The sequence below is a fragment of the Eublepharis macularius genome, chromosome 9 (genome assembly GCF_028583425.1).
Source record: "Eublepharis macularius isolate TG4126 chromosome 9, MPM_Emac_v1.0, whole genome shotgun sequence".
NCBI lineage: Eukaryota > Metazoa > Chordata > Lepidosauria > Squamata > Eublepharidae > Eublepharis > Eublepharis macularius.
In genome coordinates this window covers 63,620,122-63,764,300 of record NC_072798.1, presented here as the reverse complement: position 1 = coordinate 63,764,300, position 144,179 = coordinate 63,620,122, and the positions used below count along the sequence as shown (strand labels likewise).

The 144,179-nt window shown below is 42.0% G+C and overlaps 2 protein-coding genes across 4 annotated transcripts; both read left to right on the top strand.

Annotated features, from left to right (window-relative positions):
• Positions 1–54,142: 54,142 nt before the first annotated feature.
• On the top strand, positions 54,143–96,498 carry RAP1B (RAP1B, member of RAS oncogene family). The gene is made up of 8 exons (XM_054988691.1): positions 54,143–54,326; positions 78,176–78,262; positions 80,772–80,840; positions 82,451–82,507; positions 84,328–84,468; positions 86,243–86,386; positions 92,120–92,235; positions 95,238–96,498. The coding sequence occupies exons 2-7, from the start codon at positions 78,206–78,208 to the stop codon at positions 92,204–92,206; spliced, it is 555 nt and encodes a 184-aa protein (XP_054844666.1). The 5' UTR covers positions 54,143–54,326; positions 78,176–78,205; the 3' UTR covers positions 92,207–92,235; positions 95,238–96,498.
• Positions 96,499–100,539: 4,041 nt separating this feature from the next.
• Positions 100,540–140,832, top strand: NUP107 (nucleoporin 107). 3 transcript variants are annotated; one of them, XM_054988794.1, is made up of 28 exons: positions 100,540–100,629; positions 104,128–104,207; positions 105,371–105,457; positions 105,642–105,757; positions 106,171–106,303; positions 107,114–107,217; positions 108,129–108,256; positions 109,161–109,209; positions 109,563–109,634; positions 110,133–110,221; positions 111,299–111,377; positions 114,527–114,640; positions 115,681–115,771; positions 118,220–118,296; positions 118,984–119,043; positions 120,401–120,546; positions 120,747–120,795; positions 122,482–122,551; positions 123,295–123,413; positions 125,074–125,112; positions 125,663–125,813; positions 127,372–127,478; positions 131,416–131,518; positions 131,653–131,813; positions 132,344–132,469; positions 136,492–136,605; positions 137,092–137,259; positions 139,184–140,832. In XM_054988794.1, the coding sequence occupies exons 1-28, from the start codon at positions 100,622–100,624 to the stop codon at positions 139,289–139,291; spliced, it is 2,748 nt and encodes a 915-aa protein (XP_054844769.1). In that variant the 5' UTR covers positions 100,540–100,621; the 3' UTR covers positions 139,292–140,832. The 3 variants fall into 3 exon arrangements, with proteins under 3 accessions (XP_054844769.1, XP_054844770.1, XP_054844771.1); XM_054988795.1 differs by lacking the exon at positions 100,540–100,629 and adding an exon at positions 100,759–100,913; XM_054988796.1 differs by lacking the exons at positions 100,540–100,629; positions 104,128–104,207; positions 105,371–105,457; positions 105,642–105,757; positions 107,114–107,217 and having other exon boundaries at positions 106,233–106,303.
• Positions 140,833–144,179: the final 3,347 nt, after the last annotated feature.

The window sequence follows — 144,179 nt, the reverse complement described above, 5'->3', positions numbered from 1 at the left end:
TATGCTGATATTTGTCATAGAGAACACTGAAAGTTTTTTCCCATATATTTTTTCATTTCCCAAACTCATGATAACGAAAGAACCAAATGGTAAATAATTCATTTGACAACCCCAGATCAAAACTGAAACAAAAATTTTCTCACTGTCCTTCTCTATTGTTCAATGTATTTATTCTAACCCTTCTTAAAGCTTTACATTTTGATCCTATGCATCTTTGTTTAGAAAGTCCCACTATGTAAAATGACCCCAAAAGTGTACATAAGATTGTAGCCTTAGGCTGGAACTTCATCATCATTTTTACCCAGAACCCCTACTGCTACATCAATATATTCAGAGGCAAGAGCACCAAGAGCTATTTTATTCTTTTATCACTAGAATATTGGGCATAGCCGATTTGCTCAAACTAAAAATTATTTTTTGCAGAGATCCAAAATTGGGCAACATTTAAAAATGCTTGAAATTCATATGTTATTTTTGAGAATCAGTGTGAAAAAGTTAAACCTTATCTATTCTTCATGAATTTTAAGCAAATTATATAAGTACCTGTTTCAATACTTATACCTAAAATTTTTGTAGCTCCACCAGCATCCATTATAATAATGGCTACGCTTATATACCGCTCTTCTAGACAGATTAGTCCCTCAACCAGAGCGGTGAACAAGTTAGTGTTATTATTATCGCCACAATACAGCTAGGGAGCTGGGGCTGAGAGGAGTGGCTTACCCACTGCCGGTGCCAGAATTTTTGGCGCCTGCAGCACCCCCTTGCATGCGCGCACAGCGCGCGCGCCACGGACTGTGTGATGATGTCATCACGCAATGACATCATTGCACAACACAAGCCAGGGGCATTCGCCGGCGGATGGCTGGGGTGCTGGGCGGAGGCTGCTCCACACTCCGCACGCCGCCCCGGCAGCGGCTTGTGGCTGCTGCGCTCGGCTGGGGGCATGTGGTGGCAGCGGCATGGGGCTTGCTGGCTGGCTTGCTGCAGCAGCTGCGGGCCAGCCACGCCAGCTCCACAGTGCATGCCTCCGCCCCCAACACCCCCTCCAGTGCCTCTCCAGTGCCCTCGCGCCCTGAGGCCACCGCCTACCTGGCCTCAATGGGCGCGCCGGCCCTGGGCTTACCCAAGGCCACCTGCAGAGCTCAAGGTAGTAGTGTGATTCAAACCAGTAGCATGCTGAATCACAGCTGAACCACTTAACCACTGTGCTACAGTAGCTCTCAAATTTGGAATATTATGAAGTAAAATTCCAAACAAAAGATTGTATGTTTGATTTTTTGCAAGCAATTAAATTCTCAAGGAAATTCATCTAATTTATCTTCCAAATTATATTAAGTTCTATATCCTAATCAGCATTTTGAGTACATGAAACAATTTCTCCCTTCAAACGTAAAACTTGTTATGGTGATCACAAAACTTTTTTAAAAAATGGGACCCTCCTGTCTAACAACACAATTAGACAGTAGATTTTCATTGCCTCGCTTGAAGGCTATGGCCTACAAACCAGGATATACAAAGGGTGCTGGGGAAAAGGTCCACTTTTCTGAAGTATACCATTTCCACACCAGAAAGTGCAAACTATGTGAATTGCAGAGCCTGTGACGGTCATGCATCTGTTTTAATTAGATGTGGAACTGTAATGTGAATGGTCCATGCATAAGTCCACAAACCTTTGCCCAACCTTGATCAGTAACTGTCAGTCAGAATCAAACAACAATACTAGGACAGAAATATCAATAGTTTGATTCAATTTAAGGCAATTTCATGCATTCAGTGAAGCGCACACAGCCACATATGCGCCATGACCATGTGGCTAAAAAGCACTGGAACTGTTTATCTGGTCCCCACAATCAGATTCATCTGGACATGGCCTAGCTCAATAGTTTTCAGAGCGTTCCAGTGGGGAACTGGTGGTTCCTTGGAAGCTTACCACAGATTCCTACATAAGAAAATAGTTACTTTCCTGAAACTTGCCCACTACTACTGATCTTCCATCCAGTGTGTAAGACATAGGGGAGTGCTAAGTACATTCTAGATAACACTCTCAATTTGTGTGAGGAAATTGTGAGCCTAACAGTGCTGGCTACTACGTGACATGAATTTAGTGGGTTTCCTAAAATAGACCCAAGAATCATTTACAATGAGTAGGAGGTTCTCAGCAAAAATTAGTATGAAAATTTTGTTAATTTCAGAGATTTGAAGACCGTTACCCCAAGGTGGTCAAAGATCAACTGAGCTGAGACTTAAAATAATGTAGTTTTACGGTCTAACAGGGCGAGACAAAAACCCAGTCTCTGACATTAATTTAAGCCCAAACTAGACATGATAGCAGCAACTGTGTCTGTGTCTGTTTTTCACAAGTCTGGTTTGTGAACACACATCTCTGGTTTCAAAATAGAAAACTCAAGATAATCATGGAGCCCATATGGTATGCCTTGTCATTTCCTTACAGGCTATTTAGGCTACATGTCAGTATATTCGGTCTGTGTCCAGAGATTATGGCTTGTTTCCTTACTTGAAGCTTGTCTTAGAAACAATACGGTGAAAGTACTTGAAAGGCCAGGCACTGTTACTAACACTGAGTCATGGGTGAGTTTCATATTTGACTTCCGGTACAACATTTGAAAAGCATTTGGCAAAGACAATTATTAGGCAATAACCTTATAAGTATTATTTTGTTCTCTTTTAAATGTATAATCCATCTCTCAGACTAAAAAAATTTCAAGGCAGTTTACAATGGTTGTTGTGGGTTTTCCGGGCTGTATTGCTGTGGTCTTGGCATTGTAGTTCCTGACATTTCGCCAGCAGCTGTGGCTGGCATCTTCAGAGGTGAGCACCAAAAGACAGAGATCTCTCAGTGAGAGATCTCTGTCTTTTGGTGCTCATCTTTGAAGATGCCAGCCACAGCTGCTGGCAAAACGTCAGGAACTACAATGCCAAGACCACGGCAATACAGCCCGGAAAACCCACAACAACCATCGTTCTCCGGCCGTGAAAGCCTTCGACAATACATCGCAGTTTACAATATTAATTTAAAATACCAAAGATCATCAAAAACTACTAAAATCAATCTGAACAATTAACAATTATAAATAAATAAATAAATAAGATCAATCAACGGACAAAAAGAACAAAAGTTAAAATACATTTAAACACACCATCTCAAGATGTTGAAGGCATGCCAAATCCAAAACAAAATAGCCTCCTATTCAAAAACCTGAATAAACAGAAATCTTTTGACATGGAACCAAATTCAGAAGTCAAAGCACTGAGTAGATAGTGGTGGGAACGGGTATTCTGTAAGTAAAGTACCGCTACATGCCTTGTATCCAACTGCCACCTCCTTTACTTCAGAAAATGGGACACAGAAAGCATCCTCTTCAAGAAAGATCAAAGTTGTTGGGAAGGATCATACTGGCCCAAGTGGTTCTTTGAGTACGAGTGGTTCCAGGATATATACTGTAAAGATAATAACCAGCACTTTGGATTGTGTGCAAAAGCTGATCAGCGGCCAGTGCAGTTCTTTTAAGACTGGGGAAATGCATTTCCAGTCTTCAGTGCCCAAACAGTCTTCAAAGGTACTAGTTTCTTGTAGAGTAGGGATGCTGCAAATTTCAATGTGACCATGTTCAGCTGTTGAACTTACCATATTCAAAAGTGACAAACAGATGTGAGCCAATCATTCAGCCTGTTTGGTTCATGCTGAGCAGCTGAGAATCCCTGCCCAACTGGTTTGTGTCAGTTTTCCCAAAACTGGGCCAAGCGCAAAGATGCTGCCAGTTCAAACAGATCAGCAGTCATTAGCTCCACTAAGGACTATATGGATGAAGACTGAAGGGTTTTATTAAAACACAGAATTAATTGATGGCTGATTTATATGATTTTGTGAGTGAATGATTTATCTGTTTAAACAATTGCCTGCTAAGCAGAGCACTTATGCAGCGAGGACTGGGGCGGGGGTAGTAGAAAATCAGGCTCTGTGAGAATGCTCATGTATGAAAAACCAATTGAGCTGTACTGCATGGTTAGTAAAGAACACAACTAAATAAGCTGACAAAGAGATCAATGAACTATCAAACTGATCCTTGAAAAATCAGGTCTCTGTTTGCAAGCAGTGAACAGCATGCAAGCCAAACTGGCAGGTATTCAAGCTCCCCGGACATAGAATGTGTTGCAGTACTTCAATGCAAATCTTCTAAAATGTGGACAATTGTGGCCAGATCTCTCTTTTCCAGAGGGTATCTCCATGTACCTCTGCTCCAACTGAAGTTGGGCAAATACACTATGCACCACTGAGGAGCCCTGCACCTCCATACATAAGACCCAAACTAATAGCACATCCACATGTTGAAATATCCCAGGGAGTAAGGTTCCCAGTCCCCTGGTGGGAGCAGGGGATCCACCATTCCCAGTCTCTGCCCCCCCCACAGCCTCTTACCTGGCCAGAGAAGGGGGAAAGGTGCAGGGAACAAGAGTCTGGATTGTGCTCCTGTGTGCTCCAAAGCCTTCAGTCTCACACTGGAAATGATGTCATTCCTGATGTGACAACAAAGGAAAGGCCCCTGTGCAGGCATATTTTAGTTAAAATACACCACACAGGGGGCTTCCCTTCATTGTCGCACTGGGAATGACACCATTCCAGGCACAACAACAAAGGGAACAGAGCAAGTGCACATTTTGCATGTACACATACAATAAGTACTCCCCAACCGCAACCCCTGAAGAAACCCCCTGTCTTCACGTTTGGACCCTGGGGGACCTGGTAACCCTACCAGGGAGGCAGAAGAAACCATGAACTGGTGCCCGGAGGCAGTTTTGGAGTCGATGCGGACTAATAAACTGGAGCTTAATCGTGATGTGACAAAGTTGTGCTCAGGCAACAAACTTGGGTCACTGTGCTCTTACAACCAGTATCCCGGAAGGCTCATCCCAGGCCTTTCATCCCAATGCACCCTCTCTGCTGTGCTCTCCCAGGCTTGCCTCTGCCTCCATGTTTCTGGAGTCCAGCTGGGCTTCTCTTTTCTCTGTTGCCCCCAAGGAGCCTGTAGGGAAGAGATGAAGGAGTGTTCTGCTCCGCACACTACTGGTCTGCCTGCCTCTGCAGCCAGCTATGGTGGTGAGTCTTACTCCAGACTCCAGGTGCCTCCGGCCTCCCGTGGCCTTCCTGCTGCTGTTGGGGGTCAGGCTTTTCTGCAGCTCCCCTCAGTTGGCCTTCCCACAGCTTCTGCAGCTCTCTATCCATTGCTGCCACCACTGCCGCCTCTCTTCCTTCAAAGTTTCCAGTGCCCTTAAAATTGTGTGCCTCCTCCAACCTGCCCCGCCTTCCCACCAGCATTCCACAGCCACGTTTGGCCCAGTTGGGCTACCAGAGACAAGTCAACATCACTCGGGCACTTCAGGGATGCCAGAGGGAGCCAGGCCACTAAGTGCTACTGCTCAGCGGAAGGTCTGAACTAGGATTTAAGGTGCCACCTATTCTGGATGGGGTGGCACTCCCCCTGAAGGAAATTGGAGGTGGTCTTGGACCCAGGCCTACTGCTGGTTAGCCAACTTCAGCCTTTCTTAGGCAGAAAAGATCTGGCCACTGTGGGCATGCCCTGGTTACATAAAGATTAGGCTACTACAATGTGCTCTACAAAGGGCTATCCTTGAGAAGTGTTCAGAAACTTCAGTTGATGCAGAATGCTGCTGCCAGGATATTGACTGGAATGTGTCATGAAGACCATATCAGTTTTCCCATGTACACTGGCTCCCAGTTTGTTTCCGATCACAATTCAATGTGTTGGTGCTCATCTTTAAAGCCCTATGTGTTTGGGACCAACATACCTGAAGGACTGCCTACCCCTTTATGAACCTGCCCAACTACTATGGTAATCTTTGGAGGCCTTGCTTTGAGTGTGTCCGCCTTCTGAGATATTAGGTAGGTGGCAACTGGGAGACAGCCTTCTCAGTCATGGCACCCAAACTCTGGAACTCTCTCCCCAAGGAGGTTTATCTGTCCCATTCTGTTGCCCTGTTTGCTCGGTCTGGTGTCCCCTCTCTACATGAGATGAATTACACAAGGACGCTCAAGTGAAGGGAGCTGTAATGTTAACCGGGAATCATAGTTTTAAGTCAGTTTCGCCTCTCTAGAGCTGGGTCAGTTTCACCTCTCTAGAGCTGGCAGAGATCAAGCCTCACAGGGTTTGTTTATTTCATCTTCACCTCCTGAAGGGGAGGTGAAATTGACAGAGCATTTGGGGAGGCAAAACAAACCTGTCCTCAGGTCTCATGTAGAGAGACTCTCAGTGATCCCTCTTTCTTGCCCAATGTTTTGTTGTTTTTATGTCTCTGTCTGGTTTTTATTTCTGGTTTTAATTGTTTTATTGATATGGTGGTGCTGTTTTGTCAGTTTTAAAATGTCATTTTATTATGTATAGTTTAATTTGTTAGCCGCTTTGGTGACCCTTGTGAGGGCAAAAGGGCAGGATATAAATTTTGTAAAATAAATACATTATATACCACAGAAAAGAAACTTTGCAGTAAATATTAATTAAAATAACATTATAGAGACAAAAATCATATTTCACATCCATGTTTGTGACAACCAGTTGCAAGACTCAGCTCGTCTTTATTTATAAATTTTCTCACAAAGTATGAATGAGAGACACGCAAACAGCCATTTTTCCTGCTCTGAAGTTTGTCATGCTGCTATAAGTATAGGATGTAGTAAAGAGAAACACAATTCTGTTTACCTGTGTTCAACTACAATCCTAGGGCCATGGACTTTAAAACTCAAAATGATCTGAAAATAGAATATCTTAAGGACCCAGATCAAGAAGATACCCATACACTAAGATCTTCTGCAGATGCTCAGGTCCATGGTCCCCCAACATCAGAGACACTCAACAGGTCAAGAGTGACAACTTATGAGGCAACGATCCAGAGGAGTTAGCCGTGTTAGTCTGTAGTAGCAAAATCAAAAAGAGTCCAGTAGCACCTTTAAGACTAACCAATTTTATTGCAGCATAAGCTTTCAAGAATCAAGTTCTCTTCGTCAGATGCATGATACAAACTGGTCAAATACAGAAGAGGAGGGGGGAGAGGGGAGAGAAGGAGAGGAGGGACAAGATGCAATTAGATGTTTACATTTACTAGCAAAGGAATGTTTTGGTTGCCTCCCCGCTAATTGCATCTTGTCCCTCCTCTCCTTCTCTCCCCTCTCCCCCCTCCTCTTCTGTATTTGACCAGTTTGTATCATGCATCTGATGAAGAGAACTTGATTCTCGAAAGCTTATGCTGGAATAAAATTGGTTAGACTTAAAGGTGCTACTGGACTCTTTTTGAACTTATGAGGCAGTTCCTGTGTCTAGGACGTCTCACTCCAGACCATCCTATTTGTCTTTCAGCAGTATCCTCAAAGCTATCCTCTTACAGTGGGCTTAGGGTTACCAGCCTCCAAGTGAAGGCTGGAGATCTCCTGGAATTACAACTGATTTCCAGGCCATAAAGCTCAGTTCCCCTGGAGAAAATGGCTGCTTTGCATTATATCCTGCTGAGGTCCATCCCCTTCCCAAACTCCACCCTCTCCAGTCTCCACCCCCAAAATCTCCCAGAATTTCCCAACTTGGAGCTGACAACCCCATGGCTTTTGGCAGCATTTGATTCTAATTCTCTAGATTTGTATATGGAGGTTTTCAGTGATATTCCCTGGCTTTCAAAAAGATTTAATTGATTTTGACTTTGACATTCATTTTGATTTTATTGTGTTTCAGGGTATTGCTTTAAATTGCTCTTCTTTTATCGTTTACTGCTTTGGGAGCCATCTGCTCAAAAAGCTGGATAGAAATTTTACACTAAATAAACAAATAAGAGTTCCCATGACTTCCAAACAGCAGTTTTAGTATCTTCAGTGGAACACCTTAATATAGTTTATTGCTTTGTTCAATTGATATCTATCTAGACCCAAATTTATGACTGGCTAGTACTACAGTTCCAAACTCAAACACAGCGGAGACTGTGAAAGCAGAGGAATTCTAGCTTTCAGCTGCGCTTTCCTCATCACTAGTTCTTCCTGCATTTACCAAGCCAGGAGAGCCCTTTTATGGGTATTGATTAACAGTCTCCTGTAAAGTAACTAGGCTTAGAACTGAGGACTGCCGTCAGCAGAAGTACTGGCACTATTCTAAACCTAATTTTCCGAATTCTAATGCAGTATTCACACACAGCCTCCATGTTACTAGAAGGTCGGGCATTGCCTTCATGCTTATGCCATCCATAGAGCTTTCTCCTTGTGCTCCCTTCAACATTTCCATTACAGGTTTTTAAAATAAAAGTGTTGTATCAATGAGCATGCATGTCAGCCAAGCATTTTACTGAAACCTTTGGGGTTGTGGAGGATGTATTGGGGACGAGAATGGCACCTTCCACCCAAAACAGGATTTAAATGTGGGTGTTTTAATTCCTACTGCAATACCTCTACTGCAGCAGGACTAAGAAAACCACAAAGGGGAGTGCTGCATCCTGTACTCCTGTAACCCTCACCAGATATAATGTGGAGGGATGACATTGTCATTGTTGTAGTACCAGTAGTAATGAGTTATGAGCTGGCAGCCAGACAGGTATATGTTGGACATGGAGCAAGATCGTAATTATGAAATCTCAGCCGTAGTATAAGTGGTTGGAAACAGTCCCATGTCCTCACTAATTTGGAAAAATAACTTCAAAGGACTGTGTTTCCATCAAATTCTAAACTCTGAAGGAATGACAGGTTCCTGAGTATATTTGTGCAGGCTAGCAGTGGGAAACATTCCATGCACCCCATAACACCACTGATATGGCACTGCTGGAATCTTGAACTAGTTCCATTGCTAATACGGAAAGTGTATCAATAAGGAGGGTTTAGGTAGAGGAAAAGCAATATAAGCACTCATTGCTACAGGAAACTAGGATTGTCAGCCTCCAGGAGGGGAACTTGGAGTTCTCCTGGAATTACAAATGATCTACAGGCTACAGAGATCAGTTCCCCTGGAGAAAATGGCAGCATTGGAGGATGGACTCTTTGGCATTATATCCTGCTGAGGCCCCTCTCCTCCCCAAATCCCATCTCCCCAGGCACCATCCCCTAATATACAGGAATTTCCCAACTTGGAGTTGGCAACTCTTAAGGAGCCACAACTGTTGCATCCAAAAGTATCCACTTTTCAAAGGATTTGGAGTATCTGATGATGTACTTTTAGAAACTGTTTATATCAAGTTACGAATAAATGTTGGGGAGGCTCAGCTTCTGCAAATCTCTTAGCTGTGTATGTTTGCTTTTAAAAAAGAAAAATCAGTAATTTATTTCTTGGTTCTACGCTTCTTTACAACGACAGGGTAAAAAGACCCATTAGAACCAACATATTAATGTTCATTTGCAGTGCATTATTTCCTGACAATGAAACATAACTAGAGATAAGCTAAACACTACCCAATTTCCAGCCACTTCCTGAGGACCTATTATTAAATAATGATATCTATGGTAAGCATTGCATTAATGCACTTCCATGGTTACATCATTTTCCTTGCACTTTTTTGAGTCCCTGACGTTCTTCATTATCACTTATTTTCTTCAAGCTCCTGGATCATTTGGCAAGATGCAACTTTTTTTCTTAAAAGGCTGTTTCTCTCCTTAAATTATTTTTATTCTGCCATCTTTGATGTCTTTTTATGCACTTTCCTGACAACTTCAAAAGCTCTCAGTTCATTAAAGCATTCCTCTACTGGATATGTCTGCCCTTTGATTTATCATCAAATTTATAAACAAATTAGGATGCAATACAAATTTTTAAAGAGAAACATCAAGTATAACTTTAACAACATTGCTATTTTAAAAATATACCAAGAATCACCCTCATGGGGGCATCTTATGCTGCCAACAGTGTTGCCCAGAGCCATCCCAGACCCCCCCCAACACACACACACACACACATTTACATACAAGGTGGGGCCTGAATATCCCCTGGAATTACAACTTATCTCTACATAACAATGTCATAGAGCCCTTAAAGTTTCCCACCTGCCAAAGCAGCCATTTCCCTCCAAGGTAACTGATCTCTGACCTCTGGAGATCAGTTGTCATTCCTGGAGATCTCCAGGCCCCACTTGGAGACTAGCAATGCTAACTCCTATGGAGGAAATGGCTGCTTTAGAGGGTGGGATCTATGGCATTATACCCTGCAGAGATCCCTCCCCTTTTCAAACCTCACCCTTCCCAGGATCCAGCCCCCAAATCTCCAGGAATTTCCCAACCTGGACTTGGCAACCGTAATACACACAGAGACAAAAACCACATACAGACAAAAAACACAAACTTCATGTGGAAAAGAAGAACACCTGGCTTGATTTTAGCATTAATGAGCTAATAGTACTTGAGGGAATACTTGAAGGAAGGGGGTGCAAATCCCATGCAAATCCCATGCCCCACAATTTTATCTCAACTTTCCTCGAAGAAGTTCTAAGAAGAGCAATTTTTATCCTCACAATCTGAGCTATTTAGATGCATATGACCCGCCCAAGATCACATGTTCCCCTCCTTTCCCCATCAATCAAAGGGTTGTTAACTATACAGCTGCACACTTGCCAGGGCTTTTTTTCAGTAGGAATGCAGTGGAACGGAGTTCCGGAACCTCTTGAAAATGGTCACATGCCACTAAGCGGCGCGGAGGGCAATCTAAACTCCCCTCTGTCTGGAGATCAGGGGGCGGGGCCACCAGCCATGTGATGATTTTCTCCAAGGGCAACCCACTGAGTTCCACCACCTCTTTTCCCAGAAAAAAAGCCCTGACACTAGCAATGCCTTTCTGTGGACATTGGGCCCCCAGAATGACCAAGGCCTCTAAAATATTGTCCCTCTGGGTTCCAACACCATCAGTTGCCTTGGCTTCCCGTTCAGGTCGACCCAAAGCAGATGGTTTAATCTGAAGAAAAATTTGACACATTCCTTGAACCGAACCAAACTCAAAGTGCATTTACATGGGGGGGGGGCAATGCTCCCTTTTTTAATTTCACTTTATCCATCTCTGTCACGCATCAAAGATTTTGTTGCTTTTTTAAAATGCACACAGACTTTATCAATAATAACTGTAGGAAGTACTTTTTAAGACTGATGAACCCAAACAATAAGGAAAGGGTAAATTGGTACTCCAATCTGCACTATTATCATCATTAAGGTCAGTGCTGTATGCGGTAACAATACAGCTGCTAAAAATGGAGAAGGAAGCCAACTCACCGTTTATGTTGGAAACGATATTTGGTGACTCAGACAGACTTCTGCATGAAAATATCATTGCTGAATTTTATGGCTGAAAATTATTTGCCCACAAGAAAACTTGCTATATGCAGAATATAAACAGTTGTTTTATTGAATGTCATCACAGGGGTGTGACAGAAAAATGTATTGATTGTATATCTACCTTGATTCTAAAAATAACTTTCTCAAATAGACAACCGCCTAAAATCTATGATTCAGGTTTTCAGCCTCTGCAGTCCTTTATTTCTGAAATATGCACTGAAATAATTTTATCCATTTTTACATCTCCCTTTGAACTTTAGTTTTTACTTTCCTGCCCAATCAAATAGGAATCCTAACTATGCCAATAAGTTTCTTTTAAAGAAGTCAATTCCATTCCTTTAGTGTTCACACCTTCTGTAAACTGCCCATTGTTGATTCTTATGTCAAACAATCTAAAGAAAGCCCTTTACCCAGGTGACATCTGATGCTATTCAGTAACTTCTTTCCTTGAAGTAGGTTTTTCTTACTAAAGGTCATCAACTCTTTGATAATGGATCAATTTCCATGGACAACGGGGGGGGGGGCGGGGGGGGCACAGAGAGAGGGAGGGAGGGAGGGAGGGAGACTTGTCTGTTTAGTCAAATGAAGAGTGTTTGCTTAAGACAATGCATTTTAGAAAATGCAGGCAAAACATAATTCATGATAATTCAGAAAATAAGACAGATGTGCATAGGACTATGCCAACTTTATCTGCCCATCTGTGACTTCCTGTGAGCACCAATCCACTTAGACAATAAAAGGGGTAGATGCATAAAATCAAACTTTACATCGGTATGAAATCTGGTTTGCTGAGAATGTTTATTTATTTAAATGTTTGTATCCTGCTTTCCCCCATGGTTCAAGGCTCTTTGCTATATATAATTAAAACACCTCACAAAAATAAAAGCTCAAATCCCACCACACCGAATAAAATGCAACAAAAAGCACTCCATTAAAAACTTTGGTAAATAAAATAGCCTTACAGCAACTCCTTAGAGTTTCCCAGGATTGCACCCACCTCCCACATCCTCCTCCAATAAAGTGAAAGTAAACCCTTGTTGGGCCCTTGTTGATGCCAGGTAAGCCACCTTTAAAGAGGGAACAGCCAGGAGGTGGCAATCTGAACATCACTGCATTTAAAAGTGGTAAAAGCAGCCCTAGAGTCTAGACATGACAGATGGGTCTCCAAGAGCAAAGTCGGGATCCATGGCAGGAAGCTACTATAGGATGATGAATGTTGAAAGAAAACAAGTCATGTTATGAAAAATACTTTCTTTACATTTAATGCTGACCATGTTCAATTATACATTGTGATGATTTTTGCTTAGTGTCTTGCAATTGATTTTTGAGTGATTGTTCAGCACTTTTATTAACACAAACATTTGATATTTAGCTTCTGTTGTCAGACTTTTCAAATTCTCAACTGGCTTCATAAATAATAGATATATCTTACATTAAAGCCTAGCTTAGATGACAATGGTTCCTTGCTGCATGAGTTAGATTTAATAGCTTTACAATATTAAAACAGCAATTCTGGCTCCGTTATACAGATGTAATCCTCAGTTCCTCACTGTCTTTGTGGGAAATAAAGTTACTACATACAAGATTCAAATGTCCTTGTGTGTGACATTGTAAGACTGAACCAGACATTAGACAATTCAATGACACAGATATATTTACAGATATATAACAGTGCAATCCTAAATAATGGATTAAGAGCTTAGTGTAAAATTGTACCGACAGTTTCTTTTTGGGAAAGATCATTTATTCTTCATAAGGATACTCATGATTCTTTGTTGCACTTCCAGTTTGGTTTGTTCCCTATTATCTCTGTGCTTTTTCTTGAGCATTTCCTAACTGTACATATATTATTTTGCAATTGGGGAAAGACAGTTTTTAAAAGTCAGGATGTAGACAATTGTATGGCTGCACCCATAGCTAAAACTACTATGGGGTTAAAAAAAATCCACTTTCCTTTCTGTACTCCTTGATCTGTTTTTAAAAAACAAAAAATAATATGGGGGGGGGGAAGAGGCAGTAGTGGGTCATAGATCCAGAGGCGTTAGCTGTGTTAGTCTGTAGTAGCAAAATAGAAAAGAGTACAGTAGCACCTTTAAGACTAACCAACTTTACTGTAGCATAAGCTTTTGAGAATCACAGTTCTCTTCGTCAGATGCATGGAGGGTAAGAAGAAACTGGTCAGATATATAGGTGGAGAGGGGAGGGAGGAGTAGATACGATCAGTGGCTTCTGATAATGGGATCAGTTTGCTTCTAATAATGAAATCAGTTACTTCTGATAATAAGATAACCATTCATAGTCTCTATTCAATCCAAGCCTGACTGAGTCAAATTTACATATGAATTCCAATTCAGCAGCTTCCCATTGGATTCTGTTTTTGAAAGGTTTCTGTTGAACTACAGTGACCTTGAAGTCCTTGATGGAATGTCCTGATAGATTGAAGTGTTTTCCCAATGATTTCTGGATGTTGCCATTTTTAATGTCAGGTTTGTGTCCATTTATTCTTTTGCACAGAGGTTGGCTAGTTTGTCCACTGGACAGAGCAGATGGACATTGTTGGCACATGACGGCATATATCACGTTGGAGGATGAGCAGCTGTAACAGACAGAGATAGTGTAGTTAATGCCATTGGGTCCTGTAATTGTATTTCCTGGGTAGATATGAGGGCAGAGCTGGCATCTGGGTCTATTGCAGGGTCTGGTACCTGTGTTGTTGACTCTGCTAGCTGATTCATGGTTGTAAGTAAGAAGTCGTTTAAGGTTGGGGGGCTGTCTGTAGGCGAGGAGAGGTCTTCCACCCAGGGCCTGTGAGAGAGAGGCATCATTTTCCAGGATGGGTTGTAGATCACTGATGATATGTTGGATGGGTTTGAGCTGGGAACTATAGGTAACAACCAGTGGTGTTCTGTTGTTAGTTCCTTTAGGTTTGTCCTGGAGCAGGCTGCTTTCTGGGTACTAGTCTGGCCCTGTCAATTTGTTTTCTCACTTCATTTGGTGGGTACTGTAGCCCCCAAAATGCTTGTTGTATATCTCTTAAGTGGGAGTCCCGATAAAGAGCATTGGAGCAGATACGATTACAACATAAGGCTTGGCTGTAGACAATAGACCGAGTGGTATGTTTAGGGTGGTAGCTGGAGGCATGTATATATGAGTATCGGTCAGTGGGTTTCAGGAATAAGGTGGTGTTTATCTGTCCATTATGTAGTTGTAGAGTGGTGTCCAGGAAGTGTACCTATTGTGTAGAGCGGTCCAGACTCAGGTTGATAGTAGGGTGAAAGTTGTTGAAGTCCTGATGAAATCTCTCAAGGGATTCTTTCCCATGGGTCCAGATAATGAAGATGTCATCCAAGAATCTTAAGTACAGGAGTGGTTTCAGTGGATGGGAGCTGAGGAAGCATTGCTCCAAGTTGGCCATAATATGTTAGCATATTGTGGTGCCATGCATGTGCCCATGGCTGTGCCATTAACCTGTAGGTATAAGCTGTCACCAAATCTGAAGTAATTGTGAGTGAGTACGAAGTGGCAAAGTTCAGTGGTGAGGTGTGCTGTGGTTTTGTCTGGGATAATATTCCTGATGGCTTGCAGTCCATCTGCATGTGGGATATTGGTGTACAGAGCCTCCACATCCATGATTGCTATGGACTGTATTTTCCTGAGAAAGTCAGTGGTGTCCCGTAAATAGCTGGGTGTGCTGATGGTATAGGGCCTGAGGATAGAATCCATATATCCTGAGACTCCTACTGTGATAGTGCCAATTCCTGAAACAATGGGGCGTCCTGGGTTACCTGGTTTGTGGATTTTGGGTTGTAGGTAGAATGTTCCTGGTTGTGGTTCCTGGGGTGTGCCTGTATGGATACATTCCTGTATGTCCATGGGGAGTGTCTTTAATATTTTATTGAGTTCTTTTGTATTGCTCCGTAGGGTCAGAAGGTAGTGTTTTATAGAATGTTGTGTTGGAGAGTTCTCTCTCTGCTTCCTGTATGTAGTTATGTTTGTCCATGATGACAACTATGCCACCTTTGTCAGCTACCTTGATTACGATGCCAGAATTATTTTGGAGGCTGTTTATGGCATCTCTTTCTGCACAGCTGAGATTCTGCTTTAAGTGGTGTTGTTTGTCAATTATCTCAGCCTGGGTACATCAACGGAAGCATTCAATGTAAAAGTCCAACGAGGAGTTGCGGCCCTCAGGGGGTGTCCATGTGGAATTCTTTTTTCTGGAGCTTTGTAAGGATGATTGTGCATTGCTGGGTTGGGAGGGTGATTGCTGCTGTGATGGTGTCTGTTCAGTGCTTTGTTCATCGTTTCGTTCAGTGGAGCGATTGAAAAATTCCTTCAGTCTCAGGCATCTAAAATAGACCTCCAGGTCTCCACAGAGTTGTATGGTTTGTGTGGGTCTGGCTGGGCAAATAGATAGTCCATGTGAGAGGACAGATTCCTCTGCTTGGCTCAGTTTGTGGCTGGAAAGGTTGATAATGTTGCTAGGTGGATCTAAAGTGGTCTTGTTCCCTGTTACATGCAGGAGCTTTGAGAGTTTCTTCTCCTTCTTGTTCTGTAATTCAGTAAGTAGTGTGCAGTAGATGGTTTCTCTGGTTTTTGTAAAAATCTGCCAGCTCCTGGTTTGTGTAGAGGGATTGTTTTTTATGGAAGAGTCTAGTTCAGAGATCTCTTGCTCGATCCTTTGTTGCTTGCTGTACATCAGTCCAATGAGGTAAATTAAGAGTTTCCTGGATAAGGTGTTGCATAGTTTCTCACTGTAGTCTGTGCAGTAAGTAGATTTAAGTGGGTTCTTCACACACAGTCCCTTGGGTAGAATGTCCAGTTTTTTGCATTTAGAAAGGAAGATGATGTCTGTTTGTATTTGTGCCAGTTTCTTCATGAGGTTGATGGGTTTCCTCTCCATTCGACAGAATGCGGTGCTTTCCATGGTCATAGATCCAGAGGAGTTAGCCGTGTTAGTCTGTAGTAGCAAAATAGAAAAGAGTTCAGTAGCACCTTTAAGACTAACCAACTTTACTGTAACATAAGCTTTTGAGAAGCACAGTTCTCTTCGTCAGATCTCTTCATCAGTAGTGGGTCAGTATCAGAAACAAAGCTAGGTCATACCTGGAAAGGGGTACTTTTATAAAGGGAACAGGAATTCAGTCTATTCCCCAGTTCATCTTTTGTGTTATCTTGCTACTTTTGTAATTCCTCCCTTTTTTTGCATTGCTTATGACATATCAAGTGCAATCCTGAGGGCCACTGAGACAATGGAGGCTGTTCGCCAATGCAAAAGCAGCACATGGACATTTTGCAGGCAGAGAGTAATAAAAATACATGCCCCTACACAGATGGCACAGCAAGCACACCAGGGTCCATAGAAAGCCGAGCAACATCCACCAGTCAGACAATGGCAGCTGATGATGCCCGTGAGAGGGACACACAAGTACAGCAGATCACCACTAAGTGATCCAGCTACTGCCCGAGGCACAACTCCCACCTCCCATGGAGAGCCAGAGGACACAGAGGGAAGACCAAGCTACAGTGCAGCCCCATCAAAGGCACATGACATGAGTGGGCAATTCCCCAGACCATAGGAGGATATCCATTCCCTGGCAAGGGCCTCACTGGCAGCAGAAGTGCTGCCCACCTGCAGCCATCCCTGCTCCCAGCCACACATCCTGTGGAATGCTGCACAGGAATATGGAGTGATTGAGAAGCGATTGGATTTACTATCTCTCCGGCCCTGCCAGTGCCCAGTGCAACAAAGGTCTCGCAGAGTCATCCCCACTTAGCACATTCCTTTCCCTCCTTCTGTGATGACATCTCCTGCCCATGATTGAAGAGCTAATCAAATGACATTCATAAGTATATACAGTCATTCCTGGAACAGTGCATTCCCCACCTAAATTCATTAACTTAGTTGCAGTGGACTTCTTCAGCAAACTATCCTTTTTGTGCAGCTCTAGAACTAGTTTTACATTTGTATTCACATGCCCCGGCAGCTACCACTCAAGGCAATCATATCTTTTGTTAAACCCAGGAACTGACCATTGTAGTCTTTGTTTGGACTACTAGGTGGGTTCTCCTACCTCAGGGCACATTTTACCTATAAAGGTAGGCCCTGGCCTCATTCAAATCGTGCAAACCTTCTGGCTTCTCTCTCAGGGTCACTTCCCTAAGCCTCTTGCTCTCTTGGCCGAGGATGCTGCCATTCGAAGCTACTCTCTTCCTCCATGGACTGGACCCCCTCCCTCTCCAGGACAGGTAGATATACTTACACCCTCTCTCTCTATTCCCAATCTCGGGCTACATTTCCTAGGACTCTGTGTGTGTGCATAATTATTTTCCCCAGTAATTTGTGTGTATGTGCATGAAGTTCTTGTGTTCAATAAAAGTTATTGTTTGACCTTAAGAAACAGCCTCGTTTGCCTATTTCGGAAGGGACCTGGTAAATACTGGTGATAGATCCCAGTTACCAGCCTCTCGTATAGCTATCCTCCTTGCGTGCTAATTCCCCCACAATTCATTTATTGCAAGGAGACCACTTCCGGTAACATCAAGGGTAGGGTTATTTGGATAGTTTCAGGTGGGTAGCCCTGCTTGCCCTTGACTCTGCTGCTCAGATAAAGGGTCATGGATCTTTTGTGTTACCCCCTACCCCCTCAATACTTATCCTTTGGTTGCTCCCTGTCCGTGCTCATTCTGTCCCTTGAACAAAGACAGTGTGGAGGCGGACAGCAAATCTTTCTCTGCCACACCCCCAGTGCTGTGCCAAGGACTGCTCTATCCCACTGGCTGCCTCTCCCTTTGTGCAGTTTGCAGCAAACTCTGCCTCTTCCCCTCTGTGAATCTGAAACAGCCTTAGTCCTTCCTCACGTTAGATGTGTTTGATCATTTTAGTTGCCATTTTCTTTGCCTCTTCCAAATCTATGGTCTCCTTTTTTGAGATAAGACAACCAGAACTGCATGCAGCATGCATTCACACAACAGATTTACTTAAAGCCAGTACAATATTGGCAGTTTTATTTTCAGTCTGTTTCCTCATAAACCCCCAAAGAAATCTGCCTTTTTCATTGCAGCCAGGGCTTTTTTTCAGCAGGAACACGGTGGAACGGAGTTCCGGAATCTCTTGAAAATGGTCACATGGCTGGTGGCCCCGCCCCCTGATCTCCAGACAGAGGGTAGATTGTCCTCCGCGCTGCTTGGCTGGATATCAGTGGGCAGGGCCACCAGCCATGTGACCATTTTCTCTGAGGGCAACCCACTGAGTTCCACCACCTCTTTTCCCAGAAAAAAAAGCCCTGATTACAGCTACACCTTTCATTGAGCTGTCTACCCCAACTCTAGCATCTGTATCCTGGTTAGTCAATGCCAGTTCCAACTCTCATCAGAGCATGTATGAAGTTATGGTTTTTCTTGCGCTTAACGTTCTACCTAGTCCACAGATAATTACAAAGTTATTATGACACAGATCAAGGATACGCCCCAGAAAATATATTCAACAAAGTGCAATGACTGGGAAAGACTGTCTGATAGGTTTGACAAATTCTTCCCTTTCCCTTTTTTTCTCATTTATTTATGCAATAAGCATGCCCCCCCCCAAATCTGAAAATACTTCCCAGTTCTCTCTCAGAACTTAAATAAAATAAATGTTGGGCAGGAAGCATGGATTCCTTTATGAATAATAAAACATGTTCTAATAAAACAGAGATTCTATCAACTGCTGAGGTGCTTCTCTAAATACCATTCCATCTACCTGACTGAACATTTTTACTGTTTATATTATTATGCTCTAATCTCTTTATTGCAGGGCACTTTCCAGCACAGCCAAAGTCCCTTTCCATTTAGACGCCACAGGAAACACGAGCTCTGGAAATGAACCAATCTAAGCCCTGCAAAGTTACAGGATATGTTTCCTGTGCTCTGAAAATTGCTTGCATGGTGCAGCTACATTGGCACAATTGCAGAATCCTGAATTGCTGTGCACTGAAACAGCACTCTGGGTGTTTTGATGCCTTATGACAGCAACATGGCATAGGAAAAGCTTTCAAGGGCTTTCATCAGCTTCTGAGGGCAAACCTAATATAGGCATAAAGGGAGATAAGGATGTGTAACATGAGTTCCCCATGACTGGCAAGCAGAACAAAGCTGGAGTAGATACTTTAACAACAACAACAACAACAACATTTGCTTTATATACCGCCCTTCCGGACAACTTAACACCCACTCAGAACGGTTTTCAAAGTATGTTATTATTATCCCCTCAACAATCACCCTTTGAGGTGGGTAGGGCTGAGAGAGCTCCGGAGAGCTGTGACTGATCCAAGGTCACCTATCTGGCTTCAAGCGGAGAAGTGGGGAATCAAACCCAGTTCTCCATATTAGAGTCCCGTCGCTCTTAATCACTACACCAAACTGGCTCTCCCTTGCATTGATCAACTTGCTGCATTTGTGGCCAAGCCCCCACCCCCCACTATCAGTACAAATTCATGACCCACTTCACCCTCCAGCAACTGACCTCTGGCACCCTGTGCTGAAGTATACACTCTCAGGCTCTGAATTAGGGAATAACTACCCATGGCTACAGGCTGATTCCACTCACAGATTAATGTTTCCACTGGATCTGTTTTTTTTCTAGAAAGGATTTAGATAGCTTTCTATATCTGTACCTCTACAAATTAGAATTGTATGACTATAACTGGAACTAACATTACATATTTGATATTCTAAGCATTAGAATATCATTTTCCAGATATTAGATATTAAACTATGTTTTAAGTATAACTCAGTGTTATATGGTCTTCATTATTAGGGTTCCCATAGCAACTGTTAACTCCATACCCCTCAGTTTTAGTTGTTATTTGCATCATACTCTATGATGATATCCATTATAATAGCTTAACATTTAAGTGGCTAGGCTATAAGTGTTTTAGGTAATACATTTTCAACAGTCTGGCTTATGTACAAACTGAAATCAGCATTAGGAAAATAAACTGTTTAATCTTAGAACTCTTGCCAGTGCAGTCCTAAAGTAACACCCTTCTAAATCCACTGAAGTCAAGCTTAGAGGGATGTACCTCTGCTGAAGATAGTACTGTGATGGTCTCAAGTATGCACATCACTTAATGTCTCCTATAAAACTTCTCCACATTACAGCTTGGTATTGCTTCTTAATACTTCCTACAGCATTGTATATGTATATATTTAATCAGATATTCATTAGCTGTGTTTAAGCGTTCCTTGCCACAAGATTCACAGGGTTAATCAACAGAAGTGAATTATGATCAACCCTACATTTTGTATGCCAAACTTCCATTTTAAAAAGGAGGTTGGATTATCATAAAGATAATCGCTTTGAGTTTGTGTCAGGAGAAGTGGCATATAAATATTTTTAATAAATACACTAATACCCAAGCAAGAATCTATGGGACTGGGGTAATCTGGCAATCCCAGTAGAAAACAGGAGCAGGTCCTGCTGCTACAATAGTTATTCTAGGCTCTTCTTCTCCACCACTTCCAAGACCTGATGAATTGGCAGCAAATAACATCCAGTCTAGTGAAACAAAGACACATGTCTGAAATGCTTGAAAGAGCTTTCAGATAATCAGATCTGAAAAGAATGCATTATGTTTATTGTTTATTATGAGGCAGCAGAACACACAATGAAATGAAAATATATTTTAATTAAACAGCATGAGCAAACTATCAATAATAATACAGAGTTGTCGACTGGGCATTGTTTTCGTGACTGCTGAAAGCATTGTCAGTATACTTGTATGCAAATATGCAGAGCTCTCATGCAGGACAATCCCCCCCCTGGCTTATATGGATAGCGAGTATGAAAAGCTTTGGTTAATCTAGGAGCATGAACATGTGCAGAGTTCACCCATTCATCGTAACCAGAATCAAAGTCCTTCCAGCGAATGAGGTAAAAAAGCTGGTTTCGTTTGAGCTTAGAGTCCAAGATTTGTTGTACCTCATAGTGTATTTGGTCGTCAATCAAAGTTGGAATGGGTGGAGCTTTGATGTGCCATTTGTTGTCGGTGGGAGCTCTCTTTAGAAGGCTGACGTGGAACGTATCATGCACATGGCGCAGGTTTTTGGGCAAAGTTACAGCAACAGTTACTTTATTTATTATTTTGCGCACAGGAAAAGGTCCCAGGAATTTTAGAGCGAGTTTGCGGCTGGTTTGAGCTAGCTTTAGGTTCTTTGTGGAAATGTACACATGATCTCCAGGTTGTAATTCCCATTCGGCCACACGATGGCGATCTGCGTATTTTTTGTAATCCAGTTTGGCTTTTTCAAGGTGTTTCTTAATAAGAGTCCACTGCTGCGCCGCCTCCCCCCACCATGAAGATACATCTGGCAGTTTAGAGGAATGGAGAGGGGGTGCGTCTAACGGGAAGGGATCGAAGTGAGTCCCGTACACAATTTTGAATGGAGCCTCTCCCGTTGAAGCGTGTACACTGTTGTTATAGGAGAATTCGGCTAGGGGGAGAAGGTCCACCCAATTATCTTGTTGAAAATTAATGTAGCAACGAAGGAATTGTTCTAAAATTTGGTTAGTTTTTTCGGATTGTCCGTCGGTTTGTGGGTGGTGGCTTGAACTGATGCCTTGTTCAATATTCAACATTTTCAAAAGCTCCCGCCAGAAGTTGGCAACGAACTGTCCGCCGCGATCCGAAATCACCTTGGACGGAAAAGAATGTAATTTCACGATGTGTTTTAAAAACAGATCCGCTAGCTTTCGCGCGGAGGGTATAGCAGTACAGGGGATAAAATGTGCTTGTTTGGAGAACAGATCTACCACCACTAAAATACAATTATGTCCTTTTGAGATAGGTAGATCAGTAATAAAATCCATGGATATTACGTCCCAGGGTCTGTTTGGCGTTTCCAATGGTTGCAGGAGACCCGGAGGCTTCCCTTTCCTGGTTTTGGCGCTGAGGCAAACGGGACAGGAACTAACGTATTGGGAAATGTCTTTGCGCATGCCCGGCCACCAGAATTGTCTTTGGACGAGATGCAAAGTTTTTAGATACCCATAATGTCCAGCAGTGGGAGCATCATGACAGCGCTGCAAAACTTCCAGTTTGAGGCTGTCTGGGACATACAACTTGCCTCCGGCCAACCAATCCCCTTGTGGGGATTGGGTCAGTTTGCTCCGCGGAGCCCTATCCCCCTCCTTCTCTATTTCAGCTTTAAGTTTCGATTTCCATTCCTGGTTGGCTGGGAGGGGCTGCTTGGCGCGGCTGCGAGTAGTCACCACGCCCCCAAGTTGCTTAGGCGAGAAGACCGTGTCGACCGTCTCCGCCCGTTTGCTCCTATGTTGGGGCATGCGCGATAGGGCGTCCGCCAAAAAGTTAGTTTTGCCCGGGAGATAATTTAGAGTGAAGTTGAATTTTGAAAAGAATTCCGCCCACCGCAATTGCTTGGCATTCAGTCTGCGTGGGCTCCGGAGGGCCTCCAAATTTTTATGATCTGTCCAGACCTCAAAAGGGTATCGCGCCCCCTCCAGCCAATGTCTCCAGTTAGTAAGGGCTGCTTTTACTGCAAAGGCCTCCTTCTCCCACACATTCCAATTCCTTTCCGCGGCAGAAAATTTTCTAGACAAGAACGCACAAGGACGCAATTTTCCATCCTCCCCCTTCTGTAGCAAAACCCCCCCTATCGCCGTATCGCTGGCGTCGACCTGTACTATGAAGGGGAATTGTTCGTTGGGGTGGGAGAGGATGGGTTCTGTTACAAATTGCTCTTTTAGGCAGTCGAAAGCCGTTTGGCAATCGGGGGTCCATTGTAATTTGGAAGAGGGCTTCTTAGCTTGGTCCCCTTTATCTTTGGTTTTCAGCAGTTCTGTTAAGGGGAGCGTGATTTGAGCGAAATTTGCTATGAAGTCTCTATAAAAGTTGGCAAAACCCAGGAAGGATTGCAGTTCTTTGCGGGTGGTGGGCGTTTGCCAATCTTGTATCGCCTGTATTTTGGCTGGATCCATTTTCAGACCCTCTTGGGAGATACAATACCCAAGGTAAGTGAGTTCTGTTTTATGGAATTCACATTTGGACAATTTGATGGGCAGTTTATTCCTCAACAAGGTGGCTAGGACTTTTTGTACCATTTGAACATGTTCTTCCTCGGTGTCCGAATAAATTAAAACATCATCAAGGTACACCACCACCCCTTTGTACAGAAATTCGTGTAGAACTTCGTTTATCATGGACATGAATACAGACGGGGCTCCCGTCAATCCAAAAGGCATAACTAAGTATTCATATTGTCCGAGGGGCGTATTAAACGCGGTTTTCCACTCATCCCCTGCCTTGATACGAACGTGGAAGTAGGCATCTTTTAGATCTAATTTCGTAAAGATCTTACCTTGGGCCACGACGTTGAGAAGGTCTCGGATGAGCGGTAGAGGATAGGCGTTGTTGGTGGACACTGCGTTCAGTCCCCGGAAATCTGTGCAGAGTCTGAGTCCCCCATCCTTCTTTTTTACGAAGAGGACCGGAGCGGCATGGGGGCTAGAGGCTGGGCGGATGAACCCACGTTGAAGATTAGTGTCGATGAATTTCCAGAACTCTTCGCGTTCATGGAGACTCATGGGGTAGAGTCGTCCTTTGGGTAGCGAGGCTCCTGGTAAGATTTCCACCGCACAGTCCGTTCGTCGATGCGGGGGTAGAGTGTCCGCTTCCTCCTCCGAGAAAGCGCTTAGAAAAGGCCAGTAAGGTTCGGGTATTTGGTTGACTTCTTCTTGGGTAAGGAGGGCCTTTTCTTTCTGAGTAGGGTCTTCGCCCCAGTTTTGATTCCAACGGTGATTTTCACAGTTGGCGTGACTGAAGGTAATGCATCCCTGTGCCCAGTCTATGTAGGGGTTGTGATCACATAGCCATTTGCTGCCTAGGATTAACGGGTACTTGGCAGTAGAGCTGATGACAAAGGATCTCTTCTCCCAATGTTGTCCCATGCCTGTGATCACCGGGATGGTTTCAGTTGTAACAGGATTCATGTTGGTACCATCCATTTGTTCAAAGATTACTGGATTTTGTAAATCCCGAGTTGGTAAAACCAGTCCATTAACTAGAGCAGGGGCTATGATGTCTCTTGAGCAGCCCGAGTCAATTAGAGCTTGCACCCGAATGTGCATTTTTCTCTCTGGGTTGATCAGAGTCACGGGCATGAATAAAATGGACCCAGGTGGCCGGTTCGGTGCAGGAACAGGCTTGGGGCGGATCTGTCGTTTGGGCCCTTTTACGACAGATCCATCTCGTTTCCCGACTGGGGGCTCTCTGGGTTGACTTCTGCGTTTGGGGAAGCGGGGTCGTATTCCATAACTTCTTCCGCTTCTAGTCCCCTCTCTGAGGCGGGCCTTTGGGAAGCGCCGCGGCCTCTGTTCGCTCGAGGTGCGGGAATCGGGCGTTGGAGAGTAGGAAATGGAGCAAGGGTTGGCCGCCTTAGTTGAAGCGGAGGTCTTTGCACAGGCCGGTAGGGGCATTGTGCTGCAAAGTGACCGGCTTGTCCGCATTGCAAACACAGCCCTTGTTGCCATCTAGCATCTCTCGCTCCACGGGTGGCGTACCCAGCTCCCCGTCCTCCCTTCTGCAAAGTCAAGGGTCTTCTTTGCCCCGTTTGTTGTTGTTGTTCAACCAAACGGACTTCCAAAATGCGATTCTCAACTTCGCATGCAAGTTGAATCCAACCCAACAAGGTAGGGGGATTGTCCTGCATGAGAGCTCTGTCCAAAAGTCTCGGGTTTAGCCCTTGCTTGAACAGGATGATTTTGGTGGACTCCTCACACCTAGGGCATTTGGCAGCCAATTGTCGGAATTTCGTAATATAGTCTCTCGCTGACATGCTGCCCTGTTTAATGGCTTGCAATTCTGTTCGGGCCCTGGTTTCCTCTAAGGGGTCTTCGTATTGTGCTCGAATAGCATCTACCAACCCCTGGAGAGTATCGAGTTCTGGGGCCCCGATATTATATAGTCCTACGTACCAGTCCGCTGCTTTCCCTTGTAAGCGGGAGCCGAGATGTTCAATCTGGCTGGCCTCACTGCCGAAGAGGTGTCCCCACCGGTTGAAGAATTGCACGACTTGCACTAGAAAAAAGCCCAGTTTGGAGGGGTCCCCATCAAAAGTGGCTTCCAGTTTCACCCAACCCATTGGGAGGTCTTGCCTCGGAGCCGGTGCTGGGTAGAAGTCCGCCGGAAGCATCAATGGCATTTGAGGTATGGGGGGACCCGGTTGTGCTATCGGTGCTGGTTGTGCTGGCGGCGGCATCACCGGTTGAGCCGGGGGTAGCGGCCTCGGCTGGGCTGGCGGTGGTGCTCTCGGCTGGGCTGGTGGCGGCAGTCTGGGTCGAGCAGGCGGCTGCAATCTCGGTCTGGCTGGTGGCAATGCAGGAGGTGCTGGTCGTAGCGGTTGAGGTGTTTGCAGTTGAGGTCGGTGCGGCGGAGTAATGATCGGCCGCAAAGGGGTGGGTTGGTGGGGTCGTAGTGGTGTAGGCCCCATCGGTTGGTTCGGAGGTGGTCTTACGGGCTGCTCCAGTGGCAAACGTATCGGCTGCAGCGGCGGGGTTAGTTGTGGTCGAAGCGGAAGGGGCCGCAGCGGCGAAGGCTTAATGGGTGGTAGGCCGCGCGGGCTTGCCCCTCTTGGTGTCGTGTCTCTGGGACGCACAGGCTGGTCTTGTGGCGCCGGTAGATCTTCTCCCGGGGTTTGCTGATTAGGAACCACTTCTAGCGGTCGCTGCTGTAATTCCTCCTCAGCAGGGGCCGGGAGTTCTTCCGTCTGACCCGGCCGAACTGTTGTTGGAGAGGCGGGAGGGTGTATCACTGTCGTCTCGGTTGGACGGGTTGGTCCCTCTCCTTCTCTTGGCTCCTCCGCTGGAGTCTCCTCGGGAGACGGATCCCCGTCCAATTTAGGGGTTTCCGTTGGTTTTCAGCAGTTCTGTTAAGGGGAGCGTGATTTGAGCGAAATTTGCTATGAAGTCTCTATAAAAGTTGGCAAAACCCAGGAAGGATTGCAGTTCTTTGCGGGTGGTGGGCGTTTGCCAATCTTGTATCGCCTGTATTTTGGCTGGATCCATTTTCAGACCCTCTTGGGAGATACAATACCCAAGGTAAGTGAGTTCTGTTTTATGGAATTCACATTTGGACAATTTGATGGGCAGTTTATTCCTCAACAAGGTGGCTAGGACTTTTTGTACCATTTGAACATGTTCTTCCTCGGTGTCCAAATAAATTAAAACATCATCAAGGTACACCACCACCCCTTTGTACAGAAATTCGTGTAGAACTTCGTTTATCATGGACATGAATACAGACGGGGCTCCCGTCAATCCAAAAGGCATAACTAAGTATTCATATTGTCCGAGGGGCGTATTAAACGCGGTTTTCCACTCATCCCCTGCCTTGATACGAACGTGGAAGTAGGCATCTTTTAGATCTAATTTCGTAAAGATCTTACCTTGGGCCACGACGTTGAGAAGGTCTCGGATGAGCGGTAGAGGATAGGCGTTGTTGGTGGACACTGCGTTCAGTCCCCGGAAATCTGTGCAGAGTCTGAGTCCCCCATCCTTCTTTTTTACGAAGAGGACCGGAGCGGCATGGGGGCTAGAGGCTGGGCGGATGAACCCGTGGAAGCTAAGCAGGGTCGGGCCTGGTTAGTACTTGGATGAGAGACCGCGTCCCACTGTGTCGCTCAGGCTACGGTGCAGTTTATATGAGAATTCATAGTGCGATCCTTATGATCTTTGGAGCTTTTCGCGCTCCGCTAGTATGAGCCGGGCCACCTCTCCTGGACCCTTTCAGCTCACCGATACAGTCGTCGTCTTCTGACGTTATATGCTGACTGCATTGCCGAACTCCCGACCTCAAGCGATCCGCCGGCCTTTAAAATATTCTTTAAAATATTTTTAAAGGTAGCCATAACTCATTAAATAATTTCTCCACCACATTTGAATTGTTTTTTTCTAGAGTTTCTTGTTCTGAGGTAGAGATGGGCACGAACTGAAATATGAACCAAAATTTAGCCTGATTTGTGGTTTGGCCTGGTTTGTGGTTCGTGAACTGGCAGTTTGTCAGAGCCCATTTCTGACAAACTGCCATGAGCTTTTAGGCTGGCTCATTTGGTTCATTTTTTTGGTTTGTCACTGCAGACAGCCTGGCACTGATCAGTTTCCTAGGCAACAGGGCATCCTCTTTCTGCAGACCTTCTGCTGACCCGGAAGTAACCTTCTGCTGACCTGGAAGTGACTATTTGCTGACCTAGATGTGATGTTTTCGTTAACCAAACAAACTGGTTCACAAACTGGGACAGGTTCATGAAAGTTCATGGTTTGTGAAATGCGATGAACCACGAACCACATGGTTCGTTTTTTCCCCCGATTCGTGCCCATCTATATTCTGCGGTACTTTTCTTAAGTAACCTAATCTCTTCTGCTTCAGTTTCCCCAACTTTGGAAATATTAAATAATTCAATGTACATTATAACATACATGTAAAATCATATATCTAATTCCCAAAATGGACCTACCATCAAAAAATCCACACAGTGGAGCCACCCCAAAATAGGAGAGATAAGGTGAGAGAGGGGATAAACATACAAAAGGAGATTTGGGAAGCATAGAAAGAGAAATGGTGGTTGGAGGGCACAGGATTCCCTGCTCCCCGTTCAGTTCTCATCAAACCAGACTTGAGTGTTATTATATGTATTACAAAATAACACAAAGAACTTGGGGATTTACAGTTAATGGGCACTATAGAATAACTAGGTTGTCTGTTGTACTTCTTTGACCTTCTATAACTACATTCTTTTGGTGAGCTGACAACTTTAAAGAACATATAACAATAATTCAGTACTGCTTAGTTCAAACTTTGCTATTCATTTCACTATTTGAAGTTAAGTTTTCATTTATTAAAAATATAATGATCCTATTCCTGAAAGCCAGTGGTAAACATGACAAAAGTATGGTTGTTGTGGGTTTTCTGGGCTGTATTGCCGTGGTCTTGGCATTGTAGTTCCTGACGTTTCGCCAGCAGCTGTGGCTGGCATCTTCAGAGGTGTAGCACCAAAAGACAGAGATCTCTCAGTGTCTTTTGGTGCTACACCTCTGAAGATGCCAGCCACAGCTGCTGGCGAAACGTCAGGAACTACAATGCCAAGACCACGGCAATACAGCCCGGAAAACCCACAACAACCATCGTTCTCCGGCCATGAAAGCCTTCGACAATACATGACAAAAGTACTTACTGATAACTGCCATATAGCCTGTCTGACTCCATAGGCACCAGAGACTGTACTTAAAAGAGGCGTGGCCTGCTTCATTCATCTCCCTCAACAACTTGCATACTATACTTGACCACCTATAGATGGCTTTCTCTTCTAAACTTAAATAATATTTCAAAGAATTTTTGAAACAGCAACACTCATTAATTGTTACTGTGATTTTCTGTGCAAATGCAACATGGAGCATTATTTCAATTTATCATTGACTTTACATAACATTTTCCTTTACTTTATTGGCTTTGTTTTCCTGAAAACAAATTCCAACTCAAGGACAAAGCCCAAAAGCTAAAACATACATGAAAAATGGTTTTATCCAGAGTAGTATGTGCAATACCATATTAGCTTCAGAAACAATGGTGGCCAAGATCAAACAGTAATACAGCAGGAAGAAGAGCAGGATGTGGGGGCCGCACTGATATTTCTTCAGGCCCGTATGTTTCACCTCAGTTGAGACGTTCCTCAAAGTTTTAATCACAGTTCTACTAACTTCATCTCCTTCCTCGTTCATAGCGCAGTCGTTATTGTAAAATAATCATCTTCTCATCTTACACTGGTGAGAACTTCCATTGGGAGTTTTAGTTTTACTGGGGTTTCAGTGGAAGAGTAAGAGTGAAAGTTGAGATCCCCATTTACCCTATAAAATGGGTTTCGTGGCACATAACCAGATTAATGTTGCTATGGAATTTAGGGAGTGTTGCCATGGAAATATATCCCATTGTGCTGGGGAGTAATAAGGCTGGACAGCTAGTTTTTTTTCCCCTTAATAATTTTCTATGAAGGCCTACATCAAAATCTGGATTCAGTTAATTCCTGAATTTAGGAGTATTAAATTCTGGCTCTAAATCTGAATCCTGAGCCTCTCTCTTTACTGATAATTGTTTCCTCCCCTCTGCAACAAGAGAAGTATTTCCCTCGCCAGTAGCACAGTCGTATCTCTAATATAGGCAGTCACTTGCCATATTTTAGCAAACCTGAGGTTCAAGCTGATCACTTCTCAAGTCAAGCTGGGCATATAATTAAATCAATCATGCATTTGAGCTATTTCAAATGAAAGATGTGCATTAAACACGTTTCTATTCATTTTCATCATACTCTTGTCAGCTCAGCTGCCATACTAGAGTTTGCTTTTTTATCCTAAGTTACTGCAAAAAAAAAATCTGTAAAGTTATACAGTGAGAAATTAGTATGGAATCCTGATTTACATTTACTTTTACATTAAGTTGCAATTATAAGCATATGGGGAAATTTTAAAAAGCTTTTAACTAGTAAAAATATTAAAGTTCTGTATCTGTTGTGACAAACTTTATGCTAAATCACTGTTTTCTTGATTAAATACTCCAATGGAGTATCACTAGGAGTGAAAATTTTCTTCAGTGAGTAGATGTTAATTTTTCCTGTGAATTTTTCTTTAAGCAGCAATCACAAAATATTTTTTAAACCCTGGAACTAGAGATAGACAATGGGTTTTAAGACCTGGATGTTTTGTGACAAGAGATATCATTGTCCATACTCATTATAAATTAATTTCTTCAGTGTCCAAAACCTTTTTAGCAGGGGCAATAGTAAGATGGATGAGTGTACCTTAGGCAATAATGCTTCCCTCCATCACACTACTTTCAGAGTCTCTCTACACAAGACATCTGACACAAAGGACACGTATTGGGAGATGCAATGGTAGCTGGGAAGGGTGGTTTAAAAAGACAGAGCCAGCAGCAGGGCAAAGGCTTTGCTATACACGGGAGCTGTGTGAAGGGGCTGTGAAATGCCAGAAGAGAAACTTCAGCCTGTTATAACCTCTCCACATCCAAGCCCAGCTCAGGAAGGCAGCTCCAGCCCATTTCCATTCCTCACTGTCCTCTGGTTGCAATCCCACACAGTTTTAAACTGGAGAGGTGAAACTGATAGAGCCTTCAGGGAGGCAACCTACGTTGGCTCTTTCTTTTTAAACTATGCTTCCCAGCTAGCACTGCATCTTCTTGTACTTGATGAACACGCCGCTGAGACTTCTTGTGTAGAGAGACTCGCAGAGAACAAAGTATCATCTTTCCCTATCCACGATAATTAAAGTAGCAGTTTGAGGGGGACCTAGTAATGAAGAAATGGGTGGGTCAGTAGAATAAGCTGTTTGGCTGATGAATAAGGAATGAAGTGTACCCTGTGACTACCAAAAAAATGCCATGCTGTGGGTCATGGGACCTCCATGGACAAAGGTAATATGGTACTGGGGTTGTTGTGAGGAGAACTGGACTGACTGAAAAAGATCGCTGGATTCGGCCCTGAAGCAGGAATGAAGTGGTAGAATGCTGAGGTACTAGGATGAGGTTTTCCCATGTTCTTTTTTTCTGCAGTTCTTTTTGATTCCCAGAAAGTTTGTTCTTGGAATTGCTGGATCCTTGGGGAGGAACAGCTGTGTAGGTCAGTGGGTGGGAGTGAGGACAGAGAAGGGAATGAAATCAATCCCTTTCCTCAGAATAAGTTGTGCTTGTGGAAGGGATAGCAATTTCAATCCTTGACCTTTCACACTCCAGCCTTCCTTCAACCCACACAGCTATTCCTCTACACAGGCTCCATGACCCTGGAGATAATCTTTCCAGGGGTTGGAAGCAGTTGCAGAAACAGAGAAGAATGCTGAAAAAAACAGGGTTAACATACCTGTAACTTATGTTCATCGAGTTCTTCTGTGCTGACACACATGGGGACTGCGCAGGCGCAGGCCAGCCGCCGGAGAATTTTCTAGAGCTTCCATGGCTCCGAAGGGGCCGTTTGTCGCGCGCCTCAGCGACCGTTTTCCCGCCCAAACGGTCACGTGATCCTCCAGCGACCAACGGCCCCTTCCCTCAGTTCTCCCTTGCCGCCGCTTGACCAACACACTTCAGCCATAACACCTTAAAAACACCAATTTCCGTTACAGCCATCACATCATTGTGCATTGGAATTCACAGCGGGGTAGGAGGGAGGGTTGTGTGTCAGCACAGAAGAACTCGATGAACATAAGTTACAGGTATGTTAACCCTGTTTTCATCTTCGTTCTTCTGTGCCTCCACACATGGGAGTGTACCAAGCTTCACACAATAAGGAAGGCGGGGGTGAAGTCCAACACAATTTTATTGAACAAACAAGAACAACAATAAATAGATATGCATATATACATCTATGTAAAAAACTGTGTAAGGACACATAAATACTCAATATTTACATATATATACACCCCAAGGTACATATATACACTCTTCCACTCAAGGGTACCCAGCAGGTACGCCAAGAAAGTCATCCCAAAACTTCTTCAGGAAAAAAGGGAGTGTAAGACAGCCTTGGCCACAGATACATCCTGCTCCGCATTGACATCAACGGCGTAATGCCTGACAAAGGTGTCTGCAGAGGACCATGTGGCCGCTTTACAAATGTTAACCAGGGGCACCCCCCTGAGGAGTGCCGAAGAGGATGCTTGGGACCGCGTGGAGTGGGCTCTGACATGAAGCGGGCAAGCCACCCCTGCCAGGGAATAGGCCTTGCTAATGGCCGTCACAATCCACCTAGACAGGGTCTGTGAGGAAGCCCTGTTACCCTTGTCCTTGGCCCCAAAACATACAAACAGGTGAGGACAGGTGCGGAATTCCCTTGTCCTATCCAGGTAATAGGCTAGGGCCCTCTTCAAGTCTAGGGAATGAAGGGCCTTTTCCCCCTTAGAGGAAGGTTGAGGAAAGAATGCAGGCAGTGAGATATCCTGCGAGAGGTGGAAGGCGGACACCACCTTGGGCAGGAACCCGAGGCAGGGACGCAGGACCACCTTGTTGGGATGAAACACAAGAAAGGGAGGGTCAGACCGCAGTGCAGACAGCTCACTGACCCTTCTGGCCGATGTGACGGCCACCAAGAACGCCACCTTGTAGGATAATATATCCAAGGGGCAGGTAGCCATTGGTTCAAATGGAGGCAACATGAGACGTGAGAGCACCAAGGACAGTGACCACTGAGGCACTGGCGCCGACACAGGTGGGTAAAGATTGTACATGCCCTTAAGGAACTGGCGGGATTGTGGGTGAGAAAACACCGTAGCACCCTCAACTCGGGTGTGAGCAGCTGATATTGCTGCCAGGTGGACCTTGAGGGAGGACACCTTCAAGCCCAGGCCACGCAAGTGGCACAACTACTCGAACACAACCCCCAAGGGACTGCCGCCAGGCACCACTCCTCTGGCAAGTGCCCAGAGCTCAAACCTGCGCCACTTGGCCGCATAAGCGCACCTAGTGGATGGCCGACGAGCATTCAGGAGGACCCTCTGTACCTCGTCAGTAAAACCTATCGGGGAGGAACGATCCGCCAAGCCGTTAGGTGCAGCTTCCTGGGATCGTGGTGGACCAGGCTCCCGTTTAGGAGAAGGTCTTGCCGAGGGGGCAGACTCACATATGTCCGTTGGGACATCCGCAGGAGCTTTGGGAACCAAACCTGCCGTGGCCAGAAGGGGGCCACCAGGATGCAGTCCGTCCCGTCCTCCTCTATCTTGCACAGGACCCTGGGAATCAAGGGGAACGGAGGAAACATGTAGTGCAAGCCCTGCGTCCACGTAAACTGGAAGGCATCCCCAATAGAGAGGGGGTCGCTCCCTGCCCTGGAACAGAACGTGTGGGCCTTGGTGGTCGCCGCAGTGGCGAACACGTCTATCACTGGATGACCCCACATCTGGAAGATCGGCCCAACGCACTCTACGTTCAGTTCCCACTCGTGGTCCAGCAAGGGGACCCTGCTGAGGGCATCTGCCCGGGCATTGTCTGACCCAGCCACGTGTATAGCACGGAGCGACACGCCGTTCCTGATAGCCCACTGCCAAGTGAGTGTGGCTTCCCGGCACAGGGCCATGGACACTGTGCCCCCCTGCTGATTCACGTAGTACATGGCAGTCGTGTTGTCCGTCTGCACCAAGACCTGACGATTTCTCAGCAGTGCTGTAAGAGACACAAGTGCGAAACGAATGGCTCTTAGTTCCAGCACATTGATATGGAGGGTCTTTTCCCTCTCAGACCAGACATCTTGCACAGACACATCACCACAGTAAGCCCCCCATCCCAACAGAGAGGCATCAGTGGTAACCGTGACGTCATGGTGCTGATACCCAAAGGGGGTCCCTCTAAACAAGTTGTCATCAGACAGCCACCAGTCCAAGGAGGAGAGGATGACCCTCGGGATAGAGAATTTGAGGGACGGAGGGTGCAGCAGAGCATCGTACCTCCGCACAAACCAATTCTGGAGCGGGCGCATACGCAGCCTAGCGAAAGGCACCACAGAGGTGGCCGCTGCCATATGCCCTAGCAAGCACTGGATAGTGCGCACAGACTGGAATCGGTTCCTTTTAAACATGGACACTAGACCCCTTAGGGACCGAGCCCTCTCCAAAGGGAGCAGAGCCTTACCCTCCACAGAGTCTAAAAGTGCACCAATGTAGGACACCTTGCAGTTGGGCACCAGTTTGGATTTCTCAAAGTTCACCAGGAGCCCCAGGCGTTGGCAAGTGCTAAGTACCAAGCCAATGTCTTGCACTAGCCTAGACTCCCATTCAGCCACGATGAGCCAGTCATCGAGGTACGGAAAGATGGTACAGCCTTCTTCCCGTAGGAAGGAAACCACAGGGGCCACACATTTAGTGAACACTCGTGGGGCAGTGGAAAGGCCAAAGGGGAGCACCTTATACCGGAAAACCCTTTGCCGGTAAACAAAGCTCAGGTATTTCCTGTGCTCCTTCCGTATGCTCACGTGAAAGTATGCGTCTTTTAAGTCAAGAACCGCAAACCAATCACCCTGTTTCAGCAAGGCGATCACAGCCGCCAACGTAACCATTTTGAATTTGGCCACCTTGAGGAAGGCATTAAGGCCCCTCAGATCTAAAATGGGATGTAAGCCCCCATCCTTCTTGGGGACCAGGAAGAACCTAGAGAAGAAACCCTGTACAGAATCCTCATAGGGCAATTCTTCCACAGCACCCTTGGCCAAGAGCGACACGATCTCCGCATCCAGCTCGGCCATAGTGTTATTGACAGCTATCAGGGGTGAACTGCATCTAGGCAGCTCAACAAACTCCAGCCCGTATCCCAGTTCAACAATCGTTAAGACCCATGAGTCAGATGCTATTGACTCCCACTCAGAGAGGAGTGGACTCAGTCTGTCCGAAAAGTTCGGGGATACGGCTGGCGTGACCTGTCAGTACTGCCTCCCGGCGCCCTGCTGATCTTTCTGCTGGGCCGGTTGTTGTGCCGGACGAGGCTTGAAGGGCCGACGCCTCCTCTGCTGTTGTGCGGGAGGGTAAGGCCGCTTCTGGTAGGCAGGATACTCTTGGTAGCCCGGCCGCTGCTGTTGGTATCTGCCCTGGTAGTGGTAAGGGCCGGACCGGGGAGCGTACCGTGACCTGGAGGAGGGCTTGTCCGCTGGAGCCAGACCCAAAGACCGCGCCGTCTGCCTGTCCTCCTTTTTCTTCTTCAGGGTCTCATCAGTGGACTTGGAGAACAGCGAGTCCCCTTCAAAGGGCATGCTCTCCACCCTGGAACGCACCTCCTGGGACAGGGCCGTCGACCGCAACCAAGAGTGGCGCCTGAGGACTACCGCCGAAGCCATCCCTCTAGCAGCAGTGTCAGCAGCGTGGCTCCCAGCATTCATTTGCTGTTTTGACAGCCGGACAGCCTCTGTTTGCAGCAGGGACACCACAGCCTTCTGCTCAGGTGGGAGGTCTCGGGTATAGGACGCCAACTTCTCCCAGAGGTACAGTTGGTACCCTGCCATGATGGTCTGGTAGTTGGCAATCCTCAGACCCAGCGAAGCTACAATGTACTGGCGCCTGCCCATGGCATCAAGCTTCTTGCCCTCTTTATCGGCAGGCACCGAGGAGTGACCTGATCGTCGGGGGTTGAACTCCTCTGTCACCAAGGAGGAAGGTGGAGGGTGCTTCACCAACGCCGGCCAGGTGCCCTGCTTGATCTTGTAAAGCTGCTCGATGCGCTTGGATGTTGGAGGCTGATCACAGGGCACCTGCCACACCTTCTCCACAATCTCCTCAATACCCTCGAGCATGGGGAAGCCAACGGACGCCGGATTATCCCCATAGATACGCTTGAGGAGCTTGTCCTTGGTCTGGGGGACTGCTGAAGAGATATCCATCTCGAGAGCCTTGGCCATCCTTGCCATCTGGTCGGCGTAGATGCGGAGGTCCTCGAATGGCGAGTCCGCAGATGGCACTAGCTCCTCAGCCGGCGACGGTTCGGACCAGGACTCCGACTGGTAGCCGCCAAAGCTCTCCACATCCTCCTCATCGGAACCGAGCTGGGATTCCGGAACCTGGAGTGGAGGGGGAGCCCACGCCGGCCTTGACGTCGATGGCCCCGGTTCCGACCTGGAGAAACCGGCAGGTGCCCCTTCCCACTGACAACGGTATGGCGAGGGGAGGTAGGAGGCCTGTCGATGTTGGGACGCAGTGGACCGGGCTGATCGGACACTGTCCCCAGACCGACGTCGCTCACGACCGGCAGCAGGTGGAGATGGACGGGCAGGGGATGGACGGCTCCGACGAGGAGACGGGCTCGGTTCCAGCCTCGGCGACCGAAGAGCAGGCGATGGTCGGCTCCGACGGTGAGGGCTCGGCTCCGGCCCCGACGAGAACTCTGCGGGCACCGTCTCGAAGGCCATCGGATCCGGCCCCGGCCCGGAGATGTCCTCTGGCTCGGGGGAGCCCAGATGAGGGGAAGGTGTGTGAGGAAGCACGATGACCTCCTCCTGAGGAGCGGGACGCGGCGACCGATGATGTTTGGTCTTCTTCTTCTTCTTCGCCGGTTCCGAAGAAGACCTCGGAACCAACGCGCTCCTCGCCTTCGAAGGGGACCTCGGCTTCGACCTCTTAGACTTCATCGGAATCGATCCGGTCGTCGGTTCCGATCGGGGACTCGGTACCCGGATCCTCGGTTCCGATGTCGGTCTCGGATCCGACCTGGTGGACGACGCGCTACGGGGCGGCCGCACCGGTCCCTGCGCTGGAGAGGCCGCTCTCGACGCCGAGGCACTCGGGGGACGCGGTTTCGACCCCGACCTCGCGGAGGCCACTGAGCCAGCTCTTGATTGCCGTTCGGCAGAGGGGCTAGGGCCAGCCTTGGGGGAAGGTAACGGGGCGCCTCCGGACATGACCTTCTGCCACAGGGAGGAGTTCAGTCGGGCCTTGCACTCCTGCCGGGCCTTGCTGGTGAAGCCCTGGCAAATCTTACAGGCCGACACGTTATGGGTCTCCCCCAAACAAAACAGGCACAGTTCATGGCCATCGGTCTTGGCCATTTTCGTGTGGCATTGCAAGCAATGCTTAAAGAGAGCCTTTGAGGCCATCTTCAGGGGCACGCTAGAGAGAGGTCAAACAATCCGGGTCGTATTTACCGAGTCCAGTCAAAGTCCAAATCAGTAAGCCGAAGATTAGTCGAGGTCCGAAGTCCAAAGTCAAAAAGCCAAAGATCAGTCAGAAGTCAGAAAAAAGCACAAAGCACAGAGCAACGAAGCTCACGTTCTCTCCAAGCGGCGGCAAGAAGAGAACTGAGGGAAGGGGCCGTTGGTCGCTGGAGGATCACGTGACCGTTTGGGCGGGAAAACGGTCGCTGAGGCGCGCGACAAACGGCCCCTTCGGAGCCATGGAAGCTCTAGAAAATTCTCCGGCGGCTGGCCTGCGCCTGCGCAGTCCCCATGTGTGGAGGCACAGAAGAACGAAGATGAACTCTGTGTTACATGCATAGAATGTTACGATACTACCTAGATTTTGGTTTTACATTTTGTCTGGGATTTGTTTCTTCTCTCTTTTTTTTTTTGGTAACCACTTTCCTAACGATAGTTTCACACCTTCATGCTTCTATAACAGTTTTCAAGATATCATTTAGTTAAGCATGGTGGGGACCGTATCACTCAATTCAATAATGAATGGCGTTGGGCATTTCAACCATGCAAAGGAAACAGGAAGAACTGCCTACTGCTTTCTATTCATTCTCATCTCCATTTTGTAGGAAATCGAGATGTGCAGCCTCTCAGTGCAGCAACAGCTTGTGCATCTCCTTACTAGAGATGGGCACAAACCGAAATATGAACCAAAATTAAGCACGGACCAGGCTGGTTCATGGTTCGCGAACCAGAGGTTCATCAGATCCTATTTCTGACAAACCACCACAAACTTTAGGCTGGTTCATTTGGTTCATTTTTTGGTTTGTCAATGCAGACAACCTAGTGCCAATCAATCAATTTCCTAGGCAACAGGGCATGGACTTCCTACAGACCTTCTGCTGACCCGGAAGTGAACTTCTGCTGGCTCGGAAGTGACCTTCTGCTGACCCAGAAGTGATGCTTTTCTGACCTGGATGTGACATTTTCACGAACCAAACGAACCGGTATGCGAACCAGGTGCAGGTTTGTGAAAGTTCGTGGTTCATGGTTCGTGAAATTTGATGAACCATGAACCACGGTTCAGTTTTTTCCCGGTTCGTGCCCATCTCTACTCCTTACTAGAGCAGACAGAAAAGTTGTATTTCGTGAAACATGATGTCTAAAGCAAGGCTCTTCGTTCTTTTCAGATTGTGAGACCTCCCAGAATCATTTGAGTAGTCATTTGAAACCTGCTTGGCTAGTGAACGTACAGTTTTTTAATAGGAAGGACGGTAGGTGGAGGCTTAGAAAGAGAGGATTTTATCCTTGGCTACATTAAGTTCAAGCAAGTTCAAAACAAGAGGGCTGTTCACAGACAAGTATGGTCAGAAGCATGATATAGGCTATTAAGATTCCTATAGCCAAGAAACCATCAGCAGAGCTAGGCAGCAACTGAAGCCTGTATTTGTCAAGGAAAACTTTAACCTATCTGCTTTGAAGGTCAAAGTGGATGTGATATGGAACTGTGATTAGGATTTTCTTTGGGGTTTTTTTAATGGGAACGGTCTGGGAGGAAAGAGTTAAATATCCCATCCTGAAGCACCTTCAAAGCAATTCCATAATCCTGCCAATTAATATTTAAAGGAGATGCTAACCACACATTTCCTATTTCACATCTAGTTGCACCCTGAACTACTGTGACTTTCATTAAGGGACAAGACTTTTACCATGTACGGTCAGAAAGACACATGTACTCAGTGTGAATGTAGCCTGCTTTCCAATCCAAGCCCAAATTCCAACAAAAATTGCCCAAGCATAAGGAAGAAAACCTTGCTTCTGCTGTCTCTCGCTCAAAACTAAAGGAGTGAATAGGTTAACATTTACACCTGACCTAAAGAAGCATCCCCAATCTGGACAATAACTGACACAATGGCAATACTGGATCAAAGGAGGAAGGCATCTCTACAAGTTTCAAAGGAATACTGAGAATTTGGAAAGAGTAAAAACAGAATCAATGCAACAAATAATCCAAAAAATAATCCTAAAGAGAAAAGCAGGGATATGTGACCTGTGTCCAGAACAGGTGTCCTATAGAACACAAACACTTTGGAAACAGATTCTGGTCCCAACTATAGGACAAGCAGCCAGGTTCAAAAGTGTAAAAAAAAACCCCACACTTTTCTTTCCAGGTTTGAAAAGGCAAAAATGGATTTCAGGTAGGCCACCTGGCTTGTTGAGAGGGAGGAGTGGACAGTTTAGGGTGTTGGTGAACCTCCCCCTAAAGTTTTCCAGGCAGGGAAGGGCAATCTTTGTCTGATCAGCAGATAAAGCTTTGGTAGGCAATTCCAAATTATCAACCTGAAGCAAGAAACTTTTGGTGGGAAATGATTACTGGAGAGACCTTGTTTCTTTGGCAGGTTTGTTTTGTGGCTAATGGCACACTGATTAATTAGTGCAAGACCTTGATTAATGACCTTGATCTGATGGCAGGATACCAAACAAGGCATTGCCTTTCTTGGATACAATATTAATACTCCACTTAGCCTGACTGAGTTATGTCCAGGCCTATTCACTCTGCCTTTTGCCACAGAAATGGCTAGAAACCCTCCTTCTCGACCCAGTGTGATACACAGAGGAATGCTTGTCCTGGAATCAGAACTAGGGCAGGAGCAGGCAAAGAGAAAACATCCAAAGTGGAGGCTTGTTAGCAACAAAGTCTGGACAGCCAATCAAGCAGTTCGGAATCTCTGCAGGGCTTCACCCAGGGCTCCTTTTCCCAGTGTACCTGGAAGTTCCAATGAGGTGTTCTGGAAGGCTGCCATCAGATTATAAGATTAAAGGAATATTAAATGGAAAAAATGACACTACTCTGATTCTCAGTGTCAGAGGATTGTAGGATCCTGGGTGTCAAAACTACGGTCACCAGGGAGGAGAATGTGATTGGAGGAAGTTCTGGCTCTTTCCTGCTTGGTGCTGTTCATGAAAAGGACAGTGTGGGAAGTTGTAAATGATAAACTCATCTTCTGATACCCAATTAAGGAGGTGTGTTGTGACAGATGAGGGCTGGCTCATGTCAGCAGCATCTTCATCGTTCTTTTTTCAACCTGTACATTTATAAACAGATTTTTATAATGATACCATAAGCCCTTTTTAAGAAAGGAAACTAACCAGCAATATCTACCTTGAAATCCCCTACACAGGCAAGCAGAAGAGAAAAAAATGCTAATTTGCTGACACTGATGCTACTGATTTGAATCAGTAACATCAGCTTATGCCACAAATTGGAAGAACTATGTGATGATTCAAAGGACTGAGGAAAAGGGACAAATGGTTCTTGGTTTATTTGCCAAGAGGCAGACTGTTACACAGTGTGGTTTATGACCATTAGCTAATAAAATACTAACTCTGAGCTATGATATGCAATAGTGTTAACTGCCTTTTGTTATGAAGGGATCCCACACAACTTTCTGCTGCAACCAGATGAATAGACCGTTCAATAATTTTCTTCAAGGTATCAATGTGTATGAAATGCCATCCCAGATTCTTTAGTCTTATAAAAGAAAGGAACAGCATTGACTTCATACAGTCAGGCGCTCGCATCAGCTTGTGTAAGAAATTCATCTACGTGATCTCAAAATGACAGCACTGGCTTCTTTGTACAATAAAGCGTACTGCAGCGGTACTCTTGCCAGTTCCTTTTGTTATATTCTGCTTACCCTGACAATACTGAGTAACTTGATCTCTCTTCAGAATGACATTTAAACTTATGAGAGCAGCTCTTTAGGTTTCCTTTTTCTAATTCACACACACACACACAATGACTTTTTGATTTCTGTTTTATTGGCTGTTTAAGAATCATTTTCCTGGATCGTGGCATTATGTTTTTCAAATGTCACAGTCCTACTATAACTGGCATAAATTTTGCTCTGTCAGTTGCAGGGCCATCCAGAAAATGTGGAGGTATGCCAGAGACAATCAAAGAGTTGGACTCTCCACACCTCTGCCACTGCCTCTTTCCCAGGGTCAACAGAAATCTTGTGTGGGCTCTCAGGGTTCCAAATTCTTATGGCAAGGCCATATGAAGACACCTTATTAAAAGACGTTTTCCACATTTGGAATTTCCTTCCTCCAGGAGTCGCAGGAGAAGGAAGGTGATGAGTCCTGTCAAATGAGAAGCATGTAAGATTTGTTTAATCAGAAAGTTGTTTTGAAACCAGAGATCAGTCCATGATTCTTTTAGAATGCCATCCTAAGCAGAGTTACACCCTTGTAACGCTAGTGACTTCACTAGACTTTGAAGGGCATAACTCTGCTTAGAATGGCAGTTTTAGTGGCCCAATTGTTTATTTTTTAAAAAAGAAATGTTTCATCATTTTGAAGTTTGATATAAAATACTTCTCCCTTACAATCATCCTGTGCCCCTTTGTGTATGCCCTCTCAGATCATGCTCCGTACTTGGTACAATCGGAAAGGCATGGCCTCAGCAACGTTAGGGGGAGGAAAACAGAAATCCCCTCTCTTGCAAGATATTGCGGCCCTCTCAGCTCTGAACTGGAGCAAGTGTTTTCTGGTCCCACAGGAGCATGGCAGAGGCAGTGACTAACAGACTGCTTCCTGGTCTCTCCATAATCTCTCCTGTTCTTCTCACTCCCACCATGATTATGGCAAAATCGTTATGGGGAAGAATGGGAAGTACCCAAAAGCCACAGCCCTCAAGGTGCTGACAGCCTCAAGGGCCCTCTTATCCCATAAGTGAGTGACGGAAGCAGCAGCTGATGGAGCACTCACTTGTTCCCACTGCAATCTATCCTCTGCCACTCATAGACGTTTAACATTTTTCTGAAGGTACACACCTTTCACAACTGATAGCGGAACTACAAGTGACAAAAGGCACAGGTTGGACACTTGTCAGCTTCCCTCAAGTTTTGATGGGAAATGTAGGCAGCTTGGTGGAATGTTGGACAAGTGACAGTTGAAAAGTCCATTGGACAGCAGTCAGAGAGCCAAGCTGCAAGACTAGGATGCCTACATTTCCCATCAAAACTTGAGGGAAGCTGACAAGTGTCCAACCTGTGCCTTTTGTCACTTGTAGTTCCGCTCAAAGTATTACACATTTCAATGTTAATGTGGGAAGTGGAATTTCTTTTTCCAAAATTCACTTTTTAGCTATATATTAGTATTCTCTTCTTAAAGAAGAAGTTCACTTTAACTTCTCTTTTGAATTCTCTTTGTAGTTTTATGTTACCTCTATGTACCTTTTGGTAACTTCTGCCCTTGTGTATGTGTGGGTGGGTGGGTGCATTATGTGCAGAACCTGAGGGTGTGAAGGAGAGGACAGGTTGAGAAGACACTACTTGCATCTGAGCATCTGCAGAGACACATTCTGACATTTGGCAGAACCTCCCTTCCTGCCCGTCCTCTCTTGCAATTTCTCTTTTGATCAAAACAGAATTAATTTGAAATACATTCCAAATTCCTAAAGAGGAAAATGGAAATGGATTGTTAAATTTCAGGGAGAAATTGGGTAAAGAGGAATTAAAGAGAATCTCTCTTAACAATACTAATTCAGTGTGGCAAGATTAACTTCTTAGTCCCCACATAATTTTTGCCTTATTCCAGGAATATAAACTGAAGATGTTAGCTTGGATCAAAAGAAGTGTAAGGCAATAAACTGAACTTACCTGCCTTTCCTCTCCTGCTGCAGCTGACTGTGTCCCTTTGGCACAAATGAAGCCCTCACTATCAGGGACTCAAGGAACAGTGCCCGGTGCAATGGGGAAGTATGCACAGGGAAAGGGGGAAATCAGCAACCAATGTCCTCTCTTCTTCCAGCAAAAAACAAGGGTGGGATCCAAACTATAAACTGATTACTAACAAATTCAATCAACTGATTACATACATACAGAATGATTGGGAGACTCTTGCATGAACTAATTCATTTAAAAGTGATTGATCATGTTCCTAGTGAACTGATAAAATGATGGACAAAGAATGGTTGAACACAATGAAGAAAATCATCATTTGCAATCCTGGAGCAAAGAGAAGACGCAGGAGGTGAAGGAGGGCAAAACCACCACCACATACTGCAGGAATGAAACACAGCCACAACTTTATTGATTACAACCATTGAAGCCCTGATGCAGCACAGAGCATAGATCAAGCATCAGAGAACCTCCTGGCCTGCCTGCTGGGAGACCACCACAGGATGGCAGGAAACGAGATCCCACTTGTGAACACAAGCCACTGTGTGGTTTCCTGCCACCTGGGAGTGAAGCCCCCAAGTTGAGCACGTCCCTGAATGGCTCCCTCCAAGATCCTTTAAGGGGACCACCAAAATTGGGTGAGACAGACACAGGCACTGTCTCCCCATAGATGGATCCAGCCAATGCCCCAAACTGCCCACTGCAAAGTTGTGACAAAGTGATTAACCAATGACCTGCACCCATGTGTTCCTACAGATAAAAGGGGGGAGCCAGAACAGACTAGGCCCTAGGCTTGACCATGGGACCACCTGAGCACTGGGTAGCTCTGTCCACCACCTCATCAGGACAGTCTGTGATTGGAAGCCTGGGCAAAACTGCAGGAATTGGCTGGAAACCCCTCAATGAACTGTCAAAGTGGTAATAGATGTGGGTGAAAGAACTCACCCCCCCCCCCGAGGCTCTCCCAAGTGCTGTTGAGCAGCAAGAATGGCCACAAAGGGAAGGGAACAGAAGTGCACTCCCTCCATTGTGCTGCCTCCTCCATTTTTTTTATTATGCACAAACTGATTTAAATGATTGCAGGGGAACTGATTACGAATAATCAGAATTGACTTGAAGATACTGATCTAGTATATACATTTATTTAATTGGAATCAAAGGTGGACTGTAGGAGAATTAATTATTTAAAGTAGCATCAATCTTTCTCACCTCCCCTCTTGCTGCTATAGCCCAAAATGATCCCTAAAATGCAATTCATGAGGGACAGGGGACCTCCAGGAAGAGCATGGGGGAGGGGTCGTGGAGGTTTGCAGCAGAAGTAGGGAACAGGTGAAAATCCCCTAAGTGAATGGAAATTTTCCAGGGGATCCAAACCTATAATTGGAACTAATTTAAATACATTACACACACATATGGCCAGTCTGATTTAATTGACTATAAGAAGTTTGATATAACTGAAAGATATTGACTACATAGGAACTGAATCTATTGAAATTTTGGTTAAAATTATTATGGTTAAAATTATTATGAAGAAATTTAGCATTATTATATACAGAACTAATCAATAATTATTCATTAATTGTTGCATATCAGTGATGGGAAGTCACTGTAATTAGAAATGTTAAGATATTTTCAAAATGCAAACAGGAGGATGAAAGAACAGATGGTCAAAATGGAAATCACATATCCAATGTTCAGCATTATAAAATGGCACTTTTGGAAGAATTCAAGGGCAGTGATGAAAGAATTAATGCTGAAAACTGACTAGTAAAAATGTATTGTAAGGATAGATTCTTTTAAAAAAGAGGTAAAGGCTGAGAAATACTCTACAAAGTTCTCTCCCTTTCAGGCCTCCAGTTTCCGTTAGTGTTCCTAAATTTATTGTGGGATCAAGCACTATGTGTGTCTCTATTTTTAGCAAGTTGTTTATTTATTCTCACTTTTGTTTACATTTTTCTCTTGAGTTAGCTTCAGATCCATTATAATCTTTTAACGTAATTGTAATTCTGGAAAAACTTTTTGGAAAAATAGTTTGAACTCAGAGAGTAATGAACAGATTTTAATAGTCCTGGCTTCTATTAATAAGTTGGAGGCAGGTCAAAGTACAAAACTGTGCAAATATATCCTACTTGCATTTTAAAATATTAGTTCAAAGGACTGAGTGATACAAACAGAGTGAGAAAAAACACTCATTTTCAACAGATCTCACCTCTCTTTGTCCCAAAGAAGGAATTTTAAATTCCTTAAAGAGAAACTGATAAATTATGTTAATTATAAATGATGTTTTCCATTTGCAGACTTACATTATGGCAAAAAATTACATACAGGAGAAGGAAGAGACGAAGAAGAATGTATATGAATGCTGGATGAAGAAATTAATAGCAGCAACCTGGCAAACTTTGACAGATGAGAAGTTGGTAGCTAAAATAAACCAGAGCAAAGGAAGACATTTTTGAAGGCAAAATTAGATAGGAAAGAAATCACACAGTAACAACGAGAAGGCAATTAGTTAGTATTCTAATATGCTTATAGCTCATTTTGCCCAAGGTTTAGTCTAAGAATTTTTCTTCCCAAATGTGTTATTAAATGTATAAATACAAATAGCTGTGTTTTTTAACTAAAGTACTATAAGAAAAACAAATCTAGTGAAGATACAAGAAACAGATCTTACAGATTGTATGTGAACATCTGATAGAGAAAAAAAGATTTTAATATACCAATCATTCAATCTGGATATTATTGCTGTGCCATCCAGACAGAAGTACAATAATACTGCTTCCTTAGGCACAAGACTTTTACACATACGGTTCCTTGATCCGGCTCATCTTCCTTTTGTTCAGCTGGTAGTTTCTGCTAAGTCACTTTAATCATATTTCATCATTACGGGTCTTCTTGATTAGCCAGTTGAAATGTTGCTTTCTCACTGCATGAAACCTTTCTCCTGGGGTTTGATTTGCATGACCGCAATGATGAGCTCTCCAATTGTTTGTCCCAGAGGGACAATGAAAGATTATACTTCTTTTAAGAGCTTTTCTATTTTGCAAACACCTAATTTGCCTAATAAGACATCAGCATTTCCTGCATTCATAATACATGTGACCTTTCTTGTTTCAATTTGTCTACTTCATGTTAACAAAGAAAAAAGCATTTATGAGGAGGTCATCCTTCTTTTGTCATTAGGCTTTTGGTTACAAATCTGAAGAGCTCCAAACACGCAGTCATGCTTATGTAGCTTCTATCTTTTAGCCCTATATAATCCATGGGCTATTGCCCTTGAACCCCCAAGCTCATTGGGCTTTGGGTTTCTTACAGTGCAGACTCACACCCTTCTAAGAAGAGTTACATGCTTCCAGGGCTTTTTTTCAGTGGGATCTCCCCGGATTTGAGATCTGAAAGATCACGTGACTGGTGGTCCAGGCCCCGGCGTCCAAAGACCCGTGGGCCGTCTCCCTGGGTGGAGCTTCTCCTGGGCCGCCTGCTTCCCCAGCCTCTTTCCTGGCCTTTCCCTCCCTCCTTCTCTCTCCTTCCCTCTCTCCCTTCCTTTCTCTTTGAGATTTCTGGCTCACAACACTGCACCGCTTAGAGGAAACACTGCTGCCAGGTAACGGGCGGGGAGGCGAGCGGACCCAAATTGACGGAGCACTCCGGGGGGTGGCTGCACCCTGCATGATGACCTTGCTTCCTGGAATGAGGTCACTTCCAGGAAACAAGGTCACTTCTGGAAGTGATGTCACTTCCCGGAAGTGACGTTATTGTGTGTTTCTGGCTGTGCACGCACGCTTTGTGCTCCCACCACCTTTTTTCCCAGAAAAAAAGCCCTGCATCCTTCTAAGCCCATTTACTTCAATGGCTTTAGAAAGGTGTGGTTCTACAGACAATTTTGCGCCTCCAGAATGTGAAAGAGGAGGAAAACGAGGATTTACGGGGTCTTGTCTCGGAACTATTGGCGACACCCGCGAGGGCAACTAAAGAAGAAGTAAAAAGCGCCATTTTGGAAGCCCGTCGGGCTACTTCAAAATATGCAATGAAGCGTCAGTTGCCGCGCGAGATCATCATCGATTTTTCATCTAAGAGGATCCGGGACACTATCCTATACAATTCATACAATGCGGATTTGGACTTCTTGGGCAACAAAATTAAGATATTGAAAGACGTCCCATTTCTAGTCCGGAAAAGACGTTTTAAGTATAAAAAGTTCGCAGCTCTTCTGAGAGAACGTGGAATAAAGTACAAATGGTTATTCCCGGAAGGAATCTGGTTCACCCATAAAGATCAAGCCTTTAAGATATTATCAGAAGATCAACTAAGGGATTTTGAGGACAGGAACCCAGAATTCCAGTGCACCAAGCAAGACGAAAAGGAGAAGTCTGAGGGGGAGGGGGAGGAAACGAGCACTGTGGCTGCAGCTGCTCAGAGAGAACTGCGTCCGGGACCCAGGAGGGGAAGAAAAATTTAACTTGAAATTAAATTGTAATTTGCATTTAGTAAGGTCAACCACTCCATCAATATAATATAAAGCTTTAACTTTTGAATAATGGCAGTATGAAGGGAAAACAGAAATGTAGTGTTTAGTGTTTAGTGTTTGTAGGGTACCTTCCCCTTTTTCCACCCCTCCCTCCCTCTCTCTTTTTTCTCTCCTCTTTCCTATCCCTTGTGTTATTGTAGTCTTTTGTAGTTACTGTTTTGTAGGGTATGTATGTATGTATGTAGTAGTTGTATGTTAGATATTGAAAAATAAAAAATATTACAAAAAAAAAAAGAAAGGTGTGGTTCTGTTTAGCACTGCATTGGAACTCTGCTTAGGATTGCTCTGTGAGAGCCTTTCAAACCACAAGCTTGTTCCCATGTAATACCAGTTCCTGGATTCACACACTCCTTCGTCTCATCACACACTGCAATTTCCTCTTGTTCTATAAAATTCCCTGTCATTAATTACAATAAGGAGAGCCTCTGATTTTTTTTTCTAGCGCCATTTAAAAATCCGTCTCTCCAATATAAAGACTCATATAATTGGCCCTTACAAATGAGATAGTATCTACACTTCATGATTTGCCATTTTAAGGTAGAACATAATAATTATACGCACAACAGTGCTTGGACCTCACTCTCTAACTCAGCACAGACCACGCAATGTCATGATTTTGCACTTCCTTAAACCCAGTTGAGCATGACATCTGAATCAAGCCACTGGCTGATTTTACTTATTTATTCATCTAGAAAATGTCTACTTCATCTTGCTACTAACTCAACTCAGCATAAAAAATATGACTTAAAAACATATAATGCAATCTATGAAACAGAACAGCAGCACCTTAACATCAGTTAAATATAACTGAGTAAAAAAAACTATAGAAAGGAAAATGACATAAAAGTGTATTAATAAAAGCAATAAACCAGCAAGTGTAAAAATCAGTACAAGCTAGAAGTCAACAAAAGTTGGTAAAGGAAAAATAATCCTGTACCTGAAGATCAATCTTTTTTTTTTTTAAACCCTGCATTTGGGAATAAAGCAGATTTAAAAGGTTTTTTAGAAGGCCAAAAGCAGGCAGACTCTGAGGCCATAACTAAAAAACTCTTATTACTCTCACCTTGGCTAACGAGGGAAAACAGAGCAAGGCCTCAGCAACTGATCTTATGTATCTTTTTAAAAAAAATATGAGGCCATTTTCCAATTTGGTCCAGATTCTCTTGGGGAAGCCAAGCATAAGAATGATACCCCCTCTTTATTCTTCTAAAGAAATTGCAGGCTTAGGTTCTAACACCTAGCATACATAGGGGCTGAATTTACACATAAATCCCTCAAGGGATCATTTTAATAAAGGGATGAAGCTCCCAGGCAAGTTGGAGAATTCTGGGGTCTGGAATTTTGAAAAAGATACAGTTTTATTGAACATGATATGAAACACACTCACCGGTTAGAATAATATTTGGCATGTAAATAGTCCCGAATACTAGAATGCTCACAATAACTGTAAGGATTCCTTAGACTCTCAAATACTCTTGCAATGTATTTTGCAGAGAAAGGAATGGGGATTCTAGAGGAGCAGCAGCAGAGAAAGGTTACATGACTTTTCATAATCAGATCCTGAATGGGGGGAACTATCTGGATAGAGATTCAAAACCCCTGGACAGCTGATAATCCAAGTAGACCCTAGACCTACACAAACCAGGAGCTTGGAATTCCGTGAAGGGTGCTGCCTGCAGACCTCAGCAAAGACTCTAAGTAAAAGAGTAGATGAAAGTCCAGGAAAAGACATGTATCTGCAAGGGAAGACTGAATACAGCAAGGAAGCTGAAACTCAGAATCCACAGCATAGTGGAATGCAGCAAGAAATGAGTATTGGGAAACTTCAGATATATAGGCATAGGAGAATAATAGAATATAAAACATTTTATTTTTCCTGATCTTGAGAAGGGGAAAAGCTGATGAGCTCAGAGCCAAGCCTCTTGTTTGGTGTTAGAGGAAGTCTTAACTACAGAATCAAGATTTACAGAACTGGAAATACAATCTGGGAGTCATGTGATGGAGAAAATGTCATTTGTTAAGACTCTCATATCACTGGGATCTCCTTTGGTACAGAGGAATATTGGGTCAAGTACACCTTGACTAGCAGTCTAAGAGCTTTCTATGCTTGTATGGGACAGTGTTTTTCAGGGACTCATTTTCCAGTTAATAGCTCTTTAGCCTTGGCATTGCGTCAGCTTTACCATATCACTTTCTGCATATTTGCATAAGGTCTGAATCGTATAAGGAGTTTTTTCAGAGTGACTAAATACAAGCTGAGAGCAGCTATGTTAGCATGAAATGTGTCTCTCACTTTAGAACGTCTTGGTAAGAAAAGACTATTCACCAATAGGTCATCAAATATCTGATTTCTAAAGGAAGATGACTATTATAAATATATCTGGTTCCAGCTGAATATCCAGTTTAACAACCACAGCAGTAATTTTTTGTTCTTAAGTGTACTGATAGAACTGGATCTGAACTCTTGTCTCAAAAAAGATTTAACACTTTGAAATCTTCAGTTTATGTATACTATCACCACTGATATCATGCTAAACTGTAAAAACTAATGAGCTACAGTGCTAATCATTGTTAAAATGAGATGCAAATCCAGGGAAATACATTTTTGTTAAGAGACATTTTGGTGTATCTGTGAACTGAGGTCTTGAACATCCTTATGTAACACAGATTAGACTAAAGCAGAATTAAGTGGTCCAAAGTACAACTTTCTTGTCCGCAAAATAAAAAAAAAATAAAACACAATAGTGCCTTTGTTGTCCTAGGTTTCCATCAGTGTCCATGGCAAATCTGCAAACAGCTAATATGTTTGTATGCCGATATTGGCACTTGATCCCAGAACCAAAGTAGTGTGTTTTCTGAAAAGAAAAAAAATCTCTTACCAGTAATTCTGAAAGCGTTTTCCAATACTGCCTCTGGCTGAGAGCTCCTTTCTTCATTGAGATCAGGATTGTTGAGGAACTGTCTTTTGAATCAGTTCCCAAACTTGATCATGAACACAACTTTTCATTAAACAGTTTTAGCTTCCATTATCAAAGCCATAGGGAGAGTTGGCAGGTGCTAACCTATTCTTGGTTATAAATAAATACCCTTCAAACAGAGGAGTAGAAATATATCTTGTATATTAAGCCTTCTACATATATTGGCATCTAACTATTGAGGTTTCATCAATATGTAAATCCTTTAGAAAGTCACTGATAGTCACTTTTAGCTATAAGGAGAAAGTAACACAGAATCCATTAGATTAAAAGTCCTTACCTGTGCATAAACCACAAATGATGCCCATGCTCTAACAGCATGCCTACAAAAATAATTTAACATGTATGCATTTAATCACCTTTGCATACACACAACCAGGCATCACAGTATTACATGGTATATTCAGCTTCCCTTCCAATGGTTTTCTTGTGCGTTTAAAGATTATCTAACACATATAATAATTAAAGATATGAAATTGTCCCATCACCACATCTCAGTGTAGCAGAAAATGTATCTGCTGGATTTTCTTATTTTCTTGGACTACCTACCCCTCATCAATTTAGTATTCAGAATGACTAATTCGGGTAAGAACCCCCACTAAGCATGAACTGAGAAGGCATAAAAGATCCACTCTCTAACTACTCTGTTTGTGAGTGCCGCAATGGGCTTCAATCACGGTTGGGCAGAAGCTAGGATGTAGTTCATCAGAGGCCAATTTCTGGCTGCTGAGATTCTTCCAAAAGTTACTAGATTGGCCATGCAATCCTATGCTGAGTTACTCCACTGATTTCAATGCATAGAATTGCCATTTAGGTGCATGTTGACGTGATCAGGCAGGGCTATTTCTTATGTGTTTCATCAATATGCACCTTTGATTTTAAAAAATATAGCATACACAGGATGGAGCACTGGAAAGTCTTAAGTTTTTTTTAAAAAATACACCAAACAAGTCTAGAGCCAGCCAACTCTTAGCTTAAATGATATTAAGGAGTAAGTAAATCATATTAAATGATTTTGAGTATATACCAGGATTGGAGAAAATGCAATAAAGGTGGATGTTTTCAATTTTTAAGTGTATGTTTGTGTGTAGAGATCTAAGTTAGTGATTCCTGTTAGTGATTCTTACTACACAACAGGGAGCTAGTTTTTACTTTATGCTAATTGCTATAGAATATGAGACTGTGATATAGTGTACGTTGCATCAGAAGTCTTGCATTAATATTATTTTTATCTAGCATTGCTTTCATCCCAGCAAAGACAATATTCACATTTGAACTAGAGGAAGGTGCAATTATTCTTAGATAATCAACATCTGGAGGCTCAGAAAGAATCATTGATGTTCTAAATCCTAATTTAATCCCCTTATTAAATAAAAAAATCATACTTTATTATAGTTGAAGAAAGACTTAATTGTGGAAATGAGTAAATATTCAGTTAAGATGCCAGTGGGAATCCTCACCATCCAAGCAAATGCACACATTACAACAAAATAGCAGAGTCCAGTAGCACCTGTAAGACTAACCAAGTTTACTGTAGCATAAGGTTTCGAGAGCCACAACTCTCTTCGTCAGATGCATGGGCATCTGACATTACAACAAGGTTTTCATACAACTAATGCTTGGACTGCTGAAAAGCTGTGCAAAATGGTGTGCACTAAAAGGGTAGACCTTGCTCACTATCCACAGTGAAATTCTCATACTTTGCTCCCCTTATGGGATACAGGACCAACAGCCTCAAGGAAAGGTAGCTACTGTGTGGAGATTTCCCCTTCCCCACAAGTGAAAGCTTCAGAAGATTCAAACCAGTGTTGAAAGTGCAGTTACCAACTCTGCCTTGGGAAATTAGTACAGATGTGGGGGCAGCTCCTGAGGAAGAGAGAGAGCTCAGCTGAAGTGCGATGCTATGTCACATCCAGGTCAAAGGTCAGCTCCTCCAACTCCTCCCCTTCCTATAAGATCCACCAAAATTCAAAATTTAAATGTCCAGTCTCATAACTCAACCTATTAAAAACCCTCTCAAAGCCATCTTCAGTGTTAAAGAGAAAAATCCAATCTTGAAGACACAAAGGAAGATGTCAGTCCCATCCATCTCTCAATCCCCAACTGGCTTCTATTCTTTCATGTCTTCACAACTGACTACCAATTTTTCCTAGTCTCTATGGTAGACCATAGGAAAAAATGAAAGTCCCAGTGCATGCACTCACTGCATGCTAGGATTTCGATGAGTCCTAAACTATGTTTCCCTCAGGAGAACTTATATTTGTAGTTTGTAGTTTGGTTATAATTCTGGGAAAACTCCAGGTTCCACCCCAACCCTAAAAAGTTCACCAACTCCTTGGAGGGAAAAAATGCCCTGTACCTTTAATAGCGGTTTGATGGACTATTTACCTCCATGCCAAGAAAAGCTTCAGATATCCACTCCCACATTTTATGCCTCTATTAAAGGCCCAGGACATTTTTCTCCAGGCCTGTTGGCAATCCTACTTATCAACCACACCCCTCCTGGCCTTTGCTCACACTTCAGGAGCAGCAAAGCAAGAAAGACAAGCACTATTATCTGCACACATATAACACTCCTTCTGTCTGAAATCGAACGACTTTTGTGTATCAGTGTGTATAGCCAGTTGCACTCATACACGTCTATTTATGAACGGCCTTATTTTTCTCCCACCCACCTTTCACGTTGGCAAAGTAGGGGTGAGTTGACATTGTCTCCAGGCCACAGGTAAATTAAGTGCAAGGATCGGAAAAGTCGCCCCTGGGAAGAGAATAGAGCAGCTACAAGCAGACAACAACGACGTGGGCTTATCGCTGCTCTGAGTTAAACACGAAGAGGACAGCGTTATGCTGAGGTAATTCAAAATAGCAAGGATGGGGAGGGGGGAATGAAACTTTTGCTAAGATCTGCCTCACTTTCCCCACACCCATTCTCTTTCCTAGACGTGTCATCGCCATTGCAACTTCCTGCCGATTACACATCAGCTCCCCCATCCAGTTAGAATTAGTTAAGATTAAGCCCCTTCAATGTTTTCAATGGGATTTAGTCACGACTAACTTTGGTTGGATCTCTACTGATGCCCTCTATTTTAAGGAGTGCACAAAACTTACTACTATGGGCGGGAGAGGTTAAACGAGCTCTTCACACGGTACTCCAAACTCGAATTAGTTCCTCTTTCTACAGAGAAGGACCAAGCTGCACAACATTATTATTCGATGCAAAAGGAGTGCCTTTCCCTCGGATTTAAAAGGAAAGAACGGCCGGCCTATTGTTGCAGAGTTTTGCGCAGGCTACCCCTCTGGAAGGCTGTAGAAGGAATGGCATCCAAGGCGAGGATCCTGACATGTGGTTAGCAAAACTGGGTGGGGACGCAGGAAGAGCATAGCTGTGGCGTGAACAGTGTCCAGTGTTATGAAACACCACGGCGGGTCGGGTCTTGACTAAAACGACCGTTCATTATTCACAGCCCGAACCAACACATTTTATTCTCAAGTAAGCCCCGTCAAGTTCCAAGACCATTTTCTCTACCTAATAAAGTCTTAACTAAAACACGCATCCGAGGGGGTGAGCTCTGACACAAAAGCTTATGGTGGACTAGTTCCAGGGCAACCCTAAACAGAGTGGCTGCAGGCCAAACGCACGGAAATCAACGGGCTGTTTAGGATTGCCCAGGCTCTTCGTCTTGACGGGCGCCCCTGGACCGTTACTTAAAACTAAAGGCGCGGAGGCGGCCGCACTCGCTCCCTCGCGCCAGATCCGCCCGGGCTAGCGTCGCGAGAGACGGCGCGCGCCTTTGTGAGTTACTTCCTCCTTTTTTCTGCGGGCGGAGAGGCGCGCCGAGCCACCTCCCTGCCTCTCTGGGCTGCTGCGGCAGGATGGGGCCCTGCGCAAGGGCGGGGGGAGGCTGCAGTGTCTCCGGGCTGAGCCAGGCGCCTGCGCGCAGCGAGCACAGCGGAGAGGTCACCCCCTCCCCCCGCCACACGCGCTCTGTCCCCTCCCCTTCCCCGCCGCCGGACTGAGCAAGGGAAGCCAAAGCGAGGCTGGGCGTGCAGCGTCACGGCGGCGGCTCCAAGCCTCGCCCAGCCAGCGGCAGCGAAAGAGGGAGGGCGTGTGCGCAGAGCCCGGGAGGAGGCGGCGGGCGAACGGACGGACGAGCGGACTGGGGGAGCGGCAGCGCCGTCCGGTAGGTAGACGCGGCTAAGGCTGGGCGGGCACCTGGGCCCGGCACCTGGGCGTTGGAAGGAAGGACGGACAGGGAAGCTGTGCGGCGCGGGCGCTGCCATGGCACGGAGCAGGGTCTGACACAGGTGGCTCGGCAGGCGCGGCGGCGGCGGCGAGGGGGGCCGCGAGCGGGAGGCGGCGCCCTGCAGGCGGGACGAGGCTCTCGAACATGGCGGAGGCGGAACGGAGCGCGGCCGCTCCCCTTCGCGGAGAGAAGCCGGGCTGCCCTGACCAGCCGCTCCAGCGCGGCCCCCTCCCCCGTCGGCCGCCTCCCGGGGAGAAGTTAGAGCGGGAGGGGAAAGTTGGAGCCCCTCGGCCGCAGGCGCCCGCGCTCGGGACTCGCCCGGGAGGGTGAGGGGAATCCCGCCTGCCCGCTCTCCCGCCCCGAAGAAAGTTCTCGCCGGCTGGACTCCGGTGGCGTCGGCCTCTGTGGGGAGCCGCAGCCCCGCCTAGTCCGGCTGGATCGAAGCGGCTCACTGTTTCCATTCTCCGCCCCAGCGGGAAGCTGGGCGGCCGCCCTTCAGGTGACGCTAGGCCTCTTCCGCTTCCCAGCCTCCTGCCGGGGTCCGTCCCTTGCCCCCCAGGAGTGGGCAACGCCGAACCGGCCTTTTGAGTTGAAGAGGCGCCGAGGCTGCGCTCCTTCCTTCCCTTTGGCCGGGCGTTGCTCTTCTGTAGCAGCCGGGTCGGATTTGGACACACAAACCTCGAAGGAAAGTGCCCGTTTTGAAGGGGTGCTGGTGACAGACTTGGCTGATGGGGTTTAGTGCCTAGAGGAACTGAGAGCAAAATGGGCAAAATAAAAGAGGAAAAATTGAGAATGAAGTTTCTTCTGCTGTCAAAAGGCCTTTAAGAAATAATCTTTATGGAAAATTAGACATCCTAATAGACAAGGCATTTTTAGTTCCCTGAATCTTTGCTTGGAAGTAGAGTACACTAAAATTAATGGGTGCTTTTTCCATTGAGTTGTGGCTGAGACTGCAGGCAGTGGCAGTGAGGGACTACTGCATTGCGCTTGGGTTAGCTTAATTTAGTGAGGTTAACTTTTCAAAATAGCAGTGGTTGTTAGATGCCATCTGCCAAGTAATCATACTTATGATCTATTGTGGGTTTTAAGTCTCTTTGCTTGCATGCTGCTGATGTTGCATTCTTCAGCTTCTTGTTGGTTGTATAGTTTCTAGTTGACCTGTCCCAATTCAATATTTGCCTAACTTCCTGTCTGAGAAGCTAAATCCATACAAGTTTGAAGTAACGGTGATTGTAAAGTCTTCTGAACCTGGAGGTGAAATGAGAAATCCACTCTCCTGTCACTTCAGAATTGTGGCCTTGTGGTGCTCCTGAAACTAGCACTATATCTAGAAAGTCAGGATACAGTCATGCCTAGAAATGTTCTTCACCAGTTTTGTCTCAGTTGCAAAGTCTGAATTAATCACTCAGGCTTTCATAACTCCAAGGCTTGGTTTTTCTCAAGCTCCCCAAATGGGATTATCTTTGAATGCAGTTCGGAGAGTGGTGGCCTATGCTTCCTGCATAACTTCCTGTACTCTTCTGGGTATATTTTATTGTGTTGACATGAATTTATAAAGTCCTTGATAGCTTGAGCAGTAAGCTACTGCTTTATCTAAGCCTTACCGTTAAAAGAAACTCCTAGCAATAACCTGTGCGTAGTAGATCTGATTGCCCCAAACTGAAGGACATTCTTTTCCTGAGGGTGCGCCGCAGCCTGAATATTTTGCAGAAGCCATGAAAGACTTAAGACATGAGGCTAAGCCAGTTCAAAGCGGGTGTATATTTAAAAAAACTTCGAATGTGAGCAATTATTTGCCCTGGAGATGAGGCAGGATATTATTTCAAATAAGTCGCAAGCAAAGTATTTTCATTAACTTTACCCAACTATGTTAGATAAAATGGGTTTTAAGACTGAAAAAATACTGTATGGTGGATCTAGAACTACTGGTATAATAGGCTGTGAAATATTTTATATTGCTAATTATGTTTTGAGTCATGTCTCCCCCCTCCCCATATTCTTTGGAGTTTCATAAGATCCTTTCCAGACTGGTTTTAGGCTTGGTGGTGGGACTGAAATACCCTTGGTCACTCAGAATGACCTGTGTCAGGAGATGGACAGAGGGAGTGCAACTCTGTTTATTCTCCTGGACCTCTCAGCAGCTTTCAGTACCATCGATCATGGTATTCTTCTGGACTGCCTTTCAGAGTTAGGATTGGAAAGCACCATTTTGCGGTGGTTCTGGTCCTACCTGGAAGTAGGTTTCATGAGGTGGGGGAGGGAAGACTGCTGCTCAGCACCTTCGGGCCTTTAGCCTGTGGAGTCCTGCAAGGTCCCATCTTGTCCCTTATGCTCTTCAACATCTCATGGAACTGTTGGGTGAGGTTGAGGCTGAGTTATCACCAATATGCAGTTAACACTCTGCTCTGTCTCACCTTTCTGGCTGATCTTAGGTATGTTGTGCAAACCCCCTGAACTGGTGCCTGGAGGTAGTTTTGGAGTGGATGCAAGCTAATAAACTGAAAGTTAATCTCAATAAGAAAGAAGTAATGTAAACAGGGATTTCAAGTTGACCTGTTCTGGATGGGCTACATTCCCCTTGAAAAAACAGGTTCATAGTCTGGGGGTGCTCTTGGACACAGACCTGCTGCTGGATAAACAGGCAGCAGCTGTGACCAGGTATGCTTTTCCCAGCTTTACCTGGGAAGCTAGCTGCAGCCTTTTCTAGGCAGAAAAGATCTGGTCACTGTGGTACATGTCCTGGTCACAGCTATATTTGAGTGCTGCAATGTGCACTATGTGGGGCTGCCCTTGAAAAGTGTTCGGAAACTTAAATTGGTGCAGAATGTTGCAACCAGAATGTTGACTGGAGTAAGTTGCAGGAACCATGTCACTTTATTCTTGGCTCATTTACAGTGGCTGTCAATCTGTTTCTGGTCACAATTCAAGATGTTGGTATTCACCAATAAAGCAATAAATGGTTTGAGACCAGCACACCTAATGACTGCCTACTCCCTTATTAACATACCCAACCACTATGGTAATCTTCAGAAGCCCTGCTTTGGGTGCCTCCACCTTCTGTGTGTGGTAACCTCAGAGAGGGCCTTTTTGGTCATGGTACGAAAATTCTGGAACTCTCCCCTTGGATATTCACCTGTTCCCTTCTGTTGCCATCTTCCACTAGAGAATGAAAACTTTTAAATGGTTTGTGAAATGTGATTTTATTATATATGTTTTAATTTATTAGACCTCCTCGGTGGCCCTTATGAGGGCAGAAAGGCAGCATAGAAATTTTATAAAATAAAAATAATTTAAAATAAGATCCAAAGAACTATAAAATGGTCAGAAGAAATTGCTTCTTAAAATCCTTTTCCTCATAATGCTTGCATTTCCCATTGTATGTTTGAAAGTTAACTGTTACTTTGGGCCAATATAGTTGTGTGGTATATGTGACACAAGGCCGATATCAGCTTAGTGAGACAGCATCTCTACTGACTATGTATGCACAGTTGTGTGTCGGACATTCAAATCCTTTCTGAAGAGAGAATATTTGAATCTTGTAGTTGCCTTAGAAGTATTGCAGCATGAGGAAGAGGAGCTGATTTTACTTTAAGAAGGCTTTGTGCAATATTGCCAAATGACTTCAAAATTAATTACATAGTTCTAAACATCATACATTAACAGATGATGTTTTCTTCATGATTTGTTTGGGTTATGATGTGAATTAACTTTTAGAAGTAGAACTTTTGCTGCTTTGTTTAATGATAAATTGTGTGGTTTGTAGTCCAGTTAAGCTAGATTAGTCCCATTACCAATGAGAGAACACATTCCTGGTTTTGATGAAGTATAATCAAAAGGTCTTAATTTGAAAAAGTATTGTACAACTTAGTAGTTTCTAAAAAATATGCCTTGATCCCTTCATCTGTTATCATTGCTCCAAGCTTAACAAATGACTGAATCTTTAGCTTGTTAGACAAGAAGGCAAATGACATGAAGCTAAGGGGGAAACATTTAACAAGTCTTTGGAAGATGACTGATGTGGGATCTTGAGGAGCAATTGAATGCCACTTCAATCAAGTTACAGATGTTTAAGACAGCCACATTTGTTTACATGTCTGGTCCATTCATGTATAAGGTGAAGAGTGAAGTGAGAATCACCAATTTTTACATCAAAAGGGCAGATGAGGACAGTATTTTTGATCTAAAGAAGTCCAACATAATAGTCCATAATGTATGCTTATCAGTAATGCAAATACAATTTTGAAATTTTCTGCAGGTACCCTGGGTGTGTGACTGTGGCTAAATTTTGCTACCTTCTGAAGGATGGTGGGTTCTTCTTTTATATGCTAAAGAAGAAATCTTAGAAGTAGGATCTTTAATATTAAATTTATCTGTTGCCTTGATTCCTCAGAGTTTTCAGCTATAAGAATACCATTGTTTGCTGCAAGAGCATAGCATTCTTTGAATACCCATAATGTCTACAAATTTGCTTTCTCGTTCAATCCCTTTTTTCCCTGAACTGACATAAGAATTGTATTTGTGATATATCCACGAAGGTTGCAGCAAAGTACTACAAGTAACCCATAGGAAGGTTGAAATTTATTGAAACTTATACCTTTCCTTTCTCTCCAGTGGAGACCCTCTTCTATCCCGCCCCCCTCAACAACTCTGTGAGGTAGATTAGGCTAAGTGTAACCCAGCAAACTTCCACGGCAGATCGGAGAACCAAACCTGGGTTACCCAGTTCCTAGTCTGTCAATCTAGCCACTACACCACACTGGTTGTCAGCATGTAGAAGTATGAGTAGAAGATTCATAAGTGGCCATAGCTCTGAAAGAAAAGGAGTAGATAGCTGTAACCATTTCAAGGATCTTGGAGCCAAGTTAAAATATTGAACTGCGTAATTAAAATGATCCTCATAATATAGGAGGAAAATCTGGAAAGTGACATTTCCAGATGAAGAAAGGGGAAGTCCTTTGGGACAAAGGTTTCTACTTTGATTCTAAATAGTTATTACTGTTAGTTTGGAGACTTGTCTTTATGAACAGATGACAAGTAGAGATGTGAAATCTCTGGAAAGTTTGAAGCCATGAAAAACTGACACCCCCCCCCCTCCCCTCTAATATTATTTAGGAAAAATTCAGCAGTTAGGGATGAAGTGGAAGTATATGCAATACTTACTTTCCAGTCAAACCTAAACTTACTTAACTGTTAACATGGATGTAATGCCAATAAAGGTTGCCGAATTGTAATTTATTTAACTGCTTTAACAACACATGATATATCACTTATAACTTAGTTAGCAGATACAATTGTAGTGTTTGGCATACTTATAGAATTTAGACGTGTACGAAAAATTACAATGTTCAGGTATTTGAAGCTAAATGCCTTTCTGTCTATGGTTACTAAGGGCCATTATGCAGGTATACCTTATTTGGATAGAATGTTTAAATGTGGAAATGGTCAAATTGAGACTTTGGAACATTCCGTTGTTCTGTTGCTTTTGAGAGGACTTGAGGAAGAAATATCTAGGCCAGTTTACATTTTATAAGTTATATATTTCTTCGCAGAGATTAATTCAGATGTTATTATTAGATAATGATAAAAGGATCACATTGTCAGTTTCAGAGCACATGTAACTTAATTAAAGATTTCAATTTTTCAATATAATGATGCTGTCAAACATGTTACAGCATATCAATAGTATCCAAAATTATGCATGTTTAAACAACAAACATAGGGTTGGATCCAGACTAACATTTCTGAGGGTGCAAGAATTTCTCCATCCCGTCCCAAAATCTTGTTCCTCTGGAAGAAGTCTTGCCCCATGGAAAAAACTAGTCAGGATTCAAGCCATATTCTTGAAATTGTGTTGTGTATCTCTACTTTGTACATAGAATTACTGTTATTTAATGTTGTAGATTGTTTTATATAATAATGTGCTACACATTTTGATTAAAACCTTGCATTGAAAAACATACAACTCATTTCAAAACATTGTTTCCCCAAACTTCTCAATTTTTAATGGAAAAATTGGAGAGGGGGGAATCCTCAAGACTTCTTTTTTATTTTTCTGAGATTTCACCTTTCCAGATACCTCTCTAGATACAAGGAATATGGCGGGGGAGTAGTGCAGATGACAGAATAGTATCTAGAAGCAGTCTATCCGGGGTAAGTGACATAAGACGTAAAAAAGAGTGCTAGAACCAAAAAGCTTGTTTGAAGGATGTAGAGTAGAAGAGTTGATTGAATTTCTTGTGGTATAGCATATAGGAAGGGAGGAGCAAGCAGGCAGGTTCATGTATGAGCTCTATAGCTACTACACAAGGTAAGTATTAAAGTAATCTTGTTTATACTAGAACTATACTAGAGATCAAGAACCTGCTCCAGCACACAGCTCAGCTATATTCAATCACGTATATACTGGTTTTCTTTACAGCAAGGGGCTTTCCTGCCTGAAGACTTTTTGCCTTATATGAGAAGTTTACACCTTGGACCTACTTTGTAGAATCCTGTAGGGATTTTCTGTATTGGCAGTATGCTTTTTGTTTGTGTTCTTGTAATAGTATTGCAATATAAAAATTATGGGAGATATGTCATGGACAGAAAACAGACTGAGTCAGTAGATGAAAGGAAAGGCTCAGTATGCAAAGTGATGTTTCTCAAAGTTTCTTAAGGAATATAAACACACACTGATTTTATTCTGTCTTTTGCTATCTTTATAATACCTTGCCTTTTCTGATAGTACTTGCTTTCTTAATAATAATAATAACATTTGATTTATATACCGCCCTTCAGGATGATTTATCACTCAACTCAAAGCGGTTTACAAAGTATGTAACAACAATCGCCCTGTGAGGTGGGTGGGGCTGAGAGAGCTCCTAGAAGCTGTGACTGACCCAAGGTCACCCAGCTGGTTTCAAGTGGAGGTGTGGGGAATCAAGCCCAATTCTCCAGATTAGAGTCCTGCACTCTTAACTACTACACCAAACTGGGCCTGTGTTGCAACACTGCTCATATTATTACAGTGCCAAAATAATTTCTCTGTAGTTGAATCATTGACAGTTGTGCTTTGTGTATACAAATGCTAATTATAAAAAATATGGAACCAGAATGAATGAATATTCTTTTTTGGAACTGGATACCTTAATGCCCTTTGTAGCTTACTTAAATACAGTATCTGATACCTTAATTTTACTTCATAGCCACTTGGCAAAGGTATATGACAAAACATGTGCATAAGAGGACAGTCAAAGCATATGGGACTCCTAGTATATGGATGTCAACTTCTTTCTTAAGACACTGACAGAAACGTGCCAAAGCATAGTACCAGCTGCTTTCCTGTCCCCAGTTTTTCTCTTAGAACAGATTTCATGATAGCCATACAGTGTGGGGTACTGTGAAAGGATCTCTGAAAAGATTGTTCCAAACATGATGATGTTAAAACACATCCCTTTCTTCCAGCTCTGGGGTTATAGGTCAGCAAACTATTTCTGACTTTCAGAAGGAAGGCATGGATGCATCAGGCACCACTGCTCCTACACATTGCCAGCACTTGCTGCACCTTTAGTCTTGTTGGATGGGCTCTTTCCTTTATGCTAGGCTTGAATTGTACCCATTTCCTTTCATGTTTCAGCTGTTTTTTTTTTATTTCCAGCTCCTTTTTACATATCATGACTGAATCCAGGAGCTAGGCAGTGAGTGACACTGAATTCAGCTTTTTATGTATAGCTGTAAGCTAGTGCAGTAGGGCTCAGAAAGTAAGTAGAAATTGTCAATGTCGACCTGAGATGCCAGTTTCAGATTTTTAGATGCTAGCCCTACACATAGGCTATCTGGTGAACTGAAAGTGTGCTAAAAGTAATTTAGTAATACTATCTGAGACCTTGTTTTCTGTGGATTTATGTAATCAGTAGCTTTGCTGATTATGGGCTTAAGCTCTCTGCAGTTCATTGTGAGGTCGTATTGAAATGTCTTTGAGGCTACAACTTCTACAGTAATTACCTAATAGGAGGCTGAAAGTTACTTAAAGGAACAATGCAAATTGTATATAACTTGTGTTAAGATACTCTTTCAGATTTTGCTTATGAATAAATTGTTCAATAATGTCTTGTATGTTTAGCTTGTTCCCGGGACAATAATTAGCCTCAGCTCTAGTGAGATGAATATTTTGGGGATAAAATACCAACTCCTCTTTGTCTTTCATTTCCTTGTGAATGTACCTTTTTAACTCCATGGCTGAATCCACATGTTTATGCATAGCACTAAACTGTCGGAATGCCAACGTCTTCCTGGTGCGATTTCTGACATCATCATGTCACGAGAGCAGCATCGTGGCACGATGACGTCAGAAATCGCGCTAGGTAGACACTGGCATTCCAACAGTTTAGCACTATGCCGTTATGTGTGGATTCAGCCCATGTAAAGTGGAAGGGAAGCAAATGCTATGTATTTACAATAATATATATTAAAATAACTGTATATGATCTCATTGACAAAATAATGGACTGGATAATGCAAAACACAAGCAGTGGTATATTGGTGCAAAAATTTCATATCTTTGCAACTCTTAGAAAGCTGATGCAGGTGGCATCTCATGGTCAAACTACCTCAAGGCAGAGGGGGCATAGTAAGGAGGAGAAATTGGGGGAAATTGTTCCACTTCCCCTCAGTGCCAGTAGAACCTCTCAAACCTCTGCACAAAATTACTTTCTCTTCTACCAGCACCCCACCCCCAGTCTTCAGGCATTTATTCCATGAGCCTTTCTTGACCACCAACATCGCCTTTGGGGGCGTTCACTAGTGGCTGGTGGGAAAGGCAGGAAAGATGTGCTTGCATGAGTGCCCTTGTATTCAGAGTTAATAGAATTCAACCCAGTGTATTTTATTTAATGGCTTTTAGAGCTAAACAGCAGACAGGTTTACAAATTGTTCTATTTCTCCATGGAAGTTTTTTAAACATATCTACCAAAATAACAGACATAAGCATTGCTTAGGTAAATAAAGCTGGGTTCTTTTAATGTCTGTAGTTGGTTATTAGGTTCAATGGAAAACAAATTTCCATGGTAAAAATCAAACCATCACAACCACATTTGCTTTCATTAGACTAGTCTAATGCTGAATTACAGGGGTTGATTCTTTGATTTATTAAGTTTTGTGGATAGCCCAACAAAATTTGAACAGTTTCCTGTTTGACCATTCATATGATTTTACCTATGGTATAAGGCAGTGTAATATTGCCTGCTGGACCTACTCATTCTTGATCTTTTGGTGAACCACTTTCCACTATCTGGTGGGCATTTGGTTCCTGATTGCACACTCAGGATCATTGCACATACTTTAGTTAGATTTTCAGTGTTGAAGGTTGTACATTTTTGACCATTTTAAAGTATTGGTGGTTAAAGTCAGCCCACTCCATATCCGAGTGATGTTAAATATCTTTTCTTTTGGATAGTAGCAATAGTCAACAACAGATAGAAGACTGAGTATTGATTACTAGTGGATATTTTAGTGGAGTATTTTATTTGTATCAAGCAATCTAGATGCTTTCAGGAGAGCTTGTATTAGGTGTGTTTTACCATCTTCCTGACTTTTTCCCCTATAGGTGGATTTTAGGATTTTGAAGTCTGTTGATGGTAATAACGTGTCCTAAGATCAGCAAAAGCATCAAAGAACATTTCTTCAACACCACAGCAAAATGCTCTTCCTGTGCTTTTCCTATAGAAGGATTTTATTAAGTCACATCTGGTAAACTATGTCCAAAAATAGAGTTGTAGATTTGCTATCATAGAACAATATGTGTAACTTCTAATCTGCCATCTATTGCCTGTCCCAGCGTAAAAATACAAATTGAGTGCTGATTTGTGACTTCAAGTTGCTGGCTTATAGCTACAATGCCTGTACCTGCTGAGCTCCAAACTACTGTGTTTTGGGAGTCCTTGGCAGCAGAGTGTTCACAGTTGCAACTTAATTCCTGAAATCTCAAGTACTGGCATTCATAGTGCTCTGATGTACTTATTAATAGCTTGTAGATCCTCACCCATTCATATGATATGTAAGAATGTCTGAAGTGCTGCTTTGCTTTAAGTATCAGAAACAACTTCTCCTAAATTGTGGGTTTCTACTACTGACCTAATGCTTTGATGGCTTGGGAACCATTAGCAGCTTGATATTAGAGTACTTTACATGGAGGGCAGGCAGGATGCAGATGTGTGATTGTCCAGGCCAGTCTGTTGTGCTTTCCTGCTATCTTAGCCTTTTCAATAAAAATGTGTTTGCGAGCTTTCCAGATGTAAAAAGGGATATCATGTAGTTTTTGACAAGTTGTACTATCAAATATTATACAGTTTTCCAGGAAATTGTCAACAATGCAATATTTACTTCTGGTCAAAAGAATTTTTATAGTACATAACAAAATAACTATGACAAATTTATGTATTTAAAATAGTTATATAGCTTCCTTTCTCCCACTTCAGGATCCAGAGTGGGTAACACCAATATAAAATCAACTGCATAAAAATAGACAGGACAAGAGACATAGGCTTGCATCCTCCCTAGATTTCTGTGGATGTAACTGGTCTCATTCCTTCCTCCACCAACTCATGTATGTTAGGCCCACATGGGTTCGCGGGGGGTCTTCAACATTTTCCTTGGGCTTCGCAGTAGCTCCGGTCTCCTCGTTCCCATCTGCAGCCTTGGCACTGGGTCCAACAGTTGCACAGGCCTGAGGAGAGAAGGATTCCTGTCAATCTGTAAGGATCTGCCTGGTAACTCTCAAAAGACTTCGCTTCATGAGTTAAAGAACTTTATTGATAAGCTACCAGTTTCAGTATCTTACTCCATTTTTGACAGAAATAACATTTCCCTACAAGCACAAGACTTATATAAGATTGTAAGCGCAGGTGAAATCTCAGATCCCTGCCCCTTTACGGTAACATTCAGCTACATTCAAAAGGGAGCATCTAGGTGGGGAAAAGCAGAGCTGATATATGAGAAGTCTCAAGGCCGTGAGGGTCTTTGCAAGCATCTCTTCCCAGGCTAACGAGAGAGGAAGTTAAGAGAACACACAGATAACAGTAGAGGCAGCGCCCCCCCCCCCTTACATACTTTCACATCACAGTCAAGGAATAGTTTCAGTCTGTAGTTTTATACCCATAACATTAGAGCTCAAACAATACACAGGATCTTGTTGGGTATGACAGGTGACCACCTGACAGTCCTTCAGATATCCCGACCAAAGATGTCTTTCAGAGCAGTTTTTTCTGCTTAGTCTACTATAGGTCTTATTAAAATATCCTTATGCTGAACTGCTTGATTCTGATGTTAGGATCTCAAATATTCATCTAATTTGTCAAAGATTCCTTGAAATCATTAAAATTGAGTTTCTCTTGCTTAAACTAGCACACTGCTATTATGCTGCTGTCCGTACAGAATCCCTTTCCTTGATCCTTTTCTCCAAAACTGTTGCTAATGAAGATATTTCACAATCCAGCATCTCCCAGTTCTTTCCAAGTATGGATAAAAATGACGCTTACAAATGGGTATAGAATTCACCAAGTTCATGCATATAAGACTCAAAGTAGCTTTTGTTTTAAAACCCACATTGCTTTAAATTATTGAATATTTAGCACTGCCATGGTGCAAATCTCTCTCTTGTACTTTGTATTGTATATTAACAAAGACCAAAGCTTCACTTAACTAGCACCATAGTGGCCAAAAAATGAACCAGGCTTTGGTGTGAGAGTAAATTTAAGATATGGTATCAAAGATTCTTTGAATCTCTTTAATTAGTTTTTGTGTGCCAACAAATATTACTTGTTCAAAGACCAAGACAGAATAGAATAAATCACTTATTCTGTTACACATGTGGACTGTTAACTATTCTGTGTGGTGCATCAGTAAAAAGAAAGTGCTGGATTACAAATTTTGGTCTTATAAACTGTTCAGTGATCTCCTTACCAAAGGAAGACGATGGGCTGATGGGCCCTTCTTCCTGCCCTCCCCAGCTGTTCCTGAAGATCAAGGGACACTCGGGAAGAGTGGGATGCAGAGTGGGTAAAGAATATCTTTGTAGAGTTGGCACCACCTCTCCTCTTGTATAGGCTTTCTATGATACCAGAAGTGGGATTCAATCTCATGCAGTCGTAGATCTGTTGGATCTTAGAATGGAACAAGAACTCACTCGAATGTGTGTAGGTTCCCTTTTGTTACTGCACCCCTCCTGCATGATACGTTCTGCTGCGTTGGGGGACTGCACAAAAAGTTGAAGGGAAGAGGTCCATTCCGTGATCTCCATATGTTCCCAGTTCATGAGATTCAGTCTCTCACTTTTAAAGACCATTGTGAAAATCTGTTCCTCTAGGAGGTATGCATGAGCTATTGCTGGTGAAGTGAATAAAAATATATGCCAGTTCAGTTTGCAGTACTGGTGCATTCAAAATTTTATCAGTGGTGGTTCTGCTAGTGCAAGAAATAATTTTGGTGTGAAAATGGCACCTTCCTGGCTCACCCTCCCCACTGCAGCCCTTCAAATGATATTCTCTCCATGCTGATCACATAGCATCCAGCATCAGCTTCTTAAAGCTCCGATACGAATTTGGAGATGCAGAGGATGGGAAGAACTGTGCATTGTATTTGCATTTCATAAGATATTAGCCAAGAAGTATTTAAAATGTGTGTTATGAACTCTCTGCTCAGTCTGCATTTTGGTTTTGTTTATTTATGCATTTGCATGTTTCCCAGTTTTTAGAAACAGAAGCCCATTTTAGCTACCTTCCCCCATATTGTGGAAGGACTGTGGCCAAACACTAAAATCATTATGGAACTAAAATCAGTGTTCAGTTTTAAATGCATCCTGAGAACAAATTGCAGGAAATGTTGTGGATAACTTTTTAGCCTAAGGTCAGTGGAGCAGTTCTCTTATGTTGTAGTAACATCTGCACAGATGACATGAGGGGAATAGAACTTTGGGGGGCATTTTTGGTTGTAATAGCAACCTATAATAGTGCCCAACAAAATCATGAATCCCTAGTTATAACCATACATTGGCTTTTGGTCCGTTCCTGAATATAGCAAAGACTCCTTTAGCTTCAGCGTCCTCCACGGCCTTGCCTCTTCTCTTTCTCCTGTTGTACTCCAATGCATCTATTCTCAACTGCTTCCCATGGTAGACATTTGGTTCCTTCCCCCGTTGTCTGAGGGATGAAGAGACCTTTGAATGAGCCTGCCCTTTCTTCTTTTCTGCCCTTATGCCTGGAGCTGCTTACCAGAAATACCTGTGTGATGCCACCTCTGTCACTGCTCCTAATCTGTCTTCTCCAGGAAGCCTTTGACATACTACCTTAACCCCAGACTCCTCTTAAAAGAAAGCCTAAGCACATGTAACTGAAATAAACCCTCCTTCCCATCCATTTCTTCATTGTTTCCCTTCAAGAAAATTCTAGATTATAAATTTCTTAGGGCAGAGGGCAGTCATTTTGTACTCAATAAAGCAGTATACACATGAATGGCACTATAGAAATAATGAAAATATCTGCATAGTACTGTTGACATTTAGTAATCTGTGCCTCGGGACTTCTAGAATTCTCCAATTTCAGTGCTTAGAAGGCTGGTTTAGGGATGCTTATGGCACTCAGGCAAGCTGATTTGTGTCTTACAGGCCTTGTTGGCAAGATCTCTTATAATGGATCAAAGTAAATAGCCCAAACAAACAAATAGGTGCATATTTAAAGGCAAAGATGATGTTGGCTCATTGTTGGGAGGGGGGGGGGAGGCACTAGTGCTTGGTAGTGATCTGACATATGATTGTTTTGCATGAAGATGAACAAAAAAACTTCAGTCATAACAGGATAGCATCAGAGGTCCTGAATTGGGCAAAGCATCATCTAATGTCAATAAAGGCCATTCACATCAAGGGAATCCGACACAAAGGCTTTCTTGCACAGTGGGGAATCAGTATAGAAAGCTGGAACTGGCAATTAAATGATCTAGCATGCTGCATCTAGAAGTGAACGCTTATTTGTTTCAGCAGATAATACTGAACTCTCTTACTTTCTTTAAGGAAAAACAACCAATCCTGGCAAATGAGCCTCTCTTTCTAAAAATCAGTGTTTGTGCTGCTTTCACTCTTGCTAGGATGAATATTTGTTCTGCTGAGGCCTCCTGAAGTAATGCTGTGTCTTTCTGTGGCTTCTGTGCAATTTGCACAACAGGAAGGCCTGCTTATTGCCTGTCTTGTCACTTTGGTATAGCCTGGCTTCTCTTGCCTGATAAGAAATTGGGCTGTTAACATTGCCAAACATAAAGTATAAGACACCAGTTTAATACGGACTTCAAAACATTAAATTTGATTTGTTAGAACCTCACTAAAAGGGAGAGTGTTTAAAAGTTAGTTGCAGCAGCAAAAACAAACTTTGAATTTGGGGTTTTCACCCCTCTCCCCACAGATTTTTTTAACAGTAGAGCCTCCCTTTTTATGGGAGCTAGCTGGCTTCATTTAATCATATTGTCTGCACTTATAAGCAAACACAAAGCAAATTGCATTATATGTTTTACTTCATGATTCTACACATTTTTTGCAGTTTATCTTTGCAGGCTAGATAATGTACTTTGCCCTTTTCTGAATTTTAGCCATGTTATAAACAATGGAAGACCGAAACTAAATACAATGTGCTGAAATTTAGCAGGAGCGATATTACCTTAATTGCATCTTCTCTGACTATTTCATAAACCTATCTTTTCCCCCTCTGTGCATTGTGTACTGCAAGCACATTCCTGTTTAATTGCTGTAAGTGAAGAAATGGCAGAAATACACCACTCAGTCCTGGGTAATAGATTTGGATGAAAAAGGTACTTGATGTTGAGTACATTTTTTGTTCTCAAGACTGAAGCATCACTTGAAGTGTGTGGATGCCGGGTTAAGCAATTATGGAATTCATTTCATGTATCTTAAGCACATATACAAAATATTTTTTGGCCCTGTCTCATACAAGTAAATGTGAATAAGCTTTTAAATCTAGTCGTCAGAACACTTGGTAAATCTGATTAATGAAGTATGTAATGAAATAGAAATGTAATATCTATATTTTTATTCATTGCATGGCCTTCTCCCCAACCCTTCTTTCTTCTAGTATATGTACTTAACTCTTCAAATAAGTTACATGTTCTGAAACTAAGGGCAACTTTTAAAAAAACACAGTACAGATTCAATCACTCTAGAGTATAAATAGGAAATGATATCTTTTGATCATAGAGATGTTCATGAGTTTTAGAATGGCTTATTACACAGTAACGGCAGCATCTGGTGTAATGGTAGGGCAGTTATGCCGGTCTACCAATACATTTGTTCTTAAGTTGCTACTGTATTAGAGCTGCTTAGTACATACAATATAGTAGAAATGCAAGAGTGCTTACTAAAGCTTTCACTGCTATGGCCAAAAGGCTCTGAAAATAATATTTTACATTAGCATAATGCTCTTGGATGTTCAAGCCCTTCATATAATTACCTTGCCATTCTTACAACAACTCTGTAAGGTAGGACATTATTATGCAATTATTGTGGAGGGAGGGAAGTACTAGGGCTTAGAACAGTTCTTACCAAAGGTTAGATTTGAATTGGAGACTTTCTAAGTCACTGTGCTGTACTAAAATGGGGTTCGAATTGTTTGTTGTTGTTATCCTTGTATCATCCCCTAGTTCACATACAGTCCTGTGTTCCCTTCCCCTTGTATGACTTTCCATCAATGTAACTCTTTATAGTTGAAGTAGATGAAATGTTTCTACTCAGAGTAGTAATTCATATGACAATATTTTCTAATTATCGAATTCTTTAAAAGCTCCCTTTTTATGAGAGGGCTACTAATTCTGTACTAATTATGCATTAGGTGTATACAGCTGTTGGTTTCAAAGTCATTACATAAAATGCGGTGTTTTAAAATGGAAGGCTAATAGTTCTTTCTGTCCTTAGGCAATTTCACTTACGTTCTATGCTAAAGCAGTGTGTGTTTTGTCCTAAAATTCAGCTGGTCGGATTGACAATTTTTGTATATCACAAATCCTATAGAGCTGCCAAGCCTTCTGAGCTCAAGTATTTTGTACTTGTCAGATGCTAAAAAGAATCTTATCCTTCCATCTCTTCATATTCTACCAGCCTGGAGGTTCAGAAACATAGCTTTCTTTCATGCTAACTAGTTATTTTTCTCCACACTTTGAATGTGCTAGGAGTGCACAAAAAAAAAAATCTGTATCTGGGTTTCAAGGATCCCCAAAAAATCCATGTCAAAACAGATTTCCACCCAAACCAAAATGAAGCAAAAGAAACAAAATAAACCAAGGGAGACCAACATCAAACCAGAGAATCATGTCAAAACAGAATTCCATTCAAAACAAACTGAAAGAAGGGACACTCTTGCAACTTAATCCAACTGAACCAGTGTCACTCATAGAAACCATGCAGGCAAGAAGAGTGCCTGCATGGATTGGCCACTCACTCCCCCTCCTTCCCATGGGGAAAAAAGCAGGAAAAGCTCAGGAAGGAGCCAGACAGAGGCTGAAGCTACATTTCCCGGATATACCTGTATATCTAGATCTGTGTTCTTCCTCTGAGGCACTCTTGGGTTATTTCCTTTGCCCAATCAGGGAGGCAGAAAGTTAAGTTTCTTCCTCTTCCCTGTTGGTGCTTGGAATACTCCCTTTCCCAGTTCTTTCCTTCTTCCAGGGAGAGGAGTTGCAGGGGCAGATTTCTCTGCCACTCTTGCTCATCAATCCTTTGTACTGCTTTTCTTTCTCTTTCTCTTCCCTTGTTTCTTTCTATTTTCTTTTCCTTTTCTTATCTTGCTCCGTCTGCTCCCTCCTCTCTATTCCTTGCCTCTGTCTCGGTGAGCTCAAGGGGGCATGGAACTCATGGTCTCCGATGGGAGCTTTATGGAGAGCAAAGAGGAGAACCATAGTACAGTCGCATCTGCAATGGAGAATACGGATCCCCTCAGTACTGTCCTGTCTTCCCGGCTGGAACGGAATCCCAGCAACTTTCCAGCCTTAGAGCCGTGTACTATTTGCAAAGAAGGACGACGGAAGCAGCAGGAGACAGGATCCGCAGCGCTTCTCTACCCGGAGGCCTAGAACCACACTGATGCAGAGGCCGCAAAAAGGCGGGCCACAGTGGTAGCCCATCCAGCTTTCAATTGCCTCTCAAAGTACTCTGGGAATGGGAAAACTCTCTCTGGAGTATCAGCCCTGGGGAAGAATTCCCTACATCCTTTGGGCCTGGAGGTCTTGCCCGCCTTAGGGTCTTCCTCTTCCCCTCTGGCATTCTCCTGCAAATCCAGGGCAGCCAGAGGTTTGGTCAATAAGTATTGGTAACCCTCTGCTTTGAACAACTTGTTGGTTTGGTCAGGGACAGTGATCTTTGCTTCCTCCTCCTAGGAGAGGAACTCACCCTCCTCTCTGTCCTCACTTTCGGAGGAAGTTCCCATCCCCCGAACCTTCCCCCTTCCCCCGGGTCTGCCCAGCGTGGACCTTTGGGCTGCCTTGGTGGGCCATTGTTTCTCTGTTCGGTGTTGTCTGTTGGGGGGGAAGGGGAGCAGATGTTGTCTCGCTATCGTCTCTGGTTTGGGATTGGCAAAAACTCTAAAGATCTCTTCCCTCATAGTTTGTCTTAAAAGAGAGAGAAGGTTGCCCTGAAGAGGCGCTCTGAAATCGCCAAGTACATTACCAGCTGTAGAAAATATTGAGGTCCAGATTCTGCAGGGTCCAATCTGCACTGGAAGGGCCTGCTGTGCCTTCTCCTGGCAGGAGGGTGATAAGCACGTCATTTCTGTCCGTGTAGGTTTTGGCACGGTGGTTTCCTTCAGGATGGGCTAGACTCTGACCTCAAGCCAGCCACACTGCGAAAACGAGTAGCAGCCCTGGCATCCATCCTTCCTCCTTTGGAGGGTTTTTCTGTCTGTCCAAGCACCCACATGTACAACGTTTCTTGAGAGGTGCCACCTTGTTAAGCCCACCAATTGTCCACTGGTTTCTCCTACCTGGAGTCTATATGTTGTCTTGTCAGCCCTGACTAGGCCTCCATTCGAACCAATCTTTAAGATGACTGAAGCTGAAGACCATTTTCCTCGTGGCGATCACTTCGGCCAGGAGAATCTCAGAGCTTGAAGCCTTGTCTATCAAACCTAATAATAATAACATTCGATTTATATACCGCCCTTCAGGACAACTTAATGCTCACTCAGAGCAGTTTACAAAGTATGTCATTATTATCCCCACAACAAAACACCCTGTGAGGTGGGTGGGGCTGAGAGAGCTTCAGAGAGCTGTGACTAGCCCAAGGTCACCCAGCTGGCTTCAAGTGAAGGAGTGAGGAATCAAACCCGGCTCTCCAGATTAGAGTCCCGTGCTCTTAACCACTACACCAAACTGGCTCTCACGACCTACCTAACCCTTGCATCTTCCATAAAGATAAGATAGTCCTTCGTATGGATCCAACCTTCCTACCCAAGGCAAGCTCTAGATTTCATAGAGTGCAGGAGATTAATCTCCCCTCCTTCCGTCCCAGTCCATCACACCCTAAGGAGAAGGAATGGCACGTTCTTGATGTGCGGAGAATTCTCAAAGCTTATTTGACCAGAACAGAATTGATCAGAAAATCGGGTTCCCTCTTCATTAACACTTACCCTCCTAATGCTGGGAAGAAAACGTCAGCAGTGATGACTGGGGAGGAATATCAGGACCTGTATTGTAGAAGCCTACAGATCAAGCAACAGAGGGATCCCCAGGGGAATCACTACTCATTCAACCAGGAGTGCAGCCACTAACGCAGCTCTGCACAACAACTCGTCGGTGGCAGCCAGGGTGGATAAAAATCAATGATTTTTTTAAAAAAATCAAAAAAATAGGATTTTTAAAATTTAAATCGGAATTTTTTTAAATAAAATGCTTTTTGAGGAAAATATATTACCATCCAAAGGTTATTCCATCATGAAATAAAGATTCGTTTTTAATTATGTAGAATAAGGCTGTATATGTTTAATTTTTTTGGTAAATAAATTCCATTAATCCATTCACAATGTCATGCTCTTCCAGAGGTTTTCGTAAGATTATTGGGCAGTTTCTCTGCCTACAAGATATTATCACAGATGCTTGGTTTTGCAGTTCTCAAAACTGAATTTGTGTCAGCTCAGCAGAGATCACATGCCTCTTCTTCACAGCAAAAATGTTATAACATGAACAGAGTAGAGAAAAAGACCTTAATCCTATTGTTCTACAAACCTATGAAGACAGAATCAACCCCTCCAGTGCTAAGTTTCAAGAAGTTCAGTGAATAGAAACAATATTTTTCTGATTGTTTGGAGTGGAATAGATCTGCACAAGAAGAAACTAAGTGTGAGGAGGGAGGGGCAAGCAGTACAAAATGAAAGTGAAACTTTTTGAGCACAATACTGCACAAGTCTTTGGATCTTTTGTGTGTATGACCTGAGGTTTATCACATTCTTTCCTTGGAGGAAAAAACCTATAATGGCAGCAGGCCGTAAAAGAGACCCAGTTTGGGAATACTTTAATGAAGTTCTTTTACCTATCGGTAAGGCAGGCATCTACTTGCATATTAAAGTTATACCGGCAAGAATTAGTCTTTATGTAGAAAACTATGATTTAAATCAAGCCTTAACGACTAGTGATTTAAATCGTGATTTAAATCATGATTTAAATCAGTTTGATTTAAATCAAATCCACCCTGGTGGCAGCATTCTGCAAGACTGCCACTTGGTCCTCAGTATCTACCTTCAGTATCTACCTTCGTGAGGCATTACAAGCTAAACCTGTATAACTCGGCAGGTGCTGCCTTTGGAAGGAGAGTACTTCAACACGCGATACAGGACGAGGAACTTGACCCACCCTGTAAAGAGTAACTGCTTTGGGAGCAGCCAAGATGTCCTCTGCCTCAGAGGGAGAATGGACCTTTGGACACAAGATGGAGGACATCTTGCCCCTCTGAGGTCACTGTCCTCCTGTCTTATCACTCCATGTTGTCTCGTCTAACACTCACTCTCCTTCCACTTTGAATCATTTTGCTATTCCATTCCGCAGGTCTAAGTACCAGGTGAGAGTCACACTCGAGCAGTACCAGTACCAGAAAATTCCACTGCTGTTTGGAGTCACCCAAACTGAGAAAGGAGGTGTTCCAAGCACCAACAGGAAAGAGGAAGAAACTTAACTTCCTACCTCTCTGATTGGGCAAAGGGAATCACCTAAGATGTCCTTCATTCCTCAGAGGAGAAGGACCCTTCTCGGTAAGTGTCCAAAGGTCCATTCCCAGTTCATATCCCAGATGCTCTGATTTGATTCAGAAAAGCCAGATTGGCAAAAATCTGGCTTTTCCTCTGGATCCAAATTACACCTATTCTGTTCTTCTTTACTACTGTCTACATTGGGTAGAATCGATGCAAGCATATCAGCAATATTTTACTCCAGCTGGTTAAAGCAGGCCATAGCATTGCGCCTTAATATTTCTGATACACACAAGCACATGATATTCACGAATTTGCACAAACTGAAGAGCCATGTAAACTAGAGCCAAGGCAAGTGGTATTTCATGTCATATTCTTCCCAAAGCACAGGTTTTTGGAAGTGGGCATCAGTTGTTTTCAGCTGAATGGGGATGACTAGGCACCTATCTTATCAGGAGTTGGTGGGGTTTTAAGAAAAGATCTTTACAGTGACAAAACTGTGGGAATTTGAGTGTAGTCACTAGCTGCTGAAAAAGCAAGATTTTGCTAGAAAGCAGACACTACAAACTTCATAAACTATATCAGGAAACAGTCTGTGGAATGACATAAGTCCTGCAACTCCTAGAAGAACGGCAGCAAGAAAAATGTGACTTCTTTTTCTAGAGAGATCTTATCCATGATCACTTAAGTAATTATAATCCTTTCAGACTGCAGGCAGTGTGGTGTAGTGATTAGATAGTTGGACTGGTGCTTGCAAAACTTAGTTTTGAATATCCACTTGGTCCTGAAATTTGTAGATGAATTTAGGTCAATTACTATCTTTTAACCCAGATGATTTGTGAAAATAATATGGGAGATAACCCATATTACCAGTGGAAACAATGTATAAAAACAATTCAATAATAATTTGCCATTTATAAGGCATTAAAATCAACATTTTCCCAGTGTAATGATTAGAAATGGGATGACATCTTTTCCTTGAGTTCTCTCTCCATTCTGTTACTTACCATTTTCACTCTGTATCTAATTTTGGTGTTTCAGCAACTCTTAATCATTTAGGCATTGTTGAATTTCCACTTCCTACATCAGTGTTGCAAGCCACACTGAGAGACATAAGAAGAATGGGTCAAACCAGAGGTGGTCTACTGCTTCCTTTGGATACAATCCATTGGGTTTCATATTTTCCAATAATAAAGTAAATTTCAGTATATGTCTTCTAGGTTGAGACAGAGGACTGCAAACTACCTGAGAAAAGCCCATTAAGGGAAAGCCCATTAAGAAGTGTGTCATCTTGCACAAGAGAAGTGGCATTTGCCAACCCAAATTTTCTGTCTTCTATCCCTGCCCCCACCCTTCACCCCCACTATCATGCCTCAGGAATTGATTGATTGTGGAAATAACATGGGGTGTCTGCAGTAGCAAATGCAATCAGTGAAAATCGGGTAGAGGGGCGTAAATATGGTTAGGATCTATCTCTACTAGTCTGCATGCTGATTATCAAACTGCCCCTTAATAGTGAAAGGTCCAGTGCAGCAAAGTTCAGCAAAGCACCATGCTGGAGCAGCTATACTTTGGGGGATACATTGCACTGAGGGGTAAGGCCACATACCATATTGTGGCATGTATTTAAAAAATCTGCTTCCTGTAATGTAGCAGGATAAAGTGGTAATTTGGGTTGGAGCTGAAAAGACCGAAAGTAGCACATACTGTGTTTAAAGACTCCCATTTACATATGTTTTCAAAAACTTACCTGGTAAAATTAGCATAGTAGAGAAAGGGTTCGGTGAAATACTAGTTATGTATCTGCAGGGATTTTTAAAAATATAAGAGAATATACAAAAGTAGTACTTCTCCACTTGTATGTATTCTAAAATACTGCCTATTTGTTATCTCACTATGCAGGAGAGGGCCTGAACTATCCATAGTTCTCTAACATGGTAGCAGGTCTGTTTCTCCACAAGTAGCTATAACAATTCAGTAATTGTCACGGTCTGCTCAAAAGCACACCCACATAGAACTCTGGAACTGCACATTTTCACTAGCTCTTGTTCCCAGTTGTCCAGTGTGATGGAATGCACTTTAAAGAAGGTTTCCTAAGTGCAGCAATCAGAGTGCTGGAAGGGTAAGAGATAACAATTGCTTGGAAAGAGAGCTCTTCCCTCCTCTCTGATTGGCCAGTCAGGACCAGCCTTCAGGCTGACGGTTGCTGGCAGGATTTTGTTTTGAGAGGGAGTGTGTGAGTGAGTCTGACAGAGTCTGATTTTTCTTCCCCTCTGGAGCGAGGGAAGAAAAATCTTTTGCCTTAACTGTAACATCACTTTCCTGAAGAAGAATTCTAGTTAAGAATTCTTAGCATAATTGTTGGCATAAGCTGAAGTTCCCTTGAAACAAACACCATAGAACTTGGAGGGGGGGGGGTGTTTTGGCAAGAATGATCGAGTAGTAAGTGGAGACTCAAGCCAAGTGAAGAAGGGTTATATCTTCTTAGGAGAAGATTGATTCCTGCCCAGCTTCTAAAGGGGGGTTGGCTCTGAGGAGGAGCCCATGTCTGTTGTGAAGGGAAAACAGTTTTAAACTAACTCCAGGAAACCTGAGTTGTCTTAGGAAACTCAGCATCTGCACATCTATGAGAGAAGATCAAGTAGTATAAGGGCTACATCTTGAGACTGCTGGACAAAAATTATCTAGAAACTTTTCTTGGTTGTTGGCTTATATATTCTTTGACAAGTCACGGATAACGCCTGAATAGGCTTTTTAAGATAAAGAATTTTTAATCTTTCACTGGAAAGATTTTCCCATGTAGCTGCAGAATGTGTAAAGATTTTTTTTAAAGTCTGATGACAGCAGAATATATAGTTGAGATATATATATATATATATATATATATATATATATATATATATATATATATATATTCTGTTATTACTTGGGAATATAGTTTAAGTGCCTTAAATAGATTAAAAATAAGGGGGGAAGAAGATGCACTCTTGTTCATGATCACAAATGAGTAAAGGTAAATAAAAAACTTTTAAAGCATGCTGAAGATTCTCAGCTGCCACTAATTTTAATCTCTCATGGTAGCTTTCAGTAGAAAATATAAACAAATGCATTACATTGATTAAAAATAACGAACAGCAGCCAATGAAATGTCAACTACTTAAAGCAGTAATACAAGCTACAGTTATTATCTGATCACGTAAAGCATTACTGGACCTGAAAGATTCATCAATGAACCAGCTAAATGAATTTTCTGAGGCCGAAAGTTTTCACAGAGGGTATTACAACAAAGAACGCCCTGCTCTTCATCTGCCCATATATTGCATATCAGACATGCTTTTGCTAAATGGAAGGGGGAACCACAGGTACTTAATCTTACATGTTTGCATTTAAATAAATGGTTATTCACACAGGTTACTCAAATCTTAGAATGAGCCTTCTGGGGAGTTCTGGAATAGAAACGTACTTCTAAAAGAATTAGTGGAATGTATGAACAAGTTATATTCAGTATATATTTTTAGAAATGAAATTAATAAACCAAACATGGAGATACACTTTACTACAATACAGTATATTTTTTTTGCATTGTAGGTATTGAAGGGTTGACTCAACGCTTTCACCATGCGTGAATATAAGCTAGTAGTTCTTGGTTCGGGAGGGGTTGGAAAGTCTGCTTTGGTAAGTAATACTATGTTGCTGCTTGGTGTCTTATGAGTAAAATTAATATCTGTCTGGCTAAGTCTAATTGTTTTTTTAACCACTTATTTGAACTTATTCAAACTTACTCAGACTTTTATACATAACCGTACAACTTAAAGCCTGCAACTCATTAACATTCACTAATAAATGCTGGTATTTATTTTAAATATTATTATTCTGTTTTTCTTATCTCTTCCCCCCCCCCAAAAAAAGATTAATAGCAGCTGTGTATGAGGTGAGGTTTCTGAGGAAATTTGTGTTGGCTTAAGCACTTGGGTAAAAATTATATTTTCCCTTTTAAAATGCAAGCTGTTTCAAATGTTCTGTAGCTGAGGACGAAATTCAGAAATATGGTTGGAAGTGAGTGAATCTGGTGTTCAAAACATCATTAAAACATTTTAAAGCAAAGATTTTAGACCTGAAGCCTGGCTGTGGATGTTTCAGTGGCAATATTCATAGTTTTCCTACTTGGTAGGAATGAATTGAAAGGGGCTCACCTTTAAATATCCTGATATTTTCTTTCTTCTGCCCTTGGCCTCCCTTTCCTCCTCCCTTGAATTACTTATAAGCAAACATTGTTCAGTATGGTTTGTGAGTTGTTACAAATTGTGACTCAGTGTTGTTATGTGCGTGCATGTCTGTGTGTATGTGTTATGTTTCATCAAGTCACTTCCAACTTACGGCAACCCTATAAATGAAAGACCTCCAAAAGGTCCTATCATTAATAGACTTGCTCAAATCTGGCAAACTGGAGGACATGGCTTCCTTTACTTAGTCAAGCCATCTCATTTTGGGTTTCCCTCTTCCTACTGCCTTCAGCTTTTCCTAGTGTTATTAACTTTTCCAGAAATCCTTGTCTTCTCATGATTTGACCAAACTACAATAGCCTCAGTTTTGTCACTTTAGCATCTAGGGAGGGAGTATTCAGGCCAGAACCCACGTATTTGGCTTTTTGGCCATCCATGGTATCCACAAAACTCTCCTTCAGCACCATGGGTTTGCTTAATCTAGATAGATCTTGTTCTTTTTGGATTTTTTTATAAATTTCTCCACAAAAACATATTTGTCTCCTGTGAAGAGATTCAGCTGGAATATATTCTATGGTTTCACTGTCTAAAAGTAGGCTTCAGAGAACCTCAGAAATAAGGAATTGCTGAGGAAATTGCTGGGATAAAGTAGCCTGTTGAGCATGTTCTCAATATAGGAATAGAATATTTAAAATGTAAATACTCATGAACGGCATATGATATTTAATCATAGTGCACAAAATCTGCATTATTCTGTCCTGCTTTTGTTTTTTTGTAGAAAAACAAATTAGGGAAGCATTAATATTGTCTCTGTACAGACATAATTAGACATCTCATCCTGTCTGGAAATCTGTCTTCATTTCTCATGAGAATAAAATCATCATAAAGCAGCAGCCTGAAATGTCCAAAGGCAGGATTCTGTTATATAACATGTTGCTAAAATAAAATATTGTTGAAGGGAGACATAGGGATGGATCTGGCCAACCACTGATAAAACTGGAGTGGCAGAACTGGTATGGATTTTCCTCTTATTCTCTTCTGACCCCTCGAAATACTATTCCTGAAGCTGCAGGACCCATGTGGGCAGACAACTTTGTGGGGCTTGGGGAGGGGGTGCAGTGAATAGAGGGAAGTGGGTGAAATCACCCCCCCCCTTTCATCAGCAAAGCACTGCCAAGGAAGATGAAGGAGGGGGAGATTTTGCTGTCCTCCCTCTCCCCAATCACGCAGCTGTTTGTCCACACAGGTCTAAGAACTACAGGAATACTTCCAGAGTTTGGAAGGGACTTATGGGGAGAGCAGGACATGGGGAAAAAATCTGCATTTGCTAGTGCCTTCCAGCAGTTGTTGACTGAATCTAAGCTGGTAGCATTAAAATGTGCTGTAAAGTATCAGAATACTTCGTAAAATCAAAGCATAAAATTGTGTAGGATAATGCCATCAGATAAATATGTAGTTGGAGCACAAATATCACATGACTACAATAATTAGATAATATTCACACTTTCAGTAGTCACTTAAATGTACTGTTGCAGAGATTTACGCCTCTGTACAGAAACTAGTATCCCCTTCCCTTTTTAGTTTTCTGCAGTTTGTACCCTTTACTTGTATAGGTGTGCCACAATCTTAAATACCATATAAAAGAGGGTTGTGGCTATTTCCAGATGGCATTGTCTGAGGTAACCATAGTGAGAGATGGAATTCATACTCCATTAAGTTTGGTAGCACTTTCAGTCTTAACCAGTGAAAACTTCTGTCTGGAACATAGTTAATAATTAAATTATAGGTCATCTCTAAACTGGGAGGTCATACCAATAAAGAAGCTAATATATACCCAGAAAGCAACCTGAAAACAGCATTGTTTTCCAGTAGGTGTAGCAAACTGTCCAAATGGTTTTTATAAGGAAACGTATTTAAAATTATGTATAAACTGTGTAAACGTTTACATATTTTTGTTGTAGACAGTACAGTTTGTTCAAGGAATATTTGTTGAAAAATATGATCCTACGATAGAAGATTCCTACAGAAAGGTATGTAAATAGAAGAGAAGGGTATTTTTATTTAGCGTTTATTTGGTAATGTAATGTGGATCAGAATGCTGTCACCTAAGCCTGCTGTTAAGATAGCAGTGAAACTGCAGAGGCATACATGCAGCAGTAAAAGTTACTTGCACTTTTTTTCTTGGGTGGCTAAGAGGCAACCCAAACTGTGCAGTATGAGAAGAGGGGACCACACTCTTATTTTACTTTCAGACAGGAATGAGTCCGTTCCTGGTCTGGCTAGAAACTTGATTTTGCTTCTCAAAGCAAAAGTAAGGCAGCGTGACAAACTTGTGCACTATTGCTCACACAGCAATCCATCACGTCTAAGAAACTTATCACTTCCAGGGTGCATTCTGGGAGCTGCCTGATGATGTAGCATGGTTGAAGTTAAGTGGATGTGTACCAGTTTAATAAAAAGATGGAAAGCTGTTAGCAGTGCTGTGTTAGCTGTTCTGAGCATTCCTGAAGGAAGAATAAAATTACATTTTTATCCCATTTTGGGACCAAAAATTGATTCCCAAGGTTACATAGAGCAGTTAAACCAATACAAATATCAATTAAAATATAATGAAAGTGTCAGAAGGTATGCTCCCATGAGTTTCTAGGCTGAGGTCTAATAGATATGGTAAATAAGAGCGAGCTATGAAATAAAACCAAGAGCCATTGGCTAGCAAGCAATAGTTATCTTAACCTTTGCAGTGCACAAAGTTATTTTGTGTTATCATTGAAGCCTGTAGCAGTGACTGACTGTCAGTGAGATTATGAAACGTTCGTGAATGCTCTTGAGAGAATAAAGTTGCTGACCATTAATGTTTGCACATGGCCCAGTTTTGTAAGAGGTAGGGAAAGGGTTCCAGAAACTGGAGAGATGAAGAGGCATGGAATTCAAAGGAAGGGTAGGGAGTGGAATAAAATACAGGAAGTTGGGGGAAAGTAGATGGAGAAAATCCCCAGCCCACCCTGCTTTGTATGGCCTAAAGGAGCCTGTAGGGAAAACTTTGCAGAGCTTAGGACCAAGAGATACTGTCTTTGGGTGAGGGTGGGGACAGAGGAGAGAAGAGAGAGGAAGGCTGAAGATGTATGGGACTAGTCAGGAGATGGGTGAACCCAGTCTTTGCTTTATTCTCATACACAGTTCTAGCAACGACTGCATTCATTGAGCGAAGGAAGGCAAGGCATGAATAATGCATTCTTCAGGTTTTCTTCCTGTTAGGACCAGAAGCCACTGGCAGGTTACAGTAGTGAACAAGCCTCTAGTATAGTAAAAATGTCTTTTTCTAATTCGAAATTACTGTGATTGATAACAAGCACTATTTTCCTCATTGTTACCTTGTTTTTCCCGTGCTTCCTCTTCCTCTCCCCTTCCAGTTGAGTGTGAAATTCTTGCCACAAATATTTCCTGAACCAAGCAAAATGAACTATTTTGCTGTTTTATTATAAACTCCTATAAACTTTTTTTCAGCCTGCCAACTACTTTGAATATGGTAAGGGACAAAACTTATGCATTGTGGCTATAACTTGTAAAGAAAAGCAATTGAACGTTTTGAAGTCTCATTATATATATTCCAACAACGATTTAACTTCTGTTCTTTTGACAGCAAGTTGAAGTAGATGCACAACAATGTATGCTTGAAATCTTAGATACAGCAGGAACGGTATGTAAAGCAAAGCTAAGTAACCAACTTGTCAATCTACAAATAAAATATCTCATAGAGAAATGGTTTGGGATTCAGAATATTATTGTAGATGGTTGTCTATATCCTGAAAACAATCAGTGTTGTGCCAAATTTTTTACCAAACCACAAATAAATTGAACTCCTCCTCTGCACCGTTTCATAGAAAAATGCAAACGAAATCATTGTTAAGTAGTGGGGGTGGGGAAGATGGAAAGAGAGAATGAAATTGTGACCTCTAGAGAGCTAACTTCTGTATGAATTTGAAAGATGGACAAAATCACATTGGCTTCTTCCTGTTCAGTATTTTAAATAATGTCATACTTTGTTCCAACAAGCATCTTGAGGATGTTTTAGGTTTACAGATATATAACAAAGGTTCTGTGCACCCCAAGATACAGAATTTCATGCACAAGGGGAGAATTAGAAGGCTGATCTTTGGGTGTGTCCACTAAGTTGTTATTCCAAATTTGGTATTCTGTAGATTTAGAAAACACCATTATGATGCTTGCTATGTCGTTTTCATTAGAGTTTGTCTCTTTTTGCACATGGAGGTGACATTTTCAGTGAGCATTCCTTCCATTACAGTCCCAGTTTTATGCTGGGGTAGCCACAGCCAGTTCTGATACTTTGTTCCATGGAAATCATTTTTTAAAATTAATTTACATTGCCAGTTTGTTGCTGAAGTTTGAAGAATAATTGCACTGTTACAACCTACTAGCAACAGAACTTGTTTTTTAAAAAACGGGCCCTAGAAAACAGCGCGGCCTCTGGAGGAGCCAGCTGGCTTGCCTGACCATCCTGCTGTTGCACTGGCCTCCGGATTGACAGGATGCCTCGCCTGGCCATCCCGCTGCTGCAGGCTGTATTGGCCACAACACAGTTTTTATCCTAGCGCTCATACGCAGGTGCACCAGGATAAAATGTGCATCATCAGCAACACGCGGTTTGCCTTTTATGTTTAAGGATGTATTGTTACTCTTGGACAACATCTTGGTGTGCATAATTAGGCTGTGCCTTCTTACGCTACCTTAAAATCTCCAGTGACTGGACTGAGTTGGGGGGGATTTTCACTGATTAGGGGGGTTGATTTTCAATTGCTCCAAATCCTCCACTGTGTCTGATGGTCCTGGGAAGGGGCAAGAATGAGAGGTAAGGAACTGTAGAATATCCAAGCCGCTCATTCGAGCAAGAATTAGAATAAAAAGTGATGGGGAAAGTTAGTTTTTCCCTAAGAAGAATAATGCATAATATTTGTAGGTGTCAAGGAATTAAGATCCTGTTTTATTCTGTTCACATGATGGATACTGTAAACAAGAAAAAGTGAGCAAAAGCGCTGACCTCCTTCTGTAATATTAAGATACAGAACTATCCATTTGTTATGCAAAGTGAAATTGTATGCATAGGTTTCATGTTAAGTGCTCTTTTTCAAGACATACATCTTTCTAGCTCCTCTTTGTGAACAAATACTTTCATTAAAATATTCATCCTATACAATAAATTATTAGGGCTGTTGATAAAGCAGTAATTCAACTGGATAATTAAAGATGGTCATGTCACTTGTTACAGCCTCAGTTTCCATGCAGATTTTATTCCGAAGACAGCCCTTGCAGGCAGGCTTTTCTGCACAAGTGTCAATAGATTCTTTACGTATCTGGGCAACAGGCCAGCCCGTGTTTAGAATCTTAAGAAAAGTACTAGGGAAAATGTTGGCTCTGTCGTTGTGTGTCATGCTTGCATAACTTAGGTTGCTTTTGTTAGAATATTGGCTTTCTAACAGAGTTATGTCTTTGCATTTACAGGAGCAGTTTACAGCCATGAGAGACCTCTACATGAAAAATGGTCAAGGGTTTGCTTTAGTATATTCCATCACTGCACAGTCCACATTTAATGATTTGCAGGACCTAAGAGAACAGATTCTTCGAGTCAAAGACACTGATGATGTAAGCTGCTAATGGAGGTTCCCTTTGTAAATGAAGCTTTCTGTTTTCTTACTGAAAACAAGCGTTATATTTAGAAATTTGAGTATGACAGTTTTTGATAATATTTTTGTGAGTCTTATCAGCAGGTTGCTAAAAACTATACACATATTCAGTTACTAGATTCTTGAGAACTTTTTCTACTTAATTGCAATTTCTACAGGAAGAAGTCCCAGGTCAGCGAGCTGAACTTTCTTAGGGGAAGTTCAAACAAATTTGAGTGTATGAAAACTGGATAGCTATACCTATAGTTGTTAATTGGAAGTATAGCTTCCTAAATACAACCTAATAGTATCACTCTTGAATAAACATGCTTTTTACTCTGGAAGTCTGTATAAATTGTCACTGACCGGAATAGAACTATGTATCTTAGAGAAAATGATCATGTGTGGCAACCTGAATTCATCTAGTACTGTAGTCTTTTATCTGTGTGTTGTGAACCTGTATAGAGCTACAGACCTGTGATGTTTTGTGGAAAAACCTGCTGCTAGTTTGCATGTAAGCTGAGAGGAGTAATAGGACACTGAGATGAGGTCACTCAGCAGTGGAAAATATTTCTTTTTAGCACACTGAGGTTCAGAGACCACCATCTCTTCAGAAGCTCTATCTTCTCTCTCCTTCGTATCTTCCCTCTCCCCAGCTGCTTGATCCTCCAGTGATTGCACATGTGATTGCAGTATGGAACTCCCCATCCCCACTTGTGAAGTCAGAAATCTGACTTCTTCCTGTCATGTGACTCTATCACATAACTTCCTGTCAGTGGATCCCATGCTGTGCCACTGGGGATCCTGAATCTGGAAAGGTAGAAGGTCATTCATGTTGCAGTTAAGTTTCCAGTCAGGGTTTTTGTTTTGTTTTGTTAGTTAATAACTATCCAGTCCTGCTTCTAGGATATGAATGCAGTTCAGAGTACTCATACTTGGTGACACCAGTGTAGGGGGTCCAACCAAGTGGTAGATAAGTTCTGGTATGTTCCCCTAATTATTGAGAGTAGAACCTTCCCCTAGTAAACACAAGCTGCTGCTTTCAGAAACCATTTCCACTTAAATGTGGCCTCTGCTATGAATTAGATCGTCAATCCTCTGGGATGTCTGAAAGCCCTGTTTCCATATAACGAAATATAGTGTAACATAAATTGGCTGTATCATAAGAATATGATAAATCTCTTTGAAAAACAAATGAAAATCATATGCTGTAAGAGGTGGCAAATAGAAGTTGTATAGCTTCAATTTGGCAGTTGAAGTGTCTCAGCATCTAGTTCTCGAAGCAGTAAATGTAGAGACATAATTAATCATTCTATTGATTTGACATTGCTCCAGACCCAGGGAAGAGTTCCCTATATCTTGTCATCCTCCCTCCCCCAGGTTCTTTTTCTCTCTCTCACGTACACACATGTCGCCTACCGGGTATTATGGATAGGAGTGAGTTTATTTCAGTCATGTTGTTCTATACTATGGTTGATGAAGCTGGTTCTGAGAATTCTAAGTCTAATCCATTCTCTCATGGTCATGTTGAGAGCATAGCATTTATTTTAACGATTCATTTTAAATGCTTTCTCTAGTTCCCACACTTGTTTTGATACCTGTCAGACTTCAGTTGCCATTTCATCCTTCAAATATAAAAACCTGAGTGTAACTGACTAGTTTCAGAAATGACTTCTTCAAGTCTCTGATCAGTAAATCTTCAATGTATATTTGGAACAAACCTTTCAAGTGTATACGTAATTTTTTCCTTTTAGGTACCGATGATTTTGGTTGGCAACAAGTGCGATTTGGAAGATGAAAGAGTTGTGGGAAAAGAACAAGGACAGAACTTAGCAAGGCAATGGAATAACTGTGCATTCTTAGAGTCTTCTGCAAAATCAAAGATAAATGTTAATGAGGTACAGCTATGCACTTCAAACTTTTAATTGAACTTTTTAATCCACATCAGTACTGTTAACAGCTTTTGTGAATTTTAGCAGCCATTATGTTTATCTAGTAATTAAATGTGTATGCTTTGTGCCAGTAAAAAAATAATTTGCACCAAGTCCTGAGGAAATCAATAAGATCTAAAAGTCAGTCATTATTGATATGTCCTATTGATTTCAACAGAACAGCATGTAGTCTGGGAAACACATAATCTGCTGTGAACTCTTTGATGGAAAAGAGAGATGTGTAACAAGCGCTAACTTTGTCTGGTTTGGCCTCCAAGTAACCATGATGGCTGCATTAGGACTTGTACCTTTGTGGTACCACTTGAGCAATTAGCACACCTGAGCTTTTAGTTCTTGGCAACCAATTAGCACTTTTACTAGCTATTGCTTTGAAGTGATCTGAACATTGGGTGACTGGGCACAAGTGGCTGTATGAGGTCCTCCCCATAGAAAGAGAAAGAAGCCATCCCCTGCCCCTGATTCCCTGCCCTCTTTCTGAGAATATGGAGTACTTTGCTTTCAGATCGGTGTGCTTCCTTTTGTGTGTGAGCTTGAATTCCAGAAATCTCTTTTGCTAGTTGCATTGATCTTGTTAGTAATTTTAGAGATTATTTATTTATTTACTGTATTTATAGTCCGCCCTTTTCACAGATACTCATAGTGGGTTATACAGTGTAAATTAGTAACAATCCATACAAAGAGCCATCTAATAAGCACAGTGTAGGTTGATACAGTCAATATGAGGAGACAGCAAATGAGGAGTGTACTAGGGCTAGTATCTGAATGACCATAGCGTATTAGATATGATACACTATGGATATAATCAGGGCTTTTTTTCTGGGAAAAGAGGTGGTGGAACATTCTATTACCACATATGCACGCGCACGCTCCCGGAAATGTGTGATGATGTCACTTCCGGAAGTGATGTCACTCCTGGAAGTGCCACCACTTCCCGGAACCCAGCACAATACATTATGACGAGATAAATGTTAGTAAGCCTAGACAATTGCACTATTATGAGAAAGGGTTTGTTTCCTTTCTGTATCCTCTACAAAAAGTGAAATCTTCCATTCCCTTTCCCAAACATTTCATTTCTTTGGAATCATATTTTAAAATATGCAAGAAGGAGGGGGCCTCTAAAAATCCAAAACCCATCTCACAAATCTAAATTCTAACAGATTGCCTCTGGCAGCATAGATTTTTTTCCCCAAAAAATTCTTCCTCAAAATTCCAGAGTCTGAAATTCCTAATCTAATGAATATTGAATTTTCAAATTTTCAGGGAGGTTTTTGCTTTACTGGAGCAATTCAAAATTAGATACTCAACTTTAGCTGCATTAGATTTATATTTAGTTTAAAATGGCTTTTTTGTTGCCTGCCAACTCTACCTTACCAATGGCTAAGCTGTTGTGACATTGTGAAATGCTCATAAATATTCCAATGTCCCAGACAAACAATATTCATAAAAACTTCTGCATTCAAAAGCTGTGGGAACCATAACAATATCAACTTCAGTCAACAAAAAAATGAAAGCACCACACACACACACAGCCGCACCCACTCCCATGAAAAGAAAGCAGAATGAACTCAAAGCAGCACGCACACACACAGCCCCACCCACCCACTCCCCCAATGAAAATAAAACAGAATGAACTCAAAGCACCTTAGCCTCCTTTGGAGAGCCAGCCCTAGCAGCTCTGCTTGCACACACTCTCTCTCTCATTCACAGAGGAATGAAAAGCTTACCCTCCACTGCAGAGCTCCGTCAGGTCCCCTCTCCCTCCCTCCCTCCCTCTCTCTCTCTCTCTCACTCTCTCTCACTCACTCACAGAGGAATGGAAAAAAAGCAGAATGAACTAAACCTCCTCTGCAGAGCCTGCGCTGGGCCCGAGCAGCTCTGCTTGTGCTCTCTCACTCACTCAAGAAAGCACAATGAACTCAAAACAGCTAAGCCTCTTCTGCAGAGCCTGCAGAGCCGAAGGAGGAAGGAATCACATGGGCAGATTCTAGAGCTGCCGGAACACTGTTCTGGAGTGTTCCCCCTAAAAAAAAACCCCGGATATAATTAAGAAAATGGTATTATGTCAGTAGAAAACAATGAAACTACAACAAGGTAGTAAGTGCAGCAAACTGATGATAATCCACAATCCTTTTCCCTTTATAAGTCACCTTGCTAAACTATTCTGTTAAAGTATAGCCCTATTATCTTTGTTGAAAAGCTCTCCTGAACAATTCTGTTTTACATAATTTGCAGAATGACAGGAGCCTGGGAGACATCTTGTCTTCCTCAAGCAGGCCGTTCCAACAGTGGGGAGGGGGGTCACTACAGAGAAAGCATGGGTATGGGCAGATGTTAATCTTGCCCATTTGCAGGGTGGCACCTGTGGGAGGCCCTCAACAGACAAGTGGAACTGTCATGGTGGAATATGGTCCTGCAAGAGTGAGAGTCCAAGGCCATGCTGGGCCTTGTATGTGATAGTCAATACCTTGAATGAACCTGGTAGCTAATGAGTAGTCAGTGGAGTAACTTCAAAATAGGTGTAATTTGCATGCCTCATCTAGCTCCTGATAATAAGTGAGTTGTGGCATTTTGTAAAAACTGGAATCTCCAAGTTGACTTCAAGGGCAGACCTATGACGAGTGCATTTCAGTAGTCTAATCTTGATGTTACTGTGGCATGGGTCCAGGTGTCTAGATCAGCGGAGTCAAGGTAGGGGGCCATCTTCCAAACTTTATGAAGATAGAAGAAAGCGTTTTCTTGTGTTTGCATTAACTTTTTTCTCCAGCAGTAATGCTGGATCCCCCTAGGGTCTTAATCATGTCAGCAAGTGTCAGCGGAACGCCATCAAAGGCGGGAAGTACTTCAAGGCTTTAGTGTCCCCAGCTAACATTACTTCCATCTTAACAGGATTCAGTTTGTTCTGTCCTAGACATTTAACCACAACAATGAGGCAGTTGTTCAAGATCTCTATATCATCACCAGGAGATTTGGGATAGAGAGATCTAGAGCTAGGTGTCATTAGCATATTGATGACTTCCCATTCCAAAGCTATGAATGATTTCTCCTATTGGCTTTATGTAGACGTTGCCCAATAAGAGGGGATCAGAATGTGCCCTGTAGAATCCCACAGGACAAATCCTACACTGATGGCAAGTGGTCTCCAATAGCAGCTGTTTGAGACTAGTCTGTAAAGAACAATTTAAACCAGTTCAGAGCACATCCCTGATACCTACTTCTGTCTCCAAACATCTCAGCAAGATGACATGTTCTACTATATCAAAGGCTGCAGAGTAGCAGCCTTTGAGCAGAGTAACAGAGTAGCAGCATCAAAGAAACATGGCCTTTACATTCAGAAGGAGATAATTAGCTAAGGCTACAAGTACTGTCTCATTTCATAGCTTGGCCTAAAACTAGATTTAAAAGGATCCAGAGCACATGAGTTATCCAAAAAAACTTGAAGTTGGTCTATCACTGTTCTCTCAATCACCTTGCCCAGAAAGGGCTGATTAGAGACAGGACAATAGTTGGCCACATCACTTTCCTATAGGGATGGATTTTTAAATAATGGGAAGCAGCTTTGCGTTGGCAAGGGAAGATACCTTGAGTCAATGTTTTATAATGGACACCAGGGGATTTAATATGATCCTTGCATGATTTCAGCAGCTAGGTTGGATAGGGATCCAGAGTACAAACAAAGACTTTTATAGATCCCAAGATACTGTCAACATCTGTCATGGTAACTGGTTCAAAATGGTCCATTTGTTTATCAGATGTCAAGGTATAATTAAAGGATCCAACACTTTTTGCTGGGCTAATTAATTCGATGTTGTTTGTAGTTGCTGCCAATAACAGCTGACCTCCCCAGAGTCCTACAAAAGTTCAGTTGGAAGGCAAGCAAACTATGATTGTTCTTTCCTCTCAAGATCTCTGTGAACTGTAAGAAAAGGTGGAGAGTTTTCCCTACCTTTGTGTTCAACTTTTGCAGAAGGAGCAAGTGCGATTAGCTGTTTTTTCAAAAGCCCCAAAGAAAGGAAAAGAAACTACACCTCTATTTCCCTGCTTCTTCATTTCACAGATATCTCACAGTTTTTATACTGGGCAAGTAGGGCTGGTGGAGCACTCTGTCTTGCTGTTGTCGGAGTGGAGAGGTAGTTACCATTGTCATTACAGCAAATGATTCGTGGAACCCTATTTTATTCTGTCATGAGCTTTCATAGACAAGACTTCATGCTTTAGATGCAGAAAGCCATTGCTGGTTAAATTTCTTGTTATAGTATGCCAGTTGGAATAACTTACCATAGCACTGCCTTTGAGCTTTGAAGGAAGAAACTACTACTTTTATAGAGTAATAAAAATGGATATTCCTCTTACGGGAATCTTACATAATGAACTGGGATGAAATACATGCTTGGAGGAATGTCTCCGCTGTTTTGTTTTGACACTGTGCAGTCACAGAAGATTTGTTTGTGTGCACAAATAGAGTATGTAATTCCTAAATTGTTGAAGCCTTGGGCAACAGCAGAGGTCATGGACTGACATTGAAGCATGCCACTGATTTGTTTCTGGAAGAATTTACCTCTTTGCAGCTAGTCACGTAACCCCCCAAATGGTTTCTAAATGGCCCTAAAATTTTAACAGTTTGGAGATTTGAGGCACAGTCTCCCCTCTGTTTCTCTTTAAAATCCTGGCTTGAATCTGAGAGTTCTAGAAGCAGATGCTAAGAGGGAACTTCTGAAAGAACTTTGTACAGGCATGTTCCTCAGGGACAATATCTTTGCTGCAAAACCTTATTTTCTTAAACTGGCAGTTGTTGAATTCATGTAATTTTATGCACACATATTCTAGCATTTATATAAAAGTGTATGCCTTTCAGCTCTCAAATTTCTTCTTATGCAGCGCCTGTTTGCTCAGTCCTTGGCCCTTGAGATCAAGCCTTCTCAGTGGTTCAAAGATGTCTGGGCCACTTCCAGCTTTTGAGACCTACTAGCCATCATAATTTTTTTAAAAAGGTGATGCATAAAAACAAAATAAGACACCAAAAAGGCATGAGACATAAGTTGTAAAACTTGTCAAATGCCAAAAAAAATTAAGTCTGTAAATTTGAGATCCCCTTTTAACTTGAGACCCAGTACAAAAGGCTACTATTGAACTAGGAAATCCCACATTCATAAAAATGTGTGCTCTCTAATTGTCCGTGCTTCAGTGGAGGGGGAATGTGAGTACTAGGTCTAACCCTGATCTTACCCTGGGTTCAATCTAGTAGTCAAGTGATGAGGGAACAATGCCAGAATATTTATAGGATTCCAGTGTAATGTGGAAAAATTGGTTTTCCAGATAACTGTTTCAAAATCCTTTAGAATCTTTAAAGAAATAAAGTTCTCTCTTAAACTGGGCATATAGTGCAGCTTCTGAGAAGAGAGATGCATTACTCTGACTTGATCGTATTTATCAAGTCCCTTAATAGAAATGAAAATGTTGATGATTGGCAAGTCATTTAATAAAGCTTTTTGTACAAGATTCAAGAAGTTTTTCAGTTTAAAATTTAAGAGAAGTAGAATTTAACCATTAGTAGCTTTACAAAGATTTAATCCTTTGAGATGGAAAAAATATGCTGTAGTATTTAAAATTTTCATGTTTGAAAACACTAAAAAAGGCTGCAAATGACTAAATGAATATATGAAACAAACTCTCTCGTTACAGATCTTTTATGACCTTGTGCGACAAATTAACAGAAAAACTCCTGTGCCTGGAAAAGCACGCAAAAAGTCATCCTGTCAGCTACTTTAATACACATGTGTACTGTAGCACTGAGCCAGGTAAGTTCTGAGAGTAAATAAACTTTATTATGAAAGTCACACCAGATGGTGTGAATTTAAACTAGTAACAGATTTGATTTCTTTTGTCTTGGGGTAGGTGCTATTGATCTTTTAAAATACTGATTTTGACATATAAGTGTCTACAGCTATGTTAATTTCATGTGAAGTATTAAACTGTGTTTGAAGGGTCTAGCATTCAAAATTATCGCTTGCGATTTCATTGACTAGTTGAAAGCAAGAATGTGCAATTGAAAAATTCAAAAATAGGAAAGAAATGCTATGCAGGCTTAGTAGAAGATCACATTTTAGGATACATTAGCAAAGATTGGATTTCAATTACCTAAGATACATCAAAAGCATCAAGAATACTGTGTGTGGCTATAGAAAAAGAGTATGTAAGCAAATTGTCCAGAACAAAAATTGTTTAGAATATGATGAAATTTTCTATATGTTAAGAGAAAATATTGAACACCTGAAGCTGCCTTATACTGAATCAGACCATTGGTCGACCACGATCAGCCTTGTCTATTCTGCCTGGCAGCAGCTCTCAAGGGTCTTACATGTCACCTATTACTGGATCCTTTCAACTGGCGATGATAGGAATTGGAACCTTTTGTATGCCAGCCAAATGCTCTACACCTATGAGCTACAGCCTCTTAACAGATCCTTTAAAAACCTTAGAAATGCATAGCAAAAGAATCTTATCGCCATTAAAATGGCTACTTTGTGCAGATCTGTTGCTTATCAGAATTTTTTTCTTACTATTTCTGAAATATACAGACTACTTTTCCACGATACAGTGCGCCATGCAGTAGCAATAACAACTACACTACATACGCTACATAAAATTCCAGCTCTTTTAGTGTTGATGGGATGCCATTTTTCTGTTCTTTATGCTCCTCTGTACTTTAGAGTATCTTATATTTCATTATTATTTCATAATGTTTTTGACCACTAAGACCATAGTTATGATTGGCAGGGCCTGACAAGATGATCATCTAAAAATAGCATACCATTAGAACTATTCTTACAAATATTTCAAAACTACAAATGTTTTTGTGCAATCTTTTCCTTTCTTGGATACTGTTGTGTATAGCAAGAACATGTCACCACAGAGTTTGTTTAATCCAAGAAATACTGAGGAATATGTTGAGGTTTTCATATTTTTTTTCTTCATGTTGACTAAGCCTATACTCTGATGCATGCTTATTGGAAATGAGCCCCAGTGGACACAGTGGAATGTACTTCCAAGCGAGTTTGCATCAGGTCTGCTAACTTTAGACATGATACTTAAACCCAAGCTACAAGTGACGAATTACACTTGCCTGGCAAGTGAACAGACTCACGTGTATTCCTCCCTGTTCACTTGATCAAGTGGAGCGCAAGTGAATGGCAAGTGAACAGGGAGGAATACATATGAGTCTGTTCACTTGCTAGGCAAGTGTAATTCGTCACTTGTAGCTTGGCTCTTAGTTAGGAATGCCATGACTGTTTTTAGATACGCCATGGTTCTGCAGATCAGAGAAACTCACTTCAGTTTAAGTGAAACATCTTATTTGCCTTTTTAGTCTGAAGTTAGTAGTGATTTTTGTGTGTTTAAGGGTATTGTGTAAATTGAATGTGAAGGACTAGATGAAAGAGAATAAATTTTTTGTAGATGTGACACTGTCAATTATCACACCAACAGAAACCTACCTCTAATAACACTGTAAACTAGCTTAAGTTGCCAAGACAAGGTGTTGCTCTTTTTTGCTGAGCGGGGATCCTACCAAATTCAATATTTCTTGTATCTCAATGGCCAAAGAAAGGGATATCAAAATGGGTGGGAGTGATCGATAACAGCTAATAACTCCTTTAAGAATTCTGGATTGTGAGTAAATATAAAACTAAAATTTTGATTTTGCATGATAAAATTATTTTAAGTCTAACCAAAAAAGTGTGCCAAACATTTTGAGACTGGTATTTCTTCATAGACAAAAATATGCATAACTTCATGATATTTAACATATTGTTGAAAGAAGGGATAGAATAAGATGGAAAGTTCTAAAGATACTCCTTTATTGACAGAATGATTTCTGTCCTTTTCAACTGTACCATTCTGTTTCCTGGACAAATGTCATTAGTTTTCTCCATGCCTTTTGGCTTGAAGAAAAATATACTGTTGAAAGAGTATTTATTTGACAGATTGTAAAAGAATTATTCAAATCTCAAACATTTTAGTAAGGCACATTCTGTCTATATAGGATGAAATAAAATATGCAAATATGCTAAATATCAACAAAATTGCCTGTCAGATATCCAGCTTAGGAACTGAGATACTGAAACAGCATCTATTGCCATGTTAGTGGTTGCATTTTTCCTTTTACCCTTCAGGTTGACTGTTGATGACAGATGTTGCAAATTCCTTTATGAAGGATAGGTTTAGTTGTTGTAAAATGTTAATGAATAAAAGAGGTTCCGACATAAGGTGTAGGGTCTGAGATCAAGGTTTACTGTATTCTACAATTAGGTCTGTTAGGTGTTTTGGGAGATGGAGGAATAAACTGTCAAACAAATTTGACATATTGGTATAAAATTATACCGAACATTGTTAACTGAGACATCTACTGTGACAAGGTTGCATATTTGTGTTCAGTACGTTCTCTGAAATACAGAAAAAATAACATTAATATTTGAATCTATTTGATAGTTGAAACTCATTATTTTTGGCTGTGCATTGGATTAAAAAAATCTGCATTTTGATTAATGGAAGTCCAGAGAGAATACATGGACATGGATGATAAATGCATATTTACATTCTCAAGGGCTGTGGGCCTCCAGGCCTTCAATCTTACATTGAAATTGTCTGATTATAGGTTATAAGTTGATTATGAGGTTATAAGAGGAAATACACAGTGTGGTAGTGTGGTATATGAAGCATCTTTTAATCAAGACACTTTTCACTTTTATTGCTTAGATAAATGTTTAAGCACTAACTCTCTCTGTTTTTATCCTTCTTCCAGGTCTGAAGAACTGTTGCCGACTACAACAGTGCCAGCATTCCAACTTTATTAAACCTACCAACATCTTAAAATGGACTTTCCTGTGGTGGTACCCTTTAAGAAATGGATGACAGCTACTACATCAGTTTGCACATTCTAATCACTTTCCAGTGTCACGAGAGATTTTTACTTATAAATAGTCTAAGTGTATGCAACTGGTAAAACCAGAGCCTACATCCAGTATTACTGATAAGAGACATTGTTCCTCCACCAATATTGTACATGTATGAAAACTGTACTGTATACTGCAACAAACCCCATACTTCCTATTGGAGAGTACAATAATGTAAATCCTAAAAGCACCACTATTTTAGCATAATAAAAGAAAGTCCAAAGAGCTCCTATATAGACTACTCCAGATAACTTTGCTTCATTGGTATTTGTAGCTTATTGTAACTTTTTTAAAAGAAATACAGGATCATCATTGTATTGTACAAAAGCGCTTTGATTAACTCAACAGCTATATAGTTTTTTAATTTTAGGATAAAAAAAAACCTGTGGAGACAGTGATCTAGTCTTTAAAATTAGTCCTTTCAGTATAATGTCTGACTACAGACATTGCCTTTAATATCTGTTGGGAAGGAAATGTCCAGATTTTTCAACCTTTTATTGTATGTTTCCTTTTCCTTGTTTACATAGGGAACAATGTTTATAGTTGTGTGTACAGTGGGGGTCTACAACAAGAAGTGTATATTTTAAAACAATTTTTTAATGATTTAACAATTTTTTGTAAATCATTTTTGGGCTTCTGCAGCTGTAGATTCTCACTGTGAATTCCCTTGCTTGCTCATGCATAAGTGTATTTGCAATACCAAATATACAGGTTTAGTATTTTTGCCTGTTAGTGATTGTTTTACATGTGTAATGTTTTGGTTGAGATGTTAAATGGTGGACGAGTACTGTGGATGTGAATGTGGGAAGTAATTTTAATCATGTGTAATTGGTCCCAGGGCCTAAGTTGCAGTAATTACCTTTTTGCAGATTTATTTAACAATGCCTTGTTGCTTTGTATGCATTAACGTTTGGGTGTAAAGATTGCGTGTAAAATCCAACAGGGAGCCACAGTATTTAAATTGACCAACCTAATGTTACAACTGCTTAGAGGTGGCCAAATGTAAACTAAAAGCCTTAATTAAAAGTGGTGCAATTTTGTATGACTTAGCATCAGTAGTTCAATAAATTTGGATTGCCATGCAAGGGCTTGCATTACAACTTTCTGTAACTGAATGTGTTTGTGTAATGTTTCAGTGAGGTTAGCGATAAGATGTTAAAATGTTTCTTTTGGAGAACCAGGACTGTGGGGTCATGTGGAGATATTCTTTGTATGGATGCTTTTAGAAGTTGGCCATTTTAACCCATGCTGTTGGTAATCGTGAGTGACCACACTCTACAGAGAGTTAGCACTGTAATAACATATTCTCTGTACAGTGAATTTGAGTATAATAGATACCTTAGGTTTATTTTTTAACAAATGTGAATTCTGTCTTTGTTGGGGGGGGGGACAGGGAGAGGAGGATCTTTTTTAAGAAGGTGAGTTACAGTACTCTTTTTAAGATTAAGGAATATGATACACTAAGACATTTAGGGCTACATTCTATTTACAGATACTTGGGTTTGAAATGGAACTGTTTAGTTTTAGATTGAAACCATTTTTTGTCATGCAACTCAAGAAAGTAAGTCTGTGCTTCAGGTGTAAAGAATACGAGTCTGAGTTACAAATATTAAATGGGGCTGAAGCAACAATCACTAAAGAACAAGGGCATTACGGATCCTCCTGCAGTATGCTGTGGTGAAGCATGTTGGACCACATCTACATTGATGCTATCGAGTAGAACTATAATAGGTGATAAATGGCTTACTAATACCAGAAGAGCAAGATTCAGGTCCAGTAGCATCTTAAAGACCAATTAGGTTTCCAAGGTATGAGCTTTCAAGAGTCACACCTCCATTCATCAGATACAACAAAGGAAAAAGGAAGGAGTCCTTTTAATCCAGGCAGAGGGTGGGAGGAGTATTGTAAATTAGAGTGTTAGGAAGCTAGCTGTAATACATGTTGTAATTAGCTTGACAGAGCCTGGGAACAACGTGCAGAAAATCAGCATCTGTAATGTGAGAAAAATCTTGTCTCTTGAAAGCTTATACACTGCAAATCTAGTTGGTCTTTAAGGTGCTACTGGACCTGAATCTTGCTCTTCTGCTACAGCCCAACACAGCTATCCACTTGAAAAAAGTTTTACATACTGTTCAGATAAATTTGTTTATTAAGCATGAAGATTATACTTTATCTAGAGCTGTTGACAGTTGGCATACTTACAACATATAGGTATTGCAGCTTTTGATGGATTACATTTTGAAAATCAATAGTAGATTCATTAAGTGGAGGAAAACAATGCAGAAAAACTGCTTTGTGCACTCTAATACACTTTTCTAAAACTCTACTAACCTTTTTAGTGTTCTAAATCTATTTTTGAGATTTGCGCTCAAGATGATAAATGGTTGTCATCTTTTCAGCAGACAGTAGAGGCTAGCACTAACTGATAGTTGGCTAATAGAGGCATCTGATCAAATCAGAAATGATAGAATGAACTTGAATAGTGATCCAGCAACAACACAACGTGATTCTTCTCTGCCTTACTACCTCAATTTCTAGATTTTTTAAATTTCTCAATTTTAAAAGGTGGTACCAACTGCCATGTGAGCAAAGGACTAGCATTGTCAACAATAGGTTGGAAGAAGCAGTAGGAGCAGTTCTTAAACTGCAGTGCAGCTGGAATATACAAATAAGATACCTGTACTCAGATGCTTATTGCAGTTGAGAAATACATATAAGGTGATTTGCAGGAATACAAGTGACAAACTGAGTTGTATTCATTCTGGCTAGGGAGAGCTTGACTGCAAGAATCTGGATGTTAGGCTATCTCAAAACAACTTTTTCCTACTCGCTCATGAATTATGTTTAGGGTGCTCAGCAAAATATCTTAATTATCAGCCTATGGAGTATATGTGGGGGGGGGGGGGGTTGCATACTTTCTGAGTTTTCAGAAACTGGTCTAAACAAAAGTATTGCTTGTTGACATGATTTGATCTGGAGGGTAGTTGCGATGTTTCTCTGAGGTCTGGACTTCAGCTCCTGAACTTGTGTAGCCTGGATGTGTTCCCAGATTTGCTGCTACCCTGAAAAAAACAGAGGGTGTGCTTTTCATAAGCTTTCTGATAAGATTGTCCTGTTTGTCATTTGGACTTGGCAGGTTCAAACCTTCATTGAAAGAAAGGATGAAGGCACTCAGTAGGAAATTATGTGAGATGACCACAAGTCCAATGGCACCTTAAAGCCTAGCAACATTAATTCCAGCATTTAAATAGGGAAAATTACAGAAAAGGGGAAAATATTCAAAAATGTAGAATATAATTTCCTTTTCATAGCATCTGATGAAGTGATTTCTGCCTCATGAAAACCTTCTGGAATAAATGTTAGTTTTTAAGGTACAGCTGGGCTTCAGTTTTACTTTGCTACAATAGACTTAACACAATAGACCTTTCTAGAGTGATCACAGAACACACTGAAAATGCCACTGTCCTCTGGTAAACTAGCACTACTCCATTATTCTATGTGAGGTGCCTGCACTTTAAGCATTTGCAGAAAGTATAACATTTACTTATTTAAAACATTTATATGCTGCCTTTCAATACAAGGTGTAATTCTCAACTGCTAGACAGTGTTATAGTAGAAGTTAATAATTACATCATAATAGTTCCCCTTGATGCTATTGTTTAGTAGAGTGCCGAAGACCACAGCCACAAAGTTGCACTTTTTCAAACATTTAAGAACCTTCTAGTCAGCCTTGAAAGAAAGGAAAATTCATGAATTGTGTTGCTTTGTTACCCTGTAATTCTCATGGTTGAAAGGTTTATGCTATTTGTGTTGTAAGTTAACAATGTAAGCATTTTTATGGGATAGTTTTTTTATGTCACTGTATTCCTTTAAAATATACATTATACAAAAAGTTCATGCTTTTCAAAATTCATGGGCAAAGTTTGCCAATTTTCCCAAGTTTTCTCAAAGATGTATGGACAAGTTACTAGTTAGAAACTGGTTAAGAGTTGTGACAGCAAAAATTTGGGTTACAGTCCAACAGTTTATTGTGTTCTTTGCCAAGCATGCTTAATTACATTGGGTTGCTGCCTTGGCCTGTACATTTGTCATAGAAATACATATTTTTCAGATTCTAAAATGTCTCCCCCCCCCCCTTCATGTGGTGACTACCCCCAGAAGCCTGCCTAAAGAGCTAGTTGTATGACAGGCTTTGCTTTTTATCAGGCCTACTCTTCTCTCTAGCTTCTACATAAAAGTTCGACTGAACAGATAAGACAGTTGTACAGTACTTCGTGCTTTGAAATGGAGCAGTATAATCTAGATAGTTATTTCATATATAAACTTTACTTTCCTATGCTGTGTGTGTTGTGTGCAAGTTGTAAAATGCAGAATCCAATAGCAGGGTCCACTAACGTCATTGAAGACTGTGTATCTGCTTGGGAGTGCGGTGGCTGCTGTATGCCAGAATTAAGTGATACTAGCGAACTAAAAGCACTTGTCAGTAGGACTTTGCACTGCTGCTGACTTGGGAACAGAAGGCAAAGCCAACTAGGCAGTTAAAAGCTTGCTAAGGGGGTCCCGAACTGTCACTGCCTCCTTGCACTCAAGGGAAGTAACAGGATGAGCTCCCCCACCACTCCCGAGGATTATGGAGGCGGATTATGTGCTTCCTCAGACCCTCGTTTGCATACTGATAAAAAGAGTTCATTCGCAAATCAAACGGGCGTGGACTCCTCTATACACACTCAGCGTGGGAGAATGTTTACAACCGCCAAAATGAAGCTTTTTAATGAAGGGGGGGCTGGAATCGCAAAGTCCACGTCTAACACGGGTGTATCCACTTCCTGTTCTAACCTCGAGCTCGAGGCAAGAAACTTCTCAACCGTTCCCGCCGAAAGAGGAAATGGACGGAAACTCTCCTCGCATGCGGCAGGCGGCGCTTTACTGGCCAGCGATTCTTCCTACACTCCTCACGACGCTTGAGGCCAATGCGCATGACGGAAGAGAGCGATATCATCGTGTCGCACTTCCACAAGGGAGGATCCCAAGGCCTCTGCCCTTCGCGCATGCGCTTTTTACGTATCTATATGGGCCTCAAGTGACCCCTCCCCTCCATATTAACAACATTCTCTTTTTTTAAATTACTGGCGTGAGTATTGACGTCTGGGTTCCACTTCCGGTTCAAGATCTGCACTTCCGGAGAGCGGGAAGCCGAAAGTCTCAAGCGCTCATAGTCGCTTGTAGCGGAGAGATGGACAGGTGAGGTTGTCGTCCGCATGCAGGAAGGCGGCTGCGTGTCTGCGTCCGCCGTTTGTAGCTAACAGCGAGGTGTTTTCTTCATCTCCGTGTCGCGGTGGTGGCCGGGCAGATCCCCAAGCCACGTCCCGACTGTACTGCGTGTTGGGCTGGGCACGCAGGTGGCTCAAGTTTTCTCTCATATGTTAGCAGCTGATGTAAGAAAGCGCCGGTAGCAACGCCTCGCACTGATTAGACACTCAGACAGTTGTTACGAGGAGGAGGAAAGGAGTTCTCACTTTCCGTAGGTGAAGTAAGGATATTTGTGAGTGGGGCTTTTTGGTTTTGTCTAGCAAGATTCGAGTCCTTTTGTGGCTTAGAGACGAACTAAGTTTCCAGGGTATGAGTTTTCAAGAGTCAAAGCTTCCTGACTGTCAAAAGCTCATACCCTGGAAATCTGGTTGATCTTTAAGGTGCAACCGGATCTAATCTAATCTTGATCTTTTACTGCAGACCAACACAGCTAACCACCTGAAATTGTTTTGTGTTGCATTCTCTCATTTGATCCCTCCTCCTTGCCCAATTTTTAACGGTTGTTTTATGTATTATGTATGTTTTATGTCTTACTGTACTTGGTTTATTTTAACTTGGTTTTAAGTGTTTGATGTGTTTTTGTTGAGTCTCAAAAAAATTTAACGTGATTTTATGATGTGTGTTTTCAATCCATTAGTTACTTTGGTAGTCCAGATGAGGACAGAAATTTTGTAAATAAAATAAATAGGGATGAGTGGTTCAGATACATAACAATAGAAGTGGTGTCTCAAATCACTTCTTTGTTCCTGCATTTGCTATTGCAACATCCTTTTACAGAAGGCATATTTGACAGGCTGTGAAACGAGCAGCTTGCCCAAGACCAGTTGAATACAAGGCAGAGTGGAAAATCTCTCTCTCATCCACTCAATCTAAATCTCCTTTCTAAAAATTACAACTCCCTTTTTTTACATTTGCTATGCCATAGTCGGAAGTGCTCATCCTCCTTCCTCTCCTGACTGCATCACATTGATTGCACAGGGCAAAAAAAGAGAGAGAGACAACCTTACTAAAGAAATGCTCCTTGCATTACTACTTCACACAACGAGCTTTTGATATTCACTACTGTGTGTTGAATTAGTGGCCTCTGCCTTAGATCGAGTAACCTTTTAAAAAAGTTAAACAAATTCATGGATCAGTGGGTCTATCAACAACTATGCAAGGAAAACATTCTGAGCTTGCAGTGGCATTTATTTGGCTTCTGTTGGAAATGGAAACTAGATTAAACAGAACTTAAACACATGCAACCTGAACACATGAAGCTGCCTTAGACTGAATCAGTCCATCACAGTATTGTTCACTCATATTGGCAGCAGCTCTCCAGGGTCTCCAGCTTAGGTGTTTCATATCATCTGCTACCTGATCTTTTTACTGGAAATGCTGGGGATTGAACTGGGGGTCTTTTGTATGTTAAGCAGATGCTCTGTCACTGAGCAACAGCCCCTTCCTTCATCTGATCCAGAAAGATGAATCTTCTTATATTCTGTCTTCTATCTAATGCAACAGTCACACTGAATTATCCTACTACATATACTGAAAATACTTTCTACAGATACATTTCCCTCACGCGCTTTCATTCCCCCCCCCATTTATTTGCCACACTTTCTCTCTCTCAAAAATTAACTTTCTCTAAATCATTCTGTTCCTTCCCAGAGATTTTCTCCTTTCCCTCTCCTCTATTTTTCTTATCATTCAATCATGCTGCTTGTTTGCAGTTTAGTTATGGTTGAAAATTATTTCTCAGAGGACAGAATACAGGAACAATGCTCTCAATGGGCCCTAGACCAGTGGTTCTCAACCAGAGGTATGCTTACTATTGCTAGGAAGCAGAAGTGTTCTAGTTAAGACACAGGTTTTTCATAACAGTTATAAAGCATTCACTCCCTCACACCCTGTGTCCACCTGCAGATGTGATGTGCCATCTCTTGCTGACCCTACCTGCCAGAGATTATTCGTCTGTGACCTTTAGGCATGCTTGTAGTAACCTCGGACACTTCATGTTTCATTCCTCTTGCCCACCAGCAAGAGTCTTTGATTTGCCACTTCCTGGTAACCCTGCTAGCCAGGAATTAGCCATTGTAATTCTACAATTTTTAATGTCTTTAACACTTAACTGTAAATGATAAATATAATAGCAGAATGCCTGTAAATATATTAAATGTCCTTCTTGGGAAAAGTGCACTTTTTGCTTCTATCATGATTGGGCCCAGGTTCTTTAATAGAGAGATTGATGGGACATAAAATACAAAAGGTTGAGAACCACTGTCCTATACACAACAGAAGCTGGACAAGCCATCAGTTTATTCCACCTCTCCACCAGAGAGACTCCAAGCAAGATGTGCCATTTAAAATATATTAATTGGAAGATGTTGTCTAGTCAGCTGCCTACTGATCTTTGCTCAAAAGATCATAAGTATGTGTCTTAAGGAGAGTTGTTACTGACATTGTGTAGGAAAAGCTACCACCTCAGTTAACTGGATTGTAATAAGTACTGAGCTAGAGACACACTCACAATGGTAGGGTTTTTTGTTCTCTAAATTATAAGTCTGGGGATGCCATGGTAGATAAAAAGACTATAGAAATTCTTTAAAAATTGACAAGACTTGGCCAATAGGCCCCTTTTCTCAGGCCCTCGGCTTTGCTAAGGTTTCTCTCTGTGAACTGTTCTCTAGATTTCAGCTATTCAGGATGTTTTTTAGTATGTAAAATCTCCAAGGAAATGTAAACATACATGCAAATCAGGACTTTCTGCTTTGTTTGTCTCCCGTACTTTGAGGTCTGCTTCCTCTTGCCATCATTCTGCATGTAGGAGGATGCACTGAATGGAATGCTGACTTTGTAGCTTGTCTTCTCCCATTCCTCTACTTCATATGGGCCATCTACCTTTTTTATTGCCACATGTACATCTGTGCAATTAAATGCACATTTGTGCCATTCAAAAAGCAGAAACAAACTGCTTTGGCGAGGGTTGATGAGTGATTTCATAGGCTTCTAGTCAGTCAGTTGGCTTCTGCTGAACTGTTTTCCTAAGAACTACAGAAATCAGTAAGTGTGCTATAAAAATGTGCCCACTGCTTAAATTATGTACTTCTGTGTACACCTTCATAGCTGGAAAAGACCTTGTTCCATATAATAAAATATACCCACAATGTCTGCAATCTGTTAATGAATTGAGATAGAAAAAAGGCAGTCCAGTGCAATATCTGACACAAACAAGACCTTGGTTTATTGTCACAACTGTTCCTAGAGTCTGCAGTGAGATGCAGTGGAAGAGGTAGTCTTATAAAAGGAATCATTTGGATTTTTTAAAATCAAATTAAGATGTGAAATTGTAGATTCAGGTTTAATTTTTTTGTTTATTCTGTATTTAATGAAAATCAAGTCAGAGAACATCGAGCATTTGATAGTTCCCATTGTTCTGGGCTCTTTCAGGAATGACTTTCAAAATGTGTCCTCCCCTCAAGAAGTGCCTCGGCCAGTTCGAAAACGCAGTTCTCAGAAAAAAGCTTCTGGTATCCTTTTCTAGAGTCTTTTGTCTCTAACTTAGAAACATAAATATTTGGATTTGAGAGAGAGCTCTTTTCCCAAAGTAAAAAAAAAATGTTCAAACTGTTGATGCCTTAGTAAGATAACTTAATGTGATGGGTTGGTTGTTGTTTTGCTGCTTAATGTTTAAAGTACCTAATTGATCCACTGAGCAGGTAGGAATCAACTTCTGATTTCCCTTCTCCCCTGGGTAACAGTGCTGTGTCCTAGTAAGGTTGAGAATCTGCAACATTTCTTGGGAGGGACATCAGAAACCGCCTCCCAGCTGATCCTCTGATCAGCTGAGAGTAACTTCTGAACAATCCTCTATGAAAGTTGTTTGCATTGTTCAGCTTGAGCTAAACAAATGTGCGTTTGGCTTATGATCTAATTATGAGTGTCAAACAGCATGTTGAGCTGCTAGAGAGGTTTGCCGCAAAATTTATCTGTCCCTATTATACACTCCCCTTGAAGCAAGTCTCATTGAACTCAATGGAACATACTTAAGATGGATTTTGGAGTGGCTCGGATTTTGTAGCATGAGGTAGCATTTTGGGAAAAGCAAAGTTATTACTATGCTGAAGAGAAGTGCTACTATAAAATTAAAGATAAGTTTTTGCTATGGAACTGGAATTGGTTTTGTAAAGCATTTTCTGAGAGAAGCAGGCACAGTTTGCTAGGCTCTGCATAGAATGGGTATCACCTCCTTTATGTTTCTTTAGCCATTTTAAACAGTGCATACGTTCTCTGAAGTAATCATTGAAATAGCGCCTGCGAGAGAACAGTAATGGATCATGCTCTCGCAGTTTCTGAAGTTTTATGCTGCTTACTTTTCTTTAAATAATGCTTTGTTTTATATAGTGGCATTGCTGCACATGAGACAGAGTGATGCAAGCAAAAAAAAAGTTTCTGCTCCAAGAAGACTATACTTTAAATTTCAAACATAAAAAGGAGGGATGTTAATAAAGGGTTAAAAATGTGAGAAAATAAGTGACATACTCTCTGTGGTGATGAGAACAAAGTTAACAAAGTTAAGCAATACCTTCACAGCAAAGGCAGGTTTTAAGGGGGCATTTGAAGGGAGAGATAAGTGGCACTGTGTTTACCAGACTTGGAATAATTTTTTTCTTAGCGGTCTTTCCTTTCCCAGTCCTTGCTTCCCTGGATGAAAGTGTAAGTGGCATGATAACAAGGAGCCCAATGGTTCACAAGACTCAAGGACTGATGTCTTTCTCTTGTAAGGTCCTTTTAATATAATACCTTTTAAGTAATTTTGTTTTATTTCAGGGATTTGTGTTAAATTCATTACTTTCTCAGATCTACGTTGAGTTGCATAAATTTATTAATGTTGGGGAGGGGGGTTGGAGAAGCTGTATAAACATTTTTCTTCAGAAAAACATTTTAAATTTTTAAAATTTAAGTTAGTCCACAGAGCCGGAGTGTCATGAAGCCACCCAGCATGTCTGCAACCCTGGGCATGGGAGTAAAGTCACCTTACCTAACACAAACTCCTGGACATCTTGGAAACATGTCTGTGGTAAGATCATGCTAAACAGGAATGGCCAGCACGTGACCAAGGGTCCGTCAGAGCTTTTATGCAATGCTAAGGTTCTTTTTTATTTACTTCCCTCTTAATCAGAGATTCTAGTCCTTATGGCTGTGTAGCATATGAAAAGAGCAGTATAATAAGTTAATATGAAATCTGCAAATGTTTTCAAGAGCTTGGATGATCTTTTTAGGATAACAGTTTCAGAGTTAAGACTTTTATACAGGTAGCGTCGTGATCAATTTCTGATTAGCTGCCTCTGGAAAGAACATGCAGTTTGTTTTGGTCAATCTCCCTCCATCCCACCCCCAAGCATTTATATAATAAGGAATCATAGTCTAAAGCCTAGGCAGTGCTGTGAGACGGGCTAGGTTTTATCTGACTTATCATGCTGTATTTTTTAGTTAGATGACAGTGATTGGACAACTGCATTCACACCTCCGCATTCAGTTGTGTTCACAAACTTAGAGTATAGTACAGCAGAGGATGTCACTGAGAGTGCTGTTCTCCTGAATGAGGATGATCCTGGGGAAGCAGGTGAGAGATCACTTGTGTTACCTTTGTCCTTTCTTTGAATATGTATTACAGTGCAGTCTATAACCAATGGGGACGGAGGTGGAATTAATATGTATTGATAATTCAGTAAGTGGTATTTTATTTATTTAAAATGTTTATCAGAAGCCTTTCTACCTTGCAGGAACTGAAGGTGGCTTATGATATAAGTAAAGTAACAATCATAAAATGGATAAAACAGAGTTTAAAAACACCATTTAGAACTGCCAATAAATATAAACACAAAATAATTAAAAGGAGTTCTAAATAAAATTGGTAGATCCTTTTGAAGGGTAGGGGCTGGGCTAGATTTGTCTCATCTAGCTGTGTGATTATTATAAGAAAACCATAAGAAAACACATTCCTAATGTGTTGTGTGTGATTTAAATACACTGGAAGAAGTTAGGCACGTTGTCAGTGCATTGATTTCAATGTGCTTAGACTGAAGTAACTTTGCTTTGGATTGTACTTTGTGTTGCACATTTCTACAAATTTGTTGTTTGCTTTGAAGGTTCTTTTTTGTGTATAACTTCAGAATCATAATACTATGAATTCACCAAATTAGTTAATACAGTTTTTCTTATTAATATATACAGATTTATGTCTTTTACCCCGCTTACAGGTGTGTTGTGTTTACAACCCTATATTAACCTTAATTTTACTATTATGAGGAATATCTGCAAGGGGGCTTTTGGTATAAAATATGCTTGAAATATAGTGCTAATTTTTATGGAAACTACAATGATAAAGATACGCATTCTAATCTAATAAGAATGTTTTTATTGGTGATTCTAGCTACCAGGAGCATGTACTCTGATTTTCTGCATTCCCTTTTAAAGCACACTTCAACTACAGTCTTTGAGCTTGTAGATGAGTATGAAGAGATTTGCAGTAGCCAGGTATATTGTATACATTACTCAGTATCCATTCAGCTCTTGCTTAATCAAAATGCCGTCTTTCCCTTCATCTAATAAACGTAGAGTTTGTGTCCTAAATGTGCCAATAAATATGGAGAAGATCTTTGCAATGCAATTCAAAGCGGAGTTACACCCCTCTAAGCCCAATGACACTTGAAGTATAACACTTCTTACAATTGCACTGTTGGTCTTTCAGCTTCGATGTTCTGTCAAAATTAGACAGTTGTTTAGTTTTATCGTTTAGCGTGAGCATCCTTTCTGTAAGGAAAGGATTAAGTAATGTACCCATCAATAAGTACCTAAACTTTAATCTCTGGTGCATTCAGATATTGTGAGAAACTAAACATCAAGGTAAATCACAGTTTATGAACTCTGATGTGATTAAACTCTGATTGTTTCATTCAAATATATACTGCCCAACTGCTGGTTGGTGGATGCTAACCCATAATTCGAGTATTTAACAAGCAGAACTGTGGAAACCCTAGGATCTCTGAAGGAAAACTTAAAAGGCAACGTGACAAAATATCACATTTGCATGCTTTTATTTGGCTTACTAGCATTTGAAATAAAAATTGCTCCACACAAAATATTTTTGTGATCAAAAGCAGTTTTGGACCCACCGATGCCTATATTATCATTTTCATAAAGAGATCTACCCCTTCAAGCCACCCTTTATATCCCAAGGGAGGCCAAGTAAGTCAGCCCTTCTTACCCATGTCTGTTCCTTTCATATAGAGGAAGACATTCATATCTATACAAGCTTACTATCTACAGTATGATTGTGAACTTCTGTAGATGGGGGGGAAACTCTCTCATTTTTGCTTTACTTTAAGCACATATAACCTCATATAAAACAAACATAATAAAAAGTAATAATTTTTTATTTTCATCAGGTAAATATTCTCCAAAAAATAGTGTACCGAGCAACACCTGGAAAACAGAAATTTTCAAGGACTGCTAGTGTTTTGTGGCTTCTCAAGCAAGAGATGGTAACATGGAGACTGTTGTCCTCAATGTACAGGTAGTTCCCTTGAAAAGCTACTTGATTCCTTGTCAGTTCATTAGTTCCTGTGGTTAGATTGTAGATGTGGACACTAAGGAAAGTATAAATGCCAGTTGATTACATAAACAGTGTGCACTTAAGAGATATGTATGTTTTTAAATAATTGCTAGATAAATTACTTCCGAACAGTAAGAAAACTGATGTCTTTTCTGTATTAAGGTTAGGTAGTAGATAGTCCTGTATTTAACAACCAAGTATGCCTTTCCATGTGTGTATCAAAACACTCTTGCGGGAGGGCAGAGAGGCTAAAAGAGACCTTTCCTCAAACCTTGCCTAAAGCTTTCTGCGACACTTGCTTATGGGCTTACGGCCTTTTCCAAAGCATCAGGTGAACACTAACATTTGGTGAAGGGCTGAGGGCAGATGCTTGGGAAGGGGTCATAAGCCCTCCAGCAAATTCCATGGAAAACTCTTATTGAGATGGGCATCTTGACAATGTTGTCTGTGTTGCTTAGGCAGCCCAGAGTGGCTGCTAAGATCTCCTAAAACTTCCTTGTGAAATCTCAGCTGCCATTTTGGGTTACCAGGAAAACCACACTGCTGCAGTCTCACAAGACTGTCTCACACGATTACTGTTGTTATTTATCCCCACCTCTTTCTGTGAGAGGAGGTGAGTTGTGAGGAAGGAAGGAGAATGGAAGACAAGAAGGGGTGAAAGGAGAGACCGCGGTGGCAGTAGTGAGGGAGGAGAAAATGGTGCTCCCCATCAGGATCCTCTGCATGATGTTGCTGGATTGTGTCCAAATATTTTGATTTGTATTATGTTTGCTTCTGCTGGATTTCAGCAGATTCCGTGTAGCTATTAAGAAATAACATTTATGTTAAACCTTCAAAAACATTCTGCACTTTGCTTTAAATCTAGGGATAGGATACAGTCTGCTCTAGAAGATGAAAATATATTTGACATAGCGGTAAGTTTGTTACATTCAGCTGTTTCCTATTAACGGATCACTTTAAACTTTAAGACATCTGTGTTTCTTTTTACTGTGATGTTGCATTTTTCAAAATTTCAAGAAAAGGAAAAATACAAACCAAATTAAACTTTTTCTTATTTTTATGTTTTGAAGGGAATTGAAACTAAAGCTGCAGAGATAAACATTTAAAATAACTGATTTATAGAAGTCAATTAAGCACTGCTTGGAAATTGTTGGACACTGCAAAAAGTGTCCAAAACATTCAGTGGGGAAAAAAACATTAATATTTGTATAATGATTCTCGATGAAATATGTCCTTTAAATTATAAGGAGGACCTGTTCCCTTACAGGTTATAAATGCTAGTGAAAAGACTGCTGTGAACCATCTGTTCCAGAGGGATTCATTGGTTCGACAAAGCCAGGTACGACAAAAGGAAGATTTTTAAGAATTGGGATAAAATCCTGAGTCACAGGGTGGGGAGTATGTCTGGCTGGATCTGGCTGCTGCAGCCCGTCTTGGCTCATAATGAGGAAATCCCATCCTGTTGCTTGTAATAACAATGATCAGTGCTGGAGAATGAGAGTAAGGCAGGGTTGTTTGTTTGCTGGGTGTTTAACGTTATTTAAAATGGGAATTAACAGCTGTACTGCAGCTGTTCTCTTATTTGCAGAAGTGTAAACAGTTAAATAAGACTGAGATTGAGAATAGGTGGAGAAATCTGATCTCAGCTGCAATTCAATTGATGCTTACTCCCAGGAAGTACCATTAAGCCTACTGAAATTAACTTCCAAGTAAATATATACAAAATTGGGCTCCCTTGAGTCCACCTTTTTCAGAGTTGGAAGTGGAAGTTGGAGAAAAGTGAGTTGTTATCTTACTCTGTTTTTTTTCTATTTAATTAAATTAACCTTACTTTCAGTTGGTGGTTGACTGGCTAGAGAGCATTGCCAAAGATGACATTGGAGACTTTTCTGATAATATCGAGTTTTATGCAAAGTCCGTATACTGGTAAGTTATTGGCCACCTACTGAGCCTCCATCCTTATGTGCTTCTCACATTCTTCATAAATATTTCAAACAGTTGGTTACAGAATGGCTTTTCAAAACCTCTGTCTTTTAAGTAGTGGAAATTTTGGAAAGAGCAATTCTTTATACTAAGCCAGTGGTGCAGTATCCTGTATGCTGCATCATGACTAAAACAAGGAGCTTTTCATGAGCTTTTTAATTTTTTGTTTAAACTAGATTATAATAAATAATATTGGAAACGCATAAAGCTCATTACCAGAATGAAAACTAATTCTAATGTTATTTGAAAATGTCAAAAATTAAGCTATATCTTTGAAACTTTTATATGAGAGTTGATAGAATCTATTAGTTTAAGTATGAAAGCTGCCAGTGGTCTGTTTTAACCGTTTATCCGGACTGGGTTTTTAAGGCTGGATTTTAATTAATAGCTTTTATATTTTTATTTTGTGAGCTACCTTGGGCAGATTCCTGGAGAGGTGGCATAAAAAAATTCTAAATTAAGAAAGCAAAATGTACTGAAGCACTAAACCAGGTTTTGTAAGCAGTTGCCTCTTACAGATGCACAATGAATATGAACGTTTTCAGGATTAATTCAATATTACGCACACAGACCAAAAAGTAAGATGCATTGAACCTGAGCATGCTTAAGAATGGACTGAAAGTCAGTATGGGTCAGAAAAAGATCACCTTATGGATTAAAAAGGAAGAAGGAAAGGTCTCATGGGGCTGGTTTGGACAGTCAACTGAAATCAGGGTTTGAGAGTCACAGGACTGGGCACACGTTCTGTCCCCCCTTACCACCTTTACCAAGCCTGTTGTAACTTATTTATATAGTTTGGGAGGGTGTTAGCATGCTTCACTAATTTATTACTGCTGTTAGAGATTTCAGTAATGGTGGGGATACCTATACTTCTGGGATGAATTTAATTACAAACTGGGATTTGGGGTAGTGTCGTTAGGCAAGTCGTTGCTTTATGTTCTGTTCAAATACTGATTGATTTAGATGCTGTGGATCTGGAAACATGTTCTGTTGACATGGGAATATGCCTTGTGTTTTCAGGGAGAATACTCTACATATCTTGAAGCAGCGACATTTAAACACATTCTCTGGAAGTTCACGACCAATAGTAACTGAATTAGTAGGTATTACTTAGAGTGTTTTAATTAAGTGTATAAATTAAGCAATGAGAGTTTTCCATGTGTGATGAAATTTCTTATGTTCATGAAAAAATTCTTCTATAAATGGAGACAGGGTGCCTTACTCTACCTGGCTACAGTCCATTCTCATTAGTCTAGACTCCTGCAATTGCTAGATCTCTTGCTTAGGATTTGCATTGTAAATATTTTGCCTTGTTAACATGGCAAGAGGGATGAGAAATTTACCCAGTAGGACCAGTAAAACCTTTTGTTGAACCAGTATCTGTTGTAAAAATTGTACCAATATTCAAACTTTACCACAGCTACTTATCTGGAAAGCGTTTACATTTTCTGAAACAAAGACATTACTTGTATTTCTTTCTTTCATCCACCGCCCCAGCAATAGTACAAGAGCACTGTACTAGTTTTCCTCTGTGTGTTCTATGTTAACTGCAAAATGGAGCTGCTCACTTTTTGGTGAGTGTTGGATTCAAAGTGCATTATATTAAGCTGTTTTTCACACACTTTTCACTTCTGGGCTCAGTTCAGGGTGTTAGTTCCTACTTTTAAATCCCTGTTTCACCTCGGATCCATCTAACCAAAGTATTGCCTCTTCCCGTGTGAATATGTGTACCAGCTTAGTCCTCACACCAAACAGAGGGACAGTGCCTTTCTTTCATCAGGCACAGACCATCGCAGTAAGATTTTTATATACTTCATTTTTACCCGGTCTTTCTCCTCAGTGGAGACCCAAAGCAGCTTACATCATTTGCCTCTCCTCCATTTTATCCTCACAAGAACCCTGTGAAGTAGGTGAGGCTGAGAGTGTGTAATTAGCCCAAAGGGTCACCCAAGAAGCCTCAGTAGTAGAGCAGGGATTCAACTTTAGGTCTCCCAAATCCTATACTGGCACTCTAACCACATCATGCTGGCTCTCCCTTTTCTGTTCTGGATCCAACTTGATGCACTGAATTCCCAGAGGAGGTCAAGGAAGTGCTATCATGGGCAATTTTCCACAAGGGAGACCTCTTTAGTAGGACAAACAGTTTATTCTGTTGTGACTTAGTTGCTGGACAGCTGAATGTTTTCCTATAGACGTTAAACTGCCTTGTAGTCTTTGATGGATTTTACTGGGATGATGTAATTTTGACATGACTGACTTTCAAAAGTGATTTGAACAAAAGAAAAATGTGGAATAGAGATTTTTTTTTAAAAATACGTTTGTGGTTTTCTGTTGATATCTATATGTCTTCAATGGAACCTTTGCAAGTTGCGCTATATTCTGGGCAAGGTTCTATGCATACAGGGGAGAGCCTTGGTCAGGTATTTTGGATATTCTATTGCCCCTTATGAACCAAGAGCTAGAAATACCCAGCATGGTAGATCAGCATGGGTAAGCTGTCTTTCAGGAAAGTTTGTATGTTGTTAGTCATCTTATTGTGGGACCTTGATAAACTCAGTTCCTTGGAATAGTTTGAAAAATTCTGGTGTGTATTATAACTATGATTACAAAGGAATGAGAGTCATTTAGGTGTTTAAATAGGTTTCTGCCCATTGGTTCCTAGGAAGATCAAAAGCTGCTTTGTGACAGCTTAAAAATTAATAGCTCTATTGTGACATGAACATTCGTGGAGCCGAGCCCTCTTCATCAGATGTGAGGTTTGCCTTCAGTTGGCAGAGAGAGAGAGACCCCTCCAGACACTCATCTATGTAGAGGGGGGAAAGGGAACAGTGGTGTCAAAAGGCCACAAAATGCAACAGGAGCAATCTCTCATTTGTATATGGAACTGAAATATATATAAAATAAACACAGTGACAATTACAGTCATAACTGATGATAACATAATCAAAAAAAGTTAAGCAAATTTAATAAGCAATCTGTAATCAGAAAAGTGTGAGTGTGTTTGTTTCAATCCTTGATGAGTTCAGTCATTTCCAGACACATTCTAATTCAGCAGGTTTTCTTCTTGAGCATTCCTTTTGAATGTTCTCCCATTTTCTGAATATTGCTGTTTGCAATGTCAGAATTCATTGTTGTGCCAGTTTATTTTAATAGATGTCTTTGTCTTATGTAAACAGAAGAATATTTGTTGACAGATTACATATATCACATTGGAAGATGTGCAGGTGGTATAGCTAGGTGGTGGCTGGAGATCTCCCGGAATTACAACCTGTCTCTAGCCAACAGAGATCAGTTTCCCTAGAGAAAATGTACTGTATGGCATTATACCCTACTGAGGCCCCTCTCCAAAACCCACCTTCTCAAGGCTCCACCCCAAAAATCTCCAGGAATTTCCCAACCTGGAGCTGACAACCCTAGGTATAGCTGATATTATGCCTGGTAATAGCTACCTCAATGAATATAGGTTCAAAGTTGGCATTTGCCTCTGTTGCAGGATCTCTTTTCTGGGCTTGTGTGGGTCATTGTTCCTGGTGAGTAGCTGTTTCAGATTAGGGGGCTATCTTTTAAGAAATGATAGGTCCAAGGCCTCTATACCCATTTTCTCTAAGTAGAAAGATGGAATTTTTAGGCAGAAAATATTTGAATCAAGTTATGATGGGTTTTACATAGATTCTATAGGAGCAGGGAAGGATAATAAATAAGTGGACTGAGAGTGACAAGAATTAGAAAATTTGTGTGCAGGATTGCCAGGTATTCCCATGGTAAAATCAGGGGTTGTAGGGAGCACAGGGGGTCCTGTATGCATCACCTGCATCCCCCAGTGATTACATCATTTCCAGCATGACTTGGAAGTGACAGGTTGTTCCGGGGCTAATTTTTTAAGTCAGTCCTGGTGCAACCCGTAGCTTCGAAGACACACTATGAATGATGTAATCATGGGGATACCCAGGTAACTGCCATCCTGCCTCCCCTGTTCCTGGACATCTTCACCCCTCTGGCTAGCCAGGGGAGCAGCAGGGGCTGAGGGCAGAGGGATCCCTCACTGTAGCAGGGGATCTGGCAAGCCTGCTCGTTTGATTTTTTTTTCAGAGTTCAAAGAGAAGAGCTGAATGTTAGTGGTAGTATAGGAAATAAGGAAAATCATGCCACAGACATCTTCTGCTATTTTCAAACACTTTCTTAAAATGAGTAAATGGGGATAAATATTTTTTCACAATTCTGATGAATCAGTGCTGATTTTATATTTAGGACCCAGATGCTCCAATAAGACAGAAACTGCCGCTTGATGATTTGGATCGGGAAGATGATGCACGGTTGCTGAAGTTCCTTTTTACTCTTATTAGAGCTGGAATGACAGATGAAGTAAGCCTCAAATCTCTCTTAGGATCTTGCATATGTTGTTACACTACCTGCTAACTTCACCTAGTCTAAAAATAGGGGTAAATGGTTGTAACTGAAAGTTAATGACAAAACTAATGTATGTGACAATTACTTCAGTACGCGTAAATAGGGGTGTGCACGTGAAAAATATTCAGGTTTCCCACTTCGGGTTTATCCTCCTCCCCCTCCCATCAGGAGAAAAAACGGTGGGAGGGGTTATTTTGCCCCAAATTATAGAGTGCTGCAATACACTTTAAGTGTGTAAATCTTCTAATATATAATGTGCATATTTGTGAGTAAGCAGAAATTCAGCACCAGAGCCTGTTCAGTGTTCAGCATGTTCAGCATATGTTTGCTAATGTGTAGTTAAGCCACCTTTGACAGCCAAGAGTCTAGAAAAAGACTAGTAACTGTCACGCTTCTCTGTACAGTAAGGAAGGCACTGCTGGCTATTAGAGCTCTTATCTCTGTATTTGCACTGCTGTGTTTGCAAACACAGACTTCAAAGTGTTTTGCACATTACAAGAGACAGTTGGTGTAGTGGTTAAGAGCGCGGGACTCTAATCTGGAGAGCCAGGTTTGATTCCCCTCTCCTCCACTTGAAGCCAGCTGGGTGACCTTGGGCGAGTTACGGCTCTCTGGAGCTCTCTCAGCCCCACCCACCTCACAGGATGTTTTGTTGTGGGGATAATAATGACATACTTTGTAAATTGCTCTGAGTGGGCATTACGTTGTCCTGAAGGGTGGTATATAAATCTATTATTATTATTATTATTATTATTATTATTATTATTATTATTAAGTGGCAGCAGTAGAAGCACACGATCTCCTTACACTAATGCCATTTCTTGTAATCTGTAAATCTGTTCTTTCCAGGATGCCGTCTTTAATGCCAAATACCAGGTTGTACTGCAAGAGGAGGGAATTGCATGATAACACTATAGGATTTTTTTTTTAGCCGACTACCCATATTATTTAAAAAGGAAAAAAATGCTTATTTCTCTTGATTATTATTTTTACAGGCCCAGCGACTGTGCAAAAGATGTGGACAGGCATGGAGAGCAGCAACTCTTGAAGGGTGGAAACTGTACCATGATCCTAATGTGAATGGAGGTACCCAGGTTTAGGATTCTGTTTTGGCCTAGGAAATACCTGGACTCTTGTTTTAGCAATTGCTTCAGAGCTGCCATATCCCAACTGCCTACTAGTTCAGTCTTTTATAGCACTGCTACTGAAGGCTGTGCCCAAGTCAACATGTGCGGCAACGTGATCCTGTTCCCATCCTATTCTTGCTGTGGCTGACCAGGAAGGGAGGGGCTTGATTACTGTGTTGGTTTTCAGCTGGTATGGCGATGAGGGCACAGCCACTAACTGCTCTACTGTTGGGGCTAACCCAGTAAAGTTGACTCCGAAAATTACTTTCTCACAACTACTTTCTAAGGTTAATCTATCTATTCTAAAAAATTTTAATAAGTACCTTTCTTTCAAAAAAATTAATGGGAACATTACAAGTGGGGTGCCTGCAGGGTATCAACTGGAGTAAAAGAAATCTGCCCTCCCCCAGTATACTGTAAGCACTCAGTGGCCTGAGCAGATTTCTTTCCCCGTCTCCTTCTGCTGGCTTGGAGAGTGGCATCTCTAGGTGGATGGGAACTGTGCGATCTTTGTGCTGTCGACATTCTGAAAGACAATGAGCATGCTTTTGGAGGGAGATGGAGAAATGTTGTGCCCTTCATTTCCAAATAAATACTTTTCTGCATACGAAGAGCAAGGCAAAACCCTTGGTCTTCTCTGCCAATGAGCTCCTTTTGCTCCCTTCACGATAGGCACTTTGACAGCAACATTCTTTGCTATGGAAACAAGCCTGCGAAGAATCACTGCAGTGAGGGAGGGGGGGGGGGGTGATTTGGAAACCCCCTCCTGGATTCTGTAAACTCAGAGGCTTGAACAGGCTGCTTTCCCCATCCCTCCTCTTTCTTGATAATTTTCCCTGTATGCTCACTCCTTGTAGGACTGCTTTCTTGCTGCTGGTTAAATTACAAGTCATATTTTTCTCTGGGAGTCCTTCAGATATGTAGAAATTCCTACCTTATCTGTGAGTAGAGATGGGACGAACATGGGGGGGGGCGGCTCCTATGATTCCCCCCCCCCTTTTTGGAACAAGGAAAACGCTTTTCACAGACAAGATTTTACTCAAATGTATAGCATGGAAAGATCTGAGGAGTTCTTTTTTCAAATTTTCTAATAGAAACATTGTGGAAATACTTTTTCTTGGGAATGAGTTAAATGCTTTTTAAGGCAAGGTTCAGTTACTCAAACTGTATAGCATTCAAATTTTTCTTTTAAAAAAACCCGGTGATTTTGGGGACTACTAAGAAAATCATGAAATGCCTTTAAAGACAATGTTTTCTTCACTCAAAATCTATGGCATGAGAAGTCTGAAATCTCCCACACACACACACTATGAAGTATTTTTCCCCTTTTGAAATGAATTAAATTTCCTAATATAGGATAGGATCCAACAGCTTGCAACATTCTCCTGCTTTAGTATTGGATGCATTTGCAATTTTGCTGGTAGAAAACTAAACTATTTGTAGGTTTACATTCCACAGATACGTCAATTAATGAAATTTTATATGCAATCTAAGTTAAAATTATGCATGTTATGATGTTAAAGTGTCCAAATATGTTTATGATTGATAGAAAAGTATTACACATAATACAATCCACCCCCACCCCACCCCAAATTTCCTTGTGTGTTTCTTGGGGGACAGGATTCCCCATGGCTTCAAAAATTCTTGAAATTTTCCACCTTTATTTGTGGGTGACTGGCCAGTGATCAGCATAAGCCATCTGCTTTACTGTTTGTTAGATGGAATAACTTGAGGACTACACATTTATCTAATAGAGTCTGTTGGCCTGATTCATTAACCATCGTGTTTGCTAGCACACAGATGGAGATACCTTTGTGTCCAGCGTATCTGTACCTGAACATAGTTGTAGTATAGAGCTGTAGTATAGGTGGTGGCAGCTTTCAGCATGTTTGGGGGGAGGACATTTTGCATTTAATGCGTGGAAACTTTAATGGCAACTTCTAATGGTAACCTACTTTCTACATCAGCAAGATTTTTTTTAAAAAAAATTGAGAGCCCTACCTAATTTTTACCAAGACTGGAGCTTCTTCCTCTTTAATTTATCCACCTCTGCCCTTCCAATTGATTCAACTACACTGAGAAGTCTTTTCTTTTATATTTCCCCTCTTTCTCCCCTTTAACTTCCTACTAGTAAATAATTGTGCTAAAATGCAGAGTCACGAGGCTATAGAACTACATTTAGAGTTTAATAGCATGAAATGATATAAACTGAAACAATAAAAAGTAATATTCAGAAAATTTTCCAAACTGTAAAGTAGGGCTAAACTCATGAAAGATAATTTTAAAATTGTGTGTTATGAATAATTAATATTTGAGAGAAGTTTCAGAGAAACTGAATTTTCCATTGGGCAATATTTCTTACTGAAATATCATGCTTACTGTTTATAAAACTCCTTTTTATGTATAGGGACAGAACTGGAACCAGTAGAAGGAAATCCATACAGATGCATTTGGAAAATAAGCTGCTGGCGGTTGGCAGAAAAGGTGAGCATTTACAGTAGATTCTGTTAAAAGAAAATCTCTCATTGCCTCCCAATTTTTGTAACATCACTAATGCTTTTTAAGCACACTGGTTTTGTAAAAGATTGCTAAGAGAACTGTATTTTAATGTAGTAAGTAATTTATGGCCATTCTGTATGATATTGAGAGAAATTGTTGATTATTGACCATTGAAGAAATTGAAAGGATTAAAAACTAAAGATAGCTAACCCTTAACCAACACATAAACAGGTTAGGACTATATTATACAATTTAACACATGTGGTGTCAAGTACTACTGGTACTGTATTTTATAAAATTTCTTCCTCCAAACAGAAGGTACCAATTTGAAAAGCATTTTCTTAGATTATTTTATTAACCCCATTTTATTAACCCCTGGTACCCTAATCCAATTTAATCTTGGAAGCGTTATAGCTACCTATAAAAATATAGCTGTGTAATCCTTGGTACTGCAGGCAATTGAATCTGCTTGGATATTGCCTAATAAATCTACTTGTGGCAGTATGCTGAATTAGGTGGTTAACTAACGACTACTGTATCCATTGTTTTCTAATCCTTTCAAAATCAGCTGGATGTCATGCTTTCCTGAATAGGATCTAGTAAATGTTTAAGTAGCTATAAAATCAAATATTTGGAAAAAATTCTTAAATGTTCCTGAACTGAATATTTCAGGAGCAATTTGACAAGTACGAGAGAGCAATCTATGCAGCGCTGAGTGGGAACCTCAAGCAGGTATGAGCTGTTGATAGCATTTTGTCAGAAGAGCGTGAAAGCATTTTGCCAGTAGATTAAGATGGGGCAACAGACAGTCTGCCACCCTTTTGGAGTAATCACATGGTGCAACTGCACTGAATGGCTTGTTTTTCTTTGGGTCAAAGCCTGGCTTTAATTCTTGAACTTGCAAGTCTTTACAAGCAGGTACATAGCTTATGTGTTGTGTTGTCTTCTTATGTGAGCTCTTAATCTCAGGTAATAGGTTAACTCTCATTTGTTCCATCTTAGTGTTTGATGGTGGAGCAAGGCAATGAGTAGTTTCTATCTATAATACATTTTCTGTGATGCCTTTTAAATAAGTTAGGCTGGACTTCATGCATGCTCAAAAACCGTTAATGGGATATTGGACATAGGTCTCCTGTACTTTCCCATTTAAAAATTTGTAAAATCCTAAAGTTAAATATTAATCTCAGGAACATAATTGCTCTTATAAATAGATCTTGAATATATTTCAGCGTGAGGAAAATGTTTCCATATTTTAGAATATACATGCAATAGTAGACTCTATATTTGTGTGATAGGAATAATGAAGATATTTTGAGACCCCATTTCACACAGATACATAATGACACCCTAAACTTGTTAAAATGCAAAAACTTGGAGGCAGCCCCACGGCAGTTATGAAAAAATCCTGTGCAGCTCAGGCATTTTTCCCACTGGAACAGTACAAGCTGTAAAAAGGAAGGGTTGTGATTGCACTGGGAAAAATTGCCTGAATTACATAGCGAAACTTGTTCATAAATGGGATAGCAGGTAGATTTTCCTCATGATTGTTGTTATTCAAGTGATTTGCCATGCTTTTATATGCACAAATGAATGTGGGCTTAGTAAGAATTATTCTAGGCCAAGTGTTTTATAACAGCGGTCCCCAACCTTTTTGGCACCAGGGACCAGTTTCACGGAAGACAATTATTTCACGGACCGGGGAGGGGGGGATGGTTTCAGAATGATACAATTGTGCACTTTATTTCTATTATTACATTATAATATATAATGAAATAATTATACAACTCACCACAATGCAGAATCAGTGGGAGCCCTGAGTTTATTTTCCTGCAACTAGACGGTCCCATCTGGGGGTGATAGGCAACCACTACCTCGCCTGCTCCCTGGAGCTGGCTCTGCGCTCGCCCGCCACCCACCTCATGTGTGGCCCGGTTGCTAACAGGCCGGGGGCTGGGGATCCCTGTTTTATAATACCAATTTTTAGATATTCCAGGAACGTTTCTTACATTTCTTTGTTCCAGACAGATTTTAATGCTACACTTTTCCAAATTATTACTTCCGCTAATTTTTCTCCCTTTTTAACATAAAGCTCCTTCCAGTTTGTGACACTTGGGAGGATACAGTTTGGGCGTATTTCAGGGTGATGGTGGACACTCTTGTTGAACAGGAAATTCGAACATCAGTGATGAACACAGAGGAGACAGAAGAACTCCCAAGAGAATTTTTACAAACAAAGTAAGTCATTGGAAAAGAGCAAGAGTCCAGTAGCACCTATAAGACTAACAAAATTAGTGGTAGGGTATGAGCTTTCGTGAGCCACAGCTCATTTCTTGAGTAAGTCATGGTTTGCTTAATCTTCATAATGTAATATGATCTATTTTTGTTAACTATAGTGTCTAATTCTATTTTTGAATTTTTCCCCTCATATTTTGAAGCTGGACTTTAGAAAAGGTTTTTGAAGAACTTCAAGCAACAGACAAAAAGGTAATTTTAAGACAATCAAAAGAGAATGAAAATTTTTGTGTGCTTTCATTTTGCGTCTTTAACAGTAACATTTAGATATGTCAAAAAGATTTGACATTCATCGCATGTGAGGAGTGTCAGTGCTTATTTTTGCATTTTAATGGCAATTTTTCAGTACTTGATATCTAGGATATTTTAATCAAAATATTGTTCCTTAGGCTATTCATATTAATAATATGTCGCATTATTCCCCGTCACAGTAATACCTCTATGATTGTCTGTAGTCGCTGTGTTAAGGCGTTTTCATCTAAAGTTACTTTTAAACATTTCTATGTACTTTTAAAACATTTTAAGCCTCTGCGTTTATTTTGTTAGTATTCATGTAGCATTCTTTTATGAACTTGTTGGATCAAAACTAAATTTTCCATTTGAAGAAAGGCTGGGGTGATTTCCACCAATTTCCTTTTCCTGCTGTAGACCCCAGTTTGCTTCTCATGCTGTTCCGGAGGGTCCCCCTGGAGCAGCATTTCAGGGAGATCAGTGGGCTCCAGCAGGAAGTGGGGAACCCGGAACATTTTATTCCATTGACAAAAGTGACTTGTATGAGCAGAAATATATCCTTGTAATATTCTCCTACTGTGACTAAACTATTTCAACATTGTACAGTTTTATTTTTGTTGATGGTATAATTCAAGACAGAGAACATCGCAGTTTTGGTGATATGAATGTGACATAGATTGTATGAATTCCCTTGAGGTCCCAGTGGCACCTTCCAGGTATTGTTCATGTACTCCTCTTACTCTTAAATGACATCCATCCCACCGGAATTTGTCAGATTATAAGGAAAGTGCGCCTAAGTGACATGGGCTAGACGGCTGTCGCCAGCCAAGAGCAGAAGACAAGAGTTGCCTGACAGCCCACGTGACCCACAGGAGCAGTGAAATGGAAACGCTCGACTTCTCAGCCCATTCCCAGGGTTATGTAGGGAGCATAACTTTCTCCACTTAATAATTGCAGCAGTGAAAGACACAAGGGTATAAGTCTTACAGAGGGAAGCTTACTAGCACCGGCATCACAACATTTTGTCAACTCAAGTGTGTGTGTGTGTGTGTGAGAGAGAGAGAGAGAGAGAGAGAATGTGTTATGCTACCACCGCAAATGCTGTGATAAATCTAGGCCCTGTGCAAAGTTGAGATACCACAGCGTAGGTGCAAGAACCACAGAATGGCAGCAAAAAGGTAGGGGGTATAATTTATACCTTATTAGAATGATACTGAGCTCAATATTTGGTTACCAGAGCTGGATTTGCCCTTGTCTATTGAGAAACTGATTTCTTGTGGATGCATCTGAACTTCTGGTGAGAAAGGAAGGGAAAATAAAAGGGAGTAGTGATCTTCATAAGATGCATCAAGATAGATTTTTCCCCATCTTCAATGCCTACACTCCTCTCTCCTCCCAAAAAAATGGCATGAGGCTGGGAACTAATCTGGTTTGTTTCAGTACTTTGTGCAGTTTTCAGTAACAATTGTTTATTGTATGGAACTATTTTCCTTTAATATAGCTCTATACTGCAGCATAGAGTCAAAGGACGAACTATGTTAAAGAACAAAAAAATCATATACAAAATACATGTCTTTGCTATGAGTATAATTACACAGCGTATAATTACACAGTGTGTCTTCACAGACAGTATAAACTATTTTGCAGAGAGTTTTAGAAGAGAATCAAGAACATTACCATGTGATTCAGAAATTTGTTATCCTGGGAAATGTGGATGGTAAGCTTGCTGCCAGCATGCTCGTCATGTCTGCTGCTTTTCTTATAGTATCTCTGTGCTAGAAAGCATTCTCCCTTCTAAGCTACTTTCATTTGGAAAGAACAAAGATCCTACAATAAATCCAAAGCTGTAAAAGGATTTTGTAAATTATCCTTTTTGATATTGGTCATGGTACCTCATATGGTCCCTTGAGGCACAAATTAGAAGTCAGTATACACAGATAATGGGCCTACAAAAATGGGGGTGGGGGGAATTAATCATTGGGGAATCCCTCTCCCATGTTCCTCTCCAAGAAGCTCCTAGGGCTTGAGAAGGACAATCTCCCCATTCCTTTTCTCATTAAGTGACATTCAGCTGCTCACAGCATTCCTTGCTTCATGGATCAAGCTCAGTCCTTTTGGGGAAGGGTGTTCTTTTTCTGCATACCTGAAACATACAAGATACGTACCTCCATGTATGTATCAAACTCTTACTGTGTGTCTTCCTGATAGGCACACAGTCACCGAGTTTAGGAGTGACCTTGTTGAGCCATACTGTAATTAAATCCTGTATTTGAGTGATAGTGATCTCTAGTATGGCTCATGAAAATGAATTTAATAAAATGGTAATTTAAGCTCAGTTTGGTGTCTCATCACCTGTGCTTCCAGATCTAGGATATTGTATTGGTATCATTATGTAGACCAGTGTTGCTACACACAAAACATTTCTAGTGTCAAAGCTAACTGAGGCCTTTCTTTGCTCAGGCTTGATGGATGAATTTAATAGATGGCTATCCAAAGACAGAAATGTCCTTCCAGGACACCTGCTTCGGTTCATGACTCACCTCATCTTATTTTTCCGCACATTGGGACTACAAGCCAAAGTAAGTTTATCTTGTATTGTCGAAGGCTTTCACGGCCGGAGAACGATGGTTGTTGTGGGTTTTCCGGGCTGTATTGCCGTGGTCTTGGCATTGTAGTTCCTGACGTTTCGCCAGCAGCTGTGGCTGGCATCTTCAGAGGTGTAGCACCAAAAGACAGAGATCTCTCAGTGTCACAGTGCCACTCAAACAGGGCACAGTATCTTATTCCAGGACACCAAAATACTGGACAACACTTCCAACTACTTTGTCAGACTGCACAGGGAAGCCATTGAAATTCACAAGCATAAGCAAAACTTCAACAGGAAAGAAGAAACCTTAAGAATGAACAGAGCATGATTTCCAGTTCTGAAAAACACCAGGCTAACAAAACACTCTATCCCCGACAATAGCCCTGCAGAGAAGATTAGCACATCAAGCACCAATCCGTATGCAAAAGAACCTCCTCAGGATACAGTGAAGCCTCCCGCCATTAGCATTCCACACCCTGGGAAACTCTTACAGGATGACTCAGCTCAACCCCACCCCTCCTGAGTAGATACAAATGACCTACATCTTTTCCACACTGTGACACTGAGAGATCTCTGTCTTTTGGTGCTACACCTCTGAAGATGCCAGCCACAGCTGCTGGCGAAACGTCAGGAACTACAATGCCAAGACCACGGCAATACAGCCCAGAAAACCCACAACAACCATAAGTTTATCTTGTCAATGTTTGTGATCGTTTTTGTTCAAAACCTGTCATTGGGAGTTGTAGGGATCCAGTGCATATATAAAGTCTCTTGATAATGTTTATTTAGAGATATTAAAATTATGTTAGATTTGAAAATCCTGACCAACAATTCAGTATTTATAGCAATGTATTTACATATTTTTAACTATATACACTTAAAAAACAGCTTTCTCTTAAAACCAAAATGCACATACACAGGAAGAGAGATCATGGCAAGGGCAGACTGGCCCCTTAAATTACTTGGAAAGGTCTTGGTAGGATGCTGCCTTGGAGGGTTGCCAACAGCCAGGAGCAAAGAGAGCCAAGCCAAGCCCTGGCAGCTCTGCTTAGTACTGCAGGAGTTGCTCACCCTGGCTTGCTTCAGGGCCATACCTAGATAATGGAGTTGATAAGTTCGTGGCAGAACCACTAACTTAAAGTGAAGGCAAACCAAGTTCTGTCACTCTAGTCTACCTTTCACTCACACCCCCAGCATTCTCCCCATTACCTTAGCTACTAGAACCTCTTAGCAAACTACTTCATCCTCATTTGGCACACTTAGAATAGGAGTTGGAGGAAGAAACTTGATACACAACAGTTAATAAAGGAAAAGGCAAGTTTTCAGTAGAATCTTAGTTATCCCCCTGAAATGAGGAATGCCATCATAACATATCTTGTTGCCAAGATTGCATGTAAAGCTATTATTTCCAAACTAAAGAAGTTAATATGGAATGTTTCATAACCAGAGATTTCATTAAATTAATTTTTGACCTTTTAAGAAATGGCTAGCATTGTGATGCAAGCATGAACAATGTCCTTTGTACTTGGTTGTAAAGAAAAGTCACAGTGAACAGTTTCATATTGTATAGAAAAACAGCAAACGGCAGAGATAATCTTGGATGCTTCTCTTAGCATATTTTATTAAACCCAGTATCTGCTTTTTCCATTAAGGAAGAAGTTTCCGTTGATGTTTTGAAAACCTACATTCAGGTAAGTCTCTTGATACTTACATGGTTCCATTTTATTAGATACCACTCTCCCCAATGGGAACCTAAAACAGTTTACACATCATTCTTCCTCCCTCCATTTTATCATTGCAACAGCCACCCTATGAAGTGGGCAAGGCTGAATGACTGATCTACGGTAACCCAGCGAGCTTCCATGGCAAAGTGGGGATTTGCGTTTCTCCAGTCCCCGCCTGACGCTCTGTCCACTTTACCACACTGGTTCTCGGAATGTGCTTAGAACAGTTTTTTCTTCTCTGAATAGAAATGTAGTCATAAATGAGCTGGCAATAAACTATTAGCTGAAGATGGCTACCTATGTTTACTACATTTTAGAATGAGGGTGATATTTTCTGAAAAGCAGTTGAATAGACTTGTTTTATAAGTTCAGTGTATCATAAAATATTGTAGAATGCAAAATAGCAATATCATATTTCAAAAACATGCAGGTTCTGTCATGTATGAAACATGGAACGAATGGGTTGTGTGATGAAAGACTATTTATTATATGCTTGTTAAACATTTTTATGCTTCAGCGGTTAATATGTGAGAAGCACACAGATCTTATAGCATATTATGTCAGCCACTTACCGCAAGATGTAGGTATTGTTCAGTATGCTGTATTCTTGGAAGATGTCACTGAAACTGAGCAACGCCACCACTGCCTCAAGCTAGCAAAGGAAGCAGGTAAGAAATATTTTAAATAATATATTGAGGAGTAACATTCTGTTTTCTTAGGTAACACTTAATGCCAGTATTCTTAACATTCATTATTCTTAACATTCATTATTCTTAAATAACTGCATCTCAGTGAAAATGTTGTGGCTAAAATCAAAACCAATCCATGCATAAGAAGAAGGGGCACTTTTGTACACGTGTGAGTGTGATGTATGACTTTCCTTTCCCATTGATACCTTCTGTTCCACAATCCAGTTTCCAAAGGCTCTCACCTATTAGGGAAGGAGCAGTGTAATGGATTTGGCGGGGGGGCGCTAAAAAAATCCACAGGATTTTCATGATGTCCCCCAATTTCCCACCTGCTTTACAGCCCCAGAGTTGCTTGTAAAAAATAAAATTTGGTCCAAGGAAATAGAGTCTGGGGCTGAATATAAGCCTATCCAAGCCTGGATTTATAACAGGTAAACATGATGGTTTGCTTTTTAAAGTGAACAGATAAAAACTTTATTTTTAAAAATCCACAACTGAGGTAAGTATTAGCACTTCATCAAGAGCTGTTGGATGTTTGGTGTCAGACAGTGTTCCTAAGGAGAAATTTCTCACTACCATTTTTATAACATAAAGCTGGGGGGTGGGGGTGGGGGGTGCGTGCGTGCGTCTCTCTCTCTCTCTCTCTCTCTCTCTCTCTCTCTCTCTCTCTCTCTCTCTCTTTGAATGTTTATTGGAAAAATGTAAAAACTGGAATTTATAATTTTCAACTGTGTGAACCGTTAGATGTATTTTAAATTTGTATGCAAATTGTAATCTGCCCTGAGCCTGCTGGCGTGGGGAGGGTGGAATATAAATCTAATAAATTAAATTAAATACAGCACTCTGTTGCAATGAAGTTCCTTGCTAAGCCCAGCAAAACCGGTAATCTCTAAATTACTCTGACAGGAGAAGTTATCCAAAGATATATCTCCTCAGTCCTTAATTCACATCCCAGTTAACCAAACCCTTCTCTCACTCACAGCTTCCAACCTCTTAACTCTCAAAACCTAACTGTCGATACCTCAGTTCTGACTAACTTAACCTTCTCCTGTCAGACCATAACTTCTCTTACAGCTCCTGCTGGCTGGTTCGGAGCACTGCTGGGGCCTGGGTCACTGGGATGCATTTCGGTGCTCTGCCTGTCACAAATAGGAAGGAAAAAATGGGAATAGGGGAAAGGAATGTGATGGGAGAGGGGTATTCTGTGAGGAAGCCTCCAGTTGTAGTCCTGTGGATGCAAGTCATGATTTTGAAGTGTTGTATTTAATGCACAGTTTTAACCTGATGTTGGATTTACATTGGACTCTCTTCTGTTAACACTTAGAAATGGAATTTAATTTGTAAAATCGGCTATTTACTTCTGCAAAAGTTCTGCTGGGGAACCTTCTGTATCAATATTCTTTAAAACCCTCTGGTCTTGATAAATACCCTTGATACCTTCCAAGTTCTGTAATCTGTATTTGAGCACATTTGTTTTTCCTAGAAGTCCTTGATATTTCTGCATAATTGACAATATACATTTTGCTTTTAAATGCAGGTTTGGAAGTTGCAACCATTACAAAAACCGTTGTAGAAAATATTCGCAAAAAAGATGCGAGTGAGTTCACTCACCATGATCTTGCAATTGATACAGGCACCACCAAGGTGAGCAGTGCTAGTATATTCTGCCTGTAATGCAGATGCTACTGGATGTAAAATGCAGCACAAGATTTCTTCCCTGTAATTCCTGTTTTTTGTTTTTCCAGATATAGATGTCTGGGAGGCGGGGGGAGTGTTGTAGCACAGTTGCAGAAGAGAGACATCCTTTTTCCTTTTAAATTAAATCTAAACTGTAATTTAGTGGGGGCCTAAATGCTGCTCATAAAATTGGTATGAAATAAACCTGCTTTCATGCCAGAGTAGCAGCAAAATACCTTAACAGTGGAGTTGTGGTTAGGATCAGAATTCTACTAATAACAAGCATCCATTCGTATAGTGAAATTTTAAAGTGTATATTAACAAAGGGTGTGTGCATATTGTCTTCACTTTCAGTTTCCTCCAGTTGGCCTTTGTTTTTATTTGGCAGTACTACACAGATTGGAGATCCAGCGTCTTCCATCAGTGTAAATGTATATGTGTTGGAATGTAAATATATGCGCTGGAATGACCCAGGAAAGCACTAGACCATCCAGCTGATTTATGTTCTTTTAATGAGCAATAACAGATGGTTGGGGAAGAGAGAGAGACTTCCTACATCAGTGTGTTTCAGTGAGAGTGTCATCACACCCCTTATGTAGCTTTCTACAGAAAAAAAAACTGAAAAGAGTATCTGATGTATTTCTGTCATTTCCCATGAAAAGCAGTTTTGAAGGTTTACATCCGATGGACAATCTCTGCTGACAAAAGGGATTTCTGTCAGCAAAATAGGACTACCATGCCCCCTATCTTGCTGTAGCCCGAAATACTGCTCTTAGGGACAGGGAACCTCCCAGGAAAGGGGGGCAGGCGTGAATTGGAGGTCTGCTGTGGGAGGGGAAAATTGGTAAAAATCCATCAGCCAACTCTGTACACCTGACAGATACAGCTAAAACACTTGTTCTGTCCCTGATCTCTCTCCCCTCTCCCCCAGTTTTTTTTGGGGGGGGGATGTGATGACTTTCCAGGGCCCCCACATGGGGTGGAAGGGTACCCTTTACTGAGTCCAAAGGGGCCTGGTCCAGGCTGCGGTCCCTATTGCGTGTGTGTTTATGCCATCAAGTCGTAATTGGCTTATGGCAACCCCTGCAAGGGGCTTTCAAGGCAAGTGAGAAGCAGAAGTGGTTTGTCAGTCCCTTCCTCTGCAGAGTCTTCCTTGGTGATTGCACATCCAAGTACCAACCTTGCTTAGCTTCCAAGAACAGGCTATACCATGCTGCCTTCCCTCCTGCAATCCCTATTACCATGAGGAAAAAATTGAGGATAAACTGTAGATCATGCCTGAAGATATTTGTGGAAACTTATTTCCTTGTGTCTGTTGTCCGGATCTTATTTAAAGCACAAGCAATTAAACATGAAACACTATACAATGCAGAAGTTGCCTAGTAGGAGCATACTTACAGCAGCAGACTGTACACAGTAGTATAGTGTGTATTCCCTGACCCTTTACTAGGCATCTTTCTGAACCATTTCCTTATGGTACAGCCCTCCTACCTGCATTAAAAGAAGCCAAACAAACCTCCTGAATAATTCATTTTTGCACAATTTGCAGAAAGCCAGGAAAGTGGGAGCTTTCCTGACCTTTTCAGGTAGGCCGTTCCATAAAGTGGAGGCCATTACAGAGAATGTGCTTATACAGTGTTGATTTTACCCATTTGTAGGGTGGTACCTGCAAAAGGCCTGGTTTGGATGGACGAAGCTGCCATGGTGGAGCATAGGAGAGGCGGTAACATAGATATGAGGGACCAAGGCCATGAAAGGCCTTGCGAGATGTGCTGGTGCCACTAAGTAGTAGCATTAGATCAGCATTCTCAAGCAATGTGGAGAGCTTCTGGGCCTCTTTGGTCTATCATGTCAAGAACTACCAATCCCAGAGTTCTTCTGGGAGGGAGATACCAGATAGGAAAGGCAAAGCAAAGTACCATAGGACTGTGGGAGAAAATGCTGCTGCTGCTTCTGGTAGGATTTGCAGGCCCAAAATATATGTGAGCAAGTGTCTAATTCACTCACGGTCACAAGTGCACATGCTCCATGCTGCCATGTTTGGTGTTGGCTATAAATACAAATCAAGCAGCCAGAAGTATAAAGAGGTAAAGGGGGACAAAAAGAAGCTAAAGGACACCACTCTGTCATCCAGTTTTTCAAATCAAACAAGGCCTTTCAGCTGTCAGGCAACAACACCGTAACTAGGGAAGCAGATGAAAAAATCAAGATGAAAATTATTTCAATATAGAGACTCAGTCTGTGGCAACTAGTTTTCAGTGAAATGTGCATAGCCCTATGAATCCTTTGCACACTGTCAATGACTGTGGAAGAAGCTGAAAGAAGTTTCGACAAACTAGCATTCATCAAAAACTGCCAGTGTTCTACAATGGAGCAAGAACAATTAAGCCACCTAGCCATCTTGTCGATTGAGTGTGAACTTGCAAGCGAAATTGACTTTGGGTGGCTAGTTCATGATTTTGCAATGAAAAAGGCCAGAACAATAAAGCATCTATTGGCCTTATCTTTGCAGCCATGCTGGTCCATTAGATTTTTTTTTTAATTATTGACAGGATAAATCCCTTTTAAGAGACCAAAAGTAGCAAAAAGGACATATTTTGGAAACATAATGTGGAACAGTAATTTCATAACTAAAACTTTTTAATGGTTCGTGAGATTGTATGTATGGAATGAGGGATTGTAGGGCTGCCAATCTCCAGGTGTGGCCTGAAGATCTTCTGGAATTACAACTGATCTCCAGACAACAGAGATAATTTCCCCTAGAGAAGAAGACTGCTTTGAAGGGTGGACTCCGTATACACCACTGAGATCCCTCCTCAAACCCCTCAATACTCAGGCTCCAATCCCAAATATCTAGGAATTTCTTAACATGAAGTTGGCAACCTTAGGTGCTAGTGTGGGAGTGTTGCTTTACAAGTTTGTTCTGGGTCCCCCCCCCACCCACCCCCCGCCCCAAATAATGTTTGGGCACTGTGACTGTCTTCAAGTTACATACTCCATAATTTTCCAAAACCAGAATATAGAATAAGGAACTTCCCTCCTGTTTTCACTATAACTGAACTCCTTAAAATCATGCAGAAATGTTGATGCAGAGGAAGAACAACTCTACGCCTCCCTCCTTTTTGCAGACTCTTTTCAGGAGATAACCAATAAAGTTGCTAAATTTTGCCTTCGGGCATGTGGGACATACAAGCGGCTGACTGAGCCTCAATAACTTTATTTCTTTGTTGGAGGAAGGTATTATGTCTCTCCCCCCCCCCCAATCTGTGTTCATATTGTCCGGATATGAGTACAAATGTATCATTAAGTTCTATGGATATGACCCAAAGAGTGGCTTGTTGATGTCGAAGAATCTTCGCAGGCCCCCTGGATCTTTTCTTTCCTTGGAGGAAAAATACTTGTATTGAAACTTCCTGATATTCAGAGGTGATTGTCATGTGACTTTGGGGGGGGTGGAGAAAGGTCTGCTGTTGGAGCAGTGATACTCACTGCGTGGCTCAGAAGCTACATTTGGCTCTTTGGCTCTTCTGAGCACAGTTCTCTGATGTGGCACCTGCTCCGCATTTCAGGAAAGAGGGCAAAGCCAGTGACGCTTGTGGTTGGCAGGTGGTTCCTGCACTGAAACGGCTGCCAAAGGGATGGGTAAGCTGTGAGCTTCCCTGAAGTGCAGGCCTCATGCCTAGAATGAAAGTAAATGTGTCTCTTTCTGTTGATGCTAATTGCAAATGTGACTGTCCACAAGCCACCGAGTGAGTGACACTGTGTTAGAGAAACACAAATCCAAAGCCCCATTAGACATGCAGTGCTATTCCCAAAGTTCTGTGGATTGTCTCCAGGGTCTTTAGCTTCTGTTGTGTTGTCAAAAACTCACCAGTAAATTTGTTTAACTGTATTGATTTTTCAGGAAGATCGCTTGAAGATTGATGTAATTGACTGGCTGGTATTTGATCCTGCTCAGAGAGCTGAAGCACTTAAGCAAAGCAATGCCATCATGAGGAAGTTCTTGGGTACTGCAGTTTTACTTACCAACTTTTCAATTTTTAATTAAAAAATGGAAAAAGCATTAATCTTGAAAAGAGTCATTTTAGTGATTATGCTTACCTAATGGGATTACTGTTTTCTTAAACGTTGTCTTTAACAGCATCTAAGAAACATGAAGCAGCAAAAGATGTGTTCATAAAAATTCCACAAGACTCTATAGCAGAAATATACAATCAGTGGGAAGAGCAAGGAATGGATAGTCCTCTTCCAGCTGAAGATGACAATGCTATTAGAGAGCATTTGTGTATCAGAGCATACTTGGTAAGATTCAGCTACTAAACTCCAAAAAGAGATTCCTAGAAGTCTCGTCCTCTCAGATCTGCCTCCCAGATGTGTAGACGTAAGATGTGTAGACTACACATTAATAGGGATTAATGAAACTTGTTCTGTTCATACATTTAGATCCTTTATAAAATAAATTTATTATTTGCCTGAAAACTTTTTCTGCATCTGAGCCTTCACTCGCATTAAGCCCTGGTAAGCAGTCAGGCCTCATGTTAAGTTTTTTAATAATTCCTTCACTTTTTTTTATAAGTATATTTGAAATGTCTTCTTTTAAATTTGCTTTAGTTGAGAAGTGAATTTAAATAGTTTTATAGATCATATTTTGATCAAATGTTGAACAGTAAGACACAAATATTTTTTATTGCCTGGGATTTAAAATATTTAAAATAGTTGTTCAGGAATCAAGATGTCTAAGCGCTCCATTGGTAAAAATATCTTTTATATATTACTAAATAATTATCTAGATAAGTATGTGAAAATGACTGAGTATTTCCAATCCAATTTAGGAAGCTCATGAAGCCTTCAATGAGTGGTTTAAACACATGAGCTCAATGCCACAGGCACCTGGCCAACTTTCACAAGCAAGTTTCACTGAGAAAGTGGCTCATGAACTTAAGGAGAAGAAGTATGAGGTAAATAAGCTCTTGAAGTATTTTTTTCTTCCTGCTAATGTTGAAGTACAACTTTTGTCCTATAAACAGCACAGCCCTGAGGGCTGCTGCAGCAGTCGCGGCCACCCACCCACATACTAGCCATGGCACTGGTCAGATCCCTGTCAGTGTTCTGTGGGGGTGAAATAAGGCACAGACTACGCTGTGAGCACACCAGAGTCCACTGCAACCCCAGAAACCTCCACCAGTCAGGCAGTGGCACCTGATATCATTCCTTTGAGTGGCACACACAGGCACAACCAGTCACTACCTGCCAATGCCACTCTCCCCGTCACAGAGTGACAGAGGACGGCACATCATCAACAGAGGAGCGACAGCACAGCCCCCAACAGAGGCATGTGGCCCAAGTAATTTCTCTCATAGACTACAGGGGAAAGGAAGCCATGCAGCAGACAGGACACCCACCTGTAACCTGGCAGGGGTCTGACCAACAGCAAATAGTGCTGGCCATACACACCCATCTCTGCTCCAAGCTATGCACATCCTTCTCCCAAAAAGGGAGAAAAGAAAAAAAGACAAGAGGCTGGGCTCAAACCCTCAGCCCGCACACTCAAGACCAGCAACCTACCTACTGGGCCAAGAAGGCAGACACAAAAGAGGCATGCTATCTGGCATTAGACACTCCCCTGCAGCCAGGATACCACCAGCAGCCATATGGGACCAGGCGTAACACAGCAGCAAGATGCTGAGATTGTATTGCCAGGCCTCTTGTTTCAATCCCATCAGGAGAGACCAGAGGCAGGCAAATGTTTTGGAGTTGACATTTCACCCTCTCAAACTGTGGAAAGGGGAAGCAGGACAGCCCAGCTGACATCCAGACAGCCATCATCATCTCTTGATACACCCCTTCGTGATCCCTCCATGTTGCACCCTTGTGCCCTGCACTGCCAGCCTACGTGGCTTATCATATGCCGGCTGTGTTTGGGGAGAGTGGGAGTCTCAGAGACCTGCCCATCCCTCTCCCCTTAGACCACCCCCAGCCTGCTCCCTGTGCAGACTGCAGCCAGCACTGTGTGTGAGTGGGAAGGGGTGGAGACTGCAGAGGGGTGGCCGTGTGCTGAAGAGGTGAGCTGCCGTGCCTAAAAGCTGATAGTGAATTGCATGTCGTCAGTCTTTAAGGTGCCACTGGATTGTTATATTTTACAGCTAAGCAAAACAAGTGCAGTGGCACCGCAAGGACTGAAAACATCAGTCCCAGCATGAGCCACGGAAGCTGAGCCCAACCCCTCCGATGTGTGGAAAGGAGATCATTCTGGGAGGCACTGTAGGGAAATCACAGAAGGGGTCAGAGAATGGCCAGCTGGGAAAGATCGGGGAACAAAGCTCATCGGCTCAGTAAAAACCACACAAGGGCAGAGTTCATTCCAGACTTTATAGTACAGCTACAGGGAAATAGTAACAAAGTATCCTGTATGGCCCCTGTGCCTTTACAAGTTGCTCCAGCAAGACACTGGGAAATGGGCCGTCCTTATCACAGTATACCTGTGAGGGCGGCGGAAGACCTTCCAGACAACTACTTGAGATAGAATGCTGCAGGAGATGGACTGGAACCAGTGGGATGGCAGCCTCATGGCAGAGCTACAAGATCCTGCAGCCAACCCATACCACACAAGGAACATCAACCTCTCATTTTGATGTAGTGGTTAAGAGCAGCAGGACTCTAATCTGGAGAGCCGGGCTTGATTCCCTGCTCCTCTGCTTGAAGCCAGCTGGGTGATCTTGGGCCATCACAGCTCTTTCAGAGCTCTCTCAGCCCCACCCACCTCACAGGGTGATTGTTATGAGGATAATAATAACACACTTTGTAAACTGCTCTGAGTGGAATTTAAGTTGTTCTGAAATGCTGTATATAAATCTAATGTTATTATTCCTGTTGATTGTCGCCTGCACAGATGCCAAACAGAGGCACACACAATTATGATAAACAGTAAAGTGGTCCTCCTGACCCTTGCAGCTATGTCAGTGGGGCCCCAGTAGTATCTGTGGTTCCCCTCCATGGAGGGAGGGTCCATTTGTTAGGATACCTTCCCCCCCCCCGCCCCCAGCTTGGGCCATAGCCATTCTAGTGACACTTATCCGCTGTGTCGGTTGCACCTTAACTGTATCTACCCCATCTGCTGCTGGATAGAGCTCTGATCGTGCAATACAACAGGTCCCATGGTTGCTTGGCCAGCAGATCCACAGAGCGTAGAGGGGCAGCTGGCAGTCACATACACATCCAATTCCAGTTTTGCCATGTTCTCCACCTGGAGGGAGAAAACACCCTGACAAGGGACTATGTCAACAAACTGGTATGGGGCACTTCTAGGTACACTTTCCTGGGAGTATGCCCCATTGCATGATATGAGGCATACCACTGAGTGCAGCTGTATCGGATTGCCCCATACACACGCACTGCTAGCCTTGGCTGTAGGAGCTTGCATTATCAAGGCAGCACTCAGGGTGTATGCTAGGGGAAGGGGAGGCAGGTGCAGACTCCTGGGCCAGGCCTGTTGGATCCCACACCCTGCTCACCTCTCAGTATGTGGTTGCTCCCTTGGGGGTCTTTTCTGGAGACAGAGTACCAATAAGGGTTCTGAAATGAGACACCTTAGTCACACAGCAAGGAGCATTGCTCCTTCCCTTCAGTGTAAATGCCAAGTACCCCCTCTGTAGTGCTAAGTGCCCTCTTTGTGCATTACTCACCATCAGAGTGAAACGCTGTGTGCTCTCTAAGTGTGCAAGTTGAAGACTTCAGAGATGAAGCCCCATGCCATCCATCATACCATCCTGGTGGCATCCATAGCCCAGAGTGACCTTTGTCATGCTTGGACTGGTTTGCCAGCCCATCAATTCCTGGAAAGAAATGATTTTGCTACAGTGATATATGCCCTAGGAACATCCAGATTTTATTTCTGTAACACTCTGTAGGTGGAAGCCCTTTGGAGACTGCTGCTGGCTCAGACTACAGTGGCTATACTTTCAGCTGGAACCTGTTGTATGTTGCAGCTTTATTAAAAGATATCCAGTAGCTCCAGTTTTGTTTGCAGGCACTATTCGATATGCTAGTTATGATTTTTGAAGCCAAGGTGCTTGAATAAACATCAGTTCCTATAGATCCTGCCCACCTGTTGATACGTCCTTTTCTAAGCGCCCGTGCCATCTGAGAGTGGTTTGAAGGTGGTTTCTTCACTTGCATTACTGTTATGGAATTCTTTCCTGCTTGAGGGAGATCCATAAGGCAAAGTCCGTTCTGTTGCAGGGTGGGAGGGTGGTGTGTGAGGTGTTCTCTTTTCCTAGTGCCACCTTTGCTTCTGGCCTGTGAGCTGCACTTCGGTTTGTTTTATACTGAGGTGTTCATTTTTGTCTTGATTTTATTGTTTCGTACGTCACCTTTGATCCCATGCTGGGAGACAGGCAGCATGGAATGTTTTAAATAATAAATACAAAAGAGATAATCCATGGATGAGAAATGGCTGTTAAACTAGGATAACTGCTGATTTTGTGAGCATTAGTGAATGAAATAGTGAAAAACTAATGTTAATTTTTTAAATAGTTAGACTTCAATAATTGCAATTTTTTTGTTAGAAACATTCTCTAATTCAATTGTAAATTAGTGGATTTAGTTTAATTGAGAATGATTAACAGCAAGTTTAATTGGCAGCTGCAATTAAATGATAGCCAGTTACAACTATTCATTCATGTGCCCTTTGTTTTGCACAATTGTTTAGCCTACTCCCTGCTGAAGCTTGCTTTAGAGAACTAGAGCTTGGGTTCCCATTTCTTATTTAGGCAATTGCATAATGGTAACCATTTAATTTAGTATGTCAGCCGCACAGATTAATAAAGTCTGAGCAACTTGTGCAGTAATTCCCCCTTTGGGCTTGTTTACATGTTATGGGGTGGGGGTGGGGAGGGGATGCAATAAACTATAGTAAGGAAACCAGAGAGTATTGTGCCACTTAGCATTTCTGGATGGGTTCACTTCATCTTTTCTTTTTCAGGCAGATTATGGATTATGGAAAGGTCTCTTGGATGCTCTTACCGCTGATGTGAAAGAAAAAATGTACAATGTTTTACTGTTTGTTGATGGAGGCTGGATGGTTGATGTCAGAGAGGTATAGTATATTCTTATTTCAAGGAGTCATTTAAAAACTACCCAACAGCACTGGTACTTTTTAGCTAACACACAGCTATGCATTTGCTTTGTATTTATGTGCTCTCAGTTGGGATTATCTAATGCTGGTTCCGGTGTAAATTTAGAAAAACCTACAATGGGAATATTTCCTGTACAGAAAACTACATAAAGAGAAGGTTATGGAGAAATAGTATCCTGTTGTTTTTAAAAGCAGCAGTTGTTACCCTTCACTACTTCTCTGAAAGACCAAATTTGAGACCTGTGAATTAGGGTTTGCTTTTGGTAAGCAGGTTAAGTTGGAGTGTGTACAAGGTTATAGCATGACTAGTGCTAAAATGTTAAATGTGTGTGTTTATGTGTATCCCCATGGGTTTTAACGTAATGGAATGCAGTGGAGTATAATTATAAATGAAAAATTAAAGATGGGCATTTTTGCTTAAAACTAATACCACTTTTTTAAATCAAGGATGCTGAAGATGACCCTGAGCGCGCTCATCAAATGATCATGCTGCGAAAACTCTGCTTGCCAATGATGTGCTTCCTCCTTCATACAGTATTGTACAGGACAGGACAGTATCAGGAGGATCTACGGCTGGCTGACTTGATTGCATCAGAGCGGCACAAACTCTACTTGGTAAGTTAATTCAGGAGGTCAGAGATCCCTCTGGGTTTGTATTTGAAATACAAAAACCACTCTACTTCGATAATCTTTGGTTGTTGAGTTGTAGGGATTGCTTAGGGTTAAGGTGCTTAAGTGGGTGATGGCTTTGCAGCTGCAGGCTCAGGCGGTCTTGGAGGAGACTGAAATGGGTCTAGGTATTCAGTCTGGATTCGGGCTTTAATTTGGGATAAAAACAGCCTTTGTTGCCTTGACTGATCTTTTCCGAGAGAGTGACTGGCAAGGCACATCCCTGTTGCTTGTCCTGGACCTTTCCACACCATTTGATACCATCAAGTATGGTATCCTACCGGAGAGGCTGGTCGACTTGGGAGTAGGGGGTACTGCGCTTTGGTTGTTCCACTCTTACTTGAAAGGCAGATTCCAGAAGGTGTTGCTGAGAACCTGTTGCTTGACCCCTGGGGCATTTATGCTGTGGGACCTCACATGCTTCCATCTTATCCCCCACACTGTTTAACGTCTGCCTGAAACCACCAAGAGAGATCATTCAGGGATTTGGAGTGTGGTGCCATCATTATGCAGATGATAGCCAGATCCTTGACAGCTAAGCCAGGTGGGTCTGTGGGAGTCCTGCACTGGTGCCTGGAGAAGGTAAATGAGATGGATGAGGGCCAATAAACAAGTTCAGTCCAGACAGGGCGGAAGTGGTGTTGGTCAATGGAGAAGCTGCTCAGGACTCCTTTGTGGCATGTAGTGCCTTTTAACAGCTTTGGCTGATATGTCAGCTTCAGTGCTCTAATTACACCCAGGTTGGATTACTGTAATGTGGTCTACATGGGGCTGCTTTTGAAAAGGGTCTGGAAACGTCTGCTGGTCCAGAATGTGGCAGGCTACTGTCGGGCTGGGAGCAGGGATCATATCACTCTGGTGTTGAAAGATCTGTGCTGGCTGCCCATTTGTTTCCAGGCGAGATGCATAGCGGTGGTTCTTATCTGACAAGCCCCAAATGGCTCAGGGCCAGGGTACTTTAGGGACTGCTTCCTCCCAGACTGTCCAACTCTCCAGCTAAGATCTGCCTCACAAGCCTGCAGTCTGCGCCCCCCCCCCCCCTTCAGAAGTGAGGCAGTTGCCAGTCAGAGACGGAGCTTCTGCAGCAGTGGCCCCTCATCTGTGAGATGCCTCTCCTTTTGAGGCTTGCCTCTGGCACCCTACATTATTTTCTTTTTGGCACTAGGCCAAAATGTTTTTGTTTTCCCATGCTTTTAATTAAGGGGTTGATCTTTTAAAAAGATTTTATAGTGTGCTTTTAGTCTGAAAATGATTACACTCATTTTAAGATGGTCATTTATTTTTTCTTTTCCTCTGGCTGAGTTTTTCAAAGGCTGGAGTTTAATTTATAACTTTTAATGTTTGTGTTGTTTCTTCCTAAAGCTACCTTTGCCTGGTTCCCCAGGAGAGAGCAGCATTAAAAATCCAAAATAAAAAAAATCTGTACTGTCATGCTTGCTTTGTCTCATTTTTGTAATTTTTTGAGAGCAGGGGACATGGAGAAGGAGTGGAATAATATGGAGGAGGCCGGGACTTGCGGCATATGATGAGTAGACTCCCCATAGTTGTCAGCGTAGCATCCATAAGAAACAAGATTCCTTATGTCTGGTTCACTGAATTTCCTCAGTGAATGCCAGCTTTCCAGGAAGAGAGGCACTAAGAAAGAAGGGCTGGGGTTTAAAAAGCCCTTCTAATAAATTCCGTATAAGTTGACACAATTAGAGCGGTCCCCAAGACCCCAATTCTGGCATTATCATAGGTGAATGTCATTGCTCTTTCCTAATTTCTCATGCAGTAGTTGCCAACAAAGACTGCTTCACCAACAGCAGCCACTTCTAAGATATATCAGCAATTAAGCAGAACTTATCACCATCTCTCTTTCTCTTTCCAGGTATTTACTAAGGATGAACTCCGAAAGCTGCTGCAGAAAATGAGGGAGTCTTCCCTCATGCTTTTGGATCAGGGCTTGGATCCTCTTGGATATGAAATTCAGTCTTAGTTCTACCATTCCTAGTAAAAATAATTTTGAACAGTGGTATGAATGAATGATACTATTTTGAAATGCATTTTGATGCTTTTCAAATGGAAAGCTTGTATTTGAATTTTTGTATATGTAAAATACCAAGCCAGTAAGTGATATTTGTATTTCTCTTAATAAAATTACAGGTCTATGTTTAATATAAAATTATTGTTTGCACTTAAATGTGTAAAATGAATCGCTTCAAATAGAAGTATACAAGCAGGGAACCACAAGGACTTGTGGGGGGCAGTCATTTCATTTCCTCCTATATCCCATTACTCACACTACTTCCTTTCTCTCCTCTTAACATCCTGTCCCCTTTTCCAGCTTCCTTCCCACTGTACCCCCCTCCAGTTTTCAGTTTTATTATATATTTCATTATACCCCACCTATCTCCCCGGTGGGGGATCCAAAGCCGCGTGCATCATCATCCTCTCCTCCATTTTATCTTCACCAACAACCCTATGAGGTGGATTAGGCTGAGACAGAGTGACTGGTCCAAGGCCACTCAGCAAACTTCCTAGGCAGAGTAAGGATTTGAATCTGGTATGTCATAGTATGTCTCTCTAACCACTACATCACACAGGGTGTCAGCTTTCCCTCCTTTGTCTCTGGAAAAAGACTAGTGAAGTTGCAACACTCATGTGGTAGCAAGTTGCTCAGTTGAGCTGTATGATGGCCACTGCCAGCCTAGCCATGTTGCACAAGTTGTATGGCAGCTGCCACTGGCATCATGTAACCACCACATCTGGGTGAATTGTGCAAATTGCATGGTAGCAACTTGCCCAGTGGTTGCTGCTGGACTTGGCCCCAGTGAGTCCTCAGTCATGGGGAGGATTGAGGGGAATGGGTTGGACAGGGAAGCCCAAATAGCTCTGGAAAATGGCCATGTCTCCCCCCCACCACCACACACACACACCTTTTACTGACAGAAACCAAGGTTTAAATGCTAGCAACCCCCACAATGGCCACAGATCTTAAAGGGTATCCATTTCTTAAAGTTACTGCTTCTATTAATAGATTTTTTAAAAACACAATGTTTTGTGTTTGTAGATTTTAGATTTTTCTGCAAACCTCAGGCTTCTTTCAGGTCTGTGGAAGGATCTGTCTTGTCTATTCATACATATAAACACACATGAAGCTGCCTTATACTGTATCAGACCATTGATCTGTCAAGGTCAGTATTATCTACACAGTTCTCGAGAGTTGCAAGTAGAGGTCTTTCACATCACCTACTGCCTGGTCCTTTTAAGTGGCAATGCTGGGTGTTAAACCTGAGATCTTCTGTATGCAAAGCAGAGCAGAGGCTCTTCCCAGATAGGACCACATTGAACATTAGATACATTGATAATGCCTATCAGATTGGACAATTTTCTCTACAGGAAGCTAACTTAGAAATGCTGGAAAAAATATAAGTCAGTGTAAGGGAACAATGCTGCCCCCCACCCCCACGACAGAACCCTGTCCTCTTGCTGCTACCTGGCAATTTTATTTAGATGTGTTTTGTATTAATGAGGACGTGTGGCTGAAGAGCTATATTGCATATTGCTGAAATTCTATTGTGTTTGAAAGCAATATAGTAAAAGCTTTGTTATCCAGCACTCATTGGGAGTGTGTGTGTGTGTGTGTGTGTGTTTCATTTAATATAAATGGCCAGCACCAACTATAATAATAATATAACATTTGATTTATATACTGCCCTTCAGGACAACCTAATGCCCACTCAGAGCGGTTTACAAAGTTTGTTGTTATCCCCACAACAAAGGTAGGTGGGGCTGAGAGAGCTCTAGAGAGCTATGACTAGCCGAAGGTCACCCAGCTGGCTTCAAATGAAGGAGTGGAGAATCAAACCCAGCTCTCCAGATTAGAGTCCCGCGCTCTTAACCACTACACCAAAATGGCTCTCCTCAGACATCACTTGGCATTGTCTCTTTCAGGGTGACTATGTCCAGTTTCTCATTGGTAACAACACATTTTCTGCCCTTTGTTTGTTGATGGTGCATCACTAGCCATATTATGAGGGACTGCACTGTGAGGAGAGAAGGTTTTGCAAGCACCCTGGGCCATTGTCCTTATCTTCCTTTAGGCTGAAGATGTCCTCTTCAACTGCTGAGGCTGCTGCCTCACTAGTCCTACAGTGCTCTGGGGTATCCTAAAGCACACTGAGTGCAGCTGCTCTTGCTGTAAGCCTTGGTGCCTGCCAAAGCCCCACTTCCTCATTTCTCCTTGCTAGGAGTGCCAATGCTGAGCGAGGGAACAGATTGACAACATTGAGTGATGGCCATTCTCCGGTGGTCCTAGGAGTGGGGCAGTCCATACTTTTGGGATATAGCTCCTCCTCCTCCGAAGGCAGGGTCTGTCAGCTGATCTTGATCCCAGAGGAGAGGAACTTGTCCCTGGAATCAACAGTCTTTCTGGCTCTGCCATCCAAGCAGGACGTCTTCAGCAATGATCTGCAGAGCACAGTGATCCCAATGAAGAAGAAACTGCCAGAGATGAGCCGGGCATGATGGCACTCGCTCGCCTGTAATCCCAGTACTCAGGAAGGCCGAGGCCACAGGCAGTGAGGAGCTCACTCGGGAAGGGAAAGGCCCTACTCCCCTCCCATTTTGCTCAGAGCAACAGTGAACATTAGAGCCAGAGGTCCCTAGGTCCCACAGCCACAACCACAAAAACTCCACCGAGGTTCCCCACCTTCAGGCTGGGAGGACCCCCCCCCCAAGGATGACCGGAGGGTGCGGTGTTTGAGTCCATGGTAGCCTGTCATGGAGACCGATATTATCGAGAACTCCCTCAGGCTTGGAAGGAGCAGACTCCAGCAGCAGCAGCAGAGCAGCTCCAATCCTGGCAGGCCCGACTGAACCATGGTAAGACTGATCCAGCGGGAAATGGGGGCCGTGAAAGAAAGGAGGGAGGAGAAAAGAGTAGCAGAAGCCTCAAAGCCAACTTGACCCAAATAAAAGGGAGCCCTCCTTTATTCCCTTTCAGCTGGGATTTATGAGGTGTGCTTTCACTTTCTCCTTTTGGTGGCAAAATTTCTGTTGGTGGGAATGTCAGTAACAGCAGGCCCCAGCTGCCTCCCAGGCCTCAGAGGGCGCAAAGCTGCAGCCTAGTGGTGCCAGACTCACAGGTCTCAGCCCCTTGGCCCCCTCCTGGGCCTCTCAACAGCCAGTGAAATAGAAAAGGCCCAAGGGCCTGGATGGCAGAATGTCACCAAAGGCCAGCCTAGCCACCTCCCAGGCCTCAAAAGAGTGCAAGCCTGTGGCCTAGACTTTCCAAACTACCTCGGCCCCCTCCTGGTCTCTTAACAGGCCAATGAAAGAGAAAAGGTCCAAGAGCCTGGACCTGTCAGGCAAGAATGCCTGAATAATGTCTGCTGGTGGTATGTCAGCAAGGGCAGACCTAGCCACCTTCCAGGCCTCAGAGAGCACAAGCCTGTGCCATACTTCCCCAACTCCCAGGTCTTGGCCTATTCCCAGGCCACTCAACAGACTAGTGGAAGGGAAAAGGTCCACGGTCTGGATCTGTCAGGCAAGGATGCCTGAAGTGAGTTGCTGTAATGTAGTTAAGTGACTGAGCCACAAATCAGCACTAGAGATGGGCACGAACTGAAATATGAACCAAAAGAAACCTGGCCTGCTCTGTAGAACCAGCAGTTGGAAACGAAGTGGAAGGGAAGCTGATGCTGCATTTTGCACAACCCTTTCCAAAGGGCACCTTGCATATTATATGGTTTGGAATTGCAATAGTGTGGAAGGAACCTTTCATTGTATGGTTGCACCTTGTAAGAATTGTTCATGCATCTTGCATTTGCACTTTATGTAAGATTTATTGCATTGTTTACCTTGTACTAGATTGAATTGTAAGTAGAGTTTACATCATACGTTGAAATTGCTAATTTGCACGGTGTACTTTAAATACAATTTAAACTCCCCTCTGTCTGGAGATCAGAGGGCGGGGCCGCTGGCTATATGACCATTTTAAAGAGGTGCAGGAATTCTGTTCCACCACGTTCCTGCTGAAAAAAAAAGCCCTGGACAGAAGAGATAGTACTTCCCTCCTTCTAACCCAATTCAAAGCACAGGAAAGAAAAAAAGAATCTCTCTACTTTGATATATGTAGAGATGTGAGATTACATTTGAGCAAGACTAAACAGTTTTTTACAACTCTGGGACGCTAGTTGTATGCTTTCAGGAGGTCCTCCTTAGGACAGAGGGTGTCCTTTTCTTGGCTAAGTAGGTAAAGCAGAAGGTACATAATTCTGGCATGTCCAGCCAAAGGTATGGAGATGCCGCTAGACATCAGGCGCACTCTCTAAGGGAAGCAGCGACATAGGCAGCCTATAAATCCTTTAGTCATTAGAAACGATTGATAAGGTGGCCACATGGAAATCAGTATCTTCTCTCATCAAGAAATATTGGATAGATAAATTGTCCTCCCCAGAGACAACCTTCATCAGGAAAGTACCACAACATACCCTCTAGGCTTGGAAGCTGAATTACCCATCCTGGGGCACACTGCTCTTGTATGTCCCAAAAGTATGGACTGCCCCCACTCCTAGGACCAGCGGAGAATGGAAGATTTGTATTCACTTACCATGAAGTTTCCTTTCTCAGTGGTCCAGGAGTGGGGCAGTCCTACCCATCTGAGTTTCTTGGGGGGCGGTTTCTAGGATTGGATGAAGAGTTAGGACGATAGTCTTCTTCCCTTTGGATAAATTTTTTATTTATAAAAAAAAATGGGAGTTATTTTTCCCTCTTGGTATCATGATGGGGAGTCAGGGGGGCTTGGGAATGGACTGGCAATTCCAGGGACAAGCCCTTCCCTCCGGGATCAAAATCAGCTGACTGACCCTGCCTTTGAAGAG

Coding starts and splice junctions, on each gene's coding strand:
- RAP1B (XM_054988691.1), top strand. CDS start 78,206: ATGCGTGAATATAAGCTAGTAGTTCTTGGTTCGGGAGGGGTTGGAAAG. Junction 80,841..82,450: donor TAGAAGATTCCTACAGAAAG/GTATGTAAATAG, acceptor TTCTTTTGACAG/CAAGTTGAAGTAGATGCACA. Junction 84,469..86,242: donor GAGTCAAAGACACTGATGAT/GTAAGCTGCTAA, acceptor TTTTCCTTTTAG/GTACCGATGATTTTGGTTGG.
- NUP107 (XM_054988794.1), top strand. Junction 127,479..131,415: donor TTGATACAGGCACCACCAAG/GTGAGCAGTGCT, acceptor TTGATTTTTCAG/GAAGATCGCTTGAAGATTGA. Junction 137,260..139,183: donor AGCGGCACAAACTCTACTTG/GTAAGTTAATTC, acceptor TTCTCTTTCCAG/GTATTTACTAAGGATGAACT.